Source organism: Tetrao urogallus (assembly GCF_951394365.1).
Source record: "Tetrao urogallus genome assembly, chromosome: 4".
NCBI lineage: Eukaryota > Metazoa > Chordata > Aves > Galliformes > Phasianidae > Tetrao > Tetrao urogallus.
In genome coordinates, this window is record NC_136817.1 from 49,798,719 (window position 1) to 49,942,897 (window position 144,179).

The window sequence follows — 144,179 nt, forward strand, 5'->3', positions numbered from 1 at the left end:
ACTTGAATGGGACCAGCAGGGCAGAGCATCAAGGCAAGGCAGGGTGAGTCAAGCCAGGGAGCCAAGTTCATAATAGAGGGTACATGGCCAAGTACAAGTGTGCCTGCAACACGGTTCTCACTCTAAACAAGAGAAGGTCTGTAAATATGTGCCTTTCATAAAGACCTTTTGACCTTCTCAATCAGTAGGCACTGCAGTATCATTCTCAAATTCTGTATTAAGTAGTGATATCTGGATATACACAACAGAACAAAATACGAAAATGCATCAGACAGCCATAAGCACAGGGAGCCTCCAGTACCTACCACACACTATCACATATGCTAGCTGGAAAAGACAAAGGAGAACAAGGTGACACACTGTTCCACAGCAGGCCATTCATCTACATAGTGCTATTCATTGCTGCAGTTTTACAGTAGATCCCTCTTCTTTGTTGCACATACCAGCATTAGTTCCTTCCCATTTCAGGCTTACCTCTTTCTGGACTACTGCATGAATGCCACTCACCAGCACACTGACAGAGCACACCACTGCCTTTGTCTGCACCTTTGGAAGCCAAGGCTGCACACAAAAATGAACTTAGTTCACTTTTCCTTGTTTTTCTTTTTCCTTTTTATTTAGAAACTAAGCATTACACCTGGGGATTTTTAACTGTAGAAGAAAAGAGGTGTAGAATACGTTGATTGAATCATTTCAACTTGGATCTTCCAGAAACAGATCATTTGTGACTCCTTCTGAGGGTAAGTGGTCACAGGATTTGCAGAGTTGTCATTTGTGTTTTGTTTTTAGAATATTCAATTTGGAGTCAGAAATTACTGTTCAGATGGAAGACAGTATGTGATAACAATTGTTATTACTCAGGCAACAGGAAATCTAATTTTATATATCCTTGAGGATGTTCATTGTAGCTGGAAAAACATGCACAAGTGCCCATGAGCAGCTCAGGGCTTTCTAACTACTTATTTCTCATACTTGTGAATGGAAAAACCACAGGTTTTTCTGAAGTTTGGAACTGGGTGAATGGACCTCACCTTCTTCCAGGTTCTTCTACTTTGACTAATTGAACTAGAGAGGCCTGGTAACAAAAATGAAATAAGATGGGGAAAGACATACAGAAACAACATACCATATAGCTGTTTCAGTGTAACCTGCAGAATGTCTTCAACTACCGCATCCACATTCAGATCCTAGACTAACACATACTGCAAACCCCACTTTGACAGGCACCTGTATTTGTAACAAAATTGTATAATTTGCATATGTAAAAATAGAAAATTCAGCCTCTCGTGCAATCAATCATATGGTAACAAAAGCAGAAAGTTGCTTATTATTAATTTGCTCTTTTGGTGCATTCTGACAACATTTACTTCAGTTCTTATCTACACTGTGAACTTCTGCAATTACACAGATTCTTGGTAATGGACTAAAAGGAAAAAAAAGGAGTGTTTTCCTGGTGTCAACACTTGCAGCTGCAGGTCTCAAGATTCTGAACTGCCACCCCACAAACTACATTTTTGTTTTTAAATGTAACAATAAATTAAAAACATGGATGTAGGCATACATTATTATTACTTTTATTGCTCATTAAAACATCAGTGTATGAATTATGGCACTGTGGTGTAAAAATGCAATGTTACGGAGTGCTCTAACAGTATGAGGTCCATGATAACATGGTTTTGAACATGAAGCATGAATCCCAGTATGGATTTCGAAATAAAAAGCAAGCCTTTGAGGTAAGTGGATTAATAATAATTAATTTATCTGGAATTTCAATACTAAATGAATACAGAGTGGATTTGCAAGAACGAGCCATATTCAAGGCATGACAGAGTGAAACAAAGCGTTCAGAAATTGAATAGAAAATTCTCTTTTTCTTCTTGACCTATACAGAGGTATTTGTTCTGCACAATAGATGAATGTTCAACTACAGCCATGATGTGTCAAAGGGTCGTGCATGAAGAAAACAGAAAAACAAAACCTTTCCTACATTTCCAGCCAGAAAAACAAACAAACAAACAACCAAACAACTACGTGCTTTGAAATTTTAAAAATAAGAATAAGAACAATTTAAGTAAAACAAAAATCACATCTCTGGGTGATTCTCCACCATGACAACATGCTGATGCATATTACCTCTGTCCTTGGGATTAAACAAACCTACAGTACTATTCTCTAACTCAGAAGCAAACCCATACAACTGGATGGACTGCCATGAAAATTATTGCACTTGCAGCAGTGGTGCTTCAACTGGCCTGAAAACTACTTTCATTGTATTGAGAAACTTTTTTTTTTTTTTTTAAATGTGTAATCTTACTCAAAAGAGGCACTGTATAAAGAATGGTGCCATAATTCAAACAGTCATAACCTTTACAAAGCAGTTTAAGCATCTCTGGCACAACATGAAGCTCTCAAAATGCCTCCAACGCTTACAAAAAAGTCTTAAAGAAAAATATTTCCCAGAGGACTGATGGGCAGAGTACCAAAGAAAGGAAAAATAGAGCGGGGCGTTAGTTTCCCTACAAAATGATGTCTTACATCACACAGCAGATCAGAAATAAATAAAACGAAACTTAAGGGTCCAAATATAAATCCTTGGGTGATACTGCGAGAGTTACAGGCTTCATGAAACCAACGTCAGTGTATTCTGTCAAGCACAACGCAGTTACTATATACAGTATGTATGTTTATCAGGTAATGCCAACTAACAACACACTAATGGATGTTAAACAGAAATATATTAAAACAAGATACTTATAAAAACAGACGGCAACCCCTAATGACACATAGTTATGTACGATGAAGTCCAGCTCTCTGGAGTCCAATAGATTGACACCTGCGAGCATCAAGAAACAGTTATGTGAGGTGTAAACAGCAAAATTAACAGAACTGAGTCAAGCTGCAGGGGAATTAGACTGTGAAAAATATCTCAAGTCCAATCATAAAACTCTCTGCAAGTGTTACCACTGCATAGCTGCAACAAGGCAACCATCAATTTGAAGGTTTTACACTGCCATAGTTTTTTCAAAGGAGCTTCTAAAGGATGTGCTATTTACCATGCTGTTTATGAACACAAACTATGTAACAAACATAAAGCACTTGGGTTTAGAAGCACTTATGGAAGAATCCTTGACATCTTTACAGTGCACTGTGCACACACTAGTAGGTTTCTCCTGTGTATTGTGACGTGGCATCTTGCTGTTCAGAGCACTTCCATGTACTAAGAAGAAAGATTCCTCCCCAAGAAACCTGTTTCTGATCTGGGCAGCCATAATGCCTCTGTCTCACTTTGCTACAGTAAGGCATGTACAATGAAGATGACAATGTCATATCTCCATGGATGGACAAAAAGACCCAGTTCTTCCCTTCGTTTTTTGCTCTGCTTCTCAGCTCTGTGACAACTGCAGATCAGTCAGCATCCAGGTGCTCTTGTCTAGTAAGCAGAGGCTTCTCATTTGTATCACCAGTCTTTTTCTGCATCTCTTCCACTGCCTTCTGCAAAGCTGTTCGTTCCTGCTCAAGATTGAGAATTGACTCCTTCAGTTTGCCTTCATTAGTCAATAAAAGCTCTACTGTGGCTTCAAGGTTTTGGATTTTTCCATTAGCCACCTTTGACAGAAAGAAGGGAGGAAAAAAGGAGGAAAAAAAAAAAAAAAAGGAAATTAATATCTGACTAAATACCTTCCAAAACGAAGGAAAACTATAAAGGTAAAATCCAAGCATGAATGTGATTAGACCTGTGTATTTTAGATGGCTACTAGAGTGTTCTCTGTAACAAGAAGCTTCCTTCTCTCAACTTCATTGCTTTGGATCACAATTAAGCTTAGATTCTAAGGTGACGTAGATCAAATCAGAAAGTAACTGATGTTTGTAATTTATATTCCAAAGAATGGCAGATTATGATAAGCCTCTGTATGGGTCAGTTGTGAGACATTTTTGACCAACCATGTTTGATGAATTCCAAATTGTTTGCAAAGCAAAGGCAACTTTGCGTGTTAGATGTATCCCCATTTAATCTCAGCACTGAGTCCAACAAACGCTGGACTTGGAACGAAGGGGAAGGTGAGGATTTAGTCTGATAGACAACAAATCTTGATAAATTCCTGTTGCTGTGCATTCCTGATTCTCCTTCAAGAGGCTGGAGTTAGGATCCACATGAAACAAAATATAAGATCATTTCAATTCTTTGCATGAGATCTGTAGCTAAGGTTTTTGACAAAAGCAGAGGTCTGTTTGGAAGTTCCATTGCTGAGTAACGTTTGCAGACAAAAGCACTGGATGGTCTCTGCTTTCAGTTATTTCTCTTTCTGAGGAGTTCATTGCCCTTCATATATAACTACGGCAGGTTAACAAGTTCAGCCTTTAGGGGTGGAATATTGACAAATCATGACCCACATATTTTGGTCATATTTTTTGCCCACATACTGGAAAGGAAGGCAAATGAGGCCCACCTCCAAGACAAAGGGGCTGCAGCACTACAATAGTCAAGCTTCCCACTCTGATGTTAGGTGCTGAGTTGCCAGCACTGAAGTGGAGATGACTTTGTAAAAACAAACAAAAGCCACCTAGGACTGCAAAGCTTTTAGGCATGGGAGCAGAGTGGAAAATGCCCTGCTGCAGCTACCTATAGGACATCTCATCTTGAATCTGACACCAAAAATCCTTTTCTCCTCTGTCTCCTACATTCAACAATTTCTTCATCTATGCGTCTGAAGCTTTACAAAAATGTCCTGCAGAGCAGTTTCCCTTACATCTGTAAGATTTATCTTACAACCTGTAACAGTTTCAGATCTTGTATGGTCAGAATTTACGTTTTAAGAAGATTTTTGTTAAGAGACTTTCCTCTAGGTCTGCGCTTCGGCTAGCCTTAGTCATTGTGTACAATAAGCTACCAATGTCTGAGAAATCTATATTCCTTTCACCTATGAATTTATAGGTTCCTATGTTGTTGACAATAATCAAGAGCTTTGAAACTGTTAGTAGAGCATATTATCTGTTTTTTAACCTTGAAGTCCCTTTTTTCAATCAAATTAACTGCATGATCAGAAGATTTATAACATATTTTCTTATAAAGCAGTCAGAAAGCTGACTTCTTGAGCAGTTAAAGGAAAAGCCCTACAGACCTACAGAGAGCAGCTGGTGTACTGCCAAAGGCTGTGGATTGAATGGGCACAGAACACACACTAGACATCATTATTTCACATATTATCTAAGTCACATGAGTAACAGTTTTTCAATAAGAAAACCAACAATCCCCCCTCCCCCATTTTTGCAAGAAAGGCCGTATCTTTACAGATAACACAAGCCACAGATGACGCAGCTCTAATTCGTGACAAGGGCATTAGCTTTTCATTTTCAATAAGCAGCTGTAATAAAGCAGTGACTGAAAAATGTAAAAATGAAGTTGCGAAAGCAGTATGTGTATTTTTAATCACCTCCTATAGCTATGATTTTAACTACAAGAGGAGTGCAGTGATTCAACTTTTCACTAATCGCAAGCATGTGCTCTGTTCACTCCCCGTTCTGAGAATTATTTCTGCATTGAAGCTTTAAATGCTAAACCAAACAAAACCACAAGTTGCTAAGCTTTTAAGTCACTAGACCAAACACCAATCTCTTCCATGCCTTAGTGTAGAATGGTCTCTTCTGAAAAAAAAATGTAGATAAATAAGAATGTTAATATGAATATAAACTGTACCTGCAGTTCTTCCAGGAGTTCAAAGTTCTGTTTGCGCAAGCTGCTGTTTGCCTTTTCTAACTTATCCAGTCTCTGATTGTCATTCAAAGATGAATCTATAAGCTCATCCTGAAGCACATGGTATTCAACTTCATAAGCTTGCAGCTGCTTGGCAATATCCATTTCAAACACCTGTTGTATATGAAAACATTATTAGGTGCTATGTGGATCAAAACTATAGCTCATTTGATGCCTTCAAACCCACAGATCAACACGTGGGTATTGAATTGTTGCATTTTAAAAAAAAGGACAATTCCTGGCATTAGCATTTCCTACTCTGGAGATGGCAAGATTGAGCCAAACACTGGCACTGGATCTGGATTCAATTTAAAACTTTGGTACTGATTCAGTGCTTCAGCAAAATCACTTATATTGAAGCTTTCAAGAAGTGCAGAATTTATATGGCACTCCCTTTCCTAGCTTGCAAATTTCATGCATCCGAGTTTGGCATGAACTCTCGCAGACATATGTGGAATTAGATGCATTTCCAGAAAGTGCAGTCTAAATTCTTGGGCCACATACAAGTCTAAGAGTTTTCCTGTAGCAGTTTCAAATGAAAACCAGCAGACATTGCTAGGCTTATTTATGGTTTACTGAGAGACTGAAAGAAGATGAAATTATCTATCCTTACACAAACACACTTCATTTAAACATTATGCAATGTCAAAGTAGATTATTACTGTTAACTATGAATCACTGACATGAGTGTTCAATGTTATAAGTAAGCATTAAGAAAACCTTGTATTTTAAAAGCAGATAAAGAAACTGAGGCACACAGAGAAACCTGAAGGAAAAAAAAATCAATAACCAACCAATTATCTCCTTTGGCAGCAGTGTAAAAGCAGCTAAACAAAAAGGACAAGTGGCCAGTTACAGAACATAGAAGGAACAAATGTAGATGTGATTTTACAATGCATCTTGAAAATAGCTCAAGATTAGAAGCCCATGACTTATTACATACTTTTAAACCTCTTGTAATTTATTTATCCTAGAAATAAGTAAAAAAATATACCTTAAATATCTGATGAAATATCAATAATTATTTCCTATTTTATTCACTGCATTACCTACACTTTAGTTATAGTTAAATAAACCATCAGGATTATGAAATGTTCATAACATCTGTTATATATGCTATTAAAAATAATCTCAAGTAGTATACAACTGTATAGCAGAACAAATACAAATCCAAACACTGAAAACAGAGCTTTAATCTGGGTTTGGCTACACATATGGAACGCTAATTTTCTGTATGATCTGAGCATCTCTGGAGAAAACACACTGCTGAAATTTGAAAAAAGGAAACAAAAAAAAAAAACAAAACAAAGTGCAATTCAGCAGGGAAACTGTTAGTTCCTCTCATTGCCTCTATTGCTACCAGCCTTTCTGCTTTTGAGAAGGGAGGGAAATCCCTATCATCATATCCAGAGTATCAAATCTGCAAGGGGTGAAAAAATGAGGTGAATCAAAAGCTTGATTTGAAAGATAACTAACTGAAGGCAAGCTGTGGCACATACACTGAAGGACAGGTTGCAGAAGGGGTAAGGAGCTGCATATGGACTGCAGGGCACGTCAACCTGCCACTCTCTTTAAAGGCAGACCTAATCAAAGAATGAGAATGGCTCTGCCTTGTACTCACTTCTGCCTGCCCACTTTTAAATTCAGAGCAGTCAGAGATGCCTGAACAGAGAGCATCTTGCCATCCTCCTGCTCAAAGCCAGCGGCTTCCTGCAGGTCACCTGAGCGCTCTGAGTCTTTGTAGAGCTGTGCACTCTGGGCTTTAAGCCTGGTAGATAGCATATACTTCTGTTTACCCACTAGAAATCTCCCACTTTCCCCTTTTGTTTCAATTCACATACATTATAGTTTTGGAGCCATCTGCTAGTTTAGCAATATTACATAACTCTCCCAGTCTGCTATTTAAAAAAAAAAAAAAAAAAAAAAAAAGGCTCTAGAATTCCCAGTTTTTGCTGTCTATAATCACTGTCTACAATAGGAGGCCACTCTCCCCTAGGTTCTTCAGAGTGAAGTACAAAACCACTGCTGCAACATACCAAGGCAGCACCATAAAAGCCAGAATAGACAAAGTTTGGAGGAAGGCTTCTAGTTCTGTAAAACCCAAGTCAACATTTTTAAAGCTCTTATAAGTCAATTTCTGCTCCTGAAATTAGATTTGGAAAGCAATATTATTTGGAGACCCCAAACTCTCAATTTCATTAAATGCTTCATAAAGTGACCATAACCAATGCATATATGTAAGAATACAGGGGTACAAAACAAGTCATACAGTTCCAAAATTTTTCAGCATCTTCATAACTACAATTACAGTTTTTTTCTCAGCTGGAAGTAATACAATACACTGCTGTGAATTTTCTGCAAGAATTTGTTAAAAACAATATTTCTTCTTTGCATATTACTCATAATTTAAATTATTTCATACCTGACTAATCGTCTTTTCCATCTGTACCAAACCCAAGTTGGGGAGAGTGTTTTTAATAAAATCAACAATAGTTTCTAGGTTCTCATGTTGCAGAATCAAGGGCTTGTGGCTTCCCAAAAGGCTTAAGGCCACTTTAAATATAGCCTCTGATCCCTGAAGGAACAGCATATCTGTGAAAACAAAGGAAAAATTAGAGCACACAAGTAATCCCATCTTTTGACAAGAATATTAAAACAACAAAATGTCCAATAACAATTTCTCGTAAGAGTGATCTGGAGGCTAGATATACTCTGCTGGACATGTACATTTATCACTGAGGCTACAGTCTTGGATTTCTTGCAGAATCCCAACTATGACTGTGAATCCACATTTGACTAACATAATCAATGATTTAATTTGTTCAGTGAGTTTTCAGCCAACAAATCCGACTCAAATTTAAGCAAAGAACACAAAATAAGCCAGGTAGTCAAATTTGGCAGTTTCACTACTTTTTGTGCATTTGGTAGCTTTGTGGGCTTTTTCCTTTTGAGATGTTTGTGGGAATAAAGAAATAAAGTACAAACTGTGGAATTTACTGCTAAGTCTGCAGCTCTGAAGTTAACTGGATCTCTGCTCTCAGTGCCATTTCAGATTGTAACAGAGCAGGCAGAAACTAATTCCAAAGACACAACTGAAAATCTGAAGCTCTGTTTTCTGATCTGATGGATAAAGCTACAGAATCTCAGTAAGACAGCATGTGTAGATAAATGCATATTTCCCAGCAGCATCAAGTTTCATGTGCTTATTTTTAGAAGGCGCCTCAACCACTTACATTAATATTCTTACAGCTACAGGAATAAGTACCCTGAAATCTTAGTAATACAGCTTAAGCGTTAACATTGCAGGTGGCCCTGCAGTGACAGCACCCTGGCGTACATTCAAGCACAATGAAGCCACAGTACACAGTGACCTTTCAATGCAACTTCCTTTCTTTTCTTTTCCTTTACTAGCTTCCTATCTCTTTAAAGAGGCAAGACATAGAAGACTGCAATCAAAGCATTAGACAAGAAAGAAACCCATCTGACTCCACCAATTATATGGTCACAGTATAAACAGCGCTACCCTGCATCTGACTTTCCTGCTACTAGAACTCAAAATCTTCTATTGGCTTTATTTAAAGAGTCATTATGAGCCAAAATATACAACATACGAAACAGTACTGGCGGACACATCTTTATTATGCTTTACTTTCATTAGGTTCTGTTCAGAATTGTTGAAAGCTGCACAGATAATTAAAAAGTAAAATTCTTCTAGTTAACCTCTTTCTTGCCCACTGCTTTTACTTGTAAGGAAAAGGAAGATAATGTCGTTTCAGTCTGGATTTCCTATACTTGTTTTTATTTAGAAAGAGCTTTTTTCCTGCTCTTTCCCTTCCTTGTATTTGAAGCTGCGAATGAAGTAGCTGAGACTCACAAAATTAGACAATAACACAACACACTGTGTACCTTCACGATTTAAAAAATTAAAGTAAAAAAAAAACACCCACGTGTGATAATGGAAATGACTGCTAGCAAAATCATAGGTTTCTCTGATGTAGTAAAGAACATATGAAAACACTAACTGCCATTCTTCATAAAAGCAATTCTTTTCTTTCCAAATTTGTATCAGAATGAAATTTCAATCCGCTACCCTGCTCATTCACATTGGAGATGTTGAAACAGTAAGTCGTTTCACTTCTATTTCTCACTGGTTGAGAAAGAAAAGTACAATCAGTAACTAATCACAAACCTTACACTCTGTTGCTACTCATTCTAGAAGTTGCATAAAATTTTTCATCTAATTCAGTTTACGGCAGGAATGATTGGAAAGGGTAACAGTAGGAATCTGACTCAACTGCCTAATGAAACTGGAAATTATGGGAAAATGTTTTATAAGGAAAGCTGTATGTTTTGACACAGAATGCTAGAAAACAGCTAAGAAACACAAAGAGAAAACAGAGCAGAGAATAGAGTATTTGTGATTCAGCACCTGCCCCACAGAGTTTAACTCAAGGTGACCTGTAAGTTGTTAACAAATGTCTGTATGAGCTGAGCTGGTAATACAGAGCTGAAATCCTTCTCTCATTTAAAATAGAAAGTACTTAACAAAGACCCATTTGTTATCCACTCCCCACACTTCCTGTTCAGTGGGCTGCCAGCCAACACCAGCACAGTGAAGGTACCGAATTAATGTCAGTGTGACTAGCAGCCTAGAGGATTTAAATTTTAAGTTTTATCTATAATCTTGGAATAAAATAAACATTACTTTTACCAAGTAAATAAGTTGATATAGGTATTAAAGAATACATCCTTGTTATGCTGTACTTTCATTAGATCGAGCACAGGAGAAGTGTTGAAAGTTGTACAGATAATTAAAAAGTAAAAAGAAGTTTTTCTGTTTGACTCGTAAAACTGTCCTTAGATTAACCTCTTTATAGCACATTGCTCTTAGATATTACTCATGAAACACTTGCAAAAGTATGCTTTACAAAAAGACAAAAGAAGTATTCTGTAACAACTGTATAAGTAGCAGCAGGGTTTCAAACATCAAGGGTTCAAAGAACATGTTACAAAACAGCAGTATGCTCTAAGTCTTCATAGCCTACAGATGAGTTACTCTGATATTAAAAGGAAACAATCTCAAGAGGTCAAATCAGTGAGCAATGAAAATGTACCTAAGCTCTTCAGAAGGCTGTGAATATAGGAGTCAGAATTGGATGGATCCTAATTTGCCATAATGCTCATAGCAGCCACTAATAAAGTGACAGCTTTAGCCTTTTTCAAGTTTACAGTTGCTTGTTTCAGTCTTTAACATGAATGAAGATGAGATTTTGCTTTCTAATGTAAAATAATGTCCACCACTCTCTATTTATATAATTCCAGTAAACACTGTTTCAAGAAAGACATTCCTACATACTTTCAAACATTAAAAACCTGCAAGCATTGGTCACGCTGTCCTTCCTTTCCAACAAACATTTGAGATTTAGGTGACAGTTTAGTTCACATATGCTTTTCTGTTCTTGACCTAAATAAATTCAGCTCTATGGAGATCATGCATCTTTGCCTTCTATTCTAATGCAAAATCTTGCTTTTGAAAGCTCTGAAAGGCAGAAATCCAAATGTACTGGATAAACAGAGCATTTTATAATCTTCATTGCAGTCAACAATCCAACTCAAAGACTGTTACTGTCATGTACAGAACTGTGATAGATGAAGAATAATGAAAGGTGAACTGATGATAATTTCAGTACGTGACACTTGCATACAACAATTCATTTAATACTTAAAGACTATTGTAGACAGATAGGTTAACTTCCATTGACAGATATCTACTTTGAACTTTCACAAAATAAATAAAATTAAAAATGAATGAAAAAATAAGGCAAAATGCTATTTCTGTTTTCCCTGGAGATAAGGTGCTAATGACAGGACGTCATTCTATTTGGTGTATATTATCCTTATCACTGTGATTTCTTTTAACACTGTTTATAGCATGACCAGTAACAGGACTGGATTGCTGTTGGCTCATCTCAGAATCTGCATTTATTATTTTCTATTGTGGTAAATGATATTGTAATTTTCAAAGACATTAAAGTGTCAGCATTTATCACTGTGTAGTTACATCTCTAAAGTGACACTATGGAAAAGGCAAGAAAATTCCTTTCAGAAGACAGAAAACAGAAGGAGAGTTCCAATCTGTCCTGCTTATCATGGTAGATACAGTGCCACATAATGCAATGGAAAAACAAAGAACTAAAAAGAAAATAAGGCACTTTCTCAATAGCAATTAATCTATAAAATGCACCGATAAGAAAGCATCAAGGTGAAAACCTCATGTGGATTTCTTAAAAAAAAAAAAAAAAAAAAAAAAAAAAAAAATCACTACTTCTACAGATTGCAAATAATAGTAACAGAAGTAACTTCAGAGCCTAAACACAGTGATGCTTCATAACATTTACCAGTTTTTGCAAAGGAGATTATCCTTCAGGCTAGAAGTGTAAGGACAGCCAACAGGAGTTTAAAAGCTCTATGCTTCTGCAGAGTAAATCCGTTATTAAACTGTATGGGTCATCTCTGTGTATGTTTTAGAAACATAACCTTCAAAATTATTTTCCAGTTACAGTGTTGGAGACAGTGACAATAGAATAAATGGATACATTTCTCAGATGATGCCTTGTGTACGTCTCTTTTCAGCTTGCAACTAAAATAACTCTAGCCATTTAAGCGGTATTGTCATGCCACTATGCTTTAATGGTCACAAATCTAACATTCTCTCTACAGGTGACTACAGGGTGGAAAAAGGTAGCAATGAGAATGAAATGTGAGACTGTTTGGAACTGTTGTATGTTCTTCTCTCTTCTATTTTACTGCAAACACTACATGCTTCGTAGGACAACTTCCTACTGATGAACAGTAGTACAAAACAAAAGTAGTACTCCTGGATGTCTGGAACAAGCTGGATGATGAACTGTTCCTCATAGCAGGATTCCAAATACAAGATATCAGGAAGAACATAGTGAAATTTTATGAAGAATTACCAAATACTCTTGCGACAAATCCAAGGGGAAACTGTGAGGCAAACATGGTGAGAAACCAGGGAGCAGCATAGAGGCTGGGGCCAATCTCATGTTCCTCAAGGTGGTTATAGAGGTCTCGATGGTAGTCATGAAGAAGTCGGGATAGTTGGTACATCTGGATCTGCACGAAGAAGAAAGACTAAAGCTAAATATGGTGTAACAGTCATAACAGCAAAGTCCACACTTCATCATCTTACTAGAAACAGTGAAAGATATTTGTTGGGTGATGTTTGGACTGATTTTTGCAAAGAAAAGAATACTCGGAAATACCCACATACAAGACCAAGGATGGGGCACCCATGAGCCTACAACAGACTCATTTAAACTTCAAAAACAACATATACCAGAATTCTTGCTGATTATGGCTTTCATAGATTTTCCAGTAGCTTATTTTAATTTGAAATACTACATTTTAAATGATCCATTATTTTTCCAGATCATCATCTTCCTTTTTGAGAAATGAATTTAAGGTCAAGTCCATACATTGACAATGCCAGATCTATATTGTTTTATTGTCACTTATCATCAGTATTCTTGTATTAGAAAAATAGAAATTATACCTGTAGAATTGTCATGTCAGGACGATACTGTTTTCTTAGCCCCACATCGAACATGAGAAACTTCAGCATTTTAAAAGCATCTTCTTCACTCATATGAAGTAGTAGAACTCCTGCTACAAAACTAAGTCCCTGGCAATATCCTACTTCCTGGTCTAGAAGGGAATAGGCTTTCAAAATATTGTAGAGTGACAGCTGTCCAGCTCCCAGCTGTGCTGAGAAGTACGGATGTGTTGGAAATGTGCGTCCTGTGAAAATAATTAAGGTTATGTTAAAAAATTGAAACAACAACAACAAAAAAAACAACGAACCAACAAAAAATAATCAGACTTTTGTCCCAGAAAGGCTCCAGTATCCACCTGTGGTGCCAATCAGAATCTGAACACACGGTCCTGCGTAGTCTGCTCTAGGGTAGGGCACTGGACAAATGATCTTAAGAGGTCCCTTCCAACCTCAGTCACTCTGTGATACTGCAGTTCTGCAAGAACATTTAACAGCCTCAATTTCACAGATATTTTTGAAAACGTTTCCAGAAGACAGTATTTTTTTTTCTTTCTAGTCTCTCCCTATCAGATTTCCCCAGCTACATACCTGAACTGAGAAGAAATTTGAATATGCCTTTTGTTCTAGTATTAAGTGGAGCATGTTTTTCAGTTGCCCACTTGTTAAATACCACCCCACCCCTTAGCGCTTGGAATGCTGCTGTGCTGCTGCCTAGATAACATCGGAGCTCCCATTTCAATGAGACAAAGCCTGGGGCAGAGTACTTCTGCCATCTGGTAACTGCTGTGGCCTGTCACACACCACTCCAGCTTGCAATTTCTGACCAGGCCTCCGTAGGCCAGGCCCTATCACATAACCAAATGCTGGTGAAGCAAAGTTTTTAGCTTCCACTTGTACTGGGAGCTTTCATTCCTTTGCCTCCTCTGCCACAACAATGAGTTATTGCAGCACAGTATTAAGACAGATCCGTGCAGCCTTGCTCACATGGCAAGGTGCCTTTCAAACAAGTCACAAAGAAAAATCACATGTTGAGCAAGAATAGAAATGCTAAGAAATTCACAAAGCAGTAAATAGAGGGATCAAAGTGCTAAATTCACAAGCAGATTCGTTTCTGAGTGCCATGGCTCTAACCTACCCACAAATTCTAACTTTTACTAAGGTTAGGAGTAAACAATTTCTGTTTTTGCTGAAAAGAGGCTGAAATGAACTCTGGTACCTCAAGAGTGCTGCTATCTACTACTTTATTTCTGGCCTATAATAAAACAAAATATAATTTTCTACTGTGCTCAGCAAACAGCCAGTGATGAGCACAGCAATTTCCTATGCTGACACCATCTGGAGTTCAGTTTACTGACCTGGTAAAAAAATAAATCAGTTACTGAACATAAACTTAACGTTCAGAACCTGAAATCCCCACTGATTGCAGCAGATACGGCCACAGGAGGAAACAGACAAAAAAAAAAAAAAAAAAAAAAAAGTACCAGGGAACTGCATCTTTTCTCTTGTGCATGTAGTAAAGCAGCACAGTAACAACATGAACTGGGGCAGGAGAGTGGCTGCTGTACTTTAAATCTGCATCTCAATGCTCCTCATTTTCAGGAAGCAGTATTTACACATGAAAACACATCAGTTCAACTGATTAGTTCGACTAAGCTCAAGCAATACTTGTACAGCTTAGCATCTTACTGTGTTAGCAAGACATTTTGGGGTTAATTTGGGAAAGCTTTTAAAATATTTTAACCATAGGTAGCAAGAATATCAGTTCTTCTATCCAGGGAGAAGTGCATGCTTTTCAGACAGATTCTTGAGGATCTATTTAAAAGAAACAATTCTGATAGCCTGAAGAAACAGAAGCCAAAACGCAAATTCCTTTTAGCTGCCTATCCATCTATGCTGCACAACGCTACTCTATTTCAACGTGTGTTACTAAAGATTTCAGCTTCCTAGTTCAAACTTACTGAAAAAACAGGAGCCCATCCTTCCCCCCACAACTGGGCTAGCAAATAACTCTCCCACAAAAACAGTACTTTGCAGGAAAACAACCATGCACTGTCGCTGATTTGCACACAGTCACTTGTCTATACAAGCAGAGCCCAGGAGAGAAAGTATTCATGTGAGAGAAAGAGCTGAGTAGTATTTGTGTGTATAACCAGACAGAAAACAGGAACAGCTTGCTGAGCCAGCCCCAGGCTGTGGTGTAATAAACTCACCCTTAGGCTGCTGCCTGTGCTTCCTGCTGTCCGTTATCCCACTTCTCTCCCCCATGACACCACAGCGTCATCTCTGGTGTGCAATGGACTCTGCTCTACTCAACCAACTCACCGACTCATCACAGAACTGTTCACCCCTTACTATGGCACCTCAATGTGACAGAATCCTAACATATTATGTTGCCAGGGGGATATGAAACCACATACGCTGACTAACAGGTACTTGCTAGCAAATGATCTATGATTGCACATAAATGTCTATCACAAAAACAACAACAACAACAAAAACAAATAAAAAAACAAATGTGTCTACATGTCTGGCATTGTGCAATCTAGGGGAATTCCTAGAATCTGTGTGACCAAGTCTGGAGGGAAACAACACCTGCATGCACTGGCACTCATCTATTCCCAGCTGGCCACTTAAGGCCCCTGAAGTGTCACACGCTTCCCAGTGCCACTTCTAAGCCTGGCAAGCTGGTCAAATATAGAGAAGTGAAGGTGATGTCAATGGTCACTGTCCCCACCTTAACCTATACCAGTTATAGAACTGCGCCTCTTCTGTTTTGTTTTGTATGCAGTGACTGTATATTTCAACTTATTTTACCAAATATTGCAAAACACCATCTGAAAGAGGAAGAAAATATTCTCATGTACTTTGTAAAGCTTAGTTCACCATCTAAACTCAAGAAAACTTCTCACAGTTCAGTACATTTGGAAAACCGTCTGCATATAATGTTATTAAGAAGTAAGTGTCCCTGAACATTCTTGAGAATAAATGACCTCTCACCAGGCAGTTCTTCCATGTGACAGAAAGGGTATGTGACCTTATTTGCAACTGAAATACTATTTGAATACAGTTGTAAAGAACAGAAGTATGACAGAATAATTCTGTATGACGCCTTTAGAGAAAAGGCAGTGAGCATTAATCACTCAGATCAAACAAAGCACAGATCTATAATTTTTATCATCCTATAACATGATGTTAAGCTAGTTGCAGTACGTAGATTTTCCATTAACAGCTTTTTCATGGTAAATTCATTTATTCAAATTTAATTATTGCTCGACACAGCCCCTCAGACTCAAACCACAAACCCTGTAACACACAACACTTTGTAAACTCTATCATGCTCTGGAAGAAAAGATTACTTATTTAATTTGAAAGAGCTGTTATGAACACAGTAGACCACAGAATCTCACATGCAAGTGATAGCATCCTCATGGAAGAACACTTGTTTTTTTGTTGTCTTGGTTTCCAAGACAATAAACTGAATTAAAATATCCAAGGGAAAAGAGAACGGTATCTATCTACCTATATGTATACACATACATCTCCATGACCATATATTCAAATGGATAACCTATAGATTTACTGTAAAAACGTCCAATTCAGCCATACACCAGTGAGGTATTATTAACTTGTATCAGGTGAGTTTCTTTCAAGCACAAATACTTTTGCAAAGATAAATGTTAGACATGTGAACATATGAGTCAACAACAGCATAATTTTGAACAATTACTGTCACATTAGAAATCCTTTAATGACTGCAGGAGAGTTCACAGAATTCTTAACCCAGCTGAGGAGCAGCCATGCTAGTCTGCTGCTTGGGGTCACAGATCTGTCTGAAGTGCACCTTCAAGACGCTTTAAATTTAAAAGCCTTGGTTCCTAATCACTCTCTACTACACGCAGTGGAGAACAGTGTGTGTATCTCCATAGACTAATTCATCGTCTTAAATCAGGAGCAAGTTGCTGCTTGAAGTTAGGCAGTGGGAACACCCTGCTGAGAACTGCCTTAAAAAGAGCTTCTGAGCTGTTCATAATTGTTTTAATACAAGTAAAAATACCAGCTACCATCATCTACCACTGAAAGTAAAACTTCTGTTTTATTTCAAGTAAGGGTATTTAGGAGAGACAGTAGATGCCGGGTATCACAAATGAACAGCACTTGTTATTCTACAATCTGCACTTAAATACTGACTTATTTTCTCGGGGATTTCTATTCCACCATTAGTATCTGTAATACAGATCCAGCCCCTAATTACCACATGTTGCAAAGGCTTTCTGTGCTTGAAACACGCATTCCACATTTTCCTATTGACATCAAGTAATAGTTCGCATTTAGATCAGACTAAAAGCACCTCTTACCAACAACCCATTATTAAGTGGTGAGAGTATTTTAATACATTACCTTCTTTTATTTCTCTTCCAGCAATCAGAATCCCCCCCAGCTGTACTTACCTAGGTCAATAAGTATTGCATGTTGTTGGGAAGTCAGTTGTTTAAGGAGTTCTTTATAAGGTGTGTCCTTTGGTTGTTGTTTATTTGGAAACTGATGTTTAAGATGATATTGCTCTGCTAGAAATTTCCAGATCTCCCCACGGTGGTGACGTGGTACTCCTGAGAAGAAGGTCATTAAAGTTGTAATCTCCACTCATACTGAGGGTTCAGCTACCACTGACCTAACAGAATTGAAGAACTCAAGCAAGCAGATCCCTATCTGCTACCTCTAACAGACCATAGATCAAACTACTGTTGTTCTTGTACTTCCTTCACAAACAGAAGAAACCAGCAATGTAACAGGAGAGATTTAAGGAGGAAGCAGGGTGAGCTGCCTAAAGTCTAAGGTTAGCACTTACAACCAGTCTAGAACTATTAAAGGAAGCAGCAAATATTGTCTACTGCTCTCTAAAAAGCTAGATGCTTATCACCCATTTTCTACACTAAAGCGCACGACAAAGCTTTGCAAGAGAAGTAATTAACATTTTCTCAATAAAACAGTGACACCGTTGTTGGCAGTAAATTTTAGGAAGCTAGAATGCACACACACCAGAAGTATAAATGTGCACTTTTTGCCTATTTGCACTGCTTACTCAAGTTATTTTTAACAGTTTTCATCTAAACTACAATTTGCAAAATTGAATTTAAATGCATTTTTCATTTTCGCTTACATATGAAATTTGACAAAACTTGGCTCTAACAACATGGTTTCGCTACAGTTAGGCTATATAGAGATGTTTGTAGCATTAAATGCCATGGGTAACTTACCCATCTGCAGGCTACTTGAATCTACTGGTAACAATCCATTAAACAGGGATTTATTTACTTATTTATGTTGCATCACTCCAAGTTTAAGTGCTGGTTAGAACACCAACACAGGCCAGAATCATCAGATTATCAAGAGAAACCAAATTTTTCTCATGTTCACATATTAACGGGACAGAACCCTCTATCTGTACGAAATGAAGAATAACTGTGGCAATGAGCTGTGGTAAAAAGCAGTTCTAGAGAGAGAGCAACGTTCACTGTTTGTATGTCCATGTACTACCCTAGCTGGAACAGAGGATTTCCAGCTAACGCTGCAGACATCTTCTTCAATCTTTACACTGTCACATTGTTAGCATTATCTAGGCTTACTTCTTTCATTACAACTTTCTATTTACAAAATTGGGTTGCAACTATTGTAATACACAGAGGTACTTTGCACCTCTCATATAAGAAAAGTTTTCATTTAAAAAACAACAACAACAAAACCAACAACAAACAATACCCAGTCTCTTAACACCAGTAATACAGGGGCAGCTAATGCTGAAAGGAAACAATAACAACATGCACCTGTGTAACCATGAAAATACTGAACATTGTTACTCGTGCAGTCAGCAGCCTGAGAAACATCTCTAGTGAGAACCTGTTTAGAAGGAGCAGTCAAGAAGTCACCCTATTCTTTTTCAGTTTGCAAGCACTTAGAGAACACAAGATAACAAACAGTGCTTACCTTGCCCAACAGCAGAGTGGATTTTTTCCACATCAAATTTAATCTTTGACCTTCCAGGTGTACTCAACATTTTCTCCCAAATCAGAGTTACTTCTTTTAAGCATGGTGTGATTTCTTCATAGTCAAGCTTCAGACGTCTGTTCTGCAAATTATTTTCTGAGGCTGGGAAACAATATCATAAGTGCACCAATTAACACTGATTAATACTTGTAAAATGGATTAATTCACTTAGAACTTCACCAAACAAACAGTTGTGCAATCTACCTAAAATTGAGGCCTCTTAAATGTCAAAATTGGTGTGATTGTGCTGTGGGTTGGTGTTTGGGTATTTGTTTGTTAAGGTGTTACATGCAACTACATGTATTAACAGTGTTTCACATATTAAACGAAGCAATGAAACTCCTTACAGCTTGTCAGCTAATAGTGCTCACTGCAGCACAATAATCCGTTTTGCAAGTACTGTTTCACTGGCTGCACTGTTCATTCAGCAGCTACCTAGGACACAAATCTTACTCCAAAGTGCCCACCTGTACACACCTGGGGCCATCACGTTTGCTAACACTTGCCTCATTCACTTACTAGCTAGCTTCAGAAATGTGCATCTTAGTCTTTCTGACAGGTTTGCAAATGGACAGGAAAAAAAACAAAAACAACAGAGCATCTGATTAAACTTATTGAAGTTTGAATGGATATTATTGCCTAGCAGTTGCCAAGAACTTGATTGGTAGTGGTAGAAACAGATAACCTGAAGACAAAAGAACTTTTAAAAAAGTTCAGGAGCACAGATATATAAAAGGAAATTTGTTTCCAAATACAAGATCCCATAAAAACACAAGGCACAGAACAACTTGATAAAAGCTCATTTCTGATATCCTGCTCTAAATTGAAGGCGTTATGTAAATCACTGTTCTCAGTATCTCTTTCTCTAAATGCTTTTCATGGCACCTATCACTATGCATTTGGTTTACATAGACATGTTTTGCTGTAATAGCCATTATGTATAAAATATATTAATGTGCCTGACACCTTTGGAGTTTGTAGGAAATTCAGGCAATCAAGTGCCCTTCAGATATCAGGGCCCAAATAAGAGAGCTGTACTAGAAGCAGCAAATAGCTTACAGATAGGTAAATGCTTTGGGGGATCATATGCAATGTCCAAAGAAAGCATTTCCTTCTTACTGGAAGGAAGCTGGAAGTCTCAGCCTCATTTTAAAAAAGGATTTTATAGTTGGTATATCAAACTTTTTGCTCTGCTGGGACCTGTCTCTACATATTTGTTCTCTGTGCAAAACAATCCCTCTCCAAATTTACTCAAAGTCAAACAAGAATTGCCATTTTCATGCCAGTTTCCCACCCTTGGGGGACCCAGGTGACTACTCCCTTCTTGAACTTCCAAAATAATCCAAACAAACATTTATGTTCTCCTCATTCACAGGGAGCAGCTCTCAGAGACAATCACTGGTGATTCTGTATGCAGCTCTACAATAAAATCAGTATTCTTAATGAGCTGCCTTTTGAATTTAAATCTCAAACTTGCCACTATGATAAGACTTGTTACAGAGATGCTTTTGGCCACAGGAAAAAAATGGGTGAAGAACCACTCCAAGTTTCACACACTCCTAATCACACTTGACTAATATAGGTTATTACTACCTCATGGAGAGCTTGCTTGCATGGTGCCTGCATTACTGCATGCACCTACAGGCTGAAGTCCACAGCCAGATCCTTAAGAACTTCAAAACTGGCTAAGTAAAACTCTGAGTTGATCAACACTTAAACAAAGGCTTATAGATGCAAGTGTAAAAATAATTCAATTCATGATAGTGATTGTGCTGAATTCGTTATCATCACTTTTAGATGCCAGATTGAAGTACTTCAACCATTGTAAAACTAAAAAGGGTAGCAGTTAATATGAAGTAAACAGATTATAAGGGTAAGTGCTAAGAATAAAAAAGTAAATAACTGCCTTTCGTAATGAAAGCTGAGGAAGACACTGCCAAACTTTTTCAACTTTATGTGTCTAAAACATTTCATTAAGGTTTGACTCAAACACTGTGAAGGTCACAGTGCAAACCAAAATATTTAACTTGTACTGCAGTAATGCACAATGAAGAGCTTCACCAACCTTGTAACTTCTGGTTTTCTTTCTCCATTCTGAGGAGCAGTATTTGCTGAATAATGGCTTTCTTCCACAATTCACGAAGCTCACGGGATGTCCGTTTTCTTTCTTCCTTCACCGGACCAAAAGGGCCATCTTCACACACTGGTTCCAAAGGAGATCTGGGTGGAAGTTCTCCCAGCTCAGTGTAATCTTTGAAAGAGAGAAGTTGTTAGGAACTACTTAGACTTCATGAATGGGTGAACAAAGGGACACATCTCCAAAGATTGCATGTATATCCATGTATACATATCATGCATTCACTCGTATCCATCTATAGATGTATACACATACATACAGAGAAGGTAGAGATACCTACCAAAGCATGGTTTTTAAAGTAACAGTTTCAAGCAGATTTGCAAAGTTTCTTACGAATCAGAATCATATGGCCTAACCCTAGACAAACAACCCAACAACCTGATAAAAACTGCACCATACGCCAAGAACACAGCTTACTAATTGCAGTGTCACAAGGACAGACCTAAAAGAAAAAAGGCACATCTGAGAAACTGAAGAAATGTAACCTAGAGTTGAAACCCAGCTTGGTTCAAGTAGCATATCACACTAAAGAACTCAATTTAAAAAATAATCTCTAAACTGTATTTGACAAAGAAACTCCACACCCATAGCTGCACAAACCTACCACTAAAGCCATACAATGGGATAATTACCTGCTCTTAAAGTAAACATATAGAAAGGGAGTCAAACAACTAAGATATTTATGCTCTTGTTTCTCATTTTTAATGACATCATAACTTTGTGCATTTTTTCTTTTGGCTTCAACTGATCTACCACAAAATGATTCTTTTTGTCAGACATACAAGGTAATTCTAAGAAGTCTAAAAAGACTACAAAAGAAAAGGACAATTAAATAAACCTCGTGCAAATTGAGAAAGTGTTTCTTTTCAGGGAACATTTGGTTTTTCATTAAGTTATCAACATAAGAAGTTCTTGTACTTTGCCTTCTTAGCGCCTGCTATAGTCATTTAATTTTATCATTATTTTATACAGCTTCTCTGAAAACTCAATAGTCTATATTTAGAAGAAAAAAATAGTTCATTTGCCATCTTTAAAATGAATGATCAAAAGCCCACCCACTTCTTTCTACTCAACTCCACATGGTAAGTCATAGCCACAGCACTTCTTCCTCAGCCAAACTGAATGTCTGAGGAATATCTCCATACAGAGAAGCTGACCAGTTACACATCCAAGAAAACGACCTAAAATACATGTAACTAAAATCCTATTGCCCAGACTGTCCAAACAAGGGCAAATATATCTGTTCATGCTCCTGAAGCAATTATTTTGTATGGTAGTTTCTTGATCTATTTCTTTATCACTGTCTAGCATAGAGATAAATTTCACACTGAATACAACATACATGCAAAATATCATATCTCTACAAACTAACAAAATGAAAGGTTTTTTACCCCTTTAAATTCTGCTCAGAAAGCCATCGTGTGTCAACTCACACAGTTCATATGCAGCTATTCTTTTCTTGTTTGTTCGAAGGCACAACTGAACTCAGACAACTAAATATGAATGGAAATGTTCACAGCTGTCGGCTTCTGCTTTTCTGCTTTGCCACTGTCAGTCTTTTCCTCTTGAAGAGTCAGAGAGGAATAGGGCGGATCCAAATGGCACCTGTTTTCTTATACAACATTTATCTTTGTGTTACCACAGTTAAATTCAAGTACTAAAATGTATTTATAAAAATAAATGCAACCTCTTTGGCTAGCAGGCACAATTTAAAAGTTTACAAACTCAAACTCTGAATAAAAGTGGATTTCCAGGCTTTGGGTATCTACAGCATTTCAGAGAACAGTGAACTTCATGGGATAGTAAATTAAGCAAATGATAAATACCCTACAGCTTACATGGTAATGCTTTACAAAGTAGGAAATACTGACAAAGATGCACTCAGAAATACAGTTGGTTATTAAAAATATTAATATAATGAAGAAATTATATTAGATCATTTAAAATAAAATGAGAAACTTTTTTTTTTTTTTTTTTTTTTTTTCCCCCACAGGTACAAAAAGACAAAAAGACATCCCTAGGCAATGATCTGCAACTATAGAAGAGCCTTAGCTAAGTGAACAGGTAGAGAAGGAACAATAACTCAACTTGTGCTGGCAATTAAAGGAAACTTATCTGGATTTGATTCTTGCTTTTGATGTACACAGTGTACTACTAGCAATGTGCTGCACATCCTTTTCTACAATGACTACATATAGCAGGTTTTGCCCCATTTTTAATGCATATTTAAAACCATGAGGGAAATGCTCTTAAGAATAACTGTCAGAACTGGCTTTACTTGCTTTAGCAGACATGGAACTTGGGGGAAAAAAAAGAATTCAATCCATTAGGAAAGTCCTTTTTGTCTTTAATAATGCATTATATGCACAAAATAACACAAACTTAAGAGAAAAGAATTCACAAAAAGGGTCACCAAATGTGAACATGAAAAACAAAACTGGTATGGGTAGGAACATTTGTATGCACTGTATGCTGTTATCTACTCGCTTCTTGTTACGTTTTCAGACTAGTCAATATAAGATGCATGTACATCTTGGGGGAAACAAATCTCTTCCCATTAACTCATCCTTTCAGGGATTTATGGATCTTTTAGAGTCAAACATGTACAGATATATGCATGTCAACGTTAGAAGGTACCAGACTACTTGCAGAGTTGTCTTATTGTCAACCACTTATAAAAAATAAAAAAAAAAAAAAATAGGCTGCCAAAGACGTGAAATGAAGACACTGCTTCCCTTAAAGGACGGATAAGTTTAAATTTTTCCTGTCCTTAACGTACACCCAATTTTTCAATGCAAATTTTGTTGACTGGTCCTCAATGACCAACTTAAAAGCTCACCTTCTATTTCACAGGTTATGTTTTTCAGATCTAGCCCTCTGGCAATCAAACCTTACTGTTGCAACACTTGCATCACTGCAGAGCATGCATCTCCTGGGAACATGGCCCTGCTTCTATTTAAAATGAAAATTCTCATCTATTACTGACAAACTAAAGGCACTAAAAGAAATTTAGCTCACAGAGGTTAAGGCTATAAAAGAAAAAAAAAAAACCCACAAAAAACGACAGCAGAAAGGTTATAAAATTCAATAGGCTGAACTATTACCATTGTCAATCCTACCTCTAATTCCTTCGTGGAAGAGTTCTAAGCTTGGTTTTGACTTCCAAATGGTAGTTCCTTTTCTATCTTTTTTTTTTTTTTTCCTCCTTTCTCTTATCACTTGTGGACATTTAACAGAAAGTCTAAAGTCTACACTGATAAAATCTGACACATTCACAACCTGTTTTTCTTCCCATCACCATACTGGCATGTACCAGGATGTACAGAAACCAAAATAAACCCATTTAATGGCTCAAGCAGCTTGGTAAGTTTGCAGAGTTGCGTCAAGTGTTTGGCTGGCAAAGGTGGGGAGGCTGAATGTTCAGGTAACCCCTTAAAGCAAAGTATAAAAACGGACATTTGGTAAGTCAACACTAATCCAGGTCCAGGAATACATAACAGAGTGACTGACAAATATGCCATGCAGCTTTCCTGTCCTGAACAGACTGGAGTTACAGATATACTGTAACAAGAAACCAAGTATTTCATTAATATATACAAGTGATCTGGAGGAAAACAGGAAAAGCAAAGGTAACAACTGAACTGAATGTAACTGAACATAGCTGGGAGCACACATTCCTCTGAACCAAGGTGCCATATACAAAAAACCATGTGCAGCTTTCAAAACTTGAGAAATTAATAAGTATACTTAAGGAGGATGTCAGCACATCAGCACATGCTGAAAGACTGCTTCCTTCTTCATCTGCCAATCTCAACAGCTTTTGTTGACTCCTTTTCCACATTTGACCTGTACTCTTTTCAAACATATTACACCCCTCACTGCTCACGAAAGCATATAAATGAACTAGCACATGCACACATACCTCAGACTCGTAGTGTTATGATGCTCCCACCTCCTCTGACACTCGAGAAAGAATAAGCTGAGAGCAGGCCCACAGTAAGAATGAACTGAGATGGCATTTATACAGATCCATTTATTTGTAACCAGCTCTTTGGCTTTGTGTGACAGGGCCTCAGTCATAAGTGTCCCTACTCCAAAAGGACCAACACATTTATTACACACAACTATCATGTAAAAACTATCCGCAAAACAAAGTAAAAAAGATCATAAGAAACCATCAAAATGTACTGCTGCCGAGGATCACACTGAGGAAAGTTCATAAATGAAAAGCTGGTGAATGACTGCAGTAGTCATTAAAAGGTCAATATTTGATTACTTGGGTAGTGATACGAACAGGAAATTCCATTAGCTCCAGAAAGAGCCACAACAAATATAAATGAATATGTTCTCCTTCTGTTAGGACATGAAAGTATTCCAACTTATTCCAACTGCAATTAATCAAAATATTGTCTTAAAACTTATTTTTATGAAAATTATTTTCTAATTGACTAGAATAACTTTAGTTGACCATTTCTCATTCAACCGATCTCAGTATTAAACCAGGCTTTGCAAAAAAAAAAAAAACAAAAAAAAAAAACGGGGGTGGGGGAAGAAAACCTTCTAAAAGGAACCACAAAAAGTCAAAAACAATACAAGAGAAAAAATATTTCTTCAGAAGTACTTGGTATATAACCAACTTCAAATTTCAAAGCTGAATCCTGTCGTCTTGATTTTGATTAGAAGCTGGAACACTTCATGTAGAAAAATGCTTTATTTTAGGCTTAGTTTAATCTTTAAAGGAAGTTAACAGAGAAGAGTCTCAAACATGATGCATTACTGCCATTTTCATTATGGAGTTCTACACATGGCTCTCCGAATGTGCTGCTTACCAACCACATACTCTCTCCAGGACTTAATAAGTCTGACAAGATACAATGCATGGAATATTCCACATGAACTTTTAATTTTCTGCCCCAGACTCTCTTTCTTCGCTTCATTTTGAACATCACAAATCTCAGGTCAATAAACAAACAAGAAAATACAATCATTTTAGTGGCGTGATCAGATCACTTTGTTACTAAAAAACTTCAGATGTGGAATCACAAGAAAAAACAAGTTCTTCTACTCTCATACGTAACTTCAAGGAATGGCCAAATGAGGAATTCTTGAAAATTTGTGTACAACAATACAGTTGGTTAAAATCAGTTTTTACTGATGCTTTAAGGATGCAGTTTAAAGACAGAATTTGGTAAGTCAGGTTGACAATTGGACTTGATGGTCTTGAAGGTCTTTTCCAACCTAAACAATCTCTACAATTCTACCATTTGCCTAGCCACAGCATGTAATTTGTTAGAAAGACTCCACGTAGGTATGAATATTTGTGTCCAAGCAGAGCAAGGAAATATAAATGTATAATTTGAAATGTTTAAGATAACGAGAGCAGAAATAAAGTCATACACAGAAAAGAGGCCAAAATAACTTAGAAAAAGAGATTGATCAAAGTCTTTTTTCAAAAGAAATATAGTACTGTAACAGATGTAATCGATTTTGTTAGCAAACTGTACTCTTCCTCTTCCATCTACCCCCACTTCACAGGATACAAATAAAAAAGGAATACCGGAGTGCAAGATACAGAGCTTGCCTTAAGCTGGCAGTGAGTGAAACGCTGCCCCCCAGTGCGCCACACCGCCCACAGCAGCACAGTTACTCAGCTCCTCACCTTCCAGCCCAGTCTGGGCTCTATACTCAGCAGCTTTCCATAAACCACTTTTTTTTTTTTTTTTTTTTTTTTTTTTTTTAAAGTATTGAAGAAAAATTTTACTCAATAGAAACGTTACTGTTCTGAAAATGTATTTTAGACCCTTTTCCAACTACAAGTGGATGGCTGAGTATTAATTTTGCCATGCGGCAACTCTGGCAGATATTAAAATAAATAAATAAAAAGGAAAGCAAACCAAGTCATTTACAAATGCAAACCTTTCTGACATAGACAAAAAGTGCAAGAGGAGATGTGGAGCATGACAACAGGTAAACAGCAGAAAATGTTGCATAACAGCTCACTACATTAAAACTAAGATCTCAACCCTGCATACTTCTATCTTCCAGCTTGTATGGGAACTGTTGAGTCATGGTCTGAACCACTGATTGAGCACCTGGGAAAAAGACCCGGTCAGCCCTGGGAGCACAGGTGAAGGCAATTCAGCAGTGTGAGCAGAAGGGATGGAGCCTGGCTGCATCTCTCTTAGACCCCATTTAAGGGCTGACTACTGGGGGAGGATCTCTTTCTGGAGATCCTTCCTTGGTGAAGCTTTCCCCTGCAAACCCAGACTCTTCTGATAGGGGTTTTATATGCAGAAAAATCTTTCAAAATTCCTATACCATGGGTCAGCCTCTTCAGGCTCACCAGTGATTGAGATATAGGCAGAGGCTGCGACAAGCTTCCCTGCCAGACAATAAACTGCATAATGCACCTCCTGTGTGCTTCATCATAAATCATCACAGACCCTTCAAGTTCAGTACTGCCTTGGGAAAGTGGCAGGAGGCAGAACACAGCTGTGAGTTTGCAGCACCACAAGCAGGAGGTGGCAGGAGGAAGGATGTGCATGTGGGACACTGCTCCCTTTAAGAACCAGAATTAATAGTTTCCTGTTGTCTCAAGAGCACATACCTTGTCTGAATGGGGCTGGACTGAGTCTAGCTGTCACGCAAGGTAGGATTCACAATTGGCACGGAAAAAGACACTTCGGTATATCTACTGTAAGTATTATTTTTTAACTCCACTGATTCTGACACCCTCCTTCAAGTATAAGGCAAGTCGTACATTTAAATGATGGTACCTGGAAAACAGTTAGCTCTTTGCCTTGTGCAAGACAAGGCAGCCATGCAAGCACAGTTGACAAGCATTTCCCTCCAGCTAAGCTACAGGAGACAAAAGTTTAGCATTCAAACTATTAATGAACATTCCCTTAAGAAGAAAGGGTCTGAAGTGGGACTTGGTGCAGCAAACTTCATGTGGGAACTCAGGATGCTAGACACCTCTCTGTTCTCCATCAACTTTGGCTGAAATTGATCTTTTGGTCATCTTATGTCAGCCGTTTTCATCAAATCTGTTTCCAAAGGACATCAGTCTAAAGTGAGCAAGGCAACCTTAAAAAAAGAATTTAAAATATGCAAAACCAACTACAGTTAACTCTTCTCAAACTGATCCAATCTGCTTTGTATGTTGCTTCTCCTTGAGTGAAGATTAAAGAAAAAGGAACAAGCTGATGAAAAATAGCTAGTTATATTTTCTATGGAGCTACAGAGGCTACTAAGTTAACTGAGATAGTGACTGAGGTAAGATCACTCTTATAGGCTACAGAGAATTGATCATCACTCGGGAACTTCACTGCCAAAAGATGTTCCAAGAGATTCACAAAAATCCAAACAGAAAACTCTAATACTTGCTAAGAAAAAGTCTGAGTTTTCTCCCTCTGCTCATAAACTGAATATGCACATTGGAACAAAAACAGATAAGGAAAACAAGAGTGAATAAAAACTGCAGTTACTTTAAGTTGCTCCCCAGATTAATAACACTTCCTGTTTTCCTTTTTTGCCATACACGTTTCTCCAACTTTGCTGCTTATCCAGCTGTAGGTTGTTAGAATTGTGTCTTGCAACTATTATGTCTCAAAGGATATGTCTGGACAGGCAGTTTTCTGTTTGGGGTGGGTTTGTTTTTCCCCATTTAATCAGGGAATGTTCTGTGGCTTTCAAAAACTAGCAAATCCACTTTCAATTACAGAAAGACGTGTCAAATTCACTATTAGCTTCAGAGAACAGCTGAGGCTGAATATCCCCTTCCCACACTCCGAAGCATAGGAGAGCATTTCACGTGTATATTTATGTTGACAGGCTCTTGAGATTTAGTTTTGACGTATACTATACTTGAGGGAGGTATCTATGCCTGTATACAGCTTACGCCATATAAAGTCCAAATACATTGCCAGCAACTCTTTAATGACAAAAACACTTCTGTAATGTGCACCATTCCGTTCATCAAGGTCTCTTTTTAAGATGCAGTAAAAATGTTTCAAGAACTGTTAACCTGACAGCTTTCCCAGCCTATCCAAACAGCATTTCATTACTACATTTATTACAGTGCACTGTTTGCTTCAGTTCCTTGTGGCTCTTATGCAGTGGCCATAGAGATGAGACAGAAGGTAAAGCTTGCAGAGCTTTAGCAGTGAAATTCAAGTTCCAGTGAGTCAAAAACCATTATGTGGAGCCAAAAGTTCCCTGGGGCACATTTGATCCCAGTGTGTCATGTGACGTGTGCCAAGCTCACATAAGGTCAGATGTGTAAAATGTACCTGCATGCTCATGCGCAGTGATATTTTTCCCCGGTCTGTGTTTCTTTACATCTATAGATCTCCAAGAAAGAAGTAAGGTACAGAGGACAATCACTGCTAACATGGTAAGAAATTACAGGATAAAGCAGCACAATATGAGGTCAAATCCAGTCTGGTATGAAGTAAATATTATATAACTCAACTGAAGTCATGAAAGAAATTTAATTCCTTCTTCTGGGGTTGGATTTTTCTGGTCCTTGGTTTCATACTTAACATGGCAAAATGAAATAGAAGGATCACATTTTCTTGGAAGTGACGCTTGGTGATTTCCCCTCCCCCCCTGCTGTTATTAAAACAGTACATCTAGAAAAGAATTTCTTCCCTGGTTAGTTAATTTTGCACTATCAGAACTATGTTACATATGAAGTTGAAAAATAAAAACTCCAAGAACTGGCGAGCTTAGCATAATCCAGAAGTGGAAAGCCGCAGAGCCAGTACAAACAAAGCATTGGGCAAGCATGCCCACACAGTAGACAAAATGGACCACAATCCACAGATTATACCCATTAACAACATTCATGGAATCCAATACAGACTTACCATCATACCGACTGGGAGAATCACATGCTTTCTGAGGAGTGGCCACTCGCAGGAATATCTGCTGTCTCCAAGAATGTCGTCGAGTCCTTACAGGGCTGTCAGCACCAGCAGCCTGCTGGCTGTGTTTGGATTCGTAGTCACTAAAATTGCAGAACACAGAATGGCTTGTGAGTAGGTTACTCAAATCTGCCAGGAACAGCAATGTAGAGTTCAGTGAGCATAATAAGAACCATCTGCTAAGAAGCACAGTGTGCCGTGCACATGCTGTGTCAAGCTGTAAGTGTTAGGTGGGTGAAACTTGCTTGGTAGCAGCAGGCTTACGCAAGGCTGCAAACATCACTCAAGTTCACTAGAAGGGGTTTGCAGCTCTGTGCAACCTGCTTTCTATAATTTCACTTCTTTTTCCACTTTCTTTGTGGCAGTGCATTGAACTCACTGCATTAAAGATACATGATTGCGTATGTCAAAGTATCATTACCATTCTGCAGCCTTCATTATTATACCACCCACAATAAGTAGCACTTATTTGTAGGAGACAGAGAGCTGCTGGTGCCTTTTATCAGCAATCCTTAAGGAGTTTTACAAACATTAATTAAACTTCTAGCATTCTGTGAGTCAGACACATAGTACACTCCTTCACAACATAAAATTAGAGCGAAAACTTTAATCTTTGTGTTCCCAAGTCACCGTGTGAAATAAGCAACAAATCTGGGAACAGCATCCATGGGCCCTGGCTGTTATTCCTTTGATAGAATAAATGAATTACACAGCTGAAGTTTTTATTCAGATTATTAAATGAAAAAAAAATGTACAGCAATGCTGTCTTCCTATTGAAAATCCCATTTCCAAGTGATTACATTAGTCTTTGAGTTGAGATTGATAAATGAACTTCAAACAGCTCTGGCAACTGAGAATAGCATTTTACAGACCATCTTCTGCTCCTACCCTAAGGAGGTTGACATTGCTTAGGGCAAACCATGTATGTTCTCTTAACTAAAAACTGCTGAGAGTCCTTTTGCAGGAATAATCACAAGTGAAGAGATGCAAGCTGCGTGACCGTCACAACACCAAAGTAGATAAGCTCTGCAAACACTGCAAGAGAGGAGTCTGGGATAGCTCCATCCTTTTAACAGTAATCACATGCAGAATGCATGCAAGTGAACTGTTGCACAAGTCAGATTTTGCAAGTGTGGGAAGCATTTCAAATACTTCAAACAAAGAAACCTTTGAATAATACAGTTTTACCTCCGGGGTTAAAGAGAGAAACCCTACCTTGTTGTGCTCCTAAAGTCTGAGGTGTTATTTTCATCTACAGGAGCCAGAAATTTTAAGAAATTTGGCACAGAAGAGGAAGAATGAAGCTTTTTCCTTAAGGCAGTACGGTAGGAGATGCTGAGAGTGTAGTTGGGAAAAGTATAGTTTAGAACAAGGAAGTATAAATCCACAGAATAAAAATAACACATACTGCTAAGTTTCAAACAGACAGCAGCTAAATCCTGAAGGCATAAATATCGAGGAAACCAGAGTGAAAACTAAAACCACTAACAAAGCACTACTCTGAAATAGTTTGGGCAAACTAAATTGTTCAAACATAAATAAATATGCTTCCAGTAAACATTATTCTTTGTTATATCACAAGATTCTTGGTGCACATTTCAAATAAGTTCCTTTAACCTAGTAAGAACCTACTTTATAATTGAAAAATTACCTAAGTATCAATTTCAATGATTGCTTAAGGTTGGAGGAAAAGGTTAAGAAAAGCTGGCTCTGATAATCCTTGTACTAGCAAATGAAATCCAAAACTTTGGCAAAGAGTGTTTTGAAAAGCATTAACAGGCTTTTATTCAGACAAGCTTGGAATATTTAAACAAAAAGCTGAGCTTTCTGACTGATGATTTATTTAGGATTGCAGCTTTACTTATGCAACAGATAGGAGCACTAATCAAACTTCAACAGTCTTCTGATCAACACAATTCCTGGTTCTGCTCTGTCTTGTAAAATAATAACCTCCCAGCGTACTCAGAAGCTGGTTAGTAGAAGGACGTGAGAACAACTCAGAAGAAAATTACTTGGCTTGGCAAAAACACTTCAGTAGGAGAATTTACTCTTGACCAACAGAATTTCAGTGAGAAGAGTTTGTGAGAAACTGTAATATTGTACTTGGATGATATTTAAGTCTGCCTCAAAGATATGAAATGAAGCAGTTCTTTAGTAGCTGGTACTGAGCATGAGGAACATACTGCTGTAGTGTGGTGTACCCTGTAAACAAGTTTCCCTTACAATCTCACCGTCAATCAATTGCAATTACATGGTGATTTCACACAGAGAAATGCAGTCAGCTTGGGTAGTTTGACTTCACTCAGTTTAAACACATTAACTTAACACTTATGTTGATGTTAACTCACTAACAATAGAGAAAGGGATGGAGAAGGTGTTCCTGTATGTACAAATCTACCTCCTAATTTACTTTGGAAGAAGAATCTACTTTGGAGAATTTAACCTTCAGAACTGAAGTCAGGGACTGTTAGCATGATGTTCAGGCCTGGATAAACATAGAATAAAAGTGACACTGAAGACTCACATTTCCTCCCTTGAATTATATCATACTTCTGAGGTGCAGCTAAATTAAGAGGGACACTAGATAGTGCTCAGAAAATTCAAATGACGAGACTGGTGAAATCAAGCTCTGGGTTCAGTACTTTCCCTGGGTCAGAAGATTGTCACCTCAGGAGAAGAGGAAACCTATACCTTCCAGAAAAACAAACAAACAACAACAAAAACCACACCAAAACAAACAATAAAATTTGCTTGCCAGAAGTGCAGACAGTGCTTCCAAGGCCATTCAGCCTCATTAACATTTTGAGCTAAAATAAGCAGCTCAACTTGAAGGAGTTGCATGGTTAAGATTTTGAGGCAGATCCTTATTTCAGGATCCCAGGGAAACGAAAAGTTAACGTGCTTTCCTTAATGCACATTTTTGTTCTAAGAAACAAGGCACAGAAAATTATCATTTAATACTACTGAGTGTAACAATGACAAATTAAACAAGACAAACACACGAGCTCATTTCTCCCTTTTTCTTTCCCCTCAGTTGGTTTTTCACAGTCCAGTCATTTTTTGTCCAATTTAGTTAATATAGTTAATTTGCCTTTAGATGTCAGGCAAAAAGAATATTAATGAAATTAATAAAATAAAATTTAGAATATTCATGTATTTCTGCGTCGCCATGAACAAAGCAAAACAGAACTGAATGATTCAGGAGAGACAGAGTAAGCTGGATCTCAGGTTCTTGGCATCTTATCATTGGCACAATTTAGGGCTGCTGTCTGCTGCATAACAAGCTGCTGCTTTGGAGCAATCGGCTCCAAAGAATGCCATGTGTCTGAAAGAATTTTCTGTATTAAAACAAAAAATTATGCAGGTATCAGAGCTACATCCAGTAGCAAAGCAGCTGAGTTCCTCCTCCCATAAAACTCTACTACCTTAAATTTTTATTAAATAACTTCAATTACTTACAATACAGAGCTTCATATTTATAGCATGGTAAAACAAACCCTATCCCAGACTACAGGTGCTATCTCACCTCTTTTGTGCAAAATGCCCACTTTGTTCTCCACTTGAATTATGCCTTAGATATTTAAAAAAGTTGGGTGAAGAAGCCGAGGGATTAAGACGAGCTAGAGTAGGAGAACGTGCAAGTTGACCAGAAGAACTTTTAGATTCGCCGACAGATGTGTTCAAACCGTATGGTGGGATTCCAACCAGAGGAATGGAGTTGAGGTAACAGAAAGAACAAAACAGTAAGAGAGAGGAAACAGGGAAGAAAAAAAAGTGAAATATCTTCTCTAATTCTTGAAAGTAACCCATCAAATACAAATCAGCCATTTCATACATTTTTCACAGTTAATGCTGTAACTGCAAGAGGCTGAGCATTCTAACCCAATCAACAATGTTGAGTTTAAAAAATAGCGTATCTACTGGTGTAAGCTATTAAAAAAAACAACTCATAAAACATACAAGACTTGTTCAATGTACAGCTCTTCTAAGTCCTGTTCTGTATGTTCCAGCAGGTAACGAGTGATTTCTTTCCAGGTTAAATTATGTGAAGGAGCAGGCACACTTCAGCCTTAGTAAAAAAATTATACCATCAAGCCCCTAAGTAGCAATAACCAAGGAAATTAAAAATACACTTAATTTTTAACTGCATTCCTATATATTAAGGATAGAAACTGTCTGAACAAGCAGCAACAAATGCAAGGGCAACTTTCATGAAGGCGACAGACCAACAGCACAAGTTCTAAACTGCACCACAACCACATTCTGGTATTTAAGAATTAAAAAGGTTCAAAAAAGGGATGAAAAGGCAACTTAGACTGTGTTTCCTTTTAATGGTACAATTTAATTTTTCTTTGCTGTCATCATCAATCCCAGGCACGTTCTTATGCTGCCCTGCCTCCTGCAGGGAAAAATTAATTGGAACACGTACAGATTTTGTACTGCCTAACTTGTGTAAACGAGGAGTTTTGGCAGTGAAACAGAAGCCTACAGACAGAAGCGTTTCCATAGTAATTGGAAAAAGCCAATAGAGGGAGGAAAGAAAGCTGCCATAATGTTCAAAGACTTTGAAAATGCAGAGGCAGGCTTATGAAGCAGGACAGCTTGAAGAATACTAGCATTAAGGCAGCCAGTAGCTTGTTTTTGCAAGTAAAATTTCCATAGGCTCATTGAAATGCTGCGTAGGAGCTTCACATCTATCAACAGTTATGTCAATTTATGTCAAGTTTGTGTGTTACTTTAAAATTATACATGATTTCACCAAACAGCAAGATCTGCAGCATCAGAAATGCTACAGTATTTTTCTCTGTATACAGACAGAGTCACAAGGTAAATTACAAGGTAAATGTAGCATTTAGCAGATCAACAACGAAAGTTACTGAACACTGCTTATAAAAACATAATCTAACATCTTAGGAGCAGTCCTATATTGCCCTTACACTTAGCTTTGTGACACAGAATGTGGAAATGCACATCTCAGGTTTCATTTCTCCCTGTGGAAAATCAGTTTTTGCAAACAAGGTACCTGGAAACCACCTCAGAGATAAACTGCTGTGATACATTTCTTATCCACTAGGAGGACAAATCTGGTACATAATCACCATCCCAAACATGCCCTCAACAAACGAAAGCACAGCCTGCTTTCAGTAAGTCTTACTTTCTCTTGTGAGGAGTTTCTGTGCTCACTGAGTGATACCTCATAAGTTTCCTCTGGGGAACAGATGGCGATGTTTCAACAGGTACCAGAGACTCCCGGCTTTCTGACGGTAAATGACTCAGTGTGTTTGCTCGCCTTCGAAAGCTTTGTTGAGGTAACGTAACAGAATGATCCAGAGCATAACTATCTGGGTCACTGGAGAGATCACCCACTGATCCACTGGCCTTGACAGCATTCTCCGGAGGAAGTGTAGGAACTCTGTCTGTCTCCCTTTCACACAATGGTGGTTCCTAGAAGAACAAAAGATAGGGTAATCAACATGTGGTTTTAAATTCAGTTTTTGGAGTTGCAGTTCCATGTCATTATAAACCCCCTCAGAGATCTGCTTCAAGTTTGCGTATTTTTAATCACAATATCTCAAAGAAAGAATCTTCGATATTTTTTTGTTTTGTTCTTCATCATTTAGGTCAACAAATCAGTCTCCATTTTAATCTTGCTAGCAATTACAATTTACTGTATGCTGAACACGACTTGGAGATAAGAGGAAATGAACAGTTAGGTTTAGATACCAGTAACAGCAATGAAAAAGGCGATATTTCAGATTACTGTGTACCTAGCATTTCATTTAATAACACTAAGATTCTTTTTGCCTATTAGAAGTCTCACACAAAAGACTTTAATCCTATGACAAAGGATGACTATGTTTTAGTCCAAAATGATGTATTTTTCCTTGTTCCCTACCTCATGTGTTTCTTGCAAAGTCAGCTATTCTTTCAAAATCACAAGCAGAAGACGACTTTTGAATACCTCCAGTCAGAAGTCCTATATATCTGACCAGGCACTAGAGCAGAATGGATAGCTACCCAAGCCTGCTGTGTCCAAGAAAAATGACTGTCTTTCCTCTTTGCTATTTATTTGTAACATTTTGCTCGGAGACTAAAAGCTTTCTAGCCATACAGAAAAGGAAATCACTCCACTTCTTGGTTTACTTTTATATTCCCTAAGAATACAATCCTGCATTTATGGTAGGTACTTTCAGGGCTGAAACTAATCAGATTAGGGTCAGGAGCACGGTAATTATCAAATTTGTTTTGCTGCACATTTTTGCAAGACTCAGATGTTACATAATATTTTAGTTCACATATATATATTTGCAGAAGATCCATATATACAAAATATACAGTATATGTAGCACAGTAAGTTTCCAATTCAAACAGAACCCCAATCACATTGTTATTTTTTAAAATACAAGGAACACCAGGGAAGACCTAAAGCTTGAAACTTCTGTAGATCAGAAATACAGACTAAGTATGGGCCCCACCTTGTTCAACAGTACAGAATTTAGTGAAACTCCATAGATGGCACTGTACACGTTACCACTGTGCTGGCATCTGACTCCTATTTCTTAATCTGAATTTCTGTTACCAGAGTAAGCTGAGAAATCAGTTTGTTCAAGTTAGTCCTCAAAGGATTTAAGCATATTTTGAAAATGGAAAGTGATGTGGGTAATCAACTTACAAATCCTAAAAAACAGCAATATTTGATTCAAGCGGAAAGTGGAAGGGAAGACAGTGGTTGATCCAAGGTGCTATCAGCAGTCAGCACATCCCCATCAACCTAAGAGGACTCAACACAGGGATAAAAACATACCCTAATGGATCAGCAAGCAGGAGCAGAACTCTAAGTTAGGAAAAAGAGGGCATACCTAGATTCTACTAGATGATTCTGCTTTTATCATTCTGATCGGTTGTTCTGAGGTTTATTTCCTTGCACATACAATTCGGTTGTGTGCTCCCCAAGCATAACCAAAACACAAGATGTTGGAGCAGTTATACGATCAGTTGCTAACTGAATTTCACATCTGACTAGCTGTTTTAGGTATATTAACAGAAGTTTCTCACTACATATATGCACTATAGGATTTACTCACTTTATTTGTGCTGCTTAAGGTATTGGACACAGAGGCCTCCAGATCCACAGATCCACTAGAACTGTCCAGAGGACCTCTGGCTTTACTGCCCTGCAGAAACAAAGCACACCAACAATTAAGCTTATAAAACAAGGGGCAAACCAGGAAATGGGGCATACCAAAAAGAGATTTTTCAGAGCACAGACAGAACCTGCAGCTTTCAAAGTCAATAACAAATTTTCTCTTTATCTCTGTGAAAGACAGAGGCTTCATCCAGGACAGTTACTGACACTTTCAATGATGCCTATTCAATTAGGGAATTCCCATAAGCAACTACACGCATTATATGTGAATATAATCACATATTGCACATACATACTATAACCACTATTAAAGAACCTACTTTGCACTGTATCTGCTTTGAAAGGAGGCGTAGAACAAAGAATATTTGAATGAGAAGTCACTCTGTAGGCCAAAGCAGTACTTAAATCTGACATCAGATTTGTTTTCTTAGCCACTGTTGTGTAATTAGCAGATATTTTCAGCCATTTGCTCATGATCTGCTCCTTGGAGATGACTGTTACATGGGAGTTCAAGTTGTTCCCACTAACAGGTACTGCCAACTCTGTTTATGAAGGATTTTACCTATGATATTGCCCAAATCCCTGCATATTCTTAGTGCCTTCCGAAGTTCTTAACATTTCTTGCCTTCAAATAGTCTCTGGCTGTTGTGGTTTAACTTAGTAGGCAGCTGAGCACCACACAACCATTTGCTCTACAAAACCATTTGCACTACACAACCATTTGCTCACTCCCCCACAATAGGATGGAGCAGACAACGGGGGAAAAAGTAAAACTTTGCAGGTTGAAATAAAAGACAATTTAATAGCATAGAAAAGGAAGGGAAAATAATTATAACATAAATAAAAGAATTCACAATACAAGTGATGTACCATTCAATCAGTGTGCCACCTGCCAACCAACGTCCAGTCAGGCCCCAGTCAACAGCAACCTCCTGGCCAACTCCCCCAGTTCTACTGCTCAGCATGATGCCATGTGGTACAGAATGTCCCTTTGGCCAGTGTGGGTCAGCTGTCCTGATTCTGTTCCCTCTCAGCTCTGTGTACAGCCCCAGCCTCTTACTGACAGAGCAGTGCAAGAAGCTGAAACATCCCTGATGTACTGTAAGCACAGCTTAGCAACATCAGTGCGTTATCACCACCGTTTTCCTCTCAAATCCAAAACACTCACTAAACCAGTCACTACGAAGAAAATTAATGCTATCTCAGTGAAAACCAGGACACTAGGATTAAAAAGTTCAGATGCCTCAGTATTCATCAGTTCTGTCATTATTAATAAACACTGTCTTGTTAGATATGCTTACTCAGTTCCCTAGTAATTTCCTTCTACATAATTAAAAGCGAACATCTGTAATTACTTTCATTTTCTAAATCCCCAAAAAATAAAACAGCAGCAACTTTCCTATGTTCCCACGCTCAGCTTCACATTCAGTTTTTGAAATGCCTATATGCATATGCACTATTTACATCTAGGAATTAGTTCACTTCTTTCAGGACTTCCTATTTTCCTTACTAAAGCACTGCTTTGTTTTGGCATTTTCTAATACGTACTCATGTATTTTTTGCAGCCTATCTTTAATAGCCACTTAGCTACAACCCAAAAGGATAGCAAATGTGGTGTATCCACTATTTGAATAAATAAAACAACAAAATTATGTTCAGAGGCAATAAACACAAGGATACTTACACGTGATAAAATACTTTCAAACGATTCTGTCAGAGATCTTTTTGCCTTGTTCTTCAGCATATCTAATCTGAATCTTGGAGCACTGCTGGGCACTTCATTTACAGCATTTTCAGCAGACGGCTGTGAAGTCTGTGTTTAAAAACATAAATGTGAAATGCAAACCAGTGTGGAGCAGTATCTCAGTGAAAAGTATGAAGACTTGTGTAACATGCATCAATTCTTTCTTCCTAGTGTTTCGGGTTTTTCATATCTTTTCCTCTACTGATATTTACATTGAAGCTTACCAAACTACCCTAGAAAATTTCTTCATATTACATTTTTGGAGTGTAGTAACATTCTTCAGAAGAACAGCCATTTCAGGGAGAATTTATAGCTGTGCTGACAGATTTTCTTTAATGCCAAAACACAGTTGTGTAAGTTCTAAAGTTCAAGTGTAACAGATTGGAGATTTCTCAAATAATTACTTTTCTTCAGCCAAGATACACTTAACAAGCATCATCATCATCATATAAATATCAGACTTTCTAAGTGCCATGAAGATGTGTAATAATCTAACTCCTCTACATACTTCAATAGTAGGAACCCTTCAATTGTAAAGCCAACTGTCTACTCATATTTTTGATTTTTAAAGAAACATTTAAGTTCCTTTCCAGTGCTTGTGAGGACTAGAGTAGCAAATTTAAAAAGTTACATTACAGTGAAAATACTAGCATCTAAGCCTAATGCCTGCAGCACAATTTTCACTGTTACTTTTGGGGTTCATCTTGAGGCTATCATGCACTGTAGCTTTCTCTACCTGGTCTTAACTTCAGAGATCTGAATGCTCAATCTACGTAACTATCAGAACACGTACAACTAACCGAACAACTTTGAGGCACTTGCATCACTTAATAGTTCTGTCCACATACAATTTTAAAGCTTCCTATTTGCAGTGCTACAAAATTTGACTTTACATTTTCTTTTTCTTTTTACTCATCTTAAGCTCAGAATGCTGGTTAGATGCTGCCTGCTATTATGTTTATACAAAAAAGTTTGCTTTGAAGGTCATTTTTGTTCAGAAAGATCCGTGTGCTAGTATCACTTGTTTACATCATTTGTATTTAATTCAGGAGAGGAAAAAACCAAACCCCACCAATATACAGTGGAAGGACAAGTATGAAAGTGAATAGCTATGCAGAAAAGAAGGAAACAGGGACACTAGCAAGTCATGGGTTAATGACTGCTGAAGCAAGTATCATAGCCAGAATACATGTTCAAAGGTATCTGCTGTCACACGGCTCTGGAGATATATTAGCAGAGTAATGAGGGACTAAGGGCAAGTCAACTCAGTTCTTAGAGCCTTGGCATCTTAGCAAGTGTCAGATTAACCACTTTTGGCTTCAGGAGCTGAGCAAACGAACAGCAGAAGGCCTTAGGAATTTTCAAAAAACGCTGAATATATATTAAGATATTATCTTGCATTTTATATCCCTACTTCCTAACCATTCATAACTGACAACTATTAAATACTATGTGTTATTTCAAGTATGGATATTTCAGATATGATGATTAAGAACACCACACAGTGTTGCTTCCTGTTATGCCTACACTACAGCATTGTGTTGGCTTTTTTTTTGTTTGATTGTTTGTTTTCCTCCTTAAAAATATATTTCCACTGAGAAGTCCAAGCCAAAAAAGCAGAAAACTAAATATGAAGTGTTCTTTCTGCTTCCTCCAAGAGGTCAGTAAGTAACTAGTCAACCATAAAATAAGAAGAGATTAAAAAATAAATGAACAGTAAATGAAGACTTGCTGCTACTTCCCCAATTTCATCAGTGGTCTAATTACTCCCCACATATTAGTTCACTAGTTTGTATCACAATGGCCCATAGCTGTCACAGCAGTCAGAAGCGGTGGCAGTCAGCCAACATTTTGCAAAGGGTCTAATAATCAGAACTGAAAGTTTTCACAGAATGGGTGTCAATTATTTTTTGAAATACAGACCTCCTTGAGGCATTTCAAGTGAGGCACAGAATAAGGCATCCAAAATCATTAATCATTTTTTCAAAAAACTTAACAATGTTGTATAAATACAGCTATTTTAATGGCACTGATATGACCTGATACAGAACATAAAGTAGCTTAGCTCTTTGGATATAGATGGCAATGCTTTAGCAAGGAGGGTTGGACTTGATCTGTAAAGCTCTCTTCCAACCCCTGCAACTCTGTGATTTCTCCTGTTGATTCACAGAATCATAGAATGGCCTGGGTTGAAAAGGACCATAAAGATAAACTAGTTTCAACTCCCTGCTGTGTACACAGTCACCAACCAGGCTGCCCAGAGCTACATCCAGCCTGGCCTTACATGCCTCCAGGGATGGGGCATCCACAACCTCCTTGGGCAACCTGTTCCAGTGTCACCACCCTCGGTGTGTAAAACCTCATATCCAACCTAAACCTTCCCTGTCTCAGTTTGAAACCATTCCCCCTTGTCCTATCACTATCCATCCTCGTAAACAGTCATTCCCCCCTCCTGTTTATACGCTTCCTTCAAGTACTGGAAGGCCACAATGAGGTCCCCCCAGAACCTTCTCTTCTATAAGCTAAACAAGCCCAGTTCCTCAACCTTTCTTCATAAAAGATTCAACAGCATTGCTTCTCAGCTATTTCTCTTGAGGTCATTTCAAATGGTAATTGACACAAAAGAAATAACTTTCAGCTATTGAGTCAACATAACCATTTTTAGCAATGATCAAGCCCAGTGTGCTGTTGGGACATTGGCTCACAAAGTCAAGGAGGTGGCAAAAGCCACAGCTCAGGTGAGAGCAATTACAGATTGCTTATATATTCTCTGACAGGACTGTTTCTTTCTTCTCATTGCAATGACAATCAAAATTATTGGCCTCCATAGCTTGCATCTCTTCATCCAAGGTCGGGAACCAAACTCTACTGGACAACTCAAAACATGCAATCTATGCCTAATTTTGACATGTGATGTTAGTCGAAAGGAAAACCAGTATTCAACACTGCCAACAGTCTGAAGTACCAAAATACCAATAATGGAAGTTTGCTTTAGATAAGATTTAAGTACGGAATAAATGATTTTTCTTTTCTTACATGAGCTAAAACTGAACGGTTACTTACTTGTTTTGTTTCCCCAACGTGAACATGGTCCTTCTGTTTTTCTTCATACATGTTTCTCAAAATAGAGATAATCAGCTCATTCTCTTTTTGATCATTTCTTGGTCTCAATTTCTTTAATTAAAAACACCACAAGCACAGTCATATGCATTCATAAAATGATCAGCAAACATCCCACCTTTTTCATTTCTCACTGTCAATATCTAACTACAAGTTTGAATTAGTGCTACTGTATCAGTCCACCAGAGGACAGCAGAGTCCCAAGAAAAGCAGCAACACAGCCAGAGAAACACTTCAATCACACTACCAAAATGACAGATTTTGTGTGAAAACTAAAGGCCAATTATAAAACTATGAAACTTCTACATGGAAATAACAACTTCAGAGTACATTTTTGTCCATTAAAAAAAAAAAAAATGCAGTCCTGAGTTTGCAGCATACACAAAGTGTGTCTTGCTGTTATTCACGATGCTTCTAGTCATCTTTCTCACTAGAAATTTCACTTTTGGAAAATGACAGGCGTCTTATAAATTAATGTGCAGGGCTGTACAAGGTGAATATAGCTACCTCTGCTGCACTCTATTTGGATATAAAATAATGCATTAAAAAAACATTAAAAACAATTAGAGGATTTAATCATATAAAACATGGTTTTCCAAAGTTAGGTTTAAAGCCTACTGAGGTAATGCAAGAGATGCAATACAGAGGAGCTAATGCCAGGAGAGCATCTTAGATGAATAAATAATAACCTGAGAAAGACAATTATGCATATCCAGGTTACAACATAGCTTTATGAACACAGTAAATAATTTCTATTAATAAATATGAAATAAAAAATTTCAGTCGCTCCAACTAAAAAGAACAACAGAAGAACATATGCAGGGAGATATATTTTACCACTGATTTAACCAAAGTTCATTGCTTGCAATGCTTCTTACAAGAAGCATTAACAAGGTCCTTAAAACATGTACAGACTACTAAGAAGGCAACAGTGCCTGCTAGCTGCTATATACAAACAAACTGAGTCACTCCATAGAGCAACTTCCAAATTTGGTAATGGATGATAAATTGCCAAATGGAAACAGACAAAGACAGAGGGTGTAATGACTCAAAACAGGAAGGGAACGGTACTAAAAAAAAAAAAAAAGTTAGAAGTTTCCTAATCTAATGTGACAAGCCCAATGACATTGCCTTTAATGTTCATCATACATCTTAAATCCAGCTATGCTTTCCTCCACGCTTGAATCTTATTTAAAAGATAGAAAGTTTAACTTCTTTTTAGTTAGTTCAATGAGTATTAAGAGCTTGGTTAACTTTTATGCAGGACATCTTCTGATCTGGCAACGTTACAGTATTTTGTTTTGGCCACTCTCAACGTTGAGGATTCTCAAAGTACAAGTTCCTGCCTTGACCCACAAAAAAAACATATGCGGTTTTCCCTGTGACAAGTTAACGCATTAGAAGAATAAAAAGAAGAAAAATAAGCAAATTTCGAGATAAAAACCATCAAAAATAATGATGCAGAAAATAAAGCACAAGGTGATCAATAGTCTATGATATAAATACACTGAATAGTTCACAAAAAAAATTAGAATCATTTTGGTTCTTTACACTAAAGCTTACCTTAACCTCTTCAAAAACAGAAGCCTGTTCCTGGCTATTTAGTGTTGTTAGATGTTTTTGTAGTTCTAGTTTAGTCTTAGAAGGATGTAGCCCTAATAAGAGGAACAAAATTGTCAGAAATATGTATAAAACGAAAGCTAAAGCTCATCAGTACCAATTTTTTGAGCTGACCCTTTGCAACCATTTCATAACTGGACATAAGAAAGAATGGTAGATTAATTTAAAGTTACTACTGAAGTCATCTTTAAAATGAGGGACATGAACTCTTTACAGCAAGGAGAATTACTGAGCACAGACCAGGATTATACTCTTAGCTGATCTAGAAGATCCCATCATCACAGAAAACAAAATTAACCCATAACCTAAAGCACTTTCATAGACTATTTTGCTGGTGTTTTTATTCAGTAACTGCCTGGGCTTCAGTTGCTGTATATTTTCTAACAGCTTTCTCTGATTTGTAAGCCTTAACACACTTTTGAAAAAGAACAAACTTACTGCATATTAGCAAAGAAGTTATTTGTTTTTTGCTGAGAATATTTACTGACAGCCTAAAGCTAACTACTTTCCCATTCAGATTATTTTTTTCCTGCTCTCACCCTAGATTAAATTTCTTCCTTTTATTTTCTGTGGAAGAATAGCAAACCATCAACAGTATTTTGTACTTCCATTTCTGATCATGGCATTTCTCCTTCAGAACAAGATGATTAAAGACATAAGATTCCTTTGCACTGAAGAATTTCTCCAAAAACTGATTGCTAGCTGAAGGCCAAAGCAGAGTTGAAAGTGGTTTTGGAGGTTCTCCAATTTCAAAATTAATACTGGATAGTTTTTAGTCCAACAAGCTAGTTCTGTGATCTGGTAAGCTACTGTTGCCATCTAATCACCCAAGAAATCATTTAAATGAATGAAGCCCAATGGTGAAATTTGCTGAAATGCAAATAATTGTTTTGCTCTTTTGTCTTAAGCTTGTTTTCTAGGCTATAATTGCTCCATTTCTACGAAGGAGCACAGATTGACACAAACAAGCACATTGAAAACTCAACAATTCATATTCAGTGGCTCTGTAATGCCATTAGCTAATCAGATTCAACAGGACAGCAGGTTATTGCAGTATACATTCTTGAGAACTTTCTTATCTGCAATTTGCTGTATTCATATGGCTAACCGTGGTAGGCTACTTGCAATTCAGACACATTTAAATTGTTAATTTGTTTTCAAAAATCAACTGAAATACAAGATGGGAGCTTAGATTGTTTGAAAATTCTTATTAGGTTACAGGTAATTTTACACGATAGTACTCTATCTAAGAGAGACTGGCGCTCCATTTTTTTTCCCCCCACAACTGAAGTTCTATTTAAGCATTCATTCCCTACAGTTTCGCACATAAGACTGTCCACCAAAAAAAATGTTTGAAAAAAGAAAAAAAAATTGACCATAAAATTCTTTATACCCCACCTTCTATCTTTTCACAGAGTTTATGCAAGCTTTGCAGAGGACACGTTTCGCAGAGCTGTGGCTGTGCCTTGGAAGTTTGTTGCACAGCAGCCACAGTGAAAGCCTGTTTCAATGTCATCATGATTTCATCAACCTAAAAAGAACAGAGTGCAAAAGAACAATTTCACTTCTCCACAGAGCTTCTCTTTCCCCTAACACAAACACAACAGAATGGCACTACTGTTTGGGAAGGTGTGTATGTTAAGCAAAAAAGAGTTGTTTATGCACAGAAGCAGCACAGGAACTCATAAGCACAAAAAAACTTATTATTAAGTCATTTCTTCCAGGCTAACCATTTTTGTTTTTGTGGTATAGTAATAGACACTGCTTCTATCCGGGAATATTTTCTTGTATATGATTAAAAGGAAAAAACCCCACAAAAACTTGAGCCTACTGCAGTGAGGCACTCGACTGACCCACAGCACAGTAGCATAGTCCGAGGGTAGAAGATATTCAGCAAAATACAGAACATAAGATAACAATGGGTCTCTCTTTTCTTTCACTTACCAGTGCTTCATCTGTACATTGAAACACGTAGCAAACGAAGTGGAAGCCTCCATTTTCTGAAGACTCTCTGCAGATGAATCCAAAGTGATCCACATGTCTAATTCCCTACCACAAAAACAACAGCAACAAAATAGTTCCATGTTAAGTGTTTTGCATCTATTTTTTTTCCTATTAAAAAAAAGCACATAAGGTCAACAGGATAGCAGAGACATTGTGTATCTATGTTACGGCTACATTAAAATCATAAGGTCATTTTAAAAAGTCTCCTCTGTTACAGAGCCTTCATGATTTAAATTTCATTTGTAAGACGCTTTGTTTTATTGTAAGTGGGACTGATTATAGATCCACTGGAAAACACTCACAAGGATAAAGGAACACTACTTAATATGTATTTTACTTAACAGTGGAGCTGCTTTGCTCTGTTTTTTCCCTTTTTCTTAAGTAGACATAATTGTTTTAGATTTGTAAGAGCAAATAAAGCAAGTGAAAAAAAAATCGATACACGTATGTATTTTAATCTAAAAGCTTGGCTATTTAAAAATGAAAAAGGTTTAATGTATTAAAAATGAATCATGGAAGCATTATTGCTCCTAAAAGACATGCAACATCAGGTACAATCTACTTGAACAGTAGATAAACATTACCTCCTGGTAAAATGCTAAGGAAGATATTCAATTGCTAGAATTTTTTCTTTCAGGAAATGACTTTCAGATAAGTAGGATCAGGTCATATCTGTGCATGTCTCCTCAGTGCACAATTTGTGGTTAAACCTTATGATGAATACCATGCAGAGTGGTAGAACTGATACAGATTCGGTTGCACTCAGTATCCTTTTGTTACCTTCTAGCTAGCATGGTACAACCACACTATAGTGAAGCAAGCTGTTAGATCAAAAAGTCACAATAACCACTCGTAATGATCAGAAATTTCATAAAATAAGAAATTTCAGTGAGGGTTATGTAATTTGAAGATAGCTAGCACAACATTTTTTTTCCCCCCTTCTTTTCCCTGTTAACTCAGCAGGAATTTCTGAATATTCTCTTTGTCATTTTATCGCAACGAAAATATTTCTTAAAAAACAACACTGAAACAGAATACTTCTATAAAACAAAAGGGGCACGTAGCCCAAAAAGAATGCATGGTAGCATCAAACATTCTGCACCAACTCAAATGTTTTATCATTCAGAATACTAACAATAAACCCTCAAAGCATGACAGCTGAATAAAGGAAAATAACACATATAAATACCCAGCTTCCCGGCGTTTACCCACATATTTACCCACAGACAACAAAGACTTTATCACACAAATATCAGATACTGATATACCACGAGAACAAGCAGATCAGGACACTCAAATAATATCAAGTCCTCAGCTTCTCCAGCTCTAGCTCCACTGGATGCTCAAGCTAAAGCACTTTAGGTGGGTAATTATATAATGCATGAAAGGGCTGATACAAACTTCTGTGACCTTTCTTTAACATCCCTGCCCATGGTTCTTCTCCTGAAAGTCCAATCACTGCAGTAGAGGAAGAGCACCTGGGACAATGGCCGTGCACATAGAATTGCAAGGTACCAACAACAAGCAATTGCTCTCAGCTGTTTCAGATCAGCAATCTCTGACACTGCCCCAAGGTCACATGCTTCTTCCTTCTATTTCCAGGATCTTACTGGTGAGGTGGGCATTCTGGAAATTAAGCACTGGTTCTGATTTCCCCTATAATTTACCTCCAGTGCCTCCAAGAAAAGTTTAATTAAGAAGGCCGTATTTCCAAGATAAATATGTAAGATAGTTCTGGTTAGTCTTCTAAATTTGCATTCTTGGGGTAAAAGCCCTTGGGTCTGCAGCTCAGGATCAACACTCATCAAGCTGACACAAAATCTGCCCAACCACACATGCTTCAAACAGGAGGACAGACTCAATCAGACTTGCCTGCTACTGCCCTGAAAGGCATGACAGTCTGCTGACCTGCAGGGCATGACATGAAGTCTGTCTAGCTGCTGCCTAGGGAAAGGGCCAACGGGAACATGGGGATGACTTTTTCTGTGAACAAGGGATTCTCTTCAAAGCTCTTATCTGACATCATGCAAACTAGTGAATTTACTCCAAAATTTTTAGAATAGGTACATGTATATTTAATGATGAAAGCTTTCCTCATCAGTTTATTTAAAAAAGAACAAACAAACCAACAACCATATCACAAAACAAATAAGCTACAATTATAGCAAATAATAGTCCTAACATCTAAAAATGGGTACATAAACCTATCGCAAACCTTCTAGCAAGATCCCAGTATCATTTAGACTGTAAGACACTGAGTAGAATGTTGCTACGCAAGATAAGCAAGTGCAAAATAGTGTGAGAAAGCCAGTGAATGAGGAGGCTCTGAAATATGCCTTCTCTCATTGCATCACACACATTACCTCTGCACTGCAGACTGTTGTCTTTTACTCACATGTAATTTATGCTCTTGAAAATTAAATTCAGAGGTATTGTTTCAGAAAACTCTTACAAATTGTTTTCCCCTCTCATAATCTCTCCTTGAAAAATACAGCGATACAACTCAGAAAATCACAGATTTGCACAATTCTCAATAATGCCTGCTGAAATTGCAGCCAGAAATCACCAGGTTGTTTCTTCGAACTTGTATTATTCATCCACCAGACAGGGAAGTGAGCCTTTACGTCAGAAATTACAATGCAAAAAACAAGGACAGTCTGACAGAATTACTGATTAACTAGCAACTTGTAAACAGCAATTACTGAAATCATGCGGTGAGAATCCATATGAAAAGCTGGGAGATAAATCCATAAGGATTCATAAGTGGAGAATATATATACACATCTATTTGTTTGCTTTCAAGAAAGAATACGCACCCCATCTTACCTGAGAACAAAATGATATTTCTTTAAAGCTTTTCTCAATTGCTACTTTTTTTGTGTCAGGACTGATAAGGTAAACTTCAGACTGGCCAATCTAAAAAATAAAAATAATAATAATAAAAAAAAGCAAAAATAACAGGATGACAACAAGTAACATTAGAATTACTTTTTTTCCTCATTACAAAAACATTTCCTGAACAAAATCTCTAACTTTATTCTAGCTGTACTCCTAAACCAATCAGAGAATTATTACTCAATAAGGAGAGAATAAACAGCATTGGTTTGGCATTCAGAGCACTGCACAATGAAATCTGATTTAATTTCACATTTGAAACATGAGATTGAGAACAGCGATTAATTAGATGATTGTAATGTTATACCATAAGTAACTCATTTCACACTGAGAAAATGTATTAACACTCTTGTCTTAGTTTCTACAGCCTTGGCACACACCATATTACAAAAGCTACTGAATAAAATGCCCCAAAATTTAAATCCATGTGTATGCCTCTAGCTGTATTCCACTCTATTTATTTACTTACTGGAGGGAAGAAGTAGTTGGATTTTATTTATTTAAGATACTCATAACATCTAATTTAAAGGCTCTAACTATAAAAATAAAGTTACTGGAGTGTATTTTCTAACCTAATTTAATCTGTAGGCTGTTTGCACAGCAGTGACTCCAGAGCTGACACAAACTTTTGATGGATGAAGGCTTTTTATAAGGTTTATATTTTATTGTTTCATATTTCTCAACTCTTGGCAATACCTTTATAATATTTTAAATGATTGTGTTCAGACTCCTAACAGTTCTCAGCACATCAGAAAGTCTGATGAGGGTAAGTCTTGTATTAGATTTTTAAAAAGAAGCTGCAGAATTTGGAAATGAGGCTATCAGCAGGTGACTGATGTTATATCCAAGCTGGAGCTGCATGCCTCTCTGAGAACTGCTGTACGTTTTTAATATAAAGGAGAAGTGTACTCACTGGAGTGAGAGGACCTGGACTCAAATATGCCCATCTCTAATCTTCCTGATTCTAAAATAGGTATATGAATTAATAATGGAATTATTACTATTATCTTATCTAAGATATTATAAGGGAATCTATTCCCTTATAATAAATAAGGGGCTTTTACATTTTCTGTGTGAAACATCTGCTCAGGAGAACATAAAGATGGAATTGTTTTTGCTAGAGTGCAAAATGTCACTCCATCTTCTTCCATTCCTGCCTCTGCTACCAGTCTGACACAAGTAAACAGAAGTTTTTAAACCAGATATAGCTAACTACATCTCTTACTATTACTTTTTTTTTTTTTTTTTTTTTTTTTTTACAGACATACAACCTTGGCAATCAGAGGCAGCTCTTTTTCCTCCTAAAAAATGCTGTTACTGCTTCTAAAAACTGCCATCCCTAAAAGCAGCTGACAGATCTGAGATGAGCTCATAACAGACAGCTATAGCAATCAGCTCCAGATTTGTATGATATTACGAAACACAAAACATGATAAGTAAAATGTCAATCAGAAGGATTATAAGAAGTGGCATACAGTACAAACCCTTACTTCTTTCTAAGGTCTTGAAAAGGTACTTTTGCTGCTTACTTATCATGATAAGAGGATTTCCAGACACACAAAAGCAAGACAGCAGCGTACGTAGTGTGGAGTAGGGGAGGGAGTCACTGTACAACTGCATTATTACTCAGAAATTACACTGCTTATCATAGGACATAAATTCTACTAGCCCACATCATGGTTCGTTTCTTCTGCCCCAGTTACATGTAATTCATTCATCTGTGAATTTATTTCTTCTGTGAATATCCAGAGTAACTACACATACTGTATTGCAATTGTGTAACTAGGAACTAACTTCCTGCTGCATTCTAAAAAGTTTTCTTTAGAAGCCCAACACTTCAGATAGCGCTGTTTTAAAGTGCATAGCACAAAGCCATTTTAACTACATAAAATACTTTATACTGACAGGTAGTGCTTTATAAAGAAGTAGGCGACTTTAGTTTTAGCTCTGGTAATTGCAATTAAGTTATTAAAAAAGTAACTGCCATTTGCAAGAAAAAGAGCTCTGCTGTTCGCCATTCCAAACTCCAAGATGTGAGAACACCACCATTAGCTGCAAATCTTGCTTTACCGTGAACAACATTGTCCGGTTTTCTGCAATGTCTGTTGGCTGCACAACACTGTGTCCATAGATAAGTTGACTTTTTAGGTTTAGTGAAATGGCATCTTCTTCAAAAGACCTGACAAAGCTGTTACCCCTATGGCTTCCCTCTTGAAAATCCTTCTTAAAAGCCAAGGAACGAAGTCCAGGTTGTGAAAAGGATTTCCTAATTGGCCTTTTCTCCTCCTCTTCACCCATCAAGGGCTGGAAGACAGACCGAAATTTGTTGCTGAAAGAGAAGCCTCCGGAGTTATTGGCAGTTTCATGTTGTTGGGATGAGGAATCGGAATCTGACTTTTTTGTACAGCTCGCATGATTAAATTTCTCAATGCATTCATCTATGAGCGCTGGGGGTGCATTTTTATGTGCTACAGTCACACGTCCACAGAACAGCACCTCAAACTTTTTGGCAAAAGGGTCTTCAATATCTGAAAGATTATTCTGAAACTCCTCTTGACGAGCAATTTTTCCAGCCTGTCGAATAGAGCTTATAATCTCAGGCACCTGTAAGAGGAAAAAAAATCCACAAGATTAGCATCTTCTGCTTCATTGCAAGCAAGTTGCAATACTAAAAGGGGCCCCCTGCTGTAATTGTTCTTAAACGACTGATCTGTTTTTACTTTCTAAAAGACCAGACAAAGTGATCCTGTATTTCTCCAACAGATCTATGTTACAATAAGATAAAACACTGACTAGATAACTGCCCATTTGTTTCTCCATCCAGAGTTCAGCATCATCCACGTGGTACCACAAGAGCACTGCAGGTGTCTGTTGACATTGCACTGCTCTGATTCACCTGAGACAAAGGTTCCTCTGCAGCACATGCTGCTGCCACAGGGCCATGATCTTTGGTTACAGGAGAGAATTCTGCCAGCTTCTTAATCCCCCCCAGATTACTTTGAGAACAGGTCATACCAAGTGTGGCTATTTCCTGACAGAACAAATGTTCCCCATAAAGAATCGACAGCTTACTTCACAAGTGTTCAGCTGCAGACAGCACAGAAGAAAGCCAGGGAGCAGTAGATTAAAGTCCAGGAGAGAAGGATTAAAGTCTAGGAGAGAAGACATCCCTGAGCCTACAAAATACACTGGAGATGCAACCTCCATCTTCTTCAGACATTTCTATGGCTTATCATAACAACAATATATGTAAACCAATAGAGGAAACAGCAAAGGACTTGGAGAGAGAGAGAAAAAAAAAAGTTACATAATAAAAACTGAGTGTACTCCAGGTGCTCATAGACTTCAGTGCGATCATTTGAACAAACAATGAATCACACACATACATATAGCTAGCAGGTTTCTAACGAGATGACGAAATACTCAGCATGACTCAGGAAGCATTGCCTCACCTTTGAGCCATCAGCTGATCCCCCAGTCAGGACAAAGGGGAAGGTAAACGCAGGGTCATGGCTGCAGGAAGATGCTCAGGCAGCTTTGTGCTTCATTTTTTAATCATGTAAAAGAAGAACTTAATGGTATAACAAACCTTTATCATCTCAAACAGCACGCATTTGCTCCATAGTCAGCTCAAAGTCCATTTCAGTTTTATTCATCTCACAATTTTTTAGCCACTTAACATATTAGGATGAAGCAGCTAGTAACCACATCCAGTTCATGGGACACTTGTGTACATTAGATGTTCATCTCTTTTCATTAATGAGGAAAAGATACTGAATAAGATGCTGAATAAGAAAAGAACAAAACATTTTTTTCCTGGAACTGCTCTTGGTTTTAAACTCTTTTCACCCTCCTGTACCATTCCAGGCCTTTTATGCAGCTATCTGGAAATTAAGAATGAACATGTTTTGTGCTTCTCTGACCCCAGCTCCCTCAGCAAACAGACCTGGATGTACATGGAGAATAACTAAATGTATTTAAAAAAATGGGAAAAGAACAAAATTTATGATGTGTAAATTAAACATATCTACTTTTAATTCTTAAAATAAACTACAAGGCTCTATCCTGGCAAATGTTTATCACGATGAACTGTTTCCAGACTAAGAAGCACATCACTAGGCATTATGATTCTACAACCCCGAACTTCAGGAGAGCAGACCTGGGCCAGCTCATGGCTCTGACTGGAAGAATTCCTTGGGAAATTGCAGTGGAAGGAAGTGGAATCTAGGATTGCTCGTTGATTTTCAAGAACCAGCCCCTCTAAGAAAAGTCCACCTCTTCTCGTGGTACTCAGTGAAAAGAGGCAATGCACACAATCTGAAATACAGGAAATTCCACCTGAATGTAAGAAAAATATCTTCTTGATTGGAAGGGTGGCCACACACCAGCACAGGTTGCCCAGAGAGGTCACAGTCCCCCAGTCACTGAGATACTCAAAGCCTGAGTATACTGCCTGAGTAACCTGCTCCAACTGACCCTGCTGTGAGCAGGAGGCCCAACAAGATGCCCTCCAAAAAACATGCCCTTCCCAACTCAGCCTGTGGAGTTAGATACCAATATCTCTACAAACACACAAGTAATTGTGCCTACTGATCTGTGGTAGAAATCTGTCGCTTACATGTATGATTTCCTTTTGCTGCATAAATTCTGTCTTCTAAAATAATTCTATTCTTAAGTGTTTTCTGACTTATTTCTCAGTATAAATATGTAATTAGTGGTGAAGATTATTCCTGTAATCAGCAAAATAACTTGTGGTGACCTAAAATTATTTCCCTAAAAATTATCCCTGACTACCTAAAATTACTTCCCTGAAACCACAAAAATAAGCAACATAAGCCACACTGAATCTTTACCAAACAGATCTTCTCATGAGCCAAATAGGACTGATGGACTGAAAGTACAGCTGAAACTGAACTGAAAGAAGAGTTTCTATAACCTCTAAAACTAACAATGGACTGCTGATATCTTTTTTTGTTTGTTTTTAAAGTTATTTCTGCTATGATTAGAATGTTTATTTTTCAGAAGCAAAGCACAGAACTGAAACATCGAGTGCTCTTGTGATTTGATTCTTGGGTAATCACGCAAAACAAGCCATATCTACAACTTCTTGATGTAGATTTGTGTGTTGGTCAGCTCCTATACTGCGTACAGTATACTGTTTTTTTTTCCCCACACTGGATGTGAAGCTTATCATTTTTAGATCTGAAGTACATTAATTTATAGATCTAATTGATTAAAAAAAATGTTGAGAGTCTGCGGAGTCATTTGTTTTAGAATCACAGAATAATTTAATTTGGAAGCAATTTCTGAAGGTGCTATTGCCCAACCCCATGGCCTCTTGCCCCAGTGAGAAACCTACTGCTTCCACAAGTCATGGCTCCATCAGCTAGGATTTTCTCTGTGACAAGTCTCACCTACTAGTTCAGCCAGATAATGAACTAAATACACATAGAACAATCACAGTCTTTAATCTCTCGTCAAATTAAAAAAAGATGTATTCAAAACAATAGAATTTCCTTACATTTCAACATAAATTAAAAGGTAGAAAAGAAACTTTTCAAGTTCATTTCCATTTTAGTGAAAGACCTTTATATATTCAGGTCTTATCTTAAGTGTCTTCGTGGCATTTTATTATATTGCTTGGAATCTGCTCTACAACCCCCTTGACCTCAATAACTTTCTCCAGTCATTAACTTCAAGTCTTATTTACCAAATGTTCAGTTCCTTGCAGTACTTTAATTACTGGCTTTCTTCTTCTACTATTTGTTGACTTTTATGCCTCCCACCAAGACTTAATACAGAAAGGGAGGCAGAAAGTTCATGGTTCCTCTATGCCCTGGATGACAACAATGCTTTCCAAGCTTCCACCACTTTACTTTTATGTACGTAAACACGCTGTGGTTTCCCATCAAAGCAGGGCTTGTGCCAAGTACTTCAAATCTGTGGGTGCATGGGATCACACCTTCGCACCACAATTTCACGTCTCCAAGTGTTTGATCCAAAATTTTGCTGCTGTATGCACTCCACTCATCTTATTAACAACTAACTTGCTTCTTTCAGCAACTTTACCAGCTGTGTACGTTACTCTATCTCACAGTTCTGTACCTACCACTGGCAAAAGTCAATTTTAACTGCATGGGTTCAAAGCAGAAGGGAAGCAGAATAATAATTATATGGGAATATATAGAATAATAATCAGTAATGGGCAGCATCATTTCTCTTTACAGTATGGAATACACATGAGGTGTCACATGTAACCAGAGAACTTGTGGGTAGCTTTTCACAAAGAGAGCAAGCTGGAGCAAGCTCACAAGACTGCAAAGGGCAGCACCAAGAGCAAACTGCCAGGCTAAATACACAGCAGGGATATGGGCGGGGAAGGGCTGTGACACCAGACTGTAAAGCATGACAGTAACAGCTTCTCAACTTCCGTAAGGGAAATCTCAGTGGCTGACTATCACCCCAGACCTGTGAAAGGAAAAGTTATCGTGCTTCATATCTACCTGTAGGTGTTGCTTGCTTTGTTAGGCATTGAATGGGCATTACACAGAGATTCGGATAAATCAGAGCACTGGGGCTGACTGAAGTTTTGCTAGGATGTATGCATAAAGCTGATGAACAAGAATGCACTAAAAACGTTCTGTGTGGGGCAGAAAAGAGTCATCTGCTTAAACCTAGATCCTTTTGACCTGGAGCCTGGTGGCTGAGTGACACTAGCACACTCAGAAATTAGTGACACAGCCACCACCAGGAGTGGAGCTCCACACAGCCCATGCACACTCTCACGGTTGTTATAAGTCAGAAATGTGGCAGTACTTCCTACAGGTCCACAAATTCCCAACTATAGCAGATTGATGGACCATATATGGCATGCTGACTCCACACCATTACATTTGCTTTATTACAGACAAATCTCATCTTGAGAAGTCTCTTCGTAGCTCCTGAGACTAATGGAAATAGTTGCACTTTTGCAAAGTAAGACCATTAGGAGAACATTCCACTCAATTTAAATAGACACACCAAAAAATTACCTTTCCTTTCTAAAAAACAGTATCTGCAGAAAGCTTTTATAGATTATTGTAAACAAGTTCAGAAATAGAACATAACTGTACTCAATGTTCTAGCTAAACTGAACTAATCTATTTAGTGGTAGTGTTTCCCCCCGAGAGATGCATCATTTTGCTGACACATTTGAAAGTTGTTGTTGTTGTTGTTGTTGTTGTTGTTTTTAACAGCTCTAAAGACATACCTTCCTTAAAGTCCAAAACACCACAAAATCTGGCAAGTTTCCACAAATTATAGAATCACCAGGGTTGCAAAAGACCTCCAAGATCAGCCAGTCCAACCATCTACTCATCACCAATATTTCCCACTAAACCATGTCCATCAGTACAACACCCAAACATTTCTTGAACACCTCCAGGGACAGTGACTCCACCATGTCCTAGATTGCTGATTACCTTTTACTCCTCCCCATAAAAAAGAATGATCAAAACCAAAGTGCAATTAATGGAACACCTCCATTTTAGAGCAGCATTGAATGCAGGGGCAGTTCACTGGCTCTGAAGGAGGTACTCTTACAAAATCTGCTCTTGGGAAGCCTATTAGCATACTTTATTCCATACCTGGAAAGCTTATTACATGGCAGCAATTCATTCTTCCCCAGCCCCTTTCTCTGCTTACAGTACAAACCATTCCTTTTCATCTTGTACAGCTTTGTCAGCCCCTCCACTCAGTACCATAACTTTGAAGTAACAATAAAGCAAGTCAACAGGTATTTCAAGTAACAGGTTAACATATCTACAGTGCTACCTTCTCCATCATTCGTTTCAAAGTTCTTACCACACAATTTTACAAATGGAAAAGACAGTTGAAGATGTAATAGAGACTACTGGTCATACCTAAAGGATTCCTGGCCCACATTTTACAGAGTGACTACCTAGCATGGGAGCAACAGCAGTTGTAAAGCAATAGCTAGGAACATCTGTGCTCATTCATTATAAACACACACTAAATCTTTTTATTTTTGGTAGTGTAAGCAGCTCTCTTAACGCATTGAGAAAGGCCTATGGCAGAGCTGGAGGCTCAGGATGGGTAAAGAAGGAATCCTATTCTTAGATGGTTATAAATGGAAAGAGTCAGTGATGACATTTGAAAGTTTTCAGGACAGGTTTTTTACTTTTTTTTTTTTTAAACTGAAATGTAAGAGACAATTTAAAACAGAAAATGAGTTACTAAGGATATTTTTGGGGAGAAAGAAAACCATCAGATTAAATTCCAATAGTATAACAGAAATCAGGTTATCTCCCTGTTTCCTTGGCCCTCAAGTTTTTTCACAGTTAACAAAGTAGGTACAACTGCCAAAATAGGGCAAATTTCAAACAATTATAAGACACAAATTGTTCTCTTTTAGCAATATCCAAACTCCAAACAAGAAGGGAAGAAAACTTGAGTTGTCATATATCCTCATAACAACTGAAGTTATTTTCATTACAGGCCACTGATGCAAATGAGTTTCAGAAATCCCCCTCCTCCAGAATTTTATTTGGAAGTTTCCACTGGGGAAGGAGAAGGAAATGCTGTGAACAACTTTGACTGGCACAGTGTGCAAGTTAATCTGTGTTGCTTTACTTGCAATGGAGTTAAACAGCATCTCTCTTACTCTGCCAACACAGTAAAGTGTCCTGAGGGATGAGAAAGCCCCATATAGTCCTCCAATAATCCTCCTCCCCAGTACTGTTTGGGGTAGAATGTGATGTTTTTCATGGGAAGAGCCTTATTCAGACATTACGTTTACTTATAGAAGTCCCGAGAGAACCACAGTGCAGAAGGCAATTAGCTTCTTCCAGTATTCTGCTGACGTGGTACAAAATGCGAGCGAACCAATACGTTCTTGGAGAAACACGAATTTGTTGCTTTGTTGTGTAATAACAGATTGCAGCTGCCTCAGGTCAACTCACACATGAGCAAGACTGGAAAGCAACAGTTAATCTTCCCATGGACATCCACGTCACCAGAGATACTGCCTTGAAAACAATCCAATTCCCACTTCAGAAAAGCAGTTAGAATTTAAGTCACCTTCTCATGTGACAAGTTACTGGGAGCAACAGAGCTCTGTGAAATCCACATGTACAGTTTATACTAGCTGTTGTTTGTTTCTTCTTTTTTTCTAAAATGTATTGTAAATCATCCCAAATGATATATTTGTTTCAAATTTACTTCATTTGAACAGGAAAACTGAAATAAGATGATTGCCAGCCTTTGTTTCCTAGACCAATGGTCTTCCTAGTAATAGCTAGGTAATTTACAGAACTAACAAAGGTTTAAGTTTAATACAGTTATTGCTAATGATTTTGACCAGCCACTCCTAATGGAAAAGGAGAAAAACCAATGTAAAAATATACCCGAATAACCCCCAAAACCTAACGAGACCCTTAATATACAGGGAACATACAGAAAAATTCTTCACAAGCCACAGAATTAGGCTCTGCTTTGAATTCTGAAATGAACAACACATAGAAAGCTTACTGACTTAGCATTATTTATTATGGGCTATTCAAACTAAAACATTTATCATACAATTTAATAAAAACCACTCAGCCTTTTGTGAAGAAATTTAGCTAGCGTAGGACAGGTCATGGTTCCAACTGCCCTGGAAATTGTTTCTAAACTGCTATCAAGAAGAGTCCACAACACAGTGCTTTCTTAAATACTTTCTGCATTTATAGAAAGCTACTGATGCAATGTTAATGGGCAGCAACATGAACAGAAAGCTATTTACTCAAGATCCCCTCCATTAAGATGCAGCCAGATCACATTAGGGAAATTTGCTAGTTCTTCCTCCTAAGATCATGGAATTACTGTCTGAAAAAGCAAGTGCTTCTAATTCCTGTTGATAATAGACACATTAAGAACCTGCTTCTTCACTCCTGTTTTTAGGATGGCCACATATTTTAAAGCAGGTGAAAGTTCAACTTTTTTTTTTAAAGCTTCTTTCCCTCTCTCGTCCAGATGTGACAAAAGCCTTGCAAGAAAAGAGTTTGGAGAAAGCATCTTTGCAGAGCAGTTCTTCCACAAACTCTTACAGAACGCACCTTTAAAAGTTACAGTGTAAAATCTACCATGTCAGCATAAAGTGAAGCAAAAAAAAAATCCACAATAAAATGAGATACTAGATATCTGAAGAACATATTTAATGAGGTATTCAGAGGAAGATGATCACCATGGAAAATATGCTGTTTAATTACAGGCTGCCCACAAGACAGCATTTCTCTGCAAATGCATCAACTGTAGAGTTGGGCTACGCTCATCACCCTAAGCCTTGAAGAACATCCCACAGAGCACTGCAGCACACCCAAGAGCGCCTGCCTGAGCTTTTGTGATTCACTGGATCTCATTTCTTCATTTAAACACTGGCAACTTCGCTGGCTGTTCTCTCACTCTTTTAACTGCTACAGAGCAGCCAAGCATGGACAGTCAAAAGCGAATTTGCATGACCCACAACAAAACACAGATGTCACTGTCCTTTTTAGACAAAGCTGCACCTTCAGCCCTTAGACAAAAGTTGTCAAAACATTGATAAAAGGTAACCCTGAGATGAATGGAGCTAAGGGTTCATTCCTGAAAGCCATCTCAAGGACAAGCCAACAAGCCACCCTAGACAAGAAGCTAGAAGAGGAATTTTAGCAATGTTTCTGGATTATGGAACTGGTACTTGCTGACAAGAAATCCCATGCTGATATCCCATACAAAACTCACTACAGACCTACAGTGACAGTTCTCCATCACTGCAGTCAGAGCAAGCTAGCTGGACTGATGGAAACAAGAAAACTAGAAAACACTCTACAGATATAGACACTGCACCTTTCCCAACAAAGTGTCTTACACTGTTAGCTCAATGTAAGAAGCGTGATCCACAGAAAGACATGCTGATAAAAGTTTGTCTTCATGCTCATTTATGGAGCTCCTACTACTGTGTCAGTATTTGATAAATATCAAATTTTATCTATATCATACTTTATTCAGTCACAAATTACAATGATAGACATAAAAATTCAGAATCTGTTCTGCTTTCGATACTATGAGATTACTATTCTAAACCTACCCAGTTTCTTCCAAAAGTAAATCTTCCTTCTCCCCCTGGACCCCTTTTCCTCTCTTCAGTTAAGGCTGAGTTCCTTTAGAAAATGGAATGGTAACTACAAATGGATGACTACCAAACACCAAACTTAGCTAACTGGATAATTCACACAGCTACACCCCTTTCACGGTGACTGAATTCTGACCTTCACAGTATTTCCAAAGTATTCTATATTTAAACACTTACTCACCAAGGAAACACAGAAGTGAGTGGTAAGCATTCCACATTTCTAAAACAGATGTCACTGACTAAACGAAATCCCCACAAAAAGCTGGTGGGAGATACAAGGATGATCCCCTATGGGTCATGCTAAGAATCTAGCTGAAGGAAAGCAGTAAGGAAAGGAAGAAAAGTTTTGAAGGAAAGACTCCTTGCAAGTGTTGCTTTCTTTGACTCAAAGAATGATGTCAGCAGCAGGGACTGCTGCTATTTCAGCCACACCTAATCCACAAGACAACTGGGTTCTTCTGTTTGCTCTTTTAAGTGAAAAGCATTATCAAACCTTTAGAAACACCAAACTGAGACAAAATGCTGCCTGAATTATAAAAAACTACACGTTCATTTGTATCCAATTCTATACTTCATAAACAAAATGTAGCATTAGCTCCCTAAACTATCTTGTCAAGTGCAAAAAAAGCACTTCTGACGTCCACACAAGTCACCCCCACACAGCTGTATATCAAATGGAAATGTCAATCACATTCACAGAATGCTAAACCCTATGGGTTATATTCCAGTGGGATTTACCCAAAATTCCAGTATGTAGTTTTGGTTCATACTCTGGGTGACTACCAATAGTTCTAAACAGATATCTGGCACATCACTGTCCTAAATACCAAAACACTTCTAACACATCTCCTTTTCCATGGTTTGTCTTTGGGGATATTGGAAGCTATAAAAATGTCCAAAGAAACAAAACCAGCATTACACATTTATAGAGCACTAACCATCCACATTTCCATGACAGCGCTTCAGGGAGCTCACCTCATTGGTGAGCAGCAATGTGGCCCCGTAAACTAATAAAAGTGTGACGTTTGGTTATAGAGCCCCTTGAAATAAACACAAAGAACAAAACCAAACAAACAAAATGTTTGCTTGAAAATGCAAGGGGCTGTTTAGCTCAGCTCAGCACTGCCATTTTCAGTAGCCAGTACTGTGCCTATATAACTGCACACAGTCTGTTCTCCTCAGCCCTGCTATTTCACAAGCTATCTATACCTGAAAATCCTGTTTGGTTACTATATATCAAAGATTCCCCCTGGAAAAAAAAACAACAGTTTTTTATGATGTCACAAAGGAAAAAAGTCCAAAGCCAGCAGCTTCTGAGTTAGGAAGAAGCTTCCAGATATTTCAGCAAACATTTTTTTATTGCATTTATTGTAATTTAATGCATTTTTGAATACACTGTCAACATTTACACTTAAGTGCACAATGCCCTTGTAATGGATGGAGATGTACGATGTTATTCTCTTCACAGTGTACCTCATAGTGACAGACAGAAGTCTAACCCTCCAGAAACCCTGGACAACTTCCTCAGGCTTGACATTCTCATATATTTAAGCACTGATTTATCTCAGAATTTGTTACTGTAAGTCAATTAAGAATAACCAAACCCAATTCAGATGAAACTCAGTTCAAATAACTCAGTGATGAAAGCAAGATTCAGGGGCTAAATTTGTCCTTGCCTCAGCTTCTGCTCCCCAAGTTCCAGCTGGTCTTTCCCTCCACTCCTTCAACTGCCTGTCCTCCATGCAAATGGGAAGAAAGCTTCTCCTTGAGCTCATCTCTTGAGATGTTCTTTACATTTTTCGCATGTGTTTCTACTGAAGATTTACTTGCTAAGTCTCTAGTCAGCCTCTATAGCATATATAAAACCTCATCTCTTTCAACTTCGGGAAATGTTTCTCATCATTTGATTCAAAAATTGTAAGTATTTATTGGCTGGCACAGGAAAAAAAAAAAGCACAAACATCCCCTTAAAGGAGAGGCTTCTGAAAAATACCATTGCTTCTAAAGTCAGAGGATGGTGGAAATTACAAACTGGAACCAAACTTGCAGCTCTGTGAGCTGGCTTCCTCAAAGCAGTGTTTTGCCCAACTTTTCTCTCATGGATATTTTTATTTGGGGAACCCAGGGTCAAACCGCTGAGCTCATTTTCTCAGAAACATCTCTACTGCACATCCTATTAGCCTTCCAAAAAGCAAACCATGATTTCAAGCAGTACTTTAGATCATCATATGTAAATCAAAGTTGAACTACCATGCCACACATACATACAATAAAAAAAAAAAAAAAAAAAAAAAAAAATCAAAACTTAGTTGCACTGTCTGCCTCTAATGGGACCAGGAACCTTCCCTGATCCTGCAGGATCAACTGTGGTTTTGCTACGCTTTGGCACTGAGCACATTTACCATATGAGGACAGCTAATGGCCCTGATTTCTAGAGAGCTTCTTAGTGAAGGAAAGCAATTTTCAGCTGGAGTCTAAGTGTTTTGTTTTGAATTGCAGAGTACAGGACCTGTATTAAGAAGCAAGATCAGCTACCTCATCTGCCTTGACTTATTAAATCTGTAGGTCGACAATGAACCTGAAAGTGGATACTCATAAGAAATTAATTCAGAAAGACAAACCAGCAGAAAAGCCTTTGTAACCTGAAATCAGCATGATTGGGAATTTCACTATGGAAAGAACCAACCTCGCTAAGCAGCCTTAATGCACCTTGCAGATGCAGAGGGCACTGCCATACTCATCTGTACAGCCACAAGGGCTGCATGAGCCTGCCTGCATCCTGCACTTCTTCCACGGGGTTAGGGACATGTGAGCAAAGGGAGTATAACCAGACTGTGTATTCAGAGAAGGAAAAAGCAGGAGGGAGAATAAAAGTGAAGCAGCTCTGAAGAGAAGGTATCTGCTGAGTAAGAGCCGCTCCACCACGGGACCAAACTCATTGCAAATGCTGAGTGCACATTCCTCAGTCATTGCCGAGCCCCCGCAGGGACGCCGAGGAGTGACTGGCATACAGAGAGCAGTGGGCATGTGAAACTGGCTGCGTCTGCACTTATCTGAGTGCTGTCAGCTGGTGACAATGGTTTTACCCCAAAATGAAAGCTGATGGGGAGAAATACATGCAGCAGCAGCCTCCCATTCTCTGTCAGGGGCACGGCGTGAACCCGGCCCTGAAATCCTGTGGAAATCTGAAGTTTCCTGCATTGCAGGCATTCAGCCTGGGAGATGAGCAGGGTCTTATCCTCCTGCTCAGCCTGCCGTGTTCAAGGCTCTGAGGTTTCTTCTACAAGAGGAACCTCAGCACTTGAGCCTTCTCACCAGACTCACTCCCGATTCTTCCTTCACACTGATTCTCAGTTATTTTTCTGATTCTTGATACAGTACCCACGTTCTCAAATATATTTAGAAACAGGGCTATGGGGATCAATGCACCAGCCTAAACGAGGGTTGTACACCGCAGGAGACCACCATCATTAATTCACTTCTCCAAATATCATCTTAGAAGTAAGATGGGTTTAAAACTAAGGCAGGCTTGATAAACTTCAAAGCTTTTGAAGCTGCAGACAGTGTCAAAACGAACAGTGAAGAGTGCTTCTTAAGAGAACAAATCTTGGCTAAAAAGCAAGTCATTCATTAAGGGATTAAAGAAACCCACAGGTGTTCAGCTATGCTGGAAACTGTGAGAATTAAGAGAAGAGCCAAGTCAGTACACTTAAACAAAACACCCTCATAAGTGAGTATGATGCACACCAAAACAGAACAGGAAAAAAGACAAGATAGGCAGAATAGAAAGGAAAAGGAGGGGGAGGGATTTCTTGCTCTTCCTCATTTTCAGTCTCTCATCTTCTTCCAGAGGCAAATTAATTGCATATGCAGTTCCTGACCTACACTATGAAGTAAATTGTCACTCCCATGCATTCCTCACTAGAGGCCTATCAGGCACTCATTCAGAAAAATAATAAAAAGAATGGCAGAACATTAACAAGATCACTTCTAACAAAGCGTATTGAATTATATCAAGACTGCAATAAAAAACAATTGACATTTACCATCAGTACTCCAGTAATGCTTAAAATATCCAAGCATTTCCACACTGACTGGTGTAGAAATTCTCTTTTTTGAAGCCTTGTAACCTTCCCAAACTGAGGAAAGGTCACAGGCAATCCTGCCTCAGTAATCCTTGAAAAAAAAAAAAAAACAACAAAAACAAACCAACACTTGTTTCGCTATTGGCAATTTCAGAACATGTACTGTGAATATGCTCTAAAATCTGTTTTTCAGCACAGAAGAAACCCAAACGATCAGATTCTCAGTCTGAGCTGCAAGATGAGCCACCCATCCTGCAGCACCCACAGGCTTTTAGCTGGTGCTGGGGACCCATTCTCAGGGTACCTGAGGCCATAACAAGAAGCTCCGCTGTGCCCAGCTCTCTCCCAGAACTGGTGGGAAACTGCCATCCTGCAGCATGAGGAGGAAAGAGCTACAGACAGCAGGCCAGGACTGACTGATCCACTGCACCACCATCATCACAGAACAAGCCTTGATCTTCTCTGTAACCTTGCTTTTACATTACTTTTCTCTACTTTACCTTGTTAGCTTATAGTCCTGTAGACAAAAATTAGATGAAACTAAGCTTTTTGTAGTGTATACAGTACTCTTTTTTTGTAACTAGAAAGACACGCTATGCATAAATGGTTTAAGTAGCTGAGATTCTGAGCACGTACTTACTCGAATTGTCCATCTATACAACTTATTAGGCTAAGAACTGCTTCTTTCTCTTTATTCAGTGGTCAAGTCCTATCTGTGGCTTCTGCAAGGCTGCTTCTGAACAGAAGCTTACATTATAAAATTAAGTTAGAATCACAGCTAGGACTAAAGTTGGCAGGCTTCATTTTACTTAAATTAAATCATAGAACCATAGAATGTCCTAGATTGAAAAGGACCACAGTGATCATCTAGTTTCAACCCCTTGCTATGTGCATGGTTGCCAATCATTAGACCAGGCTGTCCAGAGCCACATCCAGCTTGGCCTTGAATCCCTTCAATGGGAAGAAGTAAAAATACTCTTAGCAACCCTGGCTGTACTGCTCTCTCCTACTGGTGAATTGATGGCATACAAGTACATCATACCTTGTTAAAAAAAAACAACTATTTCCATGTAATATTTGCAGAATGACAGTTTTGATGTAACAGTTAATGCAGTGAACTGAACATGAAGATCGAAGCACCTTTATTTATGAAAGTGTCTGCACCGTCTGCCTACAGCTGACCAAAGTTAGACTACACTTTGAATAGGCTGTGTTGTAAGGTGCTTAGTGAAGGATTTCCCTGAAGTCAGTCGTCTAGTTTTATAAATCCAGGCAGGAAAAACAGGTATAACTATTCTTTTATTTAACTAATTTTAGCAGACTAAAATAAGTCACTACTTCAAAGGTCATTACCCAGCATGGTGGGCAGCATCAACCCACACAGATTTGGCTGGGGCTTCTCCTTCAGTACACCCCAGGACTGGGCCTGCAGCACAGCACAGCTCACCGCTCACCCTAAGGAGCCTGTGCATAGACAGAAGACAACACATAGACAGGAGTAACACAGCACATAAAAGTGGCAGTGTAATGCTTACAAGCACTTGGGACTTATTTTACAGCACATGGGGGTACATTACTTCACCTGTAAATACCTCCTGGCCAGGGAATCTGCATGCAGACCCTCAGCACTTCTTTCCCAGGTTGGGATACTTTCAGCAGTCAGTGCCCAGCTTTGTTTCCAGGGGCCTGTCTCCCCCACACCCTGCAGTCTCTCCTTGTTCTGAAAGGGGCCACCATCTTACAAACCCTGGCACAGTTGTGCTGGGAGAGTCCAGCAACGCTTCCTGCAATTTTACTGCTCAGACTTTGGCAGGCAGGATAGCTTTCTCTGCTCACAATCGTCATCTTATATTTTCTCAATACTCTGCCTAGTATTCCCTCCCAGATTAGTGCTGATGATTAGCCGCCATTCAAAGAATAACACTAACCACTTGCAAGGAAACAGCAGTGCAATAATTGGCTTTGAAATTTCAGTAAACACTTGCGAGAACAAAATCAACAGTGCATTCCTGCAGGAGCCCGTTTCCCCCAGCAGAAGTTTGGCCAAGTCTGCACACCACGGACTCTGCCCTGTGCCCCCCCTCCGTCTCTCCCCCCACCCCCCCGGCCTGCTGTTGGCTGACTGGTGGCTTTGTGCTCCTGACAAGCTCACAGCAAGCGAGGGGCACAGGGTGCTCCACACCACGTCCTGCGGGATTCACTCCACTGCATCACTCCACCTGCAGATGAGGCCAGCGTGCTTGTGGCTGCTGGCACGGCATCATTCCCTCGGGTAGCACAGCACCATGAGACAGAGCCACAGTGATGACAGGAGAAGGAACTGCTTAACACACGCCCCACCTGGCAGCTACTTAGACAGGTTTAAAAAAACCCAAAAACAATGGGAAGAGGAAAGGATAAATTTCCACTTTTCTAAGCATAGCTAAAAAGAAGGAGACTCCTTTCTAAGACAGGGGAGAGCAAATCCTCCCTACTGGGATCTAAATGGATGTGATATGGTCATAGTGTGCTCCCTCCTGCCACCTTCCCAACACAGGGATTCCACCTGCTATGTGAGGGCTGCATTACAGCCATCAGCCAACCAGCCATACCCTCATGGAACAACAGACCTGGGCTCTATGGACTCAACAAGCACCCAAGAGTTTAACTTTAAGATCTAGTCTTATTTATTCAGGTAATTCCTCAGAGGAACCCCTAACTCTGGCTGTCACAGAGCCTGCCTCACCCCATCCTCTCTGTGCTTTCTGCTTTGTCTCACCATAGAATAACATACATATCATGCCTATTTTGGAGAGCAAAACAAAGCACATTTTTGAAACATCAGCTCTAAACTATGTTCCAGATTTGTTTAAGCCACCTCTACTGCTCTGCATCCATGTGCAACTCCACAAAGTGTGATGGAAGATAGTATTGAACCCTCAGACACACAGAAGCAAAAGCCAGCACGTCACATACACTGCCAGACTTCAGTAAGCCAAATAAAGGCTAGCCGAGGGCTGTGCATACGTTCTGGGAAAAAAGTCTTAACGAGCAGCGGGAGCGCAGTTACACGTACCCCAGAGCACGCACGAGGCGACTCCAGCACGTACCACACCTTCCTACAGCTTTCACCGCCGTTTTCCCCTCCGCAGCGCGCCGCTTCCAGCCCAACTTCCCCTCGCTGCTCGCTCCGAGCCGAGCCGGCAGCAGGGCTCCGTCGCCGCCCCGGAGCCCCGCGGGACGCGTGCCGCCCCCCCGGCCGGGCCGTGCCCTCCGCCTACCTTGGCCACCCAGCTGAACAATGGGGACATCCTCCCGGCCGCCAGGCGCCCCGCGCTCCGGCCGCTCCCACCTCTGCCTGCCGCCTCCCCTTCATGCGCCCCAGCCGCCCGCCCGGAGCACTGCCCGCGGCGGCGCCGGCGCGGGAAGAGCCGGGCAAGGCTGGGCCGGCGAGGGAAAGGAAAAGAAGGGGAGGGAAAGAAGGGCCGGGCTGGGCCGGGGGCCGCGTCCCGCCCCCACCGCGCTCCGCCTCCTCCGGGTAGCCGGGGCTCCCGGCTCCCGGGGCCCCGGGCTCGGCGGGCTGCTGGGGCGGGAGGGAGCCGCTATTGAGCTCGGTGGTGTTTTGAGCAGTTCGCAGTCACTCAGTAATCACAACTCCTGTAAAAGAAAAAAAAACGCTGCGCGCTGTCTGTGTAGTTTTCTGGGGGGTATGGCAGAATCCAAGTAAACTAAGTAAAATATTTCATTTGAAACCTTGTGAAATGTTACATTTCCAGTCAGGCTCACCTTTCCTAAGTTATCTAACAGCAATTCACATCAATCCCAAGTAGACCTACTTCCAGAAACGTCACAGGCTTGTAGAAAGGTTTGGTTTGTAAGGAGCCTTAACGATCACTTTCTGTGGGCAGGGGCACCATCCCTACTCCAAGGCTGATCAACATCCAACCCAGCCTTGAACGCCTCCAGGGATGAATGGGACAACCACAGCTTCTCTGGGCTGCCTGCGCCGGTGCCTTACCACTCGCATTGTGAAAAATTCCTTCCTACTGTCTAATCTTGATCAACCCTGTGTAAGCTTAAAAGTGGTCCTGTCACGGCACTCTGTGATAGAGCCCCTTTTCAGCTTTCCTGTAGCCTCCTTTAAATTCTAGAAGGCCATAATGAGGTCTTCCCAAAGCCTCCTCCAAGCTGAACAAACCCAGCTTCCTCAATCTTTCTTCATAGGAGAGGTGCTCCAGCCCTCTGATCATCCCTGTGATTTTCTGGATCTGGACTCCAAAGCTGAATGCAATACAGCAGGTGGCATCTCTCCTGAGTAAGAAAGCTGTCGGAGCATTTCAATAGTATGTACATCTCCAGCAGGTGAAGGGACATGACCCACTTCCCTGACAGGAAGATTTTCAGCTCAGCTGTTCTTCTGCTAGCTCACCTCTGAGCACACAGCCCTGCTGTATGCAGTAGAGCTGGAAAAAAAACAATTGATTTTCCTCAGTTTGGAGGAAGGACACAATTAGGGGAAAAAAACGCTTGGATTTCACAGGAAATGATCTGTTTGGGTCAAACAAAAAGCCCTTTATTTTCCATCCCCTCATAGAGACAAAGTAAAGAGAAAGAGATTTGCAAAATCCGAACAGTACAGCATAGTGCTTCATCTTATGCTTCTTCCCAATAAAGTTCATCTGCTCAAAGTTAGATGAAGAAGCACAAAAATGCAGCTTCTTGCTCTGCCCAAAGCTATGCTCATCTGACCAAACTGCTGAGGAACTCTATGTGAGCAAATCAGAAAACAACTAATCAGAACATCAACCCAGAATATTAAGACCTACTTAGAAAAGGTGATTGGAACACATGGCTGAAAGAATGTGCCTTGAAAACATAATGTCTTTGGCCACAACTAACTGGTGTGCGGTTGTGCATGCTTAGCCCTGGTCTGGCATGGCAGCTCCTTGGCCAAAGTGAGCTTGTGGTAGGACCAGGGAAAATCTGCTTCTCTTAAGTATTAGGGATCTCTAGTGGAGTCTTTAACCTAAGTACTAGTTTACCCACTTTTAAAATTAAGTAAGTTTAGGTGGCATGCTCAAAGATTTATAGCTATTCAGCGGGGACATCTAATGTGGGAATTTGAAAACCTGTAGACTCCCTTTCCTGAGCAACATCTGCTGGTGAGACACGAAACACTAACAAGTATAAGCTAACTAACAATATGCAGCTTACTTACAGTGACCTTCTCATGGCTGAAGAGCCAAAAGCCTGCCTGGAGATTTTTTTTAATTAATTTAAAACCAATGCAACAACTTCTGTAATTAGAACCATGACAAACATATTTCATATTTCCATCAAAGGAGAACAGAGATCCATTTTTCTATAGGTGAAGGTAAAAGTGATTCACGAGGGTGACCAACGGTTCATTCTGTCATTACAATGGTGGCCACAGGCAATTTAACCACGTGGACTTTCTTTACCCATAAACCTAATAAATTGTATGAGCAACACTCACTCTGGTGGTGGTCTCAAAGGTTTATTGGCATGATAGTGGTGAGATATTCTCTCTGCTGCTAGTGCTTACGATGTATGGAGCACATACATGAAAAAAGGGCATTTTTTTCTGTGGGCTTTAAACTTGGCACCTTACAAAACATCAGAAGTACTTACAATTTAACGTATGTAAACTAGGTTTACTTTTATTTCAGGCAAGAAGAATGCAAGAGCATCATGTGCTGCTTATAGTTGTACAGTGTATCTGTTCTGTGGTGGTAGTGTTAGAGCTGTATTTCTATAATGCTGAACATGAACAATATTATGTCTAAATGATCATTTCTGCCCTTTTCTCTGAGGAGATCCTGCCAGCTTGGGAACTTTTCCAGCTCCCCCCTCCCGGCTGGCACCCTTCCACAGTTTCAAACTAACAATACACACATATTCTCCGAGTCTCCATTAAATGCTGATGTCAGTCAGGAGACTTGGCTTCTAGCCCTGACTACCAGTAGCTCAAAGAGTTGGCCTCAGTGTGTCAATTTGTGCTACTTAACTTCTAAACCTGCTGCCTGCAGTTGTTACAGTGATGTAGTGACTTATACGCACACAGAAATCTTCTACATGTTACAGGGCTGGTAGGAAGAGTGGTCATGTGTTGAATGTGCTGAATTAAGAGATAAAGTAACAGTGAATGAATTCCAATTTCTGCTGTTAACGTGATTTTCAAGCATGCTACTTCACAACTCTTCCTGCTTTAGTTTGTCTGTCGAATGGAGATGGTATATGCTAGCCTTGAAGGAAGAGAGACTGGGTATGCTCACAGACATGTGAGTAATTCTGGCAGCAAGGCTTTAAATGTTGAGATATAAAAATGTTTGTAATGCATTAAACTCTTCTGTGTAAATGAAAAGATCTCTGTTTTGCTCACCTTCCAAAAAAGCAACGTAGCAAAAACAATAACTGCATTCATTTTCAGGATATTCAATTGAAAAGGGGACCTCTGTATTTTTCTATTTTGAATTTGGCTTGTACAAATAACTGTCTCTCCAAAAATACTGTATATCCATTTTGGGTAAATGGAAAAATTCAGGGCCAGGGCAAATGACATCTGTATTGCATAAACAGTAAGCAGCACTTGACACCATCTTATCTAAGTGTACAATCTTTTTTTAAAAAAGTAACCCTCGTGCATATGAACAGTTCCATGTTATGATGGAAAATATTAGCAAGATATTTGTCTCCTTTTAAACACAGCAGCAATTAAAATGCTTCAAAGCTCCAACTGAAAGCTTACATTGTCAGAAAAAGAATTTTCCCATTTTATAGATGTCCTTCAAAAATTTACACATACACAAATACCCTCATTATTTCTCCTAAAAAAAAAAAAAAATCTCTGCATTAAAAGAAACCATTTGGAGAGAAGGAAAGAGAGGGGAGATACAAGTTCTATTAAGAAGGAAGGGGACTGTACTCAACCTAACTCAGAAAAGGAACATCTTCTGACTCCATCTCCTCTGATTTTAGCTTTCTTTAAGTTTAATGGTCATAAATATTTTTTAAGAGCCTTCACAGTATGTCACCATTGAAGGAAGTTTCACAAGAAATTGCATTAATGATCACGAACATGATTACCTGAAAACTGTACTCTCCTGCTGCTTTTGTTTTAATTTTGGTGGTGATTTAACAGTACACCCCATTCCCTTTTTAATTTGTTTTTGCCCTGAATTTTTTTCTTTAAACCTGCTTCTGCAGCTCTTCTTCTCATGAATTACCCCCTCTGCCCAAATCACCTGTTACAGCTCCCTTTGTCTTCCTTTCCTATTAGGTCTCATCTACACAAAGCCTTTATAAGTGCAATTGAGAAAATTGAGAAAAAGAAAAAAATAAGCCTGTCAGTAATTACCAGCATTTGTTATTTGGCCTTTGTTTCAAACATCCTCAATTTTTATCTTTCGTAACTTAGTCTTAACCATTCATTAAGATGTCCTTGAGTCTTGTCTCATCCCTTCCCATTCCCAGAGTGGGCTAGATGGTTTCTCCTTTGTCAGAGAACTAGATAGAAAAGAAGTTACTACTGCACTAATACTGCTAGTCATAAGAATTCTCAATATTAATAATATTTTGTTAATAATGTACAACTATGTTAAAGATACCAAAATAACACCAGAATGTTAAGCTGCCTCCATCAAATTTTAAGACAAGACAAACAATTCATCTGGATCCACTGAAGGAAGAAAATATTGAAAAGATCCTCTATCCAAATATTAATCATGAGTTTTGTTACTCATTTTAGCTAAATTCAAACAAATTCCAATTTCTTGAGGCAAAATAAAATAAAAGATTAATCATAAAACCAACAAACCTTCTCAAACAAGACCTGCATCAGCCCCATGAAAAGAAGTAACTGGCTGGCAGCAGCTGCTCCCTTAGGCAAAGTGCAAAGGAAGCCACTGTCTGGAGCTGCATGTTCACGCTGAAGATGAAACCCATTTTCTCACTGAAGAAAGCAGCACGGCTTCTTAATGGCTTTCAGATACTCAGTGGAAAGGGAAATGACAATGTTTTGGGTAGGTTTTGCACAGTTTGTCAGTTAAGAGTGTAGACTGAAGAGTTTTGGCTATCTGCTAGGCAGTAGTAGCAAGAAAAACACAAGACTTTGGGCTGGTGCCCAGAGATAACATGCAATCCTCTTCCTGTGTAGCAGACTGATAGAAGAGAATGATTTCTTGTCAGAGCTCTGGGCACCAGCCTCAGTGACGGAACCCTTTCTAGACTCTTGCCAATTTTAGCATCCATGAGATTGTTCAGCTACAAAATTTGTAATTGCTGAAAAGCCTTGATTCAAGTGAAGGAATGGTAAAACGGGAACCCAGGTTCCCTGCTCAGCAGTGGAATAAAATCCTCCAAATGCTACAGTCAATGCTAGATCAACTAGAGCCAGATGAGAAGAGTACAAGACAATGAAACGATTCATTATAAGGTTAAAGTAGGTTTATGAGTTGCTACCAGTATCTTAACATTCTTCCCCATGGGTCTGATTTGGAAACTTCTCTCTTCTGCCCTATTGTGAGAGTTCTTTGTGACAGCAGATGCTTGATTCAGAAAGTTCAGAGCAGAAATGTTTTGTAGTCTTTCATCAAAAAAGGGACTGGGGAAATGCTGCCATCATCCATAAGGGACACCTCTTCCCAAAACAATAAATGGTATAGAGAACCTAAAACTAGATAGAAGTATCAGCTCCTGAAGTTAGCTATGGGACAAGCTGACAAGAGGACACTTTTAGAAATACAGCATCTGGCAAAAAACATGAGCAATGCCAAGAGGATCTAAGATATCCTGGTACAGAAATGACTGCTGGGATGTTAAGATTACAATACATGGAGAAAAAAGAGAGCAAGGTTATCCACAAACAGTGTAACAATAAATACAATCCAGCTGTAGGGTCCTGATACCCATTCATATACATTGAGACTACCTAATGCAAAATGTGCATCTGGACTGAGATCATCCTGACACATCAAATGCTTCCAAAAATACCAGTGAGTAAACTTTAGATTGGCAAGCATCATGCCGGATTGAGTATTTTCTGTCTTCTCACAGACAGGAAAAAAAACACCTTGAAGTCATCAGGGACTTTGCCATGGGCATTGACTAATTCATCTAAGGCACGATTCTACCGCGATCAGATATGCACTGCTGAGTGAGCTGGTTGTGACCAATCGATCAGATGTTCATTAAAGAGAGAAAACAAAACAAAACAAAAACACCAACCAAACACATCCTGTAGGTAAGTTCAGGCAGACCTGTAAAGATATCACTTCAGTCTGAAAGGCTGGAGGCAAGAAAACCACAAGGACAATGTGGGAAGCAAACAACAGGGAAAACACTGCACACAGTAGGAAAGTGCCAAAAGAGGCATCAGAGGATCCAAACATTTACACTGTTTTGGATGGAGAATTTTCTGGCAGCTATGTAGCTGGGGAAGGATGAGTGGAGCAAAGTGGCAAACTGCAAAAACAGAAAATGGAGTTCAAAACCAATGGGGTTGCTCCTACCATGCAGAGACAAAGAGAGGTGGAACCCTTGAGATCATCAGTGTGATCTTGAGCCTGGCTGAAGTAGGCACCTCCCATACCCCTCCCTGTAGGCCAGCATTTTTTTGCTCACATCAATGTGACCAAGTTGAGGAACAACTAGCTGAGCTCCCCAAGATGCTGAGAAACCTCCAGGAAGAGAGCAGCAGCAGCCGCCGCCTCCATAGGGACAGTGCACATCTGTATGCACATGCTGACATGACTGGATAAAGCATAAAATAGTAATGATGCCAGACTTTTTTTTTTTTTTTTTTTTTTTAAACACTCATCCTCCCTGACAAGAGGGCACGAAGAAAGAAAGTCCTCCACAGAAGGACTTTGCGCCCTCCTCCTCCAGCCTCCCATGCTTCCTGCTTCCTCAAAGCAACCACCGAGAGATCTCCAGAACAAAAACCAAACATAAAACTGAAAGCTGCAGAACGCTTTTCTGAAATGCAGCTAATTAAAGGCTACACTTAAGGTGTTCCTTGATCCTGAAACTTAAATGGTTAAGCCAAGTAACTCACGTGGGAAGACAGATGCTTCGTGTGAAAATGTGTCTCATTTCCTTTGGGTAGAAGCACCATCTCACACAGGAAAATACATTTAAATACTATATGCTTCTAATAATGGATAAGCTAATCAGCAAAAAAAAGTTTAGAAAGTGTGGAGGAAAAGCTGACTATGAACAGAAAAAGGCTTTATATTTAACTAGGTAAGTAAAATATCACAGTTGTAAAATTTATCTGTGTAAAATTTATGTGCTGTGGGTTGCACATAACTACACATTCCTACTAAATGGAGCCTCATGTTAGCTGATTATATGCAGTTTATTCTCTTACGTTAATACGTTAATAAATAATATAATATAAATAAATATAATAAATAATATAAAATGAACAATTTTAAATGCATACTTTCATGGAGTTGTAGCTTAGGTGCTTTGTTCACAAAATTAACAAAAACATGAAAACAATCCCACTCCCTGAGCATATTATTTTGTGCACTTCAGTTGGAACAGCAGTAGACTAGTGAAGTATACTGAACTCCGTAGTAGGAATAGCCATGCAAAGTAGCCAGTTATCAGTTCTCCACAACATAAATTAATAACTCAAAAAACCTCATGGCTCTGCTATATGCAAAGATCACACTGATTTCTCATAACTGATTTCTGCAGCAATCTCCATAGACAGTTCACAGGGTCTGTGGGAATTTTACTGGAGTTGAAATATTCTAAAGCACATCCCAAAATAAACAGAAGTAGTAAAATAATAACACAACAAAACTTTAACCCCCTTTTTCCCCTCATTAGATGGTAATGTTCTTATTTTTGCTGGGAAAGAGCTTAACAATAAAGAATATCAGTTCAGGTTTACATCTCTGCAGGTACAGTGCCCAGAGCTCGCATGGCACTACTGCACTTTATGTACAACGAGCATGCGGGTGTGAAAGTATTCATCTGAAAAGGATCCAGCCCACCCCACTGAAGACACAGACTCAGTTGCTATTACATCCTTATGCACCTTAAACGTAGGTAACAAAAAGAGGAAACAAGTACCGTATTGTCCTGTTCTTTTCCAGAATCAAGCTGAAGAAACTTCAGTTTCTGTAACGTTGCCCTCATGTCATCAGTCTGAACAAGACCCCAGCAGGAACTGGAACAGGCTCTGTCCCGCAGCCCCAGCCAACTGGCAGTGTGCAGCTGGCCTGACCCACGCTCTGCACCCCTTCCCATCTCTAGCCCTTCCTTTGCTTACAAGCTGCAGCACAGTCCTGCCCTAGAAATTTCCTGTGTCACGTGGCATTCAGAACGCCACTGGAAACTTCCTAATAGAATGACTTGCACGTATGGTAACTTTGTATGATGCAGATAGAGCTACATTTTTAATAAGTGAATTGCAATTTTTGTTTTGTGTTGTTGATTATATTCTTTCTTCTGTCTTGTGAGTGGAAAATTTTATCGGTGATGTTCCCTCCCACACACACCTTCATTTACAGCTTTTATCTCTACCCTTCTGACCCTCTTCTCAAAGCTTATAAAGTGCACCTTAGGCAGCTCTGTGGGCTCTTTGCTGCGATTTCTTATAGCTTTGGCTAAGTTGCACTGTCTTTCAATAACAGTAAAGCCACAAAATGGCAATAAAACTTCTCTAAAGCCAGATTCAAACACTGTCCATACCAATCTGAAAAGACACTTTTCCTGCTACTCAATTAACTTTTCATTCAGAAGTTTGCAGTTTCAGGTTTCATTATAAACCACAATCCACATGGAGTTATTCTAAGCCAGTTCTGTCTGATTGCTAAAAACACATCAAAAATCATTTGTGAAATACAACGTGCAATGCAGAGACAGCAACAGGATTTGTCTTTGTTGAGCTTTTGTGGTTTTGATAAAGCTGAATTGCTTCAAAGGGCTCAGGATATGTTGCTGGAAGACACGGCTGCACATTTCTGCCACATGTGCTGACTGCACTTCCGCTCCTCTGCGAGAACAATGCGAGCCTTAAGACTCTGAATCAGCTCTCCCCAACCCACAAATCCACATGGACAAAGCAGATTTGCTCAGAACAGGTCACTTTAACCATTTCTTATGACTGGGAGAGCTAGGATACCATCACTACAAGATGCCTGGAGTAGTTAAAATTAAGGAAATGTGTACACATTTTCAGGAATAAAGCTCAAAATGCGTAGCATCCTGCTTAAAGAAATGAAGTTAGAATAAAATAATTATGGATTGATTTTGCCATTTCCTCCCCACCGTGTACTACCAGTACCAACTGGTCATTTTGATGTTCCAGAAAAGCCTGCACACATCTGGATGGATGTGCCGGACAGCAGGACTGCTCTCAGACAGTCACACCTTACATTTACAACAATGCTGGAGCATGGGGAGTTCAGCTACCACTGCAGCCTATGAATCTGAGCTCACAAGTCTGATTGCATTCACAGGCCCAAAGAACCTCAGCAGTTATCTGAGTAGGGTCAGATAAATTCTTAGTCTTCTGTTAGTTGCAATCATAATTGGCTTACGATTTAAGTTTAGGCTAGCTTTAATTCATTTTCTCTGTTCAAAAAAACCACTGTAACATTAAAGCCAAACAGTTAAATACATATAGATTAAATTATCTCATTGCATATTCGTGTTAACCCCACACATGTGCTTTGATTTCACTCACAACCAACCTCAGACTGAACTCCAGTAGAAACTACCTCCTGTTTTCTTCAATGCCCCTGGGAACATTTCCGACCCTTGCAAACACAGCTTACTTGTGGATACTCTATTAAAACACCAAAACTGTAAAGCTTGCACTGAAACAAAACAAAACAGCTTCATTTAAAAGGAAAACTGGAAGCATTTCTTTTCTACAGTACTCTGCCTACCTGATGAGCTCACTGGAAACCTCCTAGAGGCAAAATGTGCCTGCACATAAACAATGGACACTGCTGTTTGCTGCCTGCTGGCTGTAACTAATTCACTATGGAGTCAGTAACTTACATGTAAATGATATTCTCAAGTCCTGCAACTTTCTAAAAGTCAAACTGTGGTGGTGAGAGCCTGGTGTCCAGATAGAAGTGTATTATAATCAAGCTCAGAATGTGATGGAGCTAATGATTTTACATCAATCAGATATCCTGCTGTGGGGAACTGAGACATCCTGGAGTATCAGCCAACGCCAAACACTGCCTCAAGGAGCACATCTTATTTTCTAACTCTAGTACTGAAGAACACATAGTATTTTCTTAGCAACTCCAGCAGCACTCCTACTTCAGTTCTGGAGGCACCTTCATGTATTGTTGGTTCCTGTGCTAGCTCACAACACAGCAAAATAGCAACTTGTTTCACATAGGGGGAGCCTAAATAGAACTTTGACAATGCAATTTGGAAAAAGAAAAAAAAAAAAGAGAATCACAGCACTAAAATTTTCCTCTGTACCCCACCAGGCTGTGACTCCAGCCAGTCTTAGATTAAGCCATCAGTATCTTTAAGATAAGATGAAGAATTCTCCTGCTGGTGGGAAGCAAAAGCAGGGGAAGGGAGAACCATCGCAGCCAGCATAGCACCTCACGTTTCCTCGGGTCAGCCACTAAGTGGCACTTGAACACCTCAACTTAAGCCATAACGAGCCTGCAAACTTGTGACAAGCAGGGGAAAAAGTAATCCAGTCTGGGAACGTCTCTCTTTTAAGAACAATGAAGTTTTTTTTTTCTGCAATTACAGAACATTTCCCAAGGTCTGACTACATTAAAAAAAATACTGGTAGAAATGGTGTAAAAAATGCCATGCTATGACAGCAACACTGCACAGTGCCCTCCAGGAAAAAAAAAAACAACAAAAACCTGCTGCCTCTCCTAAATCCCAGTCTCACTTTGGAAATCAAAGCACTTTACTCGGCGCTGCTGTGATATTCTGAACTATGCATGAAATGGGAAAACAAAAAGCATCTCAAGTCCTTGGTCAGAATAAAGAGGACCTGACTTCTCGGCACAATTTATAACAGACCCGTGCATATCAGAGCAGGTTTTGAACAGTGCAGAGAAGCAACAGCACTGAATGGAATTCTGCTCATAAGACTTCAGTGTATTACTGCTTCCTAGACATATGTCATAATTTCATTTGATTTGAAATCAAAGGAGAGAACCCTATTTTTCAACTAGTGATGCTGAACTGACTGTGCTAATCATCCCAAATGTGCTAAAATGCATGGTAGAGGTTTTCTTTTTAATTGGTTTTGAAAGTGGTTCTGTCTATCAAAAATTTCTCAAAAGGAATTAACCCAGGAACTGGACGTCAAGTACCTACATGCTCAGCTTCCTTACTGCAAGTATTTCTGTCATACTTAATAAAATTAGCCTGACATTAAAGCACATGTATTTTCAGCATCAAAGATTCAGAGATAAGACTCACCTATGGTTCGCTTTTAATCTCTCAAAGAAACACCTCTATTTTACTTAGCCACATTTTGAGACATACAACATACCTCCAGATATTAGTGGAAAGCTAATACCAATTATTTTCTGCGTTTCTACTGTTTGTGGCCTACAGAGATCTCAGATTAGCCCGGTAATGGATTACATCTTATTCTCTCTTACTATGAAAGTCCAGTACAGTATGATGGTAAGTACAACATACAAGGAAGAAAACAATTCAGCAAGTTACTCTACATTATGATTACAAATAATAACATCTTAAAGCATTTCTTGCTCATTATGTATGTGTGAAACTGGGTTGTTTGTTTGTTTCCTAGATATGGTTGAAAGAAGAGGCTTGGAGACAAAAGCATTCGATCAGTTATACAGAAGGATCCAACTCAGCCTAACGCAAGAGTCAGCAGCGAGGCTGTTTTTATGGCCAGCAATGCATCTCAATCACTGTCACTGGGAAAAATGGGGGGAGGGTGGGAAAGAAAGGAAAAGCAAGCATCGATCAGTAGTTTCATACAAAACACAAACCAAGTATAAACTGGCATTATCCACTCAATCCTTGTATCAGATCGTCAGCGCTCAACCTTTGGGGCAGACACACATATCCATTTAAGCCTGTATTTGTCCAGCCGCACAAATCATTCTTTAGGAAAATATTTCCCACAGCCCTTCCCGTAACTTGACGTCCGTAGAGAGGGTAAAATAACAGAAATATAGAACAACTGTGTCTATACCAGGCAAGGGAAAGCACTGATTTTAAGATAGCAATTTGTTACCGTTATTCACTTTGACATATAACGGGATGGGAGACTCTGCTGCTAAAGTAAATACAGCGGTTATATATGTCTCCTCTGCGTTGTTTTCTGCTCCACTACAGTCAAAGAGCCCTCATCTGATGACCCCAAGGGCACAGCATAAATGTCAGCTTCATGCAGGCAAAACTCTAAATTGAAAAGCTGATTGCATGGAAAAATAAGGAGCTACTTTAAAGAGGTGATTTGGTTAGTATTATTATTTATTAATTGACATCTTTGTATTTTAATACATGTGTTTCAATTTGCCCATTAAGGCCATTACAGAATCTGAAAAAAAAAAATTGAGCATATTGAAGTTATGTATCAGTAAACTAAAACCTTATTTTTCTTTTGAAAAAAGTTTTCATTTCTAGTAATCTCCAACACAGAACCCCGTTCCACAACCTAATTCATGCAGAAGATCTTGAGTCCATCTAGATAGATCTCATTGACCTACATGACAGATATTGCCTTTGTTTTCTCATATATGTAAAAAAGCACTTCCCTACATGTTTAAAGATCTCACCTTTCAATATGGAGTGAAATTACATTGTCCTCCATGTGTTACTGTACTACATGCCATGAAAATTAACAAGGAATTAAACAAGACTGACTCTTTATGCAAAATGTTCTTTGCCAAAGCAGTTCTGGTTTCCCCTCTAAAACATACTTTCTGCCTTTAGACTGCACCATCACTGCACAATGTACCACAAAATTAATTTCTAAACACTACAACTGTATGTGAAGCTCCTTATGATCATTAACTAATTAGATGAAAAATTAAAAACTGTATTTTGATCACAGACTTTCTGACTTGCATTTGGCAATCAGTAAGGCAGCATTCTTACCAATATCCTCTATTCTTGAAATAATTTTAATAAGCCACTGCAACAGGTAACTAGAGGCAATACAATGGAGTTACTATATGATTAGTTATTCCTCTCTGTAGAGTCACGCATTCAGACTACTACACAATGCTGACGTGAATCAAATAGTATTTCCTGAACTCTTAATTCTGTACATGCAACCCAGGTTTCAAGATTCATCCTTACTTTGTTTCAGGCACAGCTTGTACTACAAGTATTTACCCAGAGCTTTTTGCTGGCTGCCACCTAGCTTTAAGCTGTAGGTTTGCACTGCTACGTGCGCTTACTTGGTGCATGTTGCATCCAACACCTTCATGGAAGGCAGACTTTGTACAGGACAGCAAGGAGAGCTGTATATTTCACTGTTACTATTTTGTTATCGTTAGCACTTATGAAGCTGGAGAATCTAATACTAAGTGCTGGAGTAATGCATGGATACTCACAGTCCCTCAGCTTGAAGTCTTATATGGTTCTTTGACAACTGTATGAATTTTAAAAACATCAAATTTTCAAATCATCTTTTACAGTAAGTTTATTTCAAGGTTTTCAAGCAAATTTGAATACTGCAGCATCACCGTGACTCTTACAAAGTTTTGGAAGTTGGTCACAGAAAGTTAACTAATTTCTTGGTAATGGTGTTTCTCAAGCAAAGTAGTAAAAATATATTCCAGCTGACAAAAATATAATAAATTAAATACAGGAGAAATACCACAAAGCTTGTCCTAGAATGAAGTGACAAAATTGATGAAGTTATCACAAACACCTCAAAGTACTGTTGAAACCCTTTTGGCTGCTAGGGCACACTGCTGACTCACGTTCAACTTACCATCAACCAGAACCTCCAATCCCTTTCCAGAGTGCTGCTTTCCAGCCTCTCGCCCTCCAGGCTGTACATATATAGCCAGGGTTGCTTCAGGTGCAGAGTCTAGCACGTGGCCTTGTTAAGTTTCATGCAGTGGGTGATCCCTCTGCAAGGCTCCTCTACCCCTGAGGGAGTCAATATCTCCTCCCAGTTTAGTGTCATCCACAAACTTAGTATACCTTCAAGTTCTGTATGCGAGTCATTGACGACCACTTGAAAGAGAACTTGCCTTAGAATGGAACCCTGCAGAACCCCATCAGTGACCGGCCACAAGCCTAATGCAAATCCATTTACTATAAACATTTTTGCTCAACCTGTCAGCCAACTGCTCACCCATCACATTATGTTTTTGTTACCCAAGGCTGCAAGCCTTCCTGTGCACCTCCACCCTCCTCATCCCTCTTTGAGATCGCAATAGAAAGTAACAACATTGTTTCAGGCTGCAGAACTCAATCCTTCAGAGTACCTTTTGATGCTGCACTGAATTTCCACCACCTCCTAGGGAAAGTACCAGGAAAAAAATACCCCAGATCACTTTATGTTCTCACTTTAGTTTCTAAATTCATATCAACTTGAAACTTAATAAAATATGTAAGGTGATCTAACAAGGTACACTGGGCTGGTTTGGAGCAGAGAGAAACGTGGTGTTGCACTAGCTCAATACTGTCCTACAAATTGAAATAAATAGGGTATGTAGGACTTGGCCTACAAATTAGAAGACTGACTTCAAATTCTAAACGCTATCGCAATTTCTGTTAATCCTAGTTACATGTCTTCCACTTACTGGCACTGTGGATCTGGCCCATTAACAAGAAAGACAAAGAATAGCCTTCTGCTCAAGCACAAGAAACCAGGGCCTCACTGCCCAGGAGTGAACAAGCTCAGTCTCCCTCTTCCTGCACAAATGCTCTAATCACTGGTTACGTGGCTGCTTTGTGCTCAGTGTCCTCATATCGGTCACGAGAGACGTAGGAGCCTACCAAGCAGACATACAGCTAGTGCTGAACCACAGTCTTTCCAAGTCAGAATTTGTCCTAGGAATTCCCACTAACAGAATAACCTGGAACTCACACTGATGATAAACTTAAGTGTAAATGAAAGCTCTTACATGGGTTACAAATACTGCACTTCTGTAGCCTCAGTTTCTCTGTATCCCATTTGCCATTGTGTAAAACAGAGACAACAGTTCTCCTTCAAGTTACCCTGGAAGTTTCTGAAGAAAACTCCACTGCAAACCTCAAGGACATTTGGATATTATGGGTTACAGCTCCCACTTCCTTTATTGGGCTTTATAAACTACCAACATCAGAACTCGTAATGGGAGGAATGGTGAGTAGTGAGAAGCCATCACAAGTCTGTTACTTATTTACTTAGCTTTGGTTCCACTGTTCCATATCTGCTATAATTTCCAACAGAAAAAATGATGGAACAATAAATAATTTCAGCTAAAAGAGAGCAGAAGACAGAACAAGTGACAAACATACTTCCAACACATTTGAGAACGTGATCTGATACAGAATAATACATTGCTTAAACTACATGAAGAGTTTTTAGAAGTAATTCTGTAGCAGAAACTTTTGCATGATTTAGCAGATTGAGGAATTTGCAGTAAATAGAGCAAACCGTTTGATTAATTTCATCTTTCTTGCTGGGACATTAACTCTGACTTTAAGTCAGGAAATGGCAACAGTATTACACAAATGACTTGCTCCACATGGCAATCAGAAGAGGAGACTGAGGGAAATCATACAGTACGGGAGTTAGAAGTAGGTGATCTTTAAGGACTCTTCCATCCCAAGCCATTCTGTGATTCTATTTTGTAGAAAACACTGGTGAATGTAGTGACATTTGTAGCTCAGCTAAACTCTCCTAAGTCTCTCCAGATTCTGATGAGGCATCATAAAGGTTTGGGATATTGCTGTCTGGGACAGGGTCACTCGCTGTCAAAGACCCTGAAAGCAGAGTGTTTACAGACAAATCCTCTGAACAGACCCCAGGCACTGAGTTGGCTTTTTTGGCCCCGGTCACAGTTACGCTCTTGGCTCAGGTTAAGTGTAAAGCCTGCTTGCTTTGTGAGAGCAGCCAGAGCATAGCTGGCTGCTGCATTACATATGATACTCTATTAAGATTTACAGAGCTAAACTTTGACCCACTTTATATACCAGCCTATATATGTGCACAGGTATGTATTTCATTCTTCATTTGTTCTGCTGTTTTTTCCCCCTTTTCACGTGCATTTCTCCAGTTATCAAATGGAGAGATGGAGGGAGACTTCCTTAGCATTTTGCAATTATGAAGGTTGCATCAGAAAACAAAAAAGAAGAAGAAATAAAGGATAAAAAGGATAAAGAGAAGTACCTGTAAATAAGAGGGTGAAAACAGACATGAAGCTCTGAGCTGCCCTGAAGTAAGGCGAGTTACTCGGTTTTGTTTCAGTGGCTCTTAATGCTTTTTTGCAAGAAAAGAACCTAATTTTAATCTCTGTAGATTCATTAAACAATGATAAATAAAATACCTCCTCCCTTACCTGAATTAATTTAAGAAAGGGAAATGGTCCTATTAAAAATGAGATACTTAGTGAGGTCCTATCTTTGAGACTAATGCAAAAACAAGTTGCATAGGAATCCTAAGCTAAGCCTCACAACAACTGGTTTGGAGTTCACAGAGCCTTTGCAATTCCTTTTATAGATGAATAATGTGAAGTTCACTCACAACTTCAGCTCCATGCAGCCTCACAGAAAGCTAAGTCTTGATTATCCAAAACCAGCTTCTCCAGAACATAATCAGCTCACAAACAACATGTAACAAAGCACACTGCATTCCAGGTAATGCAACCTAATCTACTTAAGCACATAAGCTATTGTAACTCACAGAAGTAGGTGAAGGTTGTTTAAAAAGTAGTAGCTATTAAAGCAATTGGTACATACACACAAACACAAAAAGAATCTCTGACAAAAGTGGAGATTATTGCTGCAACCAAGTAGCTCAAAAGCAGGACAAGGGCTGCATTTTAACAAGCACAGTGGTATAAGGAGACGGAGCTCATCTCTGCGACAGGATCGATGTGGTACAAGAAAAATCCACACAAATGGTGCCAGCAAATTTTAGAGCAGGCTTTGGGCTCGAGTGGGATCCCTCATCTGCTGCACCCACTCAGGCACCATCACCCTCATGGCAGCACTCCTGCAGCTGACAGAAGCTGATCCTGAGCCAAAAGTTCTCCTTTGTTTTATGATACTGCAAAATGAAGATTTAGAAGAAGCAAGCAGACACACATATCTTACGCATCCGTGATCTTAAGTCACAAGCAGAATTTCTCTATATGATGGAATAGTTTTATCCAGTGCTCTCCAACTATAGCATTAACAGTTCTGGTAAACACAAGAATATATTACAGGCTGTAACGGCAACTTGCATGCTGACTGTAGAAAGAGCAAGGGAGAATGAAGCTTAACCTTTTCAAAAATCTGAAACAGATGTTTTACATATCTTCATTCTCTAATTATCAATCATTGATATCTTACAGAAATGCTCCTCCTTACAAGACATGAGGCTGAAGTTTCTAGACTTTCCCTCTAAGCCTCCAGTTCATAATGCAGAAACAAGGACATGGAGTTCTTGGAGCAGAATCCAGAGGAGGGCCACTGTGATGATCAGAGGGCTGGAGCACCTCTCCTATGAGGGAGGAAAGGTTGAGAGAATTGGGCTTGTTAAGCTTGGGAAAGAATGCGCTGTGGGAGACCTCACCGCAGCCTGCCAGTACTTGAAGGGAGCATATAAACAGGAGCGGGAACGGCTGTTTATGAGGGTGGATAGTGATAGGACAAGGGGGAATGGTTTTAAACTGAGACAGGGGAGATTTGGGTTAAATATTAGGAGAAAGTTTTTCACTCAGAGGGTGGTGACACACTGAAACAGGTTGCTCAAGGAGGTTGTGGGTGTTGTTGTGTTCAACAACAATGCATTCTTATGATTAAGGTATTATTTTACAAGCATGTATTTGCTGGAGAAGTAGTTTTTCTTCAGCTTCTATCACCATTACTCAACACAGCATGCATAATCCCCACCTATGACCTATTCATAGCCTTCACAAGTTCCCCACAGGCAATACAATTGATTCCAGCTCTATTCCTGAGCACCTGCAAAGAATACGCATTAACACTTTAGCCCTATCATCAGGCAGAAATTACTTAATCATGAAGCCCCACCGAATCTTCACAAGATGAGGGTAAAAAAATGTTAAAAAAAAAAAAAAAAAAAAAAAACACAACAGAAACAACAACCCCCCCCCCCCCCCCCCCCAAAAAAAAACCTCCCAAAAAAAACAAAAAACAAGCAAGCACAAAACCAACCCACACAAAGAAACGCTTTCTGAAACTATACAAGGAAGAGTCCAGATCCCATAAACATAGATCAGCTTAGAAAGGGGAACTCTAATTCATAAAAGCAGCTCTCTGGAGGCAGTAAAACCCTTCCTTTTAGTACTGTGTGGAATTATCCCTATATGCATATGCTTGTGCATAAGCAAAGTGCCAAGAAACAGTTTGTTGGGAACAAGTCTTCCCTTTTCACTGCTGTATCTGCCCAGAAAGTGAGCTGTATAATGCCATGATGATGAAATGGAAACAATTATAAAGAATCCTATAGTGAAGACAAATTATCCAATAGGGCACTGCCTCCTCTCTCACTTCTCAAGAGAAGTAGCATGAAGAATTTCTAGCAAAGAACCCTGACTTTAAGCATTAATTACCTGCCTACCAATGTCTTTTCTAAAGAGAATGGCATGTAGGTAGTGGAGCAATGACTCTGACAGCACTGCATTCATATCCAGGAAAATCATTACATATGTTCCCACAGCTCCAGCAATTCTGGATTCTAGAAATATATTACTCAGCAAAAAATAATCTCCCACTAACAAAATGTTTTCCTATTATATAGTAAAATAATCTCTCACTAATTAAGTATGTATTCCACCTCAATATGCACATACAAAATAACACAACTACAGGCCATCTGCAATGCCCATGCTAAACAGGCAACCCATTCCTAGTTTTCTGCACATAATATCACCTTCAGAGGAATTTCTCTGTTTGCATAAAGTTCAAGTTTCTAGTCCTCCTCTTCAAAGACCTTCACTGCTTAATCTTTTACTCAACTGTGTTCATTTTCATCTTCCTAGTCCACTTCTCCTATATACATCCTTCTGTTCTCTTATATTCAACTTATCCTGATGTGTGGATATACTCGGAACTTATTTGCAAGGCACACCTACTTCAAATCCAGTCTGCACATACAATATAGCCCTACTACAAAGAGCTGTAGCTTTTGTAGTTTACAGTTTTATAAGGAGTATCCTGTTGATTTGTAGAAACAGATGGAGTGTGATTATCAGAAAAGTTCAGATGTTCAGTATCACTGGATAAGAAGTTATTATCAGCACACAAATTCTGTGACCAAATTTATTTGGCCTACTGCTTCAGCTGTGTAGAAGAGAGAAAGAATATATATTCAACATTTTTATTCACCCTGGACTCCAAGAGGAATATGACTGTGACAATGCTGACTAAGTCTGTAAGATTGTTTTTAGTCTTCAGAGGGAATGTTAAGAGAGCTCAGGAGCAAGGCTGCCAGCATAGGAGTCTGCTGAGTCACACAGGCTGCAAAGGTCCAGTTTCTAAAATTTCTTTCTTCTGAAACAAAACATGAGCTCAGCAACATAGTGCTAAAGTCCTCAACTCACATTTAACAGTTCCCTCAATTTGCAGCACATGCATACAGTACACTATTGCCCTTTCAAGCTGGTTACCTGCTAAACAGCTAACATCAGCTCACACCTCTTCATAAATGCATAAACATCAATACACACACACACACACATTTGGTATTCTACGTTCTAACTTGACATGGCTTCTCAGTTGAATGATTACGATTTATGACATACTTTCCTTCTAATTCACTGGAACTGTTTGTTTTTTTCCGGAGGGATTTAACTAAAGCTCTTTCCATATGTTTTGACCTCTAAGCTTGAGACATGTACTTGGAACTGTGCAACGTTTTGCTCTTTGACAGGTTGGCACTACATGCAGTATAGTTCACATAACTCCTCCGAGGTTTGTCAGCAGGACATCTCTGATGCAAGCATGTAGCAGGATGCTGTTTTTCAACATAAGCACTGCTTTATCCTTAAGAGGTAAAGGACATGTCACTAATTTGCATGCAGTAGATCAACCTATCACAGTAGCCTTGTGTTACTAATTCAGAGAGTTACTATCTCACATTACTCTCAAACAGCAACAGCAGCAATCATCTGTTTTTAATGCTGCAACCTTTTCAGCAAGGGATCGATCAACTTGCATGCAGACTGAGGCAAGTTTCACCCACAGCATGAGACTCACACAAAACTCCCACCTTGCAGTGTGCAGCAGCAAGCCCATGTTTCAGACCTGCAGCACTGTGCAGTGACCTCTCTACTGTTTTCTGACACAACATGGATGATAGAGCTGGGGAAGAGGCTTCTACAATGTCCTGCAGTTTAAGGTATGCTATGCATTGGGCTGTGGCCCATTCCTTACATCTTCAGGAAAGGAAATGCCTCTTTCCTAGCCACATAGGTCTCATTTTATGAAAAGAGAAATTTGAGAGGTCTGACCATAAGATGAGATAAAGTTCACAATGGCTGAAGGGTGAAACTCTAGCCCCAATGACATCAGCAGAAAAAGTCTCACTGACACAGAGGCCAAGATTTCAGCACATATCCCAAAGTAGAGTGCCTTCTAAGCCAACAAAATTCAGGTTCTGATCCTGTAAATTTACACACCTTTCACTTCACATACGAAGCAGTTCTAATTCAGCAGAACCATTAACATCAAATAAAGTGAAGCATTTCTGTGAGTTTTAGAGAGATAAAGTCTTTAATTATAAACGCAACCTAAAGGTCTTACAGTATGGTGGGAAGTTTCAAACAGTACAAAAGCAAATCTATTCTACAAGTAGTGTCAACTCCTCTTCCACATCTACATTTTTTCTATATAGCCCTTGATAATACAACAAGAGCCAATTCTTAAATGTGATTCTGAATGTAACTTGATTTGGCATGTTTGGTGTTGTTGTTTTGTTGTTTTTTTTTTTTCTTTTTTTTTTTTCTTTTTTTACTTACTTTTGTTTGATCATCAGCTTTGAATACATAGCAGATACTTTGCTGATTTTCTGTTCCATCTTTTATCAGGCAAGCAATGTAGCTTGGATCATGGCTGTTGTGAATCAGTTTGTGGACATGCTGTGGCTTGTATTCAAACAGATCAGAACAAATCAAAGGATCCCACTGCTGGATTTTCCCCGTGTCTGGTTCACATCGCAAACTCGATGGTGAAACATAAAGCCGGATTTGGCTGATGCCAAGTTCTTCTTTGGAAGACTTTGTACTACTGAGAGCCCGGATCTCTGCCACAATCCAAGGCAGCATGGACGTAGTGGTTAGGGAATGCACAGGCAGGGAACCGACAAGCTGAAGGGTGAAGCTTGCTGAGAAATCGTTAGGAGCTTGATATTTCTTAGCTTTGAATGTTATTGGCTCCATTTTACAATCCTTTAGGTAACCACGATTAATTCACCAGGATGTCGGTTGCACGGAATAGCAATATTTGGATGGTTCCTTTAAGTTAGGAGCAGCAGAAATCTGAAAGGAAAAGAGAAAGTTATGTTGGTGCTGCAACCCTATTAAAAACTAAACCATTAGTAACAGAAATATTTAATAGATTAACACCAGAAGAGACACACCAATCATTCACCATGACCTACATGGCACACTTTCCGTACCCTGGACTTTACAGTTTCAGGTCTAACAAGCACAATAGTACTCAATATATTGCTTGGAAAAACATCAGTCCCGATTTAAAAGTTGTTCTTGTAACTCCTGCTAAATTATCTAACAAGTAACTAAACTCAAGAATGCACCTTCTCTCTAGCCTGTTTCTGCTTCATGGGCAGGCTGACATGGATCACATCAGCCTATTTCAATCCTATTATCACAGAAAGAACTCAGATTACATTATAACCTTCACAGCATTTGAAGTCAATGTTTGCTGAGACACTTTCACATTCAAAAGTATTAAAATAAAAGGTTATTTTTCTTGTTCACAGGTGTATGAGTTTGAATTTGACTCCTTACATGGAGTTCACTTGAGTACAGTTTGCCAATGGTCATGAACCGGGACAAAACAGACCTTTTTCTTTAATTAACACCACAAAAATCATCTGGAAAGCCTAACAGCACTCAACTGATCCATTACAGATAAACCCAGCACAGACAAGCAACAATCCTTACAAGATCCCACTGAAACAACAACAACAAAAAACAAACACACCACACAACCAGAAGATGATTCACAATTCATGACTGCATTTTAAGGGCAGAAATACTGGCCAGAAATACTTAATGTCTGCCACACTGCTTTTGTATCATTTTTGTTTCTTAAAATATCAAGCAGAAGCAAGTTACACATAACCCTGTTATAACCCAGTTATACTCAGCAAGTATGAATATTACACGCTGATCATTTCAGCAGCAAAATTCAGTGATAGCATTTATCTACCAATGCAGTTCTACAAAATACAGTCCATGAAAACACATAGCTCGGCATCTGTTGTATCACAGTGTTTTAACTCTTCATTAATTGAATCTGGTTTCAGCTGTTGTGTTATTCTGTGTGAGACTGATGAGAAGCCGACAGGCCTATAATTGCCTACATCTAAATACCATGACACGAGCTTACCCTCCGCCCAAGAAAGATCTATTAAAAACAACACAAGCAGTTGCATGAACTCCTGACAAAATACCTCATCATTATATTTGAACAAGTATTAATAAATGGCATCTGTTTACTGTGGCAATATTTTCAGTCTCCATTCATCTACAAAGATGATCAAAAATAGCAACATTTTTCTCATTAGTTTTCATTCAACTTGGCTCTTTATTTGTCCTTTCAAAAATGTTTTATTTTCAACAGTGTGAAACACTCACAAAAACTCATTTTGAAAACAAAACAAGTTTTAGGATTTAAAAATAAATAAACTGAAGAGAATTTCAAGATAAGAATTCATTTTCATCTAAGTGTATACTTTATAATGTAACTAACTTGCAAATATCCAAATGTGATAAAATGGTTCTGCAGTAACTGGCAAACTGTAAAACCAAGAGACCTGCAGCAAACCCCCACGTGTTTGGGTAGTTTTACTTCGGAACTTTTGCATCTTCTGGCAGATGAACTGTGTGACAGCACCAGCAGTCACAAGGATGCCGAATTCAGCAGGAAGACCCAACCGTGCCAGTACTTAAAGACAGTGTTTGTAGCAAACATCATTAGTAGCATTCTACACACGTTGACTAGTTCTTTAAAGAAAGGTTTCTTAAAAGCCTCGGGGAGGGTGGGTGCATGGGTGGTTATTGTTTGACAAGCTAGCAAACAACCACCTTCCATAAGATGACTATAAATGCATTGCACAGGACAGCTGCTTCAATAATCATTTTTACACCTTATCTGTGTAATTACTAAATACAGTTATTGCTATAGTTTTGCATGCCAGGAATCAAAGAAACTTCACTTCCTCTTTGACACTCTATTACAAGTGCATTCTCCTTAACTGTAACAAGGAAATACAGTTCAGCAGCTTGCAAGGAAGACTGGCTTCATTCATGACTATTATCATGTGTAATCCAGAACACATGAAAATTGAGTTGACAGATTTTTAGCATTCTCATTATTTAGTGACATACATAATAATCTGAGGTTAGCAAAGCCAAAGAATGCTCCATTCTCACTTGAAAACAGGAGCAGCAAACTGCTGAACAAATGATGACCCATCAACCACATCCTATTTGCAACTATATTTCTCAATGCAATTAATTGAAAAAAAAAAAAAAAAAAAAAAAAGCTATGCACTTAAAAGTACAAAGTCATTTGTAGTCAACTTCATTTGAGTCAACATTTCAAGGAAGAATAGTTTCTTTGGAGTACTACCATGCTTTTTTATCCAGACCTATGAGGCACTGCAGCTTCAAATAGGAGTAAAGATCACAACATAATACATCATTTTGAGTGCCAACCATAAGGACTGAACATGTTTTCTTTTTCTTTTTAAAAAAGTCAATATTCTGTCATACTTAAGTAAACACTGTATTGTTGGAAAGTATTTAAGATAAATGCAAAGCTTCCCAGTATTCATCTCTTCTTAAAGAAAATAAACATCTTGCAAAGTTGACAACATAAATACTTCAGTCTCTGCATTTGTTATTTTTAAAGAAAAATAATTCATACTAAAATCAAAACAATTAGCTGGATGTTAGAAGGCTGTATTTTCTAACACTGAGAAGCTAGAAGTGCAGCTTCTCAGAGGTCAAATTCAGGATCAAGAGTTCTCTATACCTAACCCAAAGCCTTCTATATGTTAATGTTCTGCATATGCCACCTGCCTTGTCCCAGTCATTTCCTCCTACTCACACCTGGATCTTAAGTTACATGCCCACCAAGTTACAAGTCCCACCAAGAAAATCATACCAATTGCACGTTAGCTTCTGTACCATCCTTTCAATTTACAGCAAGGACTAGGTAGTAACTTGAGTATTTGTGTACATTCTTAACTTAGACCTATAGTTTCATTCACCTTAGCAGGCCTATTGCTAGCCAAAAAACAAAGCACACATTATGAGTGAAGAGTGCATTGGGCCAGTCTCTGCCCTTGGCTCTGCTACTCATCACTGCAGCAATTTCATCCTCCTCTGGCTGCTATCACCCAGCTCATCCCTTCCAAAACTTGGCTCTGCAGGTGCCTTCACTACCTGTACCAGTAAAGACGACTCACATAGATCACATTTTCCTCTCCAGCATTTGAGTGATTAACTCACAAACAGCTTCTTCAAAGCTTATTTCACCAGCCACTTTCCTGCAGCTGGAAGAGCTCTGCAAGGCTCTGCATCCCTGCAGCTCTCCTCCCAGCGCTTGCTGGAATGGTTCCTCTTGCTTCTCTCTATCACCATCTCTTGAAGCTCAGCATCTCTTCTGCCCCTTGCACTTATTGCTGAGAAGCACATGGCATCAGCTTGATTCGTACTCCCCAGCCAACTCTCAGAAGTCTTAATAGTTTCCAAATTGTACTTTAATGTTGTCAGTACTGAACCTGCTTTGGTACAGCTGTAGGTGCTCCATCAGCATGAAATCTGATCAGGCAAAGTGTAGCACAAAATAGTGAGTATTGGATGGCCTCCACATTTGTTGGAAGTGTTTATCATTCAGACCCTTTAACTGTAATATCTCTGAACAAGAGACATTGACATTGCAGTACATTAATAGAAACAAAAGCAGTAGAATAATGAAACATTTTAGATATTGCGTGTTGGACCTGGTAGCTCGTGGTAGCAATGGTAATGGGAGGATGGTTGGACCAGATGATCTTTCCAACCTTGTGATTCTGATTTTATGATCTAGAATTGCCTGCCTCAGCAGTAATTTTAGACTGTCACAAGTCAGGTATCACTGAATTCTTCTCTAACAAACCCTGCAAAGCCGTGCTAGTGAATCAAACCACACCACACAAACTAGAAGCCACTAGACTTATCCACTAACAGAAAAGATACACATGTGGACATAGATGTGCTCTGTGTCCTCAGCTTTTCCCTTCATGCTATCAACCCAACGGCTTCTCACAAGCAAGAAGCAGGCTTAGACAGCATGTGACACAGTGCTGATAGGCCTGTACTAGAAAATCTGACACAGCTTAAAAAAAAAAAAACACAACACAATATATACAGGCAGCTTTGAGATGTAGTCAGGCTACTACAGAAAACGAGGCAAAAAGGGCACAGAGACAGTCCTAAACCAAGAAGACACACACAAATCAAGAAAAGCAGTAACTGCTACAGTGGTGAGGAGTTATCCTTCATCCCTTGTTTCTTCTGGACTAGAATAAATTCAATACAAAGACACAGCCAGAAGTTTTAGACTTTCAGTCAGCGCACACATAACTGCTGATCAAAGCCACCCTTTGCTTTCCACCACCTTCCTCTCTCTCCCCCCTAGGGGCATCTGAAGTACCAGGACCCACAGCAGCACCAATGAGTCACAAGGCACGTTGGGCAAGGCAGCAGGCAGTACATCTGCACACCAGTGATTAAATGAGGAGTGTGGTCTGTGAACTGCTGAGCTGCAAGACCCAACTTCCCCAACTTCAGGGTTCATCCAAGAGACAATTGTGCAGTTACTACACACCAAGTTGCTGACAGCATTGCTTCTTTCCATGAGTCCATTTCCTTTTTCCCCTTGAAGAAGCCAAGAAGCACTTCCAACTACAGAGCAAGGTCTTGTGAAGAATAGCTGGTCTGAAAGAACATGGATTAGTTCAGCTCTTCCCTGCACAGCATTAGAACTGAACATGACCGATAAATGGAGCCAAAGGCACTGGTACTGCCTGCACTTCACCACTGATTATTTTAGCAGAAATATCATCCTAGTTGGGGATTATGAGGAGCCCTGGCCTGCAGCCAGAACACTGGAAAGCAAGCCAGAGCAAAATACCACTCTTCTCCCTCCGTCTGATCCCTGACCGAGATTTACATTGGCTTCCCTCACACTGACAGATTTCCCTATCCTCCTAGCAGGAAAGGCAGGAAAATACAAATGAAAATATATGCTGGTACATCTTGATACGGTCACTGCTAAGAAGAGATCCTTCTCTGGTTTCACCAACGTGCACAAAAAGAAACTGTTCTCCAGTGTCACAGTGCAGCATCCCTTAAATTGCATGGTGGGGCAGCTAACTGCAGGCCTCATCATCTTCCAGCTCCAGACAATTCTCCTGAGCAGCCTTACTTCACCGGAGGAAACAGGCCAGATAGCATACCACAAGTTGCTCCCCATTTTCAAACAGCTCTCATTTAAACCACACTGGCACTTGGAATCATAAAATACTCTTCTTTCACAAGGTTATTTTACCTGATAGCCCCTTCCTTTCTGCTGCTTCCTTCTGGAATTACGTGCAGTGGGCAACAACATGTACAAACCCAGAAGTCAATCTGCCTCAGAAATTACTGGCAATTTCCATTCTTTTTTCACATAAACGTGCATTAAGTTCTGACTTCTTTACAAGTCCTTTCAATTCCTTTAGCATATTTGGTTAAGGCCATGAGTAACGTTTTACCATATATACTGAGAAAATCAATTAGCTTTGTGGTAAACATTGCATCCGAGATACCTGCCTATACAGCCAGCAGTTATTTTACTTCCCAAATGGGTTATAAATATCTAAGTAGATAAATAATAAAGAAAGAGGCAAGCAAAATAATAAATACTCCTGATAATAAGCATACAAGCTTGTAATTAAGTATCAAATGCAGACAAGAGTTTTCTGTTCCTTCCCTTCACATGTATTGCTAATAACAACGCATAGAAATAACATTCTGATGACTGAGATCAGAACTGGGATACTCCTAAGCCAGCCTTGCACTGACCCAAATGAGGCACCAGGTGCTCCTACCCTTACAATGCATCGAAGGAACCTGTTAACAGAGCTTGCTAGCTCCCACACATCCTCAGTGCCATTCCACTTTGTCCGATTGCACACCCACGCCAAAAACACCCGTATCCAACTTGTCAGCTAACCAAATTGCAAAGTGAGAAGAGTGCCAACTCGTCTCATTCTTTCTGTCCCGCATTCCTTCCAACCCGGCACTTCTCTCACCTGCAAGCATCTCTATTTTCACGTATTACCTCTGACTTTCAGGAAGGTGAAGGCCCGACCCGTCGAGAGGCTGAAAGGTGCACGCCTAAGCGCGGACCTCGGGCTCAGCCCTGCCCGGCCCCGCAGTGCCGCCCACCCCGCGCAGCGCAGCGCAGCACACGCGTTCTCTTCGCTCCGCGCTATAAATAACCACCTCTCAGTCCCCTCCTGAGCACGCTTTTCACGAGCTCGTTCCCTCGTTAATGTAAAACGCGAATTTAAAGGGCCGGAGAGGCAGCGTAGGGATGTGGGGGGGTTGTCGAAGCGAAAATCCCGTTCTCTTGCGGAAAGAAAGTCTAGCTGTGCGGCGCGGGACGGCAACGCGATTCAACCCGCAGCGCGGCACGCTCCCCGGGCGGGATGCACGGCCGCCTCAGCTCCTCCACTTCCTCAGAGCTGAGAGCCGCTCTTCCTCCTCCCGCCCTCGCTAGCAGCGGCCCTGCTCAGCCCAACGCCGCTCATCCACCGCCCCGCGTCCCGTCTAGTCCCGCAGCGGGCCCCGCCGTCCCTCGCCGACCCTCGCCGCCCCTCACCGCCCTTACCGGCGCCGCGCGCTGCGAGAAGTCCCCGCCGGGCAGCTTGGCCCGCCCGCTCCCGCCGAAGGGGGAGAGGGAGAGAGAGAGGGAGAGAGGAGGCGAGGGGTCAGGAGCCGCTAACGGGCTCGGGGCGGCGGGCAGAGCGTCCGCCCGTACCTGCGGCGGGCCAGGCCGTGCCTCGCGCCCCGCGGCTGCCGCTCGCCCCCTCCTTCCGCAGTGGGATCGGCGGTAAAAATAGCAACAGGCGGCGGGGGCGGAGAGCGACGGGAGCGCGGCCCGGCCCCCGCCGTGACAGGAGGGCACCCGCGGCGCCACAGCGGGCAGCTCCGCGGGAGCATTGCTTCTGTGGCGCTTCTCCCGCGTGCCACAGCGCAGAAAACGCGAATCCGTTCCGGCGCCGTGACAAGCGCGGGTGGGTGCGGAGCTCACAGAAGTTAACTCCGGAGTTATTTTTAAAGGATATTTCCTCAGCAAGCCGAGCCCGGCCCCGCGCCCGCAGCTCGGCGGGCCTGGGCAGCCTCCGCCGCCTCACCTCGTCCGTTCCCGCCGTGCCCCGCCGCGAGGCCGGCCCGTCGCACCTCTGGGGAGGCCGGCACCGGCCGCTGCCCCTCCTGCCGCCCGCAGCGGCTCAGCAGCGAGTGGAGCCGGAGACTTGATGACGGCGCTCTTCCAGATGGTCAGGGCCTCCCCTCCAGTCCCACAAACCCCTCTTGCGCTCAATTAATTTCAAGGCTTCTTGGCAGCGAGACTACTGATTACTTACATCTAAGTAAGTAGAATCAAACGTTCTCGAGTAAATTTGCTGAGCTGCTGGACGCACAGTGCTCTGTGAGGAAAATAATTAAGTGTGCTGTCAAAGTGAAGCACGGTGTTTTCCCAGATTGTGGAAAACAAGTGGTGGTTTGGTACGTGTAGCACATCCCGTACTTGCAGGGCGCATGGTGGTTGCATCTACACGACTTGTGCTAGCTCTGTGTACTTTTATAGCATTGATGACCTGTGAGTGAAAGTATGAAAGCAGCAGTGTGCTCTGAGTGCTGTTTCCAGTCTGCCCTTGGTTCATAGCTTACTGCTTCTGCAGAAATGAGGACAGGCCTTATGTTTGCAGTGGCACCCCGGGTGCCACCTGGGGAAAGGAAAGCCCTCTCCGCAAAACTTGGCCATCCTACATATATTTAAGAGAATCACAGAATCATAGAGGCTGGAAGGGACCGCAGGGGGGTCAAGTCCCATTCCCTGCTAAAACAGGTTCCCTTTAAACCGTCACAGCTAAGGAAAGCGCTCTCACTCCAGCTACCAGCTGCCAACCTCAGGTCTGAAACAAGTCTGTCCTTTTACTTTTTTTAAGTTGACAGCCTGAGGATCTTTGCTTTCAGTTGTGGAAGGCTGCAAACTGCCACCCTCAATCTCACAGCTCCAGCACTTTGGCCAAGGCTCATCCATTCTGAATTATCAGTGATTTTAGGAAGACTTTTTTAAAAGCTTTTGCCTTTCAGAAAGAGACAATGAAAGAGATACAGATCCTACAAGGTTCTTTCTGCTGCTTGTTCTTGCTTCTTGCTAGCAAGAATACCACAAATACAAATCCTCTCTTCTTCCTTGATAGCGGGGAAGAAATTAGACTGAGATTGAAATGGGACTGTGGGTTCCTCTTTTATTTTTCCTATTCTCTCCAGCTCACATATTTTGATTCTTTGCTTTGCAGAGTTTTTGTCAGATTGTCATACACTGTTTTATAGGCAAAGTAAAATGCCTCAGATAAGAACTACACTTACCTTGGTTTAATAGTTTCACGTGCTCCACTTTTGGAAAACACCCTCTTTCTCATTCAAGTTGACCTAAAAATCACTATTATCGTAAATAGACAAAACGCACTTGAAGTGTTTACATTTGACAAATTCAAGAACAGTGACCCATTTTACTCCAAGCCAATCTGCTATAATACTTGTTGCTAAGGTGTAGTAAAAATAAAAAATAAAATCTGAGGTCTAAGAAAAAGCAAATTCAGGGTATGAAGAAAGCCCATGGGTAGTAAAAATCCCATGAGCTGCCTAAAATGATACAGAAAAGTAGTAAATAAACTTCTGCATAAAGTCAGCTGTCTGAGGCTGTAGGACCCACCTCACAGAAGTCATGATCCAACAGCCACACTTTCCTGAAGTATTTACATGCTATGTTTGAGGAAGAACAAACAGATAACTGTCTTACACACCTGTGCCACATTTATCCAAGGTGCAGGAAGATCTCTTGGTTTTCTGCTTGCCATGAGAGTGTTTGACCTACCTCCCACAATACTTTCCTAATAATGAGCATCAAGGATATGCTGGACAGCATTCCTTCTCTCCGTTTCCTGTTGAAATGGCTACTTATACAGGAAAGAAATTTTGTTTGTGAAAACAAGACAAAAACAAAGAGGGGGTTATGTGTTCCAGTTCATAAGAAGTAAACATGTAATATGCAGGAACACACATAATGTACAGAAGCAGAATGTTTGCATTCAGGTGAGAGCCCTGAACACCAGCCTTCCTAATTCTGTTCAGTTCTTTGAAAGAGTACATCTCTCAGTCTTTATCCTGCATCCTTTTCTTTACAGTAGCCTAGTTATTAAAACATACCAAACATATCACATGCTTCTTCAGACTGGCAAGAAAAATTAACCAGGGCTTCCCACCTACTGCAAACATGATCTATGGAATACCATTTTCACCATTATCTCTTTGTGCAGCTGCACTTCAGATAATAACAATCTGAACAGACAACAAAACCCAGCATGAGGCCTGTACAAGGCAGGCTGTGAGACAGCAAAGTGTTCCTTGTGATCTACTGAAGGGATGAGCAAGTCAGTTGACCTGAGTTGAGGTAGGACTGTAGACCAGGACTAAGACAGTGAAATTTAGGCTGAACTCATTGGCCACAGGCAGGAGCTGAACTTGGGGCTGCTGTGGCTGCTCCCTTTGAAGCACAGCTGTATGCAAACAGGAAGTTGTAAAGTTCCACCCAGACGCTTTCAGAGCTGAACTTCCTCCATAGCTGGGCAACAGCTGAGAAGTAAAAATCATCATTTGAAATGTGGGTACCCATACTGTGCTTAAATTGCATTAGAAGCAGCATCTCTGCTTTTCTCCCTTGGTAGTCACAAGAATTAATTTCTAGTGCTGTTCTACAAAGCAGTCTAAGTCTTTATTTGTGTTTGGGTACTGCAAATCTGTTTAGTACCTCATTAAGGGCAAGATACTGAATGTTCTATAGTCCTCTGACTTAAATGAGCTCTGGGTAATTACCACATTCTTATCCAGTGACACTGTATCTCCAGATGGTATTCATACATGGTCCCAGAAGTTCCACAAACTAAATTTGAGTGATACTGTTATAATAGCTGTTTGCCTGTTTCCTACTCCGTAAGAAGGTATGACAGCAAGTAGTTGGTGATCTTCAAAGACAAGAGACTTTCAGTTATCAGTAATCATGAGTAAAAAGTCTGAAAAAGTTGAGCTCCTGTTACAGACCCTGCCTGCTGCCTCTGTATTTTCATGCTTTTGTATTTCATGATTACCCTCTCCCTCCCCCCCTCCCCACCCTCCTTCCCAAAAATACACCTGAAAATGACTTACCAGAGGTTGTGAGAGTATTTGAAGCTTCTCCTTTTGTGCAGAAGCTGCTGTTGCTATGCCATCATTTAAGTTACATTTTATTTAGGTGAGAGTTAGGTCAGGACTGGATATTTTAATAGGCTCATCCCATTATGCACAGTGTTCTGATGGTGCATGACCTGATTTCAGTCACCCACCAATCACTGTACAAAACAGAAATGTTGGCTGCTGCTTGGAAATTGAACAGAAATACTACCCCCAGTGAATTTGTGTGCTTACATTATACAAAGAAACAGTAGGAAAGAAAATGACTCTACTTAGTTTAACAAAGATTACCTTTGATTAATATTGTACCTGTGGGCAAAGAACAGTGTTGTTGGTGTTTATTACTTATGATTATTTTTATATTTTACCCAAATGTGGCATCCAGTGCCTTCAGCCATGAGATCTTGAAAGTCACCAATCTTGTAAAAACTTAATGTATGCATCTTAGGAACGAATGGTGCTGCCCATCTCTTGTCTCTGCTCACAAGGACTGCTACGTTAGGACATAAGGTTTGCTTATTGTCGGTATGTCAAAAGAAAAACCACAGCCATTACAACTTTGAAAAGCAATTGCAAGCAGGAAGCTTCATTTATAGAAATTCTCTAAGTGAATTAGTTACAGATTTAAACATACTAGTATAATATGAAAAAATTGCTTATATGTTAAATATTTTAATAGAGAATTTGAGCAGAAGTCTCAAATAAATTCTTTTGCAATTCAAGTACAATACTTGCATGCTTCACAATATGCCATGGAGTAAGTTCACAGACTGTAAGGAAGATGAAATCAATATATTTTCTGCTGGCCAAACTGTTTACTGAAATAAAAATAAATTCAAGGATAGTGTTAAGTTGTGACTACTAAACAAACTAATAACTTTAAGATGAAGAAATTCATCAGTCCAACAGCATTGTTATGCTTTTACTCTTATGGCAGAGTTTGTAAGTATTGTACTCCTTAGTTTCAAGGCATTTCCTTCCCAGCCTCACAAGCACAATTTCCTCCTGGATCAAATGTTTACAACTGCTGTTGACTTTTGTTGGAATTACAAGTGTTAGCTTGTTATAAAGATCACAGTCATTCTGCATATTTTCTGTAAATTAGGGATGCATCTCTCTGGAAGTAGCCAGGAATTCCCTGCCACTTGGGTTCAGTCCAGGCTCCAAGCTTTATTTATTCTTGTCCTGGTAATTGCCATTTCTGGATAAAACATCAGTGCCTCTACTCTGATGTTCTCTGATGTACAGATTCCCAGCAGGACAGAAGTAATTAATGCCTGCAGCTAGAATCTGGCCACATAGATCACCCACAAGTAACAGCACCAGCCCAGGAGAAGCCCAGAATGTCACAGGAAGCTGATCAACACAGCTGGATTTCCATAGCATCCCTCAGCCTCAGTTCACAGCCATCATGCTGTGTCTGGGTTCCCCAGCCAGCCAAGTCACTCTTAGAGGCATTGACCAACATCACATAACCAGGCAGTGAGCAGTTTAAAGCAGGAGCTTGTGCACAGCCATTTGTTTTCAGTGAAGCTCAGGATGAAGTACCATGCAAGAAACTGTATTTTGCAAGGCAGCCTGTGGTTAAGTCACGTGCCACATGTTAAATCCTACTGAGAGCAAAATTCAAGTGTCATCCCAATGTTTGTCCTTCCACTTCCCTAGCACTGGGTTTCAAAGTACAAGCCCTTTCCTTAGTAATCTTCTTATTGCTCTTGTTTAAAGTTAATTTTCTGTACCACACAGATGGCCCCCAGCATGAATGGTGCAGATGCTGGCTTTGACTCTTCAGACAAGAAAAACTGAAGCACCAGCCAAAGAATGCAGGGCTTACTCCTTTCCTTTTATCCTCCAATTATAACTCTAAAGATTGTAAGGCAAAAGCAGGCATCAAATATTCTTTCCTTACCATCTTAGCCAACAAGGTAACCCAGTATTTGCTAGAATTCTGATGAATAATTTGCTAGAATCCTGATGAATAATTTGCTAAATTTAATCTATGCTTGACCTAGCAACTAAGCACTGTCATGGTATACCAGAAGCAGTTACGGTGAGGAGGTTTCTTTTCCCAAGATGTACCTGTGCTGTTGGAGCTACATACTGATATCCAGTGCAGAAGGAAAAAAAAGTATAGCAAAGCCAATTGGTAACCACTATCTAACCCTCTCAGGCTCTGTAAGTACAGATGACAGCACAAAATGAAATGGAAATTTCCGCTCTAAATTCAACATGCAGAGTTATGCAGCAAAATCTTGTAGCATACAGCATGACAGGATCCAGCACTGGGGGATGCACTGACCTAATCATGCTCAGATCAGTCAGGTGACAGAAAGGTGTACGTAGATGCACTCTGTCCCAACATGTTCACAGTACTGAAAGGCATGTTTCACACTTGTAAGGAATAAGAGTTTGGCATGCTGAGCATCTCTAATGGAGTTTGCTATGTAGTCCAATCCCATAGCAAACAGACACTCTCCAGAAAATGTACTGTAGCTTCCTTGTTTATTTGGGCTGAAGACCCCACCAAAAGACCACTATTTCTAAAACACTTGCCCTAAGTTCACCTAAGTTTCACCACAGGCTTTCAGTTCTTATTAACAGCAGCACTTGCCCTGCAAATCTAAACCTAGATAGAGTTTCATATTGTTATCAGATTATCCACAAACAAAAGAAAGTTTTCCCCCCAAACAGGCTGCCTTTCAGAAGTCAGGATATTACTTGGAATATTTAATTAAACAAGTTTTGATTGAAGTACATTTGCAGACAACTTTCAGATTGTAAGGTCACTGGCTTTTTTTGGTCCTTCAAGGGTAGGCATGCTTTCCTTTCAAAACAAGATACTAAATTCAGCAGTATATAGAATGAATCTTAATAAAAGCAGAAGTCTTTTTTAGTCTGAGTTCTCAGATGTTTGGTCCTAAAAATCCTTACATGTTAAATAATGCATTTTTAATGCTGCCAAAATATCAAATACAATGAAGGTAGTAATTGTTCTATTTTACTCAGTCTTTCGTTGAAGGTTGTTTTTCTCTGGTTGAAAGAAGTGCTTTTCAAGAGCACTGACCAATTCATCCAGTTCTTTCTTCAGCTGCTCAGTGTCACTGTGAAACAAAATCCACATAGAAGAGAAAACATGTCACAGTGGAGTAGCTAAAAAGCACATTTTCAGTCTGAGGTATTGTTTTAGACAAACATTTTCTATCAATGATAGAAGTGTATATACATGAGTTCTTAGAGCCTTCTATAATAAGCATTGATTTTCATTTCCAGTTGATGTATGAAAGGCACTTAAGACTATGAACAAACATAAATCTATAATATAATGTAAAATAGACCAACAGTCAATTTGAGTTCAGAGTATCTCCTACTGCATTACAAATCATATACATTCAGTAACTCAAACTCGTGCACTTAACAGTATTTTCAGGTGAATTTTCATCGGTAAGAAAGCGTTATTATCATTAGAGTAGCAGTTGCTCATCTTTCAGTCTGTGCGACTTCTCAAGCTATTAGTCAAGGATATAATTACCAAATAAACTGGTTTAGAATATGCAACTGTAGAGTTGCATAGTAAGTAAATAAGTAAAGTAAGTAAGTAAATATAAATAAGTAAGTAAGTAAGTAAATGTAAGTGTAGCGGTACAAGCCTAAAGCAACAAAATATATGTTAAAAAAAAAAAAAAGAGGAGTATATCACTTTCATTTAAACAGAATGCTTTTCTCGATCTTGTTTTTACTGAATGTGAAACCAAGTTTAAAGAAATTTCAGCGCAAAAGAATTATTCAACACATTGTTCAGGATTGAAGCTTTATGCATATATATTTACGGAATAATAAAAGTGACTGTGGTAATATTATTCAATCATGAACAGCCTTTTCCCCACCAAAACATTACAGAGAAGCTGATCAGCCCCTATCACACAGCATTTACCCCTGTAGGTGACCATACCTGTTTCCAGGAGGTGCACAGAGTTCCGAATAGTATTTGATTTTTGGTTCTGTTCCACTGGTTCGCATTGTGGCCACTCCTCCATTAGCAAAAGTGAATGTAATCATTTGGCTACTTTTACTAGTAGGAAGTATCTGAAAATAGTAGGAACATAAATATATTTAACATTTACAAAGGGACTATAATCAATTCAAGACAAAACGCATGGTGTGATTCATATAATGTAACTAATGCATCAGATAAAAGCAAGCTGTGTTCTGTTTTCTTTATCAACTGTGTAGTCTTGTAACTACAGCAGGCAAATCACAACCTGACCCTCAACCTGGTAGTAAAACTGCTGTTAAACAGTATAATTAGATAGCTCATTTCAAATCTAGTCAACATTTCGACTGTAAACAGATTGTTCTGTGACAAACTTCCCCCAGGACAAAAATAAACATGGACCACTTAGCTTACACTTACAACAAGTTAATGCAGGATTGCTGCAGCACTACAGCAAGATCCTTCTACCTCCCTGTACAGACTGTCACCTTGGGGGTGAGAGGGGAGGAGGGGAAAGAGGGAGAGAGGGAGATGGGAAAAGAGACAGAAGAAAAGGAAAAAAAAATTAACCTTGATTTATTCCCCATCAAAACAAAACAAGCACTACAAATCAAATTCAACTTACAGTCAGGTTTGAACATACGTTTTATAGGGTATCCCTCTGTAGAATATTCGTATATGTACATATTTACGCATGATTCTGCATGGTAAAAGTACACTTACTGCTTTTTGATCTGGCTGGCTGCTGTCATACCCAGTAGTTAGATCCCTTATTCCAGAAACTTTAAATCTACCACACGATTTTGGATATGTGTCTTTTCCGTCATAATTCCTAAGGTTGTCAAAAAGCTGCTGAATCACTTCAGGATCATGGCAGATGAAATATGAAGCTTTGGTGATATGGAAGCCATATCTGGGAAGACATGTACCAATCAACTGAAGAAACAACAGCCTTATTAGTTATACACCACACACATTATACAACATTCTATAAAGCAAGAATCTGTGGATAACAGTAGCATTAGTTCACCCTGTTACAATTTTTTAAATGTCTTGACAGTTCAATTGCTCCATTTTACATACTTGAAGAGGGAAAGGTCTCCAGATACAAATTTCCTTAACAACTGAAAGTGAGAAACTTTGCTTCTAAACCAGAAGAAAAAATGATGCCACGAGATCTAAACACACAGGAAGAGAACAAAATATGTCTAAATATGTAACCTTGAGTGGACACTAACTGACCTCTTCTAACAACAGAATTTCCAGACGTTTTTCCAGACAAATTACAGAAACTGCTTTCCCATTGAAGTGTTTCTGTTGAACTACACTGTTCTGTCTATAATCTCTTTACATTACCGTCTCTTTACATTATCCATTTGCTGCCAAATAGCATGATGCCGAATCTGCATCAAAAACAACTTGCCTGCTAGCACTGAATTTTCAGAACAGCATGTTGTTAGAAAGCATACAAACCTGGGCTGGTTCTTTCAGTGATTCTTTCTAAAGATAAACAGCTGATGAGAATCTTTGATGCCTGGAGAAATCTGAAGGACAGAAGCTTTCACTAGCACTATTATGCTAGATATCTGGAAGGCTTCTGAAACAGCAACGTATTTATACTTAAGTGAACATCTTGAAGGTTAGTAATTGTTAAATCAATCTTGAGAATCCAGCAAGGAAATTAAAAAAGCCTACCTTACATTTGAAACAAGTGATGAACCCAATAGGACAATGTCCTTTTCCTTATCTACTTCAGCTTTGAGATGGGGTAGTAATGATAACAGGCCCTGCCTACTACACCTCCAAAATACTAAGCAGAGTTTCTTCTGCTCTACAAGCAGTTCACAAGATAACCCCAACTAGAATGGAAGGGAGCAGAAGAATGGAACACTATACTGGCCACAAACAATAAACAAACATCAATAACTCCAACGCAAACCAGGAAAAGCCCTGCCTTCCAGTTATCAAGCATCTGTTAATAAGACAGAGTTGTTTTCTTCCCCGTATATTTTCGGGTTTTCCACATGTGACCACGTGCAAGAAACACAAACAGTCTTCTGAGGTGCATCTACAGGATGCTTTCATGCTAAATAAGTCCGACCTTCTTAGCAGCTGTTTACACAGTAGACAAGTGGCATGGCTAAGTTCCACTCTGTTAAACATCCTGATTCTGAAGGCAACCTGAATCAGGTGTTTACTGAATAAGTACTTAAGTGAGCACATACCAGAGAAGGACAGCTGTCTGAATGTACACTTCCAACTACAAGCAGCAAAAAGAATTTCCAAGTCAGATACCATATTTGCAGTTCTAGACATGATTTTCTCTGTTTGTTTTACTGTTTTGTACTGTTTTCAGACTTCTGCTACATACAAGAGCTGATGAGTTCCACGGTTTTTCCAATGTTTTTGGCTCCTGATTCCTTGTTAATTTTTTGATGAAACAAGTATGTTTAGTGCTCTGAGGACTGGTGAAACAAGCAGCACAAAGGCTAAAGTTTTCCAAGAGTCTTTCTGCAAGATCCACCACAGCTTTCTTAGGGACACCACTGGAAATGAAGAGGTGGAAAGTATCCACCAGCCTGTGCTGCTCTCTCCTTTTTAACAGCCAACCTAGAAACCACATAAGGAATGCACCACCCTGCCCCATGGAATCCAACAGCCATTTCAGCTATTGATTTCTGCAGGTCTTGGAATGCGTTAAAGGAAAAAGAAAAAGGAGTGCCTCATATTCAAAGCTTTCAGGAGAATACCCAGTTGGATATAGCAAGCAGAGCCAGTCATAGTACATGAGCTGAATCAGCTTAAATCTGGGTATTCAAGAGCAGAAGGAAAATACACTGTCGATCAAAAAAGGAAAGACAGAATAATATAATAAAAATTCTAACTAAGTGCCAACTAGAATTAATTTAATCACAAGTAGTACTGCAAACAGGACAGAAATAAGCTAGACAGAATAAATATGCCAGAGCTACTTAGACACATTCTGCCATTAATGTTTTTGTGCATCTGGTGTGTTTAAGCACTATGAGCTCCACAGTGCACCAATACTGCTGGGGAAACAAAACAAAACAAAGTCCAATCTTTTGTACAAGAAAGAGCAGTGCTCAAGAGCCAAACTTTTCAAATGGGAGAAATCAATCAGAAAAACTAGAAAATGTTACAAACATCTCTTTAACAGAGTAAGAGCTAGGAAGGTAATCAATACTTTAAAACTACACAAAACCAAGTCATGTATGTAACTCCTGACGTAGGAGAGCTCATCAGATCACTGTTACCACACCTGTGTCTTCGTTTCTTTGCATACCATAGATTGCTATTAAGCAACTTACATGGAATGGAGAAAATCTGATATTAGACAATTATAATCAAACTCACTCATCATAGACAGCCTTCAGCTGCTGAGACAAAGACAAATTCCTGGTTGCCAAAAAGCTAGCCATCTCTGCAGTTATAACGGCAGCACTGACACCATCTTTGTCCAGAACCGCAGGGCAGCACATATACCCTAAACGAAGAAAAAAATATTATTTACATATTTGATGGATTATTTTTTTTAAGTAAGAATAATAGATAGTACTGGGGGGATAGCAGTGGGAGTGGAGTGGAGTGTAAGACAGGCTGTTGCTTAAAGGAGAACCGAATACTGCCATAGTATTTATTTTTGGTTTAATTCTATGCTGTTTATTCAGCATAGACTAAGATTTGAAAAATTGTTTCTCTTGTAATCAAAATTAATTTCAATAAGCATTTAATGAGTTTTCAGCACAGATTTGTTTTATATTAGTGCCACGTGCTCCTGAATATCTTTGGAACTGTTATAAAAAAAGAAATGCCACACTACTAGAACAGTGCAAGTGCGAGACTCTGAAGTGTGATTACCCCTGCATATATATCATATACCTCCGTATATGGTAACACTGAGAATTATCCATTATATAGTCACATTTTCACTGTTTGCAGATACTGAGATACTCAAGAAATTGCATGACAACTTTAAAATTTTTGTTTCATGTACTTTCAGCTTACATACATCTTTGCAGCTTACTAATATTATTTGAGGGATATTTTACTTTATTTTGCTCATGGTTAAACTTAGCTTAAAGATGTCAGCTATAAATACCCCATTTGAAGCCTAAAAAATGTGCCTTTTTTCAAAAACTTGTAGAGAATGGTACTGCTAAAGACTTATAGACGCTGAGTTCACATCACCATAGTTGGTGCTACATAGAGATTAGGATTGCATACTAGTAATACCAGTCACCCAAGTGGATGATATCAATAACTCCCATTAAGGTCAGCATTGCCATTTTTTGAGAGTAGAACACTTTCACTATTTTAAAGGCTACCAGAACAAAGCATACTTTCTTACCTATCGCCTCTTCAAATGCAAAAAGAACAGCTTTCCCTTGATCCATGAGCTGCTTGGCACGGTTCCCCATCCACTTAAAACCTGTCAGCGTCTCCTACAAATGTGATGACAAAAATCCCACAGACTTTAAAAATAAAAGCAATTAGTAGGAAAGCAAATCAAAGTACATCCAGTAATCTTCTAACAACTTACCTCAAAGTGAAAACCTTCCTTTAGTGCAATTGCTCTCAGGATTTTGGAAGAAACTGTGCTTGATAACATGTAGACATCTTTAATGGCACAAGCATCCCTGTTTTGATTTTTCCAGCAAGTGAAGATCCACCAACCTAACAGAGCTCCCAGCTCATTTCCAGAAAACACCTTCCATTCACCACTAGAGAGAGAGAAAAAAAAAATATAGAATTTAAAGGGCAGTACTGGAAAAACTTCTACTGGTTCTTACACATATGAAGAATGGCAAATAAAACTACATCTGAATTCCAAGTAACAGTAACAAGATACCTCATGTTCATTAAGAAAAAAATATATATATTCCCCAAAGAATCCTGGAATGCTTATTGTCCTCCTCCATCATATGCACCAGCTAATAAGTTTATCCAAATACAAAAAAAGTGATATTTCTGGCATATTTTAAATTAAAAAAAAAAAAAAAAAAAAAACACGAAAAACCAACCCAGATACAAATTTAAAAAAACAATGATTACAGACATGCACAGACATGAAAAGTACAGTTCTCGTGTGATCAGTATTTTTGGTCGACTTGGTGACAAATATTTCTTTTAATGACAAATACTTCAATCTGTCACTGAAAAAAACACCCATATATATCCATGGTTCGAACAGGAAAAATTGAATGTAAAACCAAAAAACAGAGGTCAAAATTACCCAGAAAATCCCAGTCATGAAAGGGGAGAAAGACATTGTCAGACTGACAAAAATCGAGACCTACAGTAAAAATACCTGTTGTGAAAGCAAAGCAGATGCACCTCCTGCACTTACTGATGCCAGCAGGCATTAAGCAATACAGCAACAATTTAGCATAAGAATGTGTCCTAGCAGGGGTTTCTGTCAAAGAAGTACAGATACCATAGAAGCCTGTGTTAGTATTTGATTAGTGTATGAAAAGCTTCAGTGGAATTTAGACATAATGCAGGATCAAAAGTTAGATAACTATTAAGACTGGCTAAACAATTAGCAAAGCAGCAGGAGAATGAGAGCACTACACTCTCAGTAGTGGTGCATACAATAAACTAACACCCCTTCTAAGTATCCCATAGCCATAAGTTTTAAGACAAAAAGCATGGGTGATTTTGCGTTCTTGCTTTAACCCATTGTAACTAGCACAAATTAAAGCTTTTTATGCATTTTCCTCACTGCTCACTTCCCAGCTAAGGCTGAGACAGGAGATACAGTGGAGAGGGCCAGTTAGCTCATCCTACTTAGGCAGAGAAGCCTCCTTAGATCATGCTATGAAAGGAAAGGGTAAAAAAACAAAACCTAAGCCCAACAAACAGGAAAGCCAAGACCAACAAACAAACCAATTATTCTTTATTCCTGAGATTATCTGGTAACTACAGAAGTTATGCAGAACATTCAAGTTATTTCTCAGTAAACACAATATAGAAGTATGTTCGTCAGTCTTCTGAAACATTTCTATCTGAAAACCTTTAAAGAAGTAGAGCATTCATAACAGCTCGCATATCTCCGTGCATACCTCAAGTGCAAATGTCAAATAAGTATTCAGGCTTTCTTGTGGAGTCTAATTTTAATCACTATTTAAGTTACCACTGTGATCTTCTGCATACAGCCCCCTCACATTTCTATATGGTTTTAGTCTAAAAAGGACAAATGTAACTATTCTACCTTCCTCTGCAATACAGGTAGTCAGAATCCCTCAAATTACTCTAATGTTTAAGTCCAAAATGGTTGTATTTATTTGTTGCCATACCTTTCTTGTTTCTCTGCCACTGCAAGTCGATCAGCATCTGGATCATTTGCTAAAATGATTTTTGCCCCATCTCTTTCAGCCAGAGCAAAAGATAAGGTCTGAAAACAGTGGCAAGCAACATCAGGAAAGTGTTAATACTCCCAAATATTTTCACATCCCTTACAGACTTCAAATAACTTTCCCAGTTTATTTAATTTCACTCAACTGCATGATGAGTCTCAAACAACATGTAACCAATTCACAGATAGAAGCCTGGCAAGAGCAGAGCACAGGCAGGATATTTAACTTCACCTACACCATTCCACTTCTGTTGTTACAGCCAGTAGGATCTTCACAAAAAAAATGATCATACTCATATCAGAAAATCTAGTCTCCTTATTGTCAGGATTGCCCCTGATCCAATCGTAGTTTGAGAACAATTTCAGCCTTGGTATTTCAGACGTGAGCTGTAAAAACTTTTAAGAATTGACTAGGAAGATCTCTACTTTTTATTTATTCTTTTATTTTAAATAGGAATTCTATCACTTTGCTCTAGGTGAAGATGCTGCACATTCTGTTAGCAGAACAAAGTACAGTTTAAAGTTATGGATAATTATTACCTGACTGCCTCATAGAGAGTTACGAATTTTAATGAAATTATACCAGGAAATTCTTTGATAAATGTAAAAATAACCAGAAATAAACAGTGAGACATTGCAACTTCTCAGAAATACACATATACGCTGTATTTAGAATATTAAGAAATATTAATGATATGTATTTACCAGAACACCTTTGCCTTCTTCAGGATTTGGATACTTCACTGTGGGAAATTCTGGATCAGGATCCTTCTGCTCCGGAACAGCAAAAGGAGGTCTAAGATCAAATGCCTTGAAGGCCAGCTGCACAAATTTATGACCTACACCATGCACAGAAGTATGAACAAATTTCAGGTTTGTTTCCTTGTTTATTTTCCTGAAATAAAAGAGATTAATAATAAAAACTTGAGTATGACAGAACATTCAGCATGAAAATTCACTATGTTCAGAAACCTATGTGACTCAGTATTCTATGGTACTGTTAACATGATAAACTAAAGAGGTCATTTTTTAAAGGCAATGACTTCTAGATTGATTTAACCTCATTTTTCAGATCTGTGAGTTACTGTAGGTATCCATTGTTCTGGTACATGCAAATTACTGGAAAGACAGTAATACACTCTATACACACCAAAGGAGGTGAGTGGAAAATAAATACAATTGACTGAGTCCTCATCCCCAGCTCTGGAATGCAAGCCATCTGATCACGGATAGTTAAGATTGTGATATAACAGGTTGCTGCTCATTTAATTTACAAAAAGAAACATCCACTTAATTTTATTGAGTAAAGTTTATATCAAGCAAGTGACAGCAATACATATGTGCAAGGCTCCCAAAGTCACCAGAAACATATGCAAGAATGACAGAGTATGACCTCCTTCTGTCAGACCAGTCTGGCCCACTTTAAGGCTGTAACCCCAGAACATTAAATTTCATAGTCAGCATCAACCCTTAGCTTTCCCCTAGCTGCACACAGTAGCCCCATTTGGCTGATGCACAGTCATATTAACACAGGAAGATAATCCAATCAGAAATGAATCACCCACCTTACTGGTTCAGGTTCTTACCAGACTAAGTTTATGAACTGACTTACTATGTAATGACACAGCTGCCAGTATTACCACAAAAGATCACAAGAATGCGAATACAGGGAGGGAAAATGCAGCAGAATCACAGCTGCCTTGTCTTAAACTGCCATGAAAAATCCCGTATTCTTAACAGAGTTAACATTACTTACCTGTGAAAGCATTGTTTCTGTATGTCTTTGAAATATTCCTTATTGATAGTGGCATACGGGTCATGGAGTAGCGCACTGCTGTCAATTTGTTTATCGTCCCAAGCCTGAGGCCACGGCTCCTTATTCTCCTCAATGGCCTGAGAAATTCCTTTATCATGAGGGGAAATTATCTGAGCACCATTTTCCCAGTAAACCTGAATGATAACAAGGGTAAGAGCTCATTTTTGTCATTAATACGGTAGAATAGTTTTGCCATTTTTTGTTGGCTAAGATGTATTTGATAGAGTATTACAGTCAATTCCACTGAAGAATAACCAGAGTAATTCTCTGTTCTTATTCTCAATGTTTCCCCTGAAGTCCTACTTTTGTTCTACAAAAAAAGCTATTAAGCTTTATCAGAGCACGCTGAAATTCATAATGAAACACAAAACAAGGCTCAGCTCACTTACTGAGAAGATTCAAATATCAACCTGTCTGCTAGCTTTGGGATTGATAAATTCCCCAAGATATTTCCTCTCAATTTTTAGATAATCATTAAGTATAAAACCATACTTTAGAGGAAGAAAGTGTCAAAATAAAAATGAAACACTTCTACTACAAAAAAGAACTAAGAAAGAAGGCACAAGAATCTTGCAGCTGTCTACAGCAGCAGCGTTGCCACAACAGCAAGCACAAATTCATGTAAGCTTCAAGACATTCCTCACCTGCAGTCCTTTATTTTTAAAAAATTGCTTATACATCCAAGAGCAGGTTTTATGCTTATCTATAAACAGAACTGTGTTTTAATTTAGACAGTTGTTTGCACACTTCCTCCTACTGATGTTTTGCAAGCTACATCTTTAAGGAAATACACCTAACAGCACCTGGGTCATGTATACATGTACATCAAATAACAAAAACACCAGCAAAAATGAAGTTGATTAACAAAGTAATTGATGAAACATCCAAACGGATGTGAAAAAGCTGCCAAGATTAATACATTTAAAAAAAAAAAAAAAAAAAAAGGACAGTTCAAACAGAAGTTCTGAAGGAACAGACAGGGAGAAATCATCTTGTCTAATACCTCGCTTTTCTATTGTAAAAGACAAAGAAAGACCTCCTGACCTTTGTTTTTGTATTCTGGAACAGTCTGTATATGACTAGACCAGGTATGCGATTGGCAGACAGGCCGCTCAGCCATCTGTCATTTGTTTCTTGAAACACACACACAAAAAAAGCACACTGATAATTGTATCATTTAGACAAAAAAAAATATGCTATGTGAAATTAATGGAATTCAATCCAAGTGTCTTTTTACAAGCAACTCATTAAGCTTATTAAATATTTTAAAGCATTCCAAAAGTTCCAGAACTATACTTATCTTTCTGCTTTATAGAGCTAAGATATTAATTATGTTATTACTGTAACACGTCACTGTTTAGATCTAGATCTCAAGAATCCAATTACCTGTTCATTTCGTCAGTAACACAATAGGAACTGCATACAATGGTATTAATATCTCTACATGGAAAAAATGATTAAAAAAAATAACAAAAATGAAAAAAAATAGGTCATTTAGGAATACCTTGTAACCATTATCTTGCTTTGGATTATGGGAAGCTGTAACCATAATTCCAGCACAAAGCTTCAGATGAGTTACCGTATACGGCTGTAAAGAGAAAAGATTAACTGAACTGGAATATGAAAAACATTACAGGAGATTTTATGGTATGTAAATGAGAATGCTTCCATACTGCCAAATAAAAAGGTCAGGATATGATTCCTGCAGACTGAATCCCTAAAGGAACAGCTACACTTGCTCCACCAGGATCCATGTGATACAGCCTTAGCTCTTGCCATCACTTGACATTTACCATAAACACACCAAGTGTATTTAGTGCTGTTTCAGATAGGCTCACTGGAGTAACGTTTTTACAGAAGGAAGCTGAATGCATCTGTTGTGTGCTTCAGAATGACATGAAACACTTCAGATCTTTAAGAGTTAAAGTGCTGGGGTAATGACAGAAGTCTGCGGAGGGCAACCAGAACTAAAGCTGCAGCATTCTCATCCATATCGTCTTGTGAGAGCAGTTCTTGAAACAGGAAATGAACCTGGGGGTCCTGGTCAATGCTCAGCTGAACATGATGCAGCAGGGTGCCCAGGTGGCCAAGAAGGCCAACAGCATCCTGGCTTGTACCTGAAATAGTACAGCTACCAGGAGCAGGGAAGTAACTGAACCTTTGTATTCAGCACTGGTGAGGCCACACCTCAAGTATGTGTTCAGTTTTGGGCCCCTCACTATGAGAAAGACATTGAGGCCCTGGAGTGTGTCCAGAGAAGGGCAACTAAGCTGGTGGGAGCTCTGGAGCACAGGCCTTAGGAAGAGCTACTGAGGGAGCTGCAGTTATGTAGTCTGGAGAAGAGGAACTCAGGGGTGACGTTATTGCTCTCTATAACGGGGGTCGGACTCTTCTGTAACCAGTGACAGCACTAGAGGGAATTGCCTCAAGTTGCACCAGGGGAGACTGAGGCTGGACATTAGGAAATATGGTGGTCAGGTGCTGGAATGGGCTGCCTGGGGAGGTGGTGAAGTCACCAACCCTGGAAGTGTTCAAGGAACGTTTAGACATTGTGTTGAGGGACATGGTTTAGTGAGAAATATTGCTGATAGGTGGATGGTTGGACTGGATGATCTTGTAGGTCTTTTCCAACCTTGGCGATTCTGTGATTACAGTGATTCTATGATTGGAGAGAGCTATTATAAACTAGTCCAAGCAGATACAGTCAATTGAAAATAAAGCATTATTCATGACTAGAGGTCCAGTTCAAGTTCAATTCTGGCTGTTTAACAGCAAATACAATCAGCTACATCTCATGCAACACTGCTTTAACTTGTCTTGTGAAGAATGCAGACTTAAATCTACCAAACTTTGTATCAATACAAGCATTTACACACTAAGTCTCCATCCCTCCATATCCTTATCCTTCCAACTCAGATATTCTAAGATCACCATGGGTCCCTTTCAGCTCAGGATATTCTATCACTCTGTTAAGCTAGAGACTATGAAATGACTTCTTCAAGAAATGTGCCCAAAAGCATGAATGGGCACAAATACTGTCACTGGGCACTCACTGTCGCAGATATTCTACTCAGCTTCTTTCTTCTACTGCTATGGATGTTGGAAATCAAACATAGCTAAGTAAACATAAAGCAAGCAGTCTAAGCAGTTAGAACTTAAAAAGTTCAAGATGTTTTGTCTACTTTTCCTTAATATAAGTATTAATTTTTGATATCTCACAGAATTTGTATGCATATAAAAAGATTTAATAGAGAAACATACCACAAAAGGTGTTGGTGTTACGTCAGAGAAGAGATAAACTGGAACTCCCTGACTGATGAATGTATTAGCAGCGAGTCTTGCAAACCTAAATAACAAGAAAAGAAGCCTTGGAAATATATTCATTCTCTCATCCATTTGTTCCCTAGAATTTCAGTTTTTCCTCCCCTCACTCCAATTAATAAAATAAAATAAAGGAAATCATTATACACAACTTAAACGTGTTCCTTCCCCATTCCTTAAAGACAAAACACAACTATAAAAACTGCCTTGGCATTAAGAAAATAAAAATACTATAAATCCTTCAAATTCCTTCCAGAGAAAGAGAAAATGCTGTTGAAGCAGTCATAAGACCATGAAGAATCATGTAAGACATCTATAAAATACTACCTGAAAAGTACCTTTTGCTACTACCTCCACTTGAAAGGTGGGCACGAGCATCAAATCCAATCACAACTCCTCTCTTTTTTAGGTCACTGAAATTCTTCTCAAGGTATCTGCAAAATCCCTGAAGACAATAACAAATTCACTTCATTAATATGATCTCAGCATTTCATTTCTCATTGGATTAAGATGACTGCTAAGATGTTGACATCTCACTGCACACATCTCACTGAACTGGATTGGGATTCAGTTCAGGATCAATAAACATCATGAAATGACAAAAACCTTCAAATCAAAATAATAAAATTTGACAGCATTTAAGCACTTTTCCAAAAATCAGAACCAGCTCCAGAAAGAACCAGGTAACATGGTTAGTCTCATCTGCAGATACAGAAATTATTAATTCTTTAAGATATCAGATAAGGAAGTGAACAACTGGCCAACATTTCAGCTGTGGTTTAACCCTGCGGGTGGCTCAGCACCACGCAGTCATTCACTCTACAACTGCTTAACAGGAACTATAAATATCAGTGTGTTATCAACATCATTCTTCTCCAAGAGCCAAAACATGGCATCATACCAGACACTGAAAAAAAATGCATCCCAGTTGGCACTAAGACAGAAATGAATCTCACCCTTAGTAATGAAAGGATGCTTGTTTAGGTCAATGATACAATGATACACCAGCAGTCCAAGATACAGTAATTCTAAGGACTTTATTTTTTAAGCTCCCTCCAGGTAGATTGACTTTAGTACCTATACATGTATGTAAGTTCAGCCAAATGCTGGTTAGCTCTGTTTTCCTCCTTTTTCTTTTTTATTAGTAAAAACCATGTACTTCCCTAGAATGCCCATTTGCTTGTCATAAGTGAGGCCCTTCCATTCCTGGATCCAACCAGTTGAATGAAATAATACGATGAATACAATACCTGAGTTGTCTGGATAATAGTCAAGTCATTCATATGAGAAATTCCTGCTCCCATGGCAGCTCTCAGCCCAGCTGTGCCAAATTCCATTCGTGAGCCAAAGTATTTCTGTAGTTCTCCCACATTTCCTTCAGCAACTAGTTCCTTCACTATTGCAGAAGTTTTGGGATTCTGTAGATATAAAATTCAGATATTCTGAAAGTGTTTTTTGCGTGTGTGTGTTTTGTTGTTGTTTGTTTGGTTTTTTTTTAGACACATTTAAGCTTCTTAATAGAACTGACATCCTTCCCCACGATCTCTGCTGGCTTATTTTGGTATTACAACACAGTGCACTGCTTTGGGAACCTCAGAACTTTTGCTACATTTCCTGAATTTAAAGTCAGTACAAGAGGGACAGTAAAAAAACAGACTGGTCAGGAGATAAATAATTGGCATGAAATGTATTTGTGAGTAGTGCTTGTGAAAATCCATGAAGTGCCACAGTCATGATTACAGCCAAACTATTACAGGCAAATCTCACACTGTGCAGAGCAGCGAGAGAAAGGTCCCATCCTACCTATTATGAATGATGAAAAGTTTCTTTTCTAAGTCTTCCTCCTTTTGTTGGTGTATTGCTTGCATGGTACAACTCCTACCAACTCCTCATTTTTGGAATTAGTGAAGCCTTGTATGCCCCAACATCTCAATAACGTGGGATTTGTCAGGCTTAACATCAGTTCAATTCCCTGAATGCTGATGAGCCAGGAGGACAGATGGCACTCTCCAGCCACCAAGCAACAGTGTTATGCAAAGCAGCAGCGTGCTCCTCGGGTTACTCACAGCACCATTACATGCTCTTCATGCTGGAGTACAAAGATTATTATTTCCAAATGAACATAAGCTTTGATTCCTGGTCAACCAACTGACCTCGAGAAGGTCAGGGACTTGATTGTTTCTTGGATAACTTAGATATGCTGAGATCAAAGGAAAGCCTAGCAGATCATCCTGGGCAAAAAAATAAATCTCTCTCTGTATTTTTTTTTTTTCTGCAGCTGAAGAACATGCATAAAGCAGTCATGGGAGTAAACTTTTTATATAAAGATGTAAGGACTCTGTGCAAACTGATACCAGTTTGGATTACCAGGCAAGCCAACTGTGTTTTTCTTAAACATTACAATATGTTCATCATTTGTGGACACAGCCTGCCCTAATTACTGATCTATGCACCTGCTGAAGGGCAGGCATGACAGTCTAAATAAAAGCTAATGAGCCTTTGCTGATAATCAGCAAACTATATACTGCAGAATACCACTGAAGAAAAAAGAATTGTTTTTTCTACTGAGCAATTAAGTAACCCTGAATTATTAACTTCCAGTTTAAGAATTAGTAATTTACCAGTCCAGGAATGCTGGCAACTTAACCTTCCTTGCAGGAACAGGACAAGAGTATGAGAATATTGATCTGTCTGATTACAGCAGCAGGTGTTATGATACAAGGAAAAACCATCAGTGCAACTTGCCCAAATGTTACCTCCTCACACAAAAAGTTATTTAACTGAACCCACGCGAACTGAAGGCCCCAGAGATGTTTCATCACTGCAAAAGTTCTTCCAATGTTTTTGAAGTATCAGGATGGGTACTGAGTAAACAAGTTTTATTTTTAATAAAAACAGAAGCCAACTTCTATCCATGATTTTATGCATGATAATAAGAAAAATGAAAAATATGATACTTCTGTAACGCATATGGTGATGAAATAGCCTGTAATATACACAGTAATTGTTACCTTGGTAAAACCTTCCAGCAAAGTCAGCAGGGCCATTTCCATATGCAAGGGTTTGCTCTTGCAAACTACTATTTTGCAAGAAACATGCAGCTTATCATCATTAAATATTAACTTCTCCCTTCAAATTAAAAAGCTATCCTTGCCATGAAGGGGTCTCTTAAAAAAAAAAAAAAAAAAAGTGTAAATGGGCAAGGGTTATATTGGATTAAAGGTATTGCTCAGTGCAAACACTGTAGGAATTTCTCCCTGGCAAGTGAAATGACAGAAGCACAGCAATGACACCTTACTGTTTTTGAGCAATCAGCAATGAGGCTTTGCATACTGGTCAAGTAGTACTGCAGTCAAAGATGCTATTACTAACCAAGAGCACACCTTCCAAAAAGGTACAGATCTTCAGGGGATGTTGAATTAGACTTCAGTAGGAATTCATGAGATAATTGGAATCACCAATAAAAATGATTAGACAGAACACTGGAAAATAATTAACATTAGTTGGAGAAGTTATCTTATTAATATCAGGCACCCTTGAAACCAGACTGTTTTCTCAAAAATCCATTAAACTGAGAAAAACTTACACAAAAGCTTATTGAAATCTGAGAAGATAACTTTGCATATATATATATATGTATATGTTCTGTGCTTTTGAGAATAGCCTTGAAGTAAGCAGGCCACCTACCAAAGCAGCATGTTCCACCCCTACCTACGTACTGCGCGGCGATGGGCAAAGGGCAGCCACTGACAGCACCTCGGGGACAGCGTGCTCCAAGTGAACAACTGCCATGTGTAGGGACACCAAGCGCCAACCACCCATAGCACAGCCAGGCCCGATCTGCGCAGGAAATGCAGCGACGGGCAGCTCCGTCAGCATTCCCAGAGCACGGCCACGCAGGAAGTCTGTTTAGACATGTGGAATATGGAAATAAAGAGATGCTTTTCCGTCTACATGCAGCACGGTCAGGGTCAAAGCAGACGGAAGCAGAGAGACGTCCTCAGATGTCCGAACATCTCCGTAGGAACAGACACGACGCACACTACAGCAACAGCAGGAAAAGGCAGAAAAAGACCCCGGAGACGGGAACGCCCAGCAACCCGCACGCCAGCGAGATGGCCGGACGGGTAGCGGGACTCCCGGCACTGAGGCAGGCCCACGCGGATGGCTGGAAACGGCGCTTCAGCAAACACAACACGGAGGACCCGGGAGCTCGGAGGGGCTCCGAGGCACGGCACAGCAGCGCGCTCCCGCCCTGAGCGCTGCGCGTCCGGCAGCTCCCTCTGCAACAGGCGCGGTCAGGAACAAGAGGGAAAGGCAGCGTTCAAAGAAACCCGGCAGGGCGCCCGCAGTCTCACCTTGTCCCACTGCAGCCACCGCTCGGCCTCGCACCTCAGCGCCGCGTCCCCCGCCGAGCCCTGCACCGCCATGCCGCTGTCCCAGCCGCTGTTTCAGCCGCAGTCGCCACCCCGCCGCTTCCCTCTTCCGCGGCGCGTCCGGGACCGGGCCGCCCCGCCTCAGCCCCGCCCGCTGCCGGCCGAGTTCAGGGCCGGGCCTCAGCGCTTTCCCAACCCCGGCGGACGGCTCCGGGGGTGGCGGCTGCTGCCCTCCCGTGGCCGGGCCCGGCCCGCGTACCCGCAGCGCTCGGGACTTGGAGCGGCACCCGCCGGGTGCACCGCTTTCTCTCTGCAAGACGCCCCCTTGGGCAGTGCTGTCAGACGGTCGCAGCTCTGTTCCCACTGAGCGGGGCTGAGAACCCGCTTCGTGCAAAGAGCTTCTTCGGTATTGCAAATGTTCACATTAAAGAGTAATTTTATTTCAACACAGTTCGCTGCTAATTACATCCCGTCTGGTCTGAGTTGCTCACTGCTACCAAGTGACACTATTTCTGTTATCATGTGGACTATGAATCACATATTAATGACAGGTACAAGCAATTAGAATAATGAGCTCCCCTTGCACACCTGCAGGGTGACCTCATTGCAGCCTTTCAGTACCTACAGGTAGCCTATAATCAGGAGGGAAGTCAACTCTTTGAAAGAGAAGATAACAGCAGGACAAGGGGAAAGAGAGAAGATTTAGGTTGGATGTCAGGGAGAAGTTGTTTACCAAGAGAGTGGTGAGGTGCTGGAACAGGCTGCCCAGAGAGGTTGTGGACACCCATCCCTGGAGGTGTTCAAGGCCAGGTTGGATGGGCCCTGGGTAGCCTGGTCTGGTATTAAATGCGGAGGTTGGTGGCCCTACATCTGGCAGGGGGTCTGGAGATTCATGATCCTTTAGGTTCCTTCCAACCTGGGCCATTCTGTGATTCTTACATAAATCTTCACAGAAGTAACAAGATGGAGAGATGTTTGGAAACCTGTCACTGTCCAGAATTGTTCCACTGAGCGCACATGGACAGGAGTAGTCCCACATACTGTGTACAAAGGTGTTAATGGATATCCTTCCTCATCATTTATCAGAACAAATAACAGATAAAATGCTCTTTTTGTAGGTGAAGATTGATACAGACACTGAGTCCTTAACTTTGTAAAGCACTCCAGCAGTCCTACAAGCAAAAGGAGTGGGAACAGATCAGCAGATCCTCAGAGTCTCCTTTTTCTCTGGAGTGCCTCAAACACATTTTCTTTAAGACAACAGAGGAAAAGGGCCGCAAGGATTCATCACATAGCACAACTTACTGAAAATCCATGTTAAAGTCCCTGTCCAGTACCTTCTGGGGCTGCTCCATGTTCAGAAACACCCTACTCGCAGTGCCACACTCCAGAAACTTCATCATCCAAAGGGATTAAAAGACATGGAAAAAAGGAAGATCAGCCAACTGCTTTGCACAAGTGCTTTCACTTGTGATTATCATCATTTTCATGCAGTTAATACAGTCCAAGTCCTTTCAAAGTACCAGATAATCTCACAATTAGATCCTTCTTCATCACTTTTCCCAGGAAGTAAACTCCAAGAAAGATTTAGAAAGCCAGTGTTTTCTCATGAGAGCACTGAGGTGTTGAATTATCAGACAAAGGTTGTATGTGCTTGACCACAGACTGAAAAACAGATAAAATCAAGTCATAAAGGGTGGTGCCATTTTCTTTCCCTCCTCTTCCCCCCCCCCCCTCCCCCCCAGCTGTTACCCCAACCAGTCAAATTTAGAAGAAAAAAAAAAATCAACAGATAAAATGAGTCATTTTACTGACTATACACTTTCTGGGAACTTCAGATGCTGTAATTAATCCTTCTTGCATCTTTTCTGTGAGGACTTCTAAATTATTCAAATGAATACTAGAATTCCAGTGAGGGACTTTACTGCTTTACTGTGTGGGTGACAGCACTGGCCCAGGCTGCCCAGAGGTTGTGGGCTCTCCTCCTTGGAGATCTTCAGAAGGCACCTGGCCATGGGCACTTGCTCTGGTGTCCCTGCTGGAGCTGTGGCTGGACTAGAAGGACCCAGAGGTCCCTGCTAGCCACAGCTGTGCTTCTGGTGATATGTGAGCTGTTGTTTGTTGTATAACATGGCTGTTAACAAGTTCACCTTAGCTGCAGCTTCTGAAAGGATATAAAACTTTTCCTACTTCATGCAGTCTAAAGATGCCAAGCTATTTTATTAGTTTTCACTTCATACAGCATCTTGGAATACCAGTGAGAGATGGAAGAGTGGGACATTTTGTTTCTGTAGTACAGATTGACTGGCAGACACAGCACAATTAGAAAAACGCATATAGCCCTCACAATAGGGTGTTGTCTCAAATAAAGAAACGTTCTCATGACCCAGTGAGAGGGGAGGGGTAAGTAAGTGAAGAGAAGGAAGGATATTGTGGAAATTGCATTCTTGGTTTGAATTTTTGTATTTGTTCTTCATTTCTGTGGTTTACCAGCTAACACAGGATGTATCCATTTCTTTTATGTTTCCACTTGGAATTTTTTTCTCTATTGTTAACTTCAAGCCACTTGTTCATGAGTAGCAGATATTTTCTAACTTCCACAGTTTGCGTAACTCCTGGCAGGCAAGTGTTCTTGGTTCCCGTGTCAGCTGAAAGACCAAAATGGGCTTTTTCTTTCTTGTTTTGGACAGCACTCAGTTTTCACTCTGAAAAACAGACTCAATAACATCAGTCCAACAGACAGGACAGCTAGAGTGGTGCCAGTTCTTTGCCAGTGTATTTTGGGTTGCTACCCTTTTCTTATGTGTTGCTCCACATGCAAGTTCTCTTGTCAGTTAAGCAATAAAAGATATGAACTTGAACTCATCCTTTATTATTCAACTTAAGTTCTGACAAAATTGAGATATTTGATACTTTCATATCAGATTTAAAGAGAAATGTGCACAGATTACTTTGGACCGACAACTTTAAGAATTGAATGGAGAACAATACTTTCAAGTATATTCTTCAGATCTGACATGACCTCCCTCACTGGGAAGCCCTCTTGACACTTAAGCACACTTACTAGGCCTATAACTTATAAAACAGTTGCAGAGATGGAGCGAGAGCGATTGACTGTTTTGTTGCCCCAAGTTAAGGCAATATTCCCTATGCCAGCCTTAGTTCTCCAAATCAGGAGCAGAAGATCTGAAGTAATTGCAACCCAAATACACTGGGAAAGTATCTGCCATGTCAGCCTACGTTGTAAGGATTATGGATAAGATTCCCAAAATGTCAAGCTTCTAAATCTGACTTCCAAATAAGTTGTTTCTCAAAACTGCTGAGCCTGCAGCCATTCCAATTGAATGTTCAGGCCTGTAAATACATGACTGAGAGGCACAACAGCAGTATCAAAAGGGAAAGGCTGTCACTTAATGACTGGAGCAGTTTGCTTTCATAATACTCAGCTACGCTTCAGTCTATGCTGCTAGAGTTGAAATAATTGTTTTACAGCCAGCAGAACTGAGCTCACATGCAAAGAATTTATCTGATGTCTCACTGACTGAGGAAATAACATCTAAAACATGCTAAGCTGCTATTTTCACATTTGTTATAGAAATCTGCCCTAAGGGGAAGGCATTGCTAAATACCTTTCTTCTCATAAATAAATACATCTACAGTAAAGGGAATTCAAAAGAGGCAGACCCTCATTAGTGCAAATTATTTACTCTCGGTAGAGGAAATAACGCACATCTTACAGAATCCATAAAAATACTAAGAAATTTGTGTAGCAAGCCTTAAACTGACTTCAAAAAACTGCAAGAGTGAAATACCATCTTTTTAAATAGTTCAATCTTTAAACTTCAAAAAGTTTTAATGACAATGCGTAAGAATAGTTGCAAAAATTACTTCGGTTTTTCAAAAGCTTTTATTTCATTTTTCGTGTCAGGGTTCCAAAGGGAAAGAGCGCCCTCTTCTGGTCATAGCAGAAAATCACAGAAATAATGCCTGGTGCAGCAATTGCTGACAGAACACCATGCGGAGTGTCCTGCCTGGTAACGAGGTGCTCCTCTTCCTATGATTCGAGGGCAGGATTTGCTTCCATCTCTAGAGTTGGGCAATAGAGAACAAAAGTCACTGAATAAAAAGTAGCAGCACTGCTCCTCATCCTCTGACAGCATTCCTGTTTCCATGATGTTACATTATCAACAAATGAAAATAAATACTGAGAGCCTCATGGCACCTTCATGAATTTGGGAAATCACCTTATTTTGTGCACAGCCTTGAATTAAAGTTGTATTCAAGTAAATTTTACTTTCTGAACTCCCACTGTTAGCATAAAGAAAATGTCAGTAACTTATAACAGCACACTTTAGTAAAGATCTAAACTTTGCTGTGGGTCTTAGACTTATGTTTTCTTTTCTACCCTGCCTAGTCAAACTGTTGAAAAGAATTAATGTCACCACTTCTGAAAACGACTCCATAACCATTCCTGTAATAACAGATTTTCCAGGTGCCATGTGCTAGCTCAGTAAAGCAGATATCTCTCTGGGTATTTGGCTCAAAGCCCTCACAGCTTTACAAGTTGTCTGGAGTCTGGCTTTCTGATTAGCATAATTATGCTCTTTATTTATTTTACTTGCCAAATAGAATCAAAGCTACTACTTCCTGCCAGTATTTTGTAGGTGATTGGCTAGCCACAGACTGCTTTTTTTTTTTTTTTTTTTTTTTTTTTTTTTGCATAGGGAGATTGCAAAGATACACGATAAAAAGCTGAAATTAAAGTACTGCAGCATCTTGGAATTCTACCCCATGTTGTGGAATGGGAATGAGTTGTGAAAAGGCTTGAACACATCCTTCTTAAACAATGAGAACAGCTTCATAAAAATCACAAAGATTAATTATTTGCAAATATGCTCTGATTCATAATATTTGCCCCCTCCAGCACTATGGTATGAGTAAGAGACATTTCTGCCTTGTACAGACACATTACTGTACAGTAACATACTGCTGTTGCATCGTAGCACAGTGTTATTATACAGGAAACTGTACAATCTCCTTTATAGACATGAGTATTTACTGGAACAAGATCTTCCTATCAAAACCACCATTAAAGGATTCTCAAACAATTCAGCATCAATAAATTAGATTATGCCTTTCTATTTAAAGATTTCCTTTAAAGATGACATAACATTCCTCCACCTAAAGACTTGCTTAAAAGTGATCATTTTTCATATAGATTTTGCTTAGTAAGTCCAAAGTAAACTAAATCTCATCTATTGCAAATATGTATCTACTCACATCATTGCTGCTGGCAAGTATATAGTGAAGGCACAATCATTTCTATCTTTCTGTTCCCGGAGCAGCAGCACATAAGCTTGGCCAACAAACTGTCAGCAAGAAGATTACTGAGTCTGCTGTTCAAAATTCTTAGCTGAAATGCTTAAATGTGGCATTCAGCTCATGCTTTAAAAGCAGAGCAGGCAAATACATGCGCAGACACATTACTCAGTCCCCCATGCTGCACTTTGAGTTACAAAGTAGCTGCAGTTCTGAGTGCATCTCAAAGTGTGAGGCACATACATTTTGAGTGTTTTCTTTTTAAACACTTATCCTCTTATTTTCTTCCCCCCATACCGTGTGAGCAACTTCTACTATACTTGGTATGAATAACTGATCATTTAAAAAATATTGATACAGTTGTTTGCTTCCTTACTTCCAATTATTTTCACTGGAGTAGACTGGGGACTGGGTGGAGAGATGCATCAAAGATGAAGAAGCAGAGCTCTGGTGGGCAACAGAGGTATCTGAAGAACTATAGGGAGATTTGTGGGGGGAAATCATAGAATCATCAAGGTTGGAAAAGACCTCCAAGATCACCCAGTCCAATTGATGGTCCAACCATCCACCTATCACCAGTATTTCCCCACAAATCCATGTCCCTTAGTACAACATTTACAATTTCCTTGTACACCTCCAGGGACAGTGACTCAGCCACCTCCTGTGCAGTCTGTTCCAGCATGCAGCCACCCTTTCAGAGAAGAAATTTTTCCTAAGATCCAAACTGAATCTCCACTGGAGCAACTTGAAGCCATTCCCTCTAGTCCTATGCTATATGCAGAAGGGGCTTATCCTTCCTTGCTACCACCTCCCTTCAGTCAGTTGTAGAGACCAATAAGGTCTCCCCTGAGCCTCCTCTCCCTCCAGACTGAACAATGCCAGCTCCCTCAGTCGCTCCTCATAAGGCCTGTGCTCCAGCCCCCTCCCCAGCTTCATTGCCCTTCTCTGGGCACTCTCCAGGGCATCGATATCTTCCTCACAGTGAGGGGCTCAAAACTGAAAACAGTACTCGAGGTGTGGGCCCCACCAGTGCTGAGTACAGAGGAATGATCACTTCCCTGCTGAAAGAGACAGGGAAAAGGCAGATACATCAGAAGGGTTAGCAGGGGAGTGTTTAGCAAACTGATGGGATTTATGAGGGGGGCTGGATTTACCAGGATACACGAAGGTGCCCTCTGAAGGGACAGAAGCTGGGTGGGGACAGCAGGAGCTGAAGCAACAAAGGAGTGCCTGCAGAGGGATTTGGGCAGGAAGCAGCGAGGTGCCTTAGGGGTGTCAGTAGGAAGTGATGGAGCAAATAAAGGTGGGGGCAAGGTGTGGTTTTGGTGGGAATTGCTGAGGGATCTCAGTGACAAAATGCTGCATGGTCCAGCCTGAGCTACTCGGAGATGACATCACCAGCACATCAATGGGAAATGCAGAAGTATCTCCAAGAAGGGTGAGGGCACAGCCTGGACAAGCTGGGGCACCTAGGAGGCCCAGCTCCTTCCTGTATTCAGGAGGAAGCATGGAGATACCTGAGGATAGGTGGCCAGCACAGGCATTTTTTTTGGATGACCCCTGAGGCTATGCATGAAGAGCAGGAGCCAGATGGTTGCAGCTGCGATGGCACCCTGTAGGAGATCAGCCAGCACAGTGGGAATGGCTGAGGGGCCACAGGCCGGGCAGCCACAGTACTTGGGAGGAAATACATGGCGTTCTAAAGAAAGGATAGTGCTGTTATTTTAGGGAAAACTGTTGCTGGGTTGCAAATCTGTGCCAGCAGGCTGACAAGAACAAGGACAAGCCTTACAGAGGGTGAAAGTCAGGTCTTGCTGGCTGTTACCAAGTTAACCAGGGCTGTGCCTGGGAGTCTCTCACCATTTGTCAGCCCTCTGCACCCCTCATACTTTTGGGGAGAGCATGGCAGTGCTTCAGCTAAAAATGTATATGCTTATTTTGTTTTTGTAGAAGAAAAAACTCCTTTAAATAAGCACACTTGCATAGCCACAGCAGGGGCAGTTCTAACTATAGCAAAGAAACTTAAACCCTGTCTCTCATCAACAACATCTTCCTTTCTTAGGGTTATTCTTCTCCTAACTTAGTCTGCTGATACTCTTAAGGTCAATATGTTTAAAAACTGTTACGGCACAAAACAATACTTCCACAGATTCTGATTCCAGAGCAAATCTTTCTCTTAAATTGCTCGTTTTCATCCAGGAGTCTAAGTACTAGCAGGTCTGATATGCATATTTCTGCATATTATATCTCAGGATGCTTCCCACTGAGGAATTTCTGTTCTGCTCAGTGAAATGTGTACATTTACACTCCGCACTCCTTAAGGCACAGTTTTAGCATGCTTTAAGTTTAGACACAACATAAAAGTTCGGGGTAAACTAAGAAGAAAATCAAGCAAAATACCTAAAAGCCAAAATGCATACAAGACTAGAACTGGGCTCAGTTTCAGATCTGAGCAAAGCGTTACTTCATTTTAGTTTTTCATTTCTTCTATTTTAGACTACAGAATAGAGGAATCCTAGAAGTATATTTGAACATTGACACTGCATTCAGAGATTGCAGTATTTAAAATCATCTCATGAAACCATATATATTTACAGGAAAAACAGTGGCTTTGAAGAGAAGTAGTATGGACTCTTATTAGAGGAAAACGACTAAGAAATCTGTCATGAGAGCTCTGAAATCCAAAAGCTGACAAAAAGTTTGAAAAAAGTTATGAAACATGAGAGCTCTGAAATCCAAAAGCTGACAAAAAGTTTGAAAAAAGTTATGAAAGAGCTCCAGCCAGGGCATATTTTAATTACTAGAATTGTTACTCATCGCTATTTCCAAAATTATTTCATTAAAAAACCCAACTCTCCCTGCCTCACTTTTTCCCACTGCAGACAAAAATCAATCTTGTATTAACTGACAGCCATCATGCTTCTGAAATATCTATGTTTTGTTGTTTATTCAATACAACTTCAATTGGAGCTCTAGACAAGCTAACTTCACGTGGCACCTATGATTCTCCTAGCTTAGAAGCTTATTTTAACATGGATCTGATGCCAATACTGAAAATAGCAAAGCATGTGTTTTTGAAGTAATGTGCAAATTATAATGAACTGTTAACTAAGTTTATAGGGTAGCAGTGGATAGGCTAGCAGCCTTTTAAACACGAGATGCCTTTTTTCCACTCTAACTCAGAAGTGACTCAGAGATTAAACTTTGCCTTACATTGTGATACTACTAGCACCTAAAGTTTATCAGACAGACTTTGATGCAATAACTTATTTCTTGCAGACCAAAGCTGCTCACGGAAACAGTGAGCCATAATTCCCATTTCACATTTACTGGAAGGCTCATAAGCTGCTGAGAAGCTTTTTGAATTGCTACATTGGCTTGCAGGTTCCCAGCATGACAGCCAGCATCAAGGCACCAATTATACAGTCAACATCACTGACAAAGTGGAGAAATTTTGTTTGACAAAGAAAGGTGCACTGACCATAGCATGAAGAAACAAAGACCTCTCTTCATCTTTATTCGATACATTTGCAGGCATAGCCATTTGTCCAGAGATAAACATACAGAAACAGTAAACATACAGAAGTCAGAAAGCAGAAAAAGAGTGGAAGAAAGAGAGAAGGACTGAATGAAACCAAATCCCAGGGGTCAACAGGGCACTTCTCCACAGTTACTTACCATAGAAGTATTTTCTCTTAATCATGCACTGGAAGTATTATTAGAACACTGAAACAGTAAGTTCAACTTCACTTTCTTGTACAACAGGAGGAAAAAAAAAAAAATCACAAAACACACAAAGGAGTAAAGTAATCCCTTCCCTCCCTGCATTCAACGCCCTCAGTTAGCCTGAAAATACTGCCACCTAACATTGCTCAAAAAGACCATAAGCAGTTCTTAGTTTGACAAGCAAGGATTATATTTCAATATTTCCTCAGCTGATTAGACCACAAGCCCTTTGCACAACCATATTGGAGCTCTAACCTTTCAGTTGCTAAAATAAACCCATGTTCCTATTTTAAGATGTAGAGTTCCTTCCTCTGCAATGCTCAGCTGAACTAATCTTGATGCCCAGCCTTAGCAACATACTGCCTACCTTAGGAAGTTATGGACTTTGAGTCACAAAGCTAAATCTCTTCTGTAAAAGCCAGCGCTTTCCAGGCTCTTTCTGAAGTCACAACCTGAATTGATCGCTACTGTTTTTTCTTTGGCGAGACAAACATGCACCCAGCATTTCTCCTGAAGCAATGTAGCCTGCTTCAGAAAACTCCTGGTTTCATTTAACCGGTTTTAGTTCCCACTCACTCCCCTGGATTCCTCAAGCACTATAATGCTGTGACTGCTATGTGTTTCCATATGAGCTGGGGTGACAACTACTGACATGCCAATTAATCAGCTTTTGCCGCCCTTCCTGTTACTCTGATCACCAGCTAATACTGTAACAGCCCCCCACAAATCACCACATTTATCAGTAGTCTTCTAATAGAAAAATCCATCAAATTACTGTTACTCATCTGCTAGATGTCAGGTGCTTTTAAACTATAACTAACATGAAAGACAGAGTAAGGAGCTCTGTGCTTATTTTGAAGACAAATCAGAGCTTGCAGCAATGCAGACTTCAGGAGTAGCTCTCAGACCTTCACTGGTACTCCAGTTTTGTGTCTCCCTCCTGCTTCCAGGCCCTCCCACTCCATTCAACAGCCTCTTGGCAGAAGGGAGGAAGATGAGCTGAGAGGGATAAAGCATGAAGAATCAATGCTGGGTTTGCATGCTGTTACCCTTCAAATATTATCTGCTCTCAACAGAGCTTACCAGCTTTTACTTTTATTTCAAAAAAAAGAGTACTTCATTTTAAAAGGCAAAACATCAGAATTCCTTACATGGAAGAATCAAGCAAAGGCTATGACCTTTTGCAGCAATACTATTTTGGTTTGGTTTGCACTCTGTTGTTAGTGTTGCATATGGACAAACGTCACTAAGAAAAAAGCCTTTGCTTTTCTTTCCCAGTCAAAATATTTTGAAGTTTCTCAGAAAAACTCAACAGGATCTTCTTGCTTTTAATCAAAGGACCTCAGCAGCTCAGACAAGATGACATTTTATAAATATCAGGTGGGAATCCTGAAGATGGCTTCTATTTATCATGTGCTATCACCAGGAGCAAATATTTAGAGATACGAAGTCTTTTGTTTACTTAATGCTCTTGAGAGGTGCTCAGGAACAAGTTAAATGTTTACCTTAAGAGGCTTAAATAAAGGTCAAAGGAATCCTTAGGAAAGAAAACGTATTGTACCATTTTCTACTGATATGTTCCCTGTAGAGAAATACATGAATCTGTGACTTTTACCTAACATATTTCATATGATATTATATAATACATTATATAAAATATAAATCACAGTACATGATATAAGATTAAACATTAAAATACATGTTACATATATATTGCATCATATTATGTATTATAATACATTATATCAATTTAGGCACTAATGTAGTTCTAGTCAGTGACTTTCCTGAGGAAGGATGGGTTAAATACTGTTCCTGTATTACTGACAGTAAACATGCTGTATGTATGGAGCATGCTGTGACCAAATTCAACTCCAAGACGCTTTCATAATAACTTATCATACATCTTTTAAAAACCTGTGAGAGACAGTAAGCTTAAATCTCGCATTAAGAATTAGTGATAGGGCAGAGTAACCAAGACAACAAATAAGAGCGTGTGCTCTACACAAGATACAGAACATGAACAGCTCCTTTATCTGCTCTTGTTTGATAACACATCCCATTGGTTTCCTTTCCACACAGACTTACACTAGCAAAGAGTGTGTAAGCAGAATTTTTGGAGTTCGCCACTATAAATTTTTTTTAAAGCATGGCACCAAGGACAGATGAACTCTACAATGATCCTAATTTAACCAGGGAAAGCTCAAGAAGATGACTTTTGGTCTAAGGCACCACAATCCATTTTACTTGCTGATCCTTCTTTGCTCCAGAGTTACTGTCAGCACTCCTGCTGGCCTTTGTCACTACTTGTCTTCTGATTACATATTTCTGTTCCAAGTGAAAATTCTCATTTATCTAAAGCAAAATAACTGGGAGATTATCTACAATTAAAACATTATGGAAAAAGAGTGGACTTCCAGAATTACAGATTTTAGATTTAAGTTTTATGAAACACTAACTTTTCATGAGCTGTTCAACAAAAAAATATTTTTACTCATGCCTCAGACTTATCCTATATGAAAAAGCTGTGAAAAACTTGACAGTTCTCTCAGTCAGGGAAAACTTGCTGACCAGCTTTGGGATGCCATTTTTTCCATGTAGAAATTTTCACTAGACTATGAACCACTTGCTCCTACAACCACCATCCATCCCTCTATTCCCTCAGAATATTCAAAACTGAATTGACTCCTGAATCAACCTCTCTTCTGATCCAGATTCCCAGGCAGCTGATACAAGAAGGTCTTCTCAATGCAGTTGTAAATTCACACCAGAAATCAGGTAGGATTCCACTCTCTGTTTTCATAACAGCCCTTGACAATAACTCTTCTGCCTCTTTCACCTGCATAATTTGTGCAGTCATCATGGAGTAACCTAACAGCTTGAACTTGACATGTTCAGAGAGACTGAGGGAACTGGTTTTGTTCAGCTTGACAGGTTAGAAAGATCACAGCCTTCCGATGTCTAAAAATGTAGCTATAGAGGAGTTGAAGGTACTTTCTTTACAAGGATGCATGACGGTATAATAGGAGGCAACAGGCACAAGTTAATGCGGGAAGAGATCTATCTGGATACAAGGAAAAGATTCTCCATCCTAAAAAACATGCAAACCAGAATGGATGGAATCGTATTCACTGGAAGCAGCTGAGCCAAGGCCCTGGCAACTTAATTTCAGGCCCCACTCAACAGAAGGCCAGCCTACATGGTCTCCGGGTATCCCTTCCAAACAAGACTTTCTGTGATTTAGTGGAACAGGCTGAGCACTGCTCACACAGCTTGTTAAACAGAACTATGTTTTTTATTACATTACTGTACCTTCCTTCCCCATTTATTTCTCTGAGACTTCCCCTTTCAGCTCCAATCACCAGCTACTCAATTACTCAGTTAAAGACCTGATCTTGCTTTTGACAACCCCAATAAAATATCAGAAGAGCAGCATAAGAGTTACTGCAAGATGCTGCTCTGCTCTGAAAGTTACTGCACAGCTTGGAGGCAAGATAAGGAACTATGGAAATTCTCAGTATTCATAACACTTCCTAACAGAAAAGAACCAAAAATAATACCTATCATATTTCATTTAACAAGTATCCATACAACTATGGATCATATATCTTACTGCATTCCAGCTTTTATGTTTCTAATTTTGTGTATTTCCAGGCTGTAAAGGATACATGACCTACCAGGGATTATAAATAGAACAATTGTTGAAAACATACTGAATGCTGGTATTCAGATCAAATCTACTCCCTTCCCATACAGTTTTTGATTTGCATGTGGCTTCTCACCTTACATAAAAAGCAGCTGAAATAAACAGGTCTAGCAAGATTTGAAGCTTATCTCAGAAGATCTATGCTTGAACTAGTTTCCAAGAGAACTCCTCGCGTGTAGACTTGATGAAGCCTATTTGCATAAAGCAAAGCGTAGTTCTGATTGTTGGAAGAAATAAAGGCTATCCACAGCATACTAAGACAATGTAATTTAGTTTGTTTAGATTGTTTACTTGTCTGTGGAATTTGTTATCTAAGCATGCTTAAAGACATTAAATATGGAGCTAGTAGACAACTAAAATGAGAAGTCTGATCATATCAAGCCAACAGATTACCTTCCAGATTTTCATGCCATGAAAATTTCTGAGAAATCATTACCACTCTAGCATGACATTTCTCTTTAATAGTTACAGCCTCAGTATTATTCTGAAGGAATGTATTACGCCAACTGTACAGCCAGAGTGCTCAAATTAAAGTAGGACTTTTTATAAGGAAGTGAACCTCTCAGCTAACAATTGAAGCCCTTAAATTCCTTTGCAAGACCTCTCTCTGTCTTTTTCCAGGAAACAGTTTGCAAGTCCTGGAATGGAATTCTTAGATTGCCTGAGAAATATTACTTCCAACTGACTAATTACTGAAAAAGCAGTTTCCAGTTTGAAGATTTAGTAATCTTCAAAAGTAGCTACTGGTATATAGTGAAGCTTAAACACTGTTACAGGCCAGAATCCTAACTCTTGAGGTGTAAAAGCTAAACAGATATATCTATGCTGTGTTCACCGGCCTTAAGTATGTTCATAGTCTGGATTTTGTGACTTACATAATCTTCAGAAGGTTATTGATAATCAAGCCTCCGAAGATAAGGCAACTTCAAATTTAGAAAAGATTGATATAATCCTATTAATAGAATATGCATATATATATATATATATGTGTGTGTGTGTGTGTGTGTGTGTGTGTAAAGGGAAATTTAGATATGTATTGCTTCATGCACGTAGATGTGTGGATGTGTCATTTCTGATAAGGTCATGGACAAAGCCAACTCCTTCATGCCTAGTGACTTCAGGTAAGGCTACCAGGTTTTCTTGGTTTTCCACTCACCATTAAATCCCACAATGATATTGTTCACCTGTGACAAATTAAGATTAATTCATAATAATTTAATGGCATGGAATATGAACCAGTGCAGTTTGGTTTCATTATTATAGGCCTTTGTTTCAGGTTTCATTTGCTTAAGATAAGCATTACAACATAAAACCTTAATATAGCATTTATAAAATTAATTTACTTACTAGCTATTGTGTAAAAAGTTCCTTAACCACCGTGCCAGTGTAAAACCAAGGTAAAAGCTGTCCTCTGTGGGGATTTGGTCTACCCTGTGCTACTTCCATTTCTGCCTCTACCACACACACACACCAAGAAAGCCACACTACCTTGTATACTCAATAATAATGTGGTTCTCCACAGCACTCAAAACCAACAGGCTTCTTACACAACTTCTTTCAGTTCAGGATGGACTAAGCTGTTCTCATAGCCTTTCTTTCAAACTCAGATCTTGCTGTGGTACTTCCCCAAGTTCCTTTTTTTAAAACCTGTGTTCTAGGAGACTGATTTAACAATAACATAGAAATCCTTATGTTCCACCAATGTCTGAAGATCAGGAGGCCTCTGAGCATCCTAAGATCCACAGCAGAGACTTTAAATTTCCAAGTATTTGAAAAAAGCACCTCTGTTTTGATGCTTAGGACTAGCTGATATCAAGTCATGCCCAAACCTGATCAGAATCAGGAACATCAACATTCTTATCTGTAGTCCCATGAAGAGAGCTTTAACTATCAGGACCTGCCTGGGAACACCTACTAAGTACCAACAGGATCTGGTATCTCTGGAAACAATGACAACCACAGCAGTTTAAAGAATTTAAACTAATTGTACCACCACTCTCTTTGTTCCCCACCACAATCACTCTGATGTTATGGGTTGGCAGCCTGGAGGGATGTGCTAGTTCTTGTTCTCAGTAGTTTCTTTTAATCCACACACAGAGGATTATAAAGCATTGGCTCAATCCTTGGGACAATGTCTGCAGCTTAACTGTCTTTTTTTCAAGCTTAAGCAGCCTAATTAAGTAGTTTAATTACTTGGCTCCAGAACCAAGTCTTTTTCTATTCTATCTGGTCCAACAAAACAAATTTTATTCTAATTAGGGGGACCCAGAACAAAGGGGAAACAGTTCTAAGTCAAAAATCTAGAGGTTAAATCACTTTTCCAAATGGCAAAAACCACAGTCTAATGCAATCGAATTGTATTAGGGGAACAGGCCATGAAAGGGATAGAAACAGAGAGAAAGGAAGGCCACATCTAGAGAAACACTACCTGAGTATTCTGCTTACTCATATATTCTCAACTTGACAGAATTAAAACTCAGGGAAATTGACAAATTATTTGCTATAAAGTTCTGAACTCAAGAGTAGAACTACAGTATCTTCACAGTTCTGTAGAGTTCAGAAGCTTCTTTTTCCATGTGAGGCAGCAGCCTTCAGAAATAAATTTACTTTCACCAGCAAACATAGTAGCACGCAGGGCAAAGTACAAAGCAATATGCAACTAGGAGATGGTTTCAACTAGCTTGCTGGTCACAACTACTTCCTGTCTAATGATTTAATGAACTGCTTTGAGTCTTAGGCGTTGTTTCCAAGGTAAGTTATACTGCCCGAGCTCAGGCATTTTGTTTCAGGTTAAGTGCTGTTTGGCTTTTTGTTTGTTTGTTTGTTTTGTAATTTCTCATAAACAAATACTTAAGTCTTTCTTGTCCTCATATTTTGTTATGCATGTTAAGAAGCAGTCTGAGCCCTATAAAAACTTTTAACTGCTGTGACGTGAATGAGGAATTGAGCCTCTGGACATATAGAAGGTCCATCAGAAAACCAACACTTAAACTTGAATTTCACGAGTGCTTACAACCTGGCTCATGAAGTTACTTTTCTTCTCCCTATCGTTGCTAATCTTAATATTTCTCCTACAGTTCTACATCAATGCTTTACTCACTGTGGCCTACAAAGCGAAACACCATCAGTTGAGTTAGTGCTATCAAAAGATACCTTTCTGATTGCAACAGTGTAACACAATAGAAAAGGCAGCAATAAGAACATAGTAGCAAAGACCTGGGCTACAGCAAGGAAAAACATGCTAAAATACAGCAGCTACAGACACAGAAGCAAAGCAAAAAACCTACTTACCCTTGGAAGGCCTCAGGCACACAGGGAGCTCCAACAAAGCAGGATTGCCTTCACTGCCTGCCCTTAAATGAGGTCTGGAAGGAGTGGCTCCTGGCTCCACCCCTTCTGGTCACACAGATGCACTGCGTGCACCTGAGCTCTCCTGGGTTGGCCCTGCCTTCCCACAGGTGCTCAGTTACTGCTTCAAGCCATGACTTAGCATTTCTGCTACGCTGATGTATGTGGCTGTTTTAAGTACTGCCAGCATTTAGGTGCAGCTCTGAAAAAGTTTTAGAAGTAATCTTCCCTTGCGTGTGTAGCTGGTATATATAAGGAACTCTTTTCTTGGTGGATGTGGGGAGAACTCTTAGAAAGCTGATGCAAACAAGCTTGTGTTTGAATTGTGATTCTTGTAATAAAGAAAGGGGAGCAATTAATGTGGTAATACACATCATTTACATTTCAAAGGGTATTTCATGTGATCAAGCCTTACTAGCAGTGTTAAGTTTTATGCTGAAATATTTGTGTATATGTAATTTTTTAAAATAGATATTGTAGGATCATACAGTTGTGGGGTTAGCACTCTGATTTATGATTTTCAAGCTAAGTAAAAAACAAAAGTCTTGTGAAAGGGCCTGATTGTGTGACATTTCCAATGTCAGAAAAATATACCTCCCTTGCTTGGAAGCTTAAGCTTATGTTGCTTAAGATGTGGAAGTCAGAGTTGCTCTATCTCCAACATACTGCTGTTAATGTCTTTTCTGTCTGTAACCTGCAGTTGAGAGCTGGCAAGGTGTTTGTCTTGCTTTGATATATGAAAGTCAGAAAAAATCCTCCCCTCCAAAAAAAAAAAAAAAAAAAGTCAGCAATGAAACAGTAATGGAACAAAAAACAAAAACAGGTCAAATTCTTAATAATGTTTTCTTTAATGTGTGACTGAAATAAAAACTATGGGAGAAACATCAAGTAAAATTTACTTCCCACTTAGCTATAATGGTCAGGGAGAGTCATACATTTTTCAGATTTCTAGCAACAATATTGAGGGCTTCTACTGGAAATCCAGGGACAAGTAATAACGTACTGGCAAAACTTGATCTCTTCTAACTGCATGCAGAAAATACAAACTGAGATTATTAAATGTCTTCTATGTGGTATCAGCAATTGGTAGTAGGAAAAGTTAAAGGCTATTTTGAGAAGATTCCTTGACTGCTTTGTGTTAGAAAAATTAGTTATGTGTTACCCAAATCAGTGTTTTATCTAGTCATAGGAACAAGCTGTAGTTTTGTTTGAAAAAGCTTGAGGAAACAGCTGATGTTAATTGGGTTAATTAAAGCTTACTGCAACTTAGTCTTGAATCTGTTCAGGAAACTTTGTGGTTTATAGTGTTTTCAGTGAGAACAACTATTTTCTCTAAGACTATGAAGATAGTTTTCCAGACCTTGTAGTGTCAAAGTATGAGTTCCCCTATGTCCACAGGCATTTGTTCCAGTGGGTGAAGAAGGATAGGAAGTTGCTGCCTTGGAAATTATGCCAATTCACTGTTTGTGGTCTGTGTAGTAAATCGAGATTATTTCTGTAAGTTAAAATAATAATAATAATAATAAATTCACCAATGATTCCGAAGTGGGGGAGAGAGGGAGAACCTGAAAGAACGCTTTTCTTTAGATTGCTTGTGTCATAGGGGCAGATGTGGTTCAGAAATCCTGCTGGATTTGGACATTACCTGTGTATTGGGAAACATCCCAGCTCTGTCTCCCTTGGGAAGTGCATATGACAGAGAACTACACCTCAAAAAATAAAATATCACAATTAAGAGACAGAGAAGAAGCTGCTCAGGTGAATAGCCATACTATCTGTAGGAAACCTTGGAGGATTAAAGACATGTTTTTCTATATTTATTTCCCCTTCTGTTGAAGTAGACACTTGTCATTTCTTGATAGTTTTCTTTGTTAACAAAGATTTGAGCAACTTGTAGTATATTTAAGAAATCTAAGATTTCACAGTGTTGGTTATCTGCTTGACTCAGAAAAGCTATTTCCAATTACAAATATCATGCCATTAAATTCCTGAACTTCTTCAGGCTGAACTTTTGATTTGGGACAAAATCAAACTTGGCAAAAAAAAAAAAAAAAAAAAAAAAAAAAATCAGCAATGTCTGCTTATGCTGCTTAGGTACTGTGTTCCACAGTCGTAGGGTTTTCTTTTAATTACTTTTTTTTTTAAGTTTATTTATTTAATTAAGCTTTAATATTTTATTACTGATGTCATAACTGTCTCTGCTGAGTCTGTTCTCAGGGCTGCTTTCCTAATGCTGATGATGAACAAACAGCAATCAAATTCAGCTGCAGTTAGAAGCAAATATAGCATTCAACCTTGAATTGTGGAAGGAATTGTAAAATCACTTGAATAGACACTAAAAATGTGTATCTAAACAAGTATCCAAACGATCGATAGTGCTCTGTCAATAGACTCAGAAAGCGCTTATCTCTGGAAAGGTGCTTTTCCCTTGTTACAAAGAAGGAAAAGAGCTATTTTTATTTTTGCTTGTCAACATGTATATCTCAGGTGTTAAATCATCCTGATCTTTTCCTAGGTCTGAAAAGGACAAAGATGCAAACAGTGGCTACAATTTGTGCCATGAATAGAGCTGACCATCAAGCACACAGCAAAAAATTTAAAACTGGTTATTTCCAGAGTTGCAACTTCCAGTGCACTCTATCAAGTATGCAAATGGAACCAGCCTACTGTTTTTAAGAACATATTTTTCTGTGCATTTTCTTTACCATAAAAGAAGATGGGGGATGGGGGAGCTGATGGGGCCCCAAACAAGGAGGTGGCAAACTGGTGTGCTGAGTCTAGCTCACAATAGCTCTAGCCAATGGCTAATGATGATATTTCTGAAAAAATCGCTGGTACCAGATGAACAAATCATTCAAGCATGTGTATGGCTTTATAATTGTTGTCTCTTTAAAATGAGTAAGAGCAAGTAAATAAATAATTTAGATCAGAATAATTTAGAGTAATGTAACTGGAACTAATGGGAAGATGCAATTGCCCCTGCCTTGATACAAGAATGCAATTTATGATTCTATAATTCTACTTATGCTGCCATGGCAGCGGAAAAGTCCGCTTACAGATGCCATGGTCTGAACACCTGAGCTGGCTTACCAAGATGTAAACTCAACCTGGAGTTGAGATGTGTAGAATAAAGGAATGCGAGCACAACTTTGAGGCTTTGTGGATAGGAAGAGGTAAAAGGGTGAGTGTAAGAGTGGTGTCCCTGTGAGCTCAGTGCTAATTAATGAAGGCACATGAAGGCTGTGAACATTTGTAAGAGCCTGCATGCATGCTACAGTGGCACCTTCCGTAGGGCCATGTGGCACCATGTGTTGCATCCTGCCCCACTGTTACACTGTGCAGCTTCAACCCAGCTCTGCCAACAAATGCTGCTCCTCTGGTGTGGGTAGCCTCTTGTGCAGAATAGCTGTCCCCACAGATCTCCTTGGCCTTTGTGCTGTGCTCTGGCAGTGAAGGTCTTCCAGAGATGCACCTCAACCAGCCCTTGTGAGAAGCTCCGGGCAGCCCCAGCAGCATGGTGCAGCACCTGGTATTTGGGAGCCCCTGCAGTGCCCACCCCATGTGAAGCAAGTTGGATGAAAGCAGTCCACTAGCCTCAGGGGCTGCTAAGCCCAATGCTGTGCTCAAAATCATCCCTGTCTCCATCTTGCCTCCCACTGGGTCTTGACAGTGGGCTTCCAAGGGTAATGCACTGGGGAGCACTACAGTTGTCAGCTGGGCTTACAAAACCATCCTTTTATAGCTTGCAACATCATTAGAGCACGGCTGAGGTTGGAAGGGACCTCCAGCTCCCTCTGGTCCAACCCAGCTCCAGCCAGGGCACCAGAGTGCATGTCCAAGGGGGAGATTCCACAGCCTCTCAGCACACTGTGCCAGCCGCACTAATGCTTCTGCACTCGATGCTGATGCTGACTAACTTCACAAATTTGCCGCAGGAGCACACAAGAAACGCCTCCTCCATTCTCCAACACCAAACCGAGGGCGCCCAACCGCGCTGCGCGCCGTCTCACCCAGCACCGCCCCGGGCCGCCTCCGCGCAGTCGCCGTGCGGGCAGGGCGCGTCCCGCCGCCGGTAGGCTGGGCCGTGCCGGGCGGCAGCGGGACTGCCAGCGCGGAGGAGGTGCGGGGTATGGCTCCGCCGGCGACGAGCGGGATCCCGCCGATTGCTCCCTCGCTGGGCCCGATGGCCGTCTGGCTGGGGAACCGCTCCGATCTCGGTGGGTGAAACGTCCAGCCGGGACCCCTCTGCTTTCCCGGGCGCTTTCACCGACCCTGCCGCCTCTCCCTGGGGGTCGGTCCGCTCTCCGCGACGGGAGCCGGCGGGGCAGGGGCCGTTCGGGGTCGGGCCGGGCCTGCGAAGGGCTGCCGCGGCGCGGGGAGAGGGGCGGCCCCCTCCTCGCTGTGCCCCCGCTCGACTCCTGCGCTGCCCGGGCCGAGCGGGCGGGAGGCAGCGGGGGCTCCGCCTGTCCCCGGTTCGGAGCTCGCGGCCCCGCTGGGCGGTGCACGGCGCGGTGCTGCCCGCTGTGCCGGAGCGCGGAGCTCTTGCTGCCGTGCGGCTGTTCGGTCTGGGTTGGCCGTGGGTTGGGTTAATGGAAAGCTATACGGTGAGCCGTACAAGTTCTCGTAACCGTTCTGTAGTCACCTTTATTTTGAGCCGGAGTGGGCGAGTGACTAACAGAATATAAACGATTCGAGGAACTGCTTCTGCTTGGCTGTCCAGCGTGAGGTTAAACTTGGCTTTGTGTTTAGATTTTTAGAAACTTGATTTGCTGTAACCCTTTAGTGCTCTGAATGCTGCTCACATACAGAGGAAGTTGCTCCTCAATGACAGTTTCTGTGTTTATACCTAACCCCAGACGTTGCGATACTGGTAATCTCAGAGCTGAGTGTCTCCTGCTGCCTGTGTTGTCTGAAGTGCGAACTGTTAAATGTAAACTCACTGGAAGACACTCCTTGGCTGCTGGCTGTGTCTGTGGGTGCCTCATACCAGCAGTACGTTACTGTGTGGCAGAGCATGGCTGAGGGCGTATGGCTCATGTGAGAGCAGGCAGAGGCAGCAGTTAGTATGGCCGTGATTACTAGAATGAAATTAGGCATGAAATGCTTTGAATCTTCCTATACGCCCTTTGTCAATCTGTAATTAATGCTTAGCACATGTCAGCTTGGTCCAAAAGGGTTTGAGGTGTCCACCACCTGCTGTTTTGCTCTGAAAATAAGAGGTGTGGAAGCCTTGTCATCTAGCTCATTCCTTCTCTTCAGGAGAGCAGAAAGAAGTAAGTACCAGTAGGCACAGCTGAGACCTGTAGAATAATGCTAAATATGTTGGCGTTGTCAGACTTCTTCCCAACTTTGAAGAGTTTCAGTGAAAGAACAGCCAGCCTGGAGTTCAGATCTGTGTTGACCATTAATTGGCTTTGCAAAGCCTGAACACTTTTTTCAGATCTTCTATGGAAGGTGTAAGAGAGGAGGGGGATTGCAGATATTCCTTCTGTTGTTAAGCTTGACCACATTTTCCTCCTCTTTTGTGAATAAGAATTCTTGAAAGATTAGAGTGTGTGTGTGTGTGTGTGTGTGTATATACATACATATATAAATTAGATTGCTCTTCTGTTGTTGCTGCTTTGGCATATTGTTGCATGTTCCTCAATCTGTTGGGATGGCCAAGCAGTTTGCTACTGGCATCTTGAAGAGAATGCCTGAAGGTGTTCTTGTTAGCTGCAGGATGGGTGTGCATAGGCTTGTAGGTACTCTTGAAATGTTTATACCTTGGTTTCTATCACTGAGCACTTTTCCAAGGGAGTTTTAAGGCCATGTGCATCAGTGGGACTTACTAACAATACCTGTGATTTCATAATGTGCATCAGGTGCACTTTTGAAAGAGAACTGTTGCAAAGTGTAACAGAAAATGCAAAAGGTACAAAAAAACAAAAAACAAACAAACAAAAAACAAACAAACAAAAAAAAACAACCCAAAAAACAAACAGTATTTCTTTCCCCTTCCTCCTGAGGTTTGCCAGATGCTTTCTGCTAGATTGTTACACGGAGGATATGCTGGTTTTAGTTAAAAATCTTTTTTCAACAAGTGTGAATGTTTCCACAGAACCATTGATTTTATGTGTTTGGTAGCATTGCTTTAATGCTGCTGGTGCTTGCAAATTTCCTAATGATATGGAATAGTCTTAAACATCTGATCCTACAGGGATCCTTTATTTTTCTTAGACAGCCAAATGGGTTAAGTGCTCTTCATTAATTGCACGGAATGCACACTTTATTTGAAAGCTGAAATTTGATGATAGATGCTCCAACAGAAATGCAAAGCATTGTAATGCTGATTAGCAGCAAAACATGAGATTCTGATCTGTTTTCTCCGTCTTGTCAGCTGCATCTTCTGGATGGATCAAGTCTCTCTTATTGCTGTATGTAGAGCAATTTATTCTTTTTTTTTGTCAGGGCTGAGCTGCTGTTAATATTTTTGTCTTTGTTTTTGAAGTCTTTATAATGCTAGTGCCTTCATGATGTGATTGCACAGATAGACAAGGGAATTGACAAGATTCATCTGGAATTGCATAAAACACAGTGCTTTTGTATTGCTGAGGGTTACATGCATTATACGCGACTGCTTTTAGCTATTGTTGTTAATAGGACCTGTTCATGCTTAGGAGGTATCTCCTCCCTGAGCCCTCCTTGCCAGCTCTCAGGGAAGCCTCTGTACGACCATTTTTTGTGGGCAGCTTGTTGAACTGTTGATGTATCACGTGACTGGGAGGGAACTTGTTGTGGCAGTGACTTGACTCTCGAAGTTCGGCGGAGAACGCTCGCTTTCCAGAGCTTCTGCAGAATGTACCCTTGATATCATCGTAAGTTTTGTGATAACTTCAGTAAGCCAAAGCCTCAGTTTCTAATGTGAGGATTCTAGCAGGCTCCAGTTTGAGATACTGTGAAAGACTTGCAGGTTTATGCGTTTGAATGTGATGCTTGGTAGAAAGGATGCAGCTAGATGCTTTAAGATAGGTTATCCCTGGGACTGGCTACATACATCTTGCTAGTAGTGACAAGGAAGTAAAGCTAGTTAAAAGTATTTAGAGCTAGTGCTGGGTGACAGCACTGGCACAGGCTGCCCAGGGGCTGTGGGCTCTCCTCCTTGGAGATCTTCAGAAGCAGCCTGCCCATGGGCCTGGGTACCTGCTTTGGTGTCCCTGCTGGAGCTGAGGCTGAGCTAGAGGGACCTGGAGGTCTCTGCCAGCCTCAGCCGTGCTGAGCTTCTGTGAGCCATGTAGCTGATTTTTCTGTGTGCTTGGTTGAGATACTGCTGTTGACAAACCTAATGAAAGTTTTGAAGTTTGTTCCTAGCAGCAGACCTTAAACAACCTCTAGGGCAATTAGCAGTGCTGTTACTAATCGTCATCTTTTATCATGTGGCTTCCTCTATCTCATCAGACTTCCTGCTTATTTCACTTCTGTTTGTAGGTTCCGTTTACTACAGGATAGCTAGAAGTGAAGCAGAATTGAACATGTTGAATGTTCCTCTTAAATGATAGCTTTTTTTTCCCGTTATTCAGTTCATGGATATTCCCCAAAGTACCATTCCCTTTAACAATAGGTGAAACAGATGTTAAGCAACAGGTTGTGTTCACTTGCTCTTCCTCTGGAAAACACCCTGTTTAACCTGTTCCTTGTCACCTTTTCTATGGTTTCCTCTGGTCTCCCCTATAGCTACCACCTTAGTAGTAAGACAGGGATGTAAACTGTGATTTAAAGCTCTTGTTGTAACCGTGATGCAGGGTGAAACACAGAGACACATATTTTGGGCTTCTCCTGGAGGTAGGAAATGTCACAGTTTGATGCAGTGTGAGCATATTTCTGTCAGAGTCAGGAGAAGATGAAACACTGGCTATGGTGGCAGCTGCTGTTCCCATGAAAGGTGAGCTGAAGTGGGAATTGGCTGCTCATTTCTCTTTGTGGCATTGCCAGCTTATGTCGGCCTTTCATAACACCTGTAAATCATTTCTGTGGCCACACAGTGAACTGAATGAGAATGTGGTCCAGGCATTAAAGAAATAAAAACTAGCAGAAAACACCCAAACAAGTCACTTTTTAAAAGTTATTCTGAAACTTGAGTAATTCCTTCTTTACAATGGATGAGTGAACTAGCTCATAAATGATCAGGGAGAGAACTGCTGAAGATAAGGCTGCTGCTGAGACATTTACAGCTGTGCTTAGCTGGGGTGCCTGAGCAGATCCTGTATCTTACCTGAATGCTTCATTTGACTTATACTGCAGTTAAATATGTGCAGTGATCATACTTGATTTCCCTAACAATTCAGTTAACATCAAGGCCAACAATAGTTTGTTTCTGCATATTTAGATAGAAGGCTATATTTCATCTTCATGCCTGGAAGCAGGAAATATGATCATGCAACTTTTTGAACTACAAGGGTAAGACAGTAAATGTGTATGTAGTTATTTAGAGTAGACTGATTGCTAGAACAATCAAATTCACGAAATATAAACAAAGCTCTTTAAAAGGCAAGCCATGAGAAATAAATGACGTGGGCTTAATAGGCAAAATCTGGCGTAACAAAATACGATTCTTTATCAGCAGGGCAGAGAGATTACATCATTGTTTATGGGCTTCTTGCTGTAGATTAAACAATACAATAACTGGAATGTGTTTAAAACAATCCATTAGATGTGTATTATACTTAAGTTTACTATGGGATATTTAGAAAAATAGTGCGTTCTTTTAAGGATGACTTTTACATTGCTTATATAACAACTAAACAGATACAGAATTTATCGCAGAAAAGATTTTCTTTTCAACCCTCTGAGTTGTTCATCATGCAGTATTAAATCTTTCAGGGGATTTTGCTCTGCTCTGAAACATTTGAGAATTGCCTATTTAGATCATTGCTAAAGGCAAAGATTTGAGCTGACTGGAGCTTCATCAGGGATGTCATAATGATCACGCTAAATGAAATCTTTTCATGCTGCTAAAACCAAGAAGAAAGTAATTCTGAAGCTTGGTATGAGCTGAGTCTATTAATGTGGCTAATAGATATAAATGAAATAATTGTTCTGATCCTCCATCTGCAAAG

The 144,179-nt window shown here is 39.7% G+C and overlaps 3 protein-coding genes across 4 annotated transcripts in view; 1 reads left to right on the plus strand and 2 right to left on the minus strand.

Moving 5' to 3' along the window:
• Positions 1-3,405: 3,405 nt before the first annotated feature.
• On the minus strand, positions 3,406-88,746 carry TBC1D1 (TBC1 domain family member 1; the record flags this gene model as incomplete). 2 transcript variants are annotated; one of them, XM_079534800.1, is made up of 21 exons in its annotated part: positions 3,406-3,606; positions 5,696-5,866; positions 8,175-8,344; positions 12,730-12,889; positions 13,329-13,573; positions 17,777-17,935; positions 19,311-19,472; positions 21,436-21,621; positions 30,378-30,517; positions 31,650-31,769; positions 33,961-34,089; positions 35,590-35,879; positions 37,520-37,609; positions 39,266-39,394; positions 42,389-42,499; positions 44,009-44,100; positions 45,464-45,596; positions 46,010-46,114; positions 48,896-48,985; positions 51,035-51,568; positions 88,327-88,746. In XM_079534800.1, the coding sequence occupies 21 exons, from the start codon at positions 88,744-88,746 to the stop codon at positions 3,406-3,408; spliced, it is 3,837 nt and encodes a 1,278-aa protein (XP_079390926.1). The 2 variants fall into 2 exon arrangements, with proteins under 2 accessions (XP_079390926.1, XP_079390927.1); XM_079534801.1 differs by lacking the exons at positions 31,650-31,769; positions 33,961-34,089 and having other exon boundaries at positions 35,629-35,879.
• Positions 88,747-102,106: 13,360 nt separating this feature from the next.
• PGM2 (phosphoglucomutase 2) lies at positions 102,107-119,042 on the minus strand (the record flags this gene model as incomplete). The annotated part of the gene is made up of 14 exons (XM_079535081.1): positions 102,107-102,209; positions 103,058-103,191; positions 103,823-104,012; positions 106,475-106,604; positions 107,469-107,562; positions 107,661-107,841; positions 109,417-109,514; positions 110,181-110,370; positions 111,232-111,425; positions 112,796-112,879; positions 114,553-114,637; positions 114,951-115,057; positions 115,863-116,030; positions 118,971-119,042. The coding sequence occupies 14 exons, from the start codon at positions 119,040-119,042 to the stop codon at positions 102,107-102,109; spliced, it is 1,830 nt and encodes a 609-aa protein (XP_079391207.1).
• Positions 119,043-139,213: 20,171 nt separating this feature from the next.
• The window catches only part of RELL1 (RELT like 1), a gene marked incomplete at both ends in the record, with an annotated part of 15,868 nt that continues 10,902 nt past the window's right edge, over positions 139,214-144,179 (plus strand). Inside the window, one exon of the mRNA XM_079534678.1 lies at positions 139,214-139,301. Coding sequence (XP_079390804.1) covers positions 139,214-139,301 — 88 coding nt within the window. The remainder of the gene's footprint in view (positions 139,302-144,179) is intronic.